Source organism: Saccostrea echinata, unplaced genomic scaffold (assembly GCF_033153115.1).
Source record: "Saccostrea echinata isolate AGI-Se365-2 ecotype Australia unplaced genomic scaffold, CSIRO_AGI_Sech_v1 ptg000030l, whole genome shotgun sequence".
Classification (NCBI taxonomy): Eukaryota; Metazoa; Mollusca; class Bivalvia; order Ostreida; family Ostreidae; genus Saccostrea; species Saccostrea echinata.
In genome coordinates this window covers 10826726-10970904 of record NW_026889779.1, presented here as the reverse complement: position 1 = coordinate 10970904, position 144179 = coordinate 10826726, and the positions used below count along the sequence as shown (strand labels likewise).

Below are 144179 nucleotides of genomic sequence, written 5' to 3'. Positions count from 1 at the left end.
GAACATCTGTAACGGTTCCCGTTACAATTAGCACTAGTTATAATTATCATCGTCTTGTGATTTTTAAACTGTTTTCAAAATGTCTAAGTAGATAAAACCACAAGAAATCGTGACATTGGCAATGCTAGAGATTTCCAATAGAATTATATAGTAAATAGCATCCTCTGATATCTTGCATAAATGATTGGTAAGGTACCTTAGTTTTTTTGTGAGGAAACTTGTTAAAGTAGCAATACTTCAATGACGAATTCTTGGGAAAAAAATATATATTATTGAGGAAGGTGTCGTCTGACCTTAAATATCCATGATAGCGTGTTCGTTTTGTCAACATATGGTTTTTGACAAAGATTTCTGTTAAAATGTTGTTTTTAACCAAAATAAAAATAGTTGGGTGATTGATTTAAATTTTTAAACATATTTTATGTGTGTGTGTGCGCGCGCACGCGCGTGTACTTTCATAGTGTAAGAAAAACATACATGTACGTCTCAATCGGACAAAGCGGCTTTATTTGCCCATTTATATGAGATGTATATATATCTTAGCATTCTACGGGCATGGACAATAACGTCTTAAAATGCAAAAATATGAAGTATGTTATCGTAATATATGGCATATTTAAGCATTGTGTATTCAAGTGAGTACAAAAGTTAATAGCCAAAGAAGGTATCATTGTTTTTTTTTTAATTATTATAAAGAACATATAAATAATGAGTATTGATGACTGAATTTTTCTAAGACGAAAGTTTAAGTTTTCAGCCAAATTATTTACACCCCCACCCCCTACTTCGAAAGATCACTATATAGAAAAAAGATTATAAAATTGGATTAAGATACTTTCATTATTTTAGTTACAGTTTACTAATCAGTGTAAAATATTAATTTTATCTAATAGTCCAAGAGTTTTAAAAACACGCATTTGTATATACTTCCGGTTACACGAGCAGCGTACCGTGAACAATATTCATAGGATAGAAATGGCGGACAATTGTTTTCTATAACTTCAGTGCTCCTGAAGATTTCTTGATACGGATAACTCATACAGAGGAGAAACATTGTTTTTTGTGAGTAATTTTGATGTAAAATGTTGCCTTTGCATGTGATATGTATTGTGTAACAAGGAGAGGAATTTTTAAGTGGGTTTAACGGTAAATTTAGTCGAGCAATCATACAAGAGGCCAGTGGAAAGGATAACTGCACTTAACGCTGGGTTTTGGGTCTTTTCCCGTCGCTTTTGTTGCTTTTATATCTTAACATTATTTCTCTTTTTGTATATTTACTGAAGAATTCTGTCAATTTGGCACCAAATTTAAATGTTAAAATGATCTTAGACTGTGATACATTAAAATGATTCTATGTATTCTGTCCTTACTCTTTCCAAATATAGAGAATTTACACTTACCTGCCCTTGATTGAATATTAGGTATGCATGCGAGGTGGAGCTAACATTGTAAGAATGGGTCCAAAATTAGACTAGATAAATAACAATGACATGTATTTCAAAAAATAGAGATCACTCTTTCCCATTCCCTCTTTATGCAGTATGGCACAAGTACACTATTTACAAATGTTTCATAACGAAATTAACAATATGAGCACGCCCATGTAAGTAAAGAATCTTTTAAATCAATGCCTAACAATTTAACGTGTTCGAGCACAGTGTTAGTTAGCACAAAACATGCTACTTTACAAGTCACGTGACGGAATTTAGTATTCACAGAGTTACTTGATGTAAGAAATCACGTGTAGAATTATAATATTCAAAATGTCACAGTCCTTGGTTACATTAGAGAGAGCAAATGTAAGATGAAGTAGTTTTTTTTCCCGTTTAAACCATGAGCGCATGTTTGTCTGTTAAGGTGCGGTCACACGATGCGATTTTTCATTCGATTTTCATTCGACTTGCTCAGGTAAGTCGATTGGATTCGATTGGTGGGGTGGTCACACGATACGATTTTACATTCGATTTACAAACGATTTTGAAAAGAAATGAACAGGTACTTGTTTTTTTTTTAGTTTGATGTAGTTCTGATTATTGTAATAAACCTAAAAAGCATCATTATGAAAATATTTTTCCCCTTCATTCAGTTATAACATTACGTCATTTGCCCCATTATGACGTTGATGTTGACGTAATCTACAGGTTATGTCTGAAGAAAACATACCGCATGTAAAGAACTTGTCCGAAGTATCTGATGTTTTCCAGGGTTTTTAAACTGACTAGTGAAGGAAAATACATGTATTCTTTTTTTTTTCATTTCGGCATAAAAAGATTTTTAAAGAGAACCTGCATTACACTTTCGCTTACAAGAAAGGTAAAATAGCCACGTCGCAAAAGTTAAACTTGTTCCGTTTACCAGCAGTTGATGAAATAATATTATTGAAAACATTTGAAATATCGCCTTTTTATTTTTACAAATTACTGTAAGTGAAATACTTACAGCCCATTGATTACTATGTGTATATTTAAAATGCGTGACTGGGTACACTGTAAATCAAACTCACCAGACGCTCCAAAATTTTAATAAAAGTAACTTTTGGTAGGTAAGTAAAGAATGTTACATTCCTAAAAAAAAATGAAATAAATAAAAATTAGACTTAAAAACTTCCCTGATGATATGTAAACTAATCATTAATATTTTTAAAGAATTCAATGTTGAATCTTTTTTTTCGGGGGGGGGGGGGGCAAGTACAAGTTCAATTTATTCACTCAAACCAAAGTATTGTTACATGAGTTACAAAATTAATAACATACAAACATATATATAGTAGTTAGAGGTACATGTACAATGCTACATCACGTCGAGGTGAAAGGAAATAAGGAAGATAATTCAAGGAGAAAAGACAGCAACGTAATTTCTCCTAATAAACATAAATAGTTTTTTCAGTTGTTTTTTTTTCGTTAGTAATTCCGTATATAAGGTGAGTAGGGGCGTTTACAGATGCTCTTACTTGTAGGAGTAACAATTAAAAACCTAATCTAGTTAACCACTTCATTTAGTGCTTTTATGTTAGTTCTAGAAAATTAAAATCTACCATTTTAAATTATTCCACACGTTTACATATATATACATGAAATAAGTTGAATCTCTTGACGAATGCTTATAGTTAGAACCCGTGCAAATACTTAATAAAACTACTTGTTCATATTATTGATAGGATTGGGGTGTGTACGCGGCGTCAAGTCAAAAGTATCTCGCCGTGAACCCCTAGCATACTGAAGTGCGGATATGGTGTGTACCGCAGATCTTAATTTACAGCAACATAAGCACTCGAAAGATCCAATTTTAATTAGATTTATAAACATCCGTGCTGGTTTTAAAAGTAATATTTAAAACTTCTTTTTTTAAGATAAATGCGAAGATTTGAATCAAGCTAAATCTATGATATGCAAAAAAAAAAAATCTTTAATCGTAAATTGGCATTCTATAAACACATGAATCTCCGTCCTCGCAAACTACGGCAATAAAATAATAGTTTATGACTTGTATGCTTTATATAATTGCCAATTTCACCCGTAATTGCCGTTTACTGGGTATCCTTATATTTTGTCAATTAATAATTTATACATTCATTATAGGCCTAGATGACAAAAATAACGACCATTCATTTCGCGTCGCGGGAAATGTCATTGTGACGTCACGATTTTTACTGGAAAGTCGATTGAAAATCGGACGCCATCCGATTTCCAATCGACTTTCAGATTTTGCTTTCGACTTTCGACTTGGGTGGTCACACGGTACGATTTTAGTCGAAAGCAAATCGAATGGAAAAATCGGATGGAAAATCGAATGAAAAATCGCATCGTGTGACCGCACCTTTAATCTACGTTTGACACAACATTAGTAAATCAAATATACAACTACTATTAAAAGGACAAGAATAGACAAACATGCGCTGACCATGTATAAAGTCAGTAAAAAAAGTGGGCGTCCTCATTATCGTACTGAGATGTTCAAGAAATTGTGATGACTCCCGCCTTTGAAAACAGATCCGTACTTCGTAAATACTTTTATTCATTACGTAAAGTTGTAGATTAGATGTTGACCATTCCTGTAATTAAAAGAAAAATGCTCGTTTTTAAATTTTATTTTGTCGCAAATTTCGCATGTCCTTAAGTGCAGTCATCCTTTATATATAAAACACGTTTCTATGTAAATGGTTTAACAAAGATATAGACTAGTTAGAACCGCCTTTTCCCATTTTCTCCTCTTTTCCTTAGTTTTTCGGGTTTCAAAGATTTGGTTGTTGTGAGTTTGACAAGATTTCTGAAGATTATTTGGTTTTAAGGATTCGTTTGGTAACCCTGGTTAGCATTGTTAAGAAAATGAGGTACATTTGTACATATACATGTATTAATATCCAATAGTTTTACAGGTTCCTGTCTATATGAGATGTATTTATTTATTTACACTGTATGTATTTACAGGAACTGCATATATAATTGCCATGCAGTATACGAGTTTTAGTTAACAACGAACTTTCTAAAGATACCTTTATTTAAATGTTAAGCTTTTAACTAAGTTATGAACAGATGTAGTCCCCTTCCCCTCAAAAGATAATTATACCCAAAGCAAAAAATCACAATCAATAATTATTAAAAAAAAAAAAAGTGCAGAACCATCAAGTTTCTGGAAAGGAAGTTGAAGGGGAATGGGGGCAGTGGGTGTCTTTGAAGGGAGCTAGAATTTTTCTGGCCTGCCATGAATATGGCCGGGGCATATAGAGTTTGTCATGTCCGTCTTCCGTCCTTTCATCCTTCCGTCCTCCTGTCCGTCCGTCTGTCCTTCCGTCGCGCTTTGCGTAAACTTCATATGCTGATAGATATTGATAAGAGCCATTCAACTGCATAAACATTTTTGACCCTGACTTTTCCTTTGACCTCAGTTTTAAAGATACCATTCATGATATTTTTATCAAACATCTTATGCTGACACATACTGATGTAAGCTTTTCAACTGCATCAACATTTTTTGACCTCGACCTTTCCTTTGACTTTAACCTCACTTTTTTTCAGTAAGTGTTTATCTCAGTTTTAAGTAAACAATTCAAGATATTCTTATCAAACTTGATATGCTGATCTTATTAGTGAGAGCTATTCAGCTGCATCAAAAACTTTGGACCTTGCGCAGTTTCCTGGGATCTTAACCTCACTTTTCTTTAATTTGCATTTTGCATAATTTTAAAGAAATCATTTAAGATATTTTTATGTAAGCTTATGCACTTATACATAATTTGGTGAGAATTTATCATTTATATCCATTTTTTTAAATTTCAATTTTAAAGAAACTATTCAAAATATTCTCATCAAACTTCATACATTAATACAAATTTTCATGTTGCATTACTAATATACACTCGGCGGGGCTTTCGTGTCCTATGCACATATTTCTATTTTTTATTGCATGGGTACCATTTTGAATGTTTCTGTTAGATTAAAAGTCTTTTTAAAAAACTTGAGTGAACAAAATTTAGAGCATTACTTTGAACAGATGAAAAACGAATTTATTTCGCTTTAATAATATTTTTTTTTTCGAGATTTCTTTTTGAAAAAAAAGGGGTATGACCTTTTCTGAAAAACTTGAAATAGACTGACATATATATAGCTCACCTGAGCTGAAAGCTCAAGTGAGCTTTTCTGATCACCCAGGTCTCTTGTCCGTCGTCCGTCCGTCCGTCTTTCCGTCAGTCAGTCTGTAAACTTTTCACATTTTCAACTTCTTCTCAAGAACCACTGGAGTAATTTTAACCAAAGTTGGTTCAAAGCATCCTTTGATAAAGGGGAGTTCAAATTGTTAAAATGAAGGGCCAAGATTTCTTACAAGAGGAGGTAATCAAGAAAAGACAAAAATAGGATGGGGTCATTAAAAATCTTTTTCTCAAGAACCACTGGGCCAGAAAAGCTGAAACTTGTGTGGAAGCATCCAGGGGTAGTGTAGAATCTAAATTGTTCAAAGCATGATTCCCGGGGATATGGTGGGGCCACTATAGGAAATCAAAGTTTTACGTTGAAATATATAAGAAATTTTTTTAAAAAATCTTCTTCTCAAGAACCACTGGGCCAGAAAAGCTGAAAGGATCAGTGCACTTAAGCTATGAGAGTTGGATCCCGGTGCTTTGCCAATAATAAATTTCCGAAATTTATAAACTTTTTGAATCAGAATTATTTAACAATATCTTTAGGGCAGGGTTTGATATATTATATCACATAAAAATATTAAATAATGCCGAGCGACACTGGTTTTCGCGACAGGGGTCTAGCAGTTTTGTCACATTTCTATTGTTATTCATATGCATACCAGTTTTCAACGACATTGTTTACATCGAGCCGCAACTTGTCCATTCTTCTCATTTGCACAGAATGTGTATTTTTATCTAAACTTATACATATCCAAAGGGCAATGTTGGACAATATGCGGCTCATATGTAATTTTTTAAAAAATTCTCCAAACTACGGTCGGGTTAGCTACTAAATTAACAGGTCACCGAGTGTCAACCTATTTTGACCTGTTTGATATTATATAATCATTTTACTCACGTGACATTCCACTATTCGATATGCTTTCATTGTGTCTGTCAATAGACTTCAGGGCTGTACACACGGATATGTATTTAAGTACAAAATCTGACTATGTATGGACTTTTAATACAGTGAATCCTAAGATTTTTCGAATCTTATAAAACTGTATTAAGTCTAAGTACAAGTCTTAACTTACCTTTCATTTTTAAACCAATCAAAAGTACTCACGTTGTGGTTATCCTATTTTTATCATAACAAAAAAAGCACGTGGTAAATAATGGTCGACTTTAGCAGTAAAAATATCGAAAAACTCGTTGTTTTATGGGAAGAAGATCAAAAGGAGTAACTACATGTAATTGTAAAAGTTGCTCAAATGCAGCGTTATCTATTCTAAGGAAGTTTTTATAACTACTGGGGTCTTCTCTTTGCACCTCATCTAGCGCACAGGTACTTGTGGACAGGAGCCCCCCCCCCCCCCCAATATGCCCCACAGGTCAAAAAATATTTTTATGTATTTTTTTCATAAATTATTCTTCTAGTACACATTTACAATGTATTCCATAAGAAAAATCCAAAAAATAACGCAGAATTTACGTTTTACTAAAAAAATCATACCCGCGGTATTATAAAATAGAGAAGGTATGTCACTTCCATTTGTTTACACTGGACCCCTCTTGGACACAGGCACTTGGGGTATGGACCCCCCCCCCCCTTTCCATTTTTTTTTCTTTTTAAATCTGGGGTCGAGTCACCTTTTTCCTATTTTTGTATTCTAATATGCACTGTATGTTATCAATAATGTAACTCTTTTGTCTCTATAAGCTGTTTTTAAATATATCGTTTTCGACTGATAGGCCTACATAAAAAGAGAGAAGGCTTGCAACTCTTTTCTCATCGTCTGCCTCACCTCGCTTAAACTTCGCCTGATTATTTATCGAAAGCATAAGAAAACATGGAATATGCATACATCAATAAATTCGTTATACATTCTTCTTCCTTTTCATATTTCCATTTAATTTTTATGTGTCCCCGATTTGTAAATATTTCGATTAAATCACCCGCATCTAGGGTAAATTTTGTTGATGTGCACCAGCTGGGACGGAAGTGCAATAACGGTAACTCTAACTTTAAAAATGTTCTGCATTTAAAAAAAATTCCAAGCTTTGCCATAACAATATTGTGAAATTTGGTTGTCTAGGTCGTCTATTAAAAGTTAATCTTCATCCATTAAAATTTGATAGTTACAGTTATCTTGTTATTCACAGAACTTACCGTTACATGTTATATGAAGAGAAAATTCGGGATTTATTCCTTCTCGCATTTAATGTTCCGAATGACATTACACGTAATGATGATACCCGAAAATACCGGGCACTTCCGTCCCAGCTGGTGCACATCAACAAAATTTACCCTAGATGCGGGTGATTTAATCGAAATATTTACAAATCGGGGACACATAAAAATTAAATGGAAATATGAAAAGGAAGAAGAATGTATAACGAATTTATTGATGTATGCATATTCCATGTTTTCTTATGCTTTCGATAAATAATCAGGCGAAGTTTAAGCGAGGTGAGGCAGACGATGAGAAAAGAGTTGCAAGCCTTCTCTCTTTTATGTATCAGTCGAAAACGATATATTTAAAAACAGCTTATAGAGACAAAAGAGTTACATTATTGATAACATACAGTGCATATTAGAATACAAAAATAGGAAAAAGGTGACTCGACCCCAGATTTAAAAAGAAAAAAAAATGGAAAGGGGGGGGTCCATACCCCAAGTGCCTGTGCTCTTGGATATCAGGCCCGAAATATCATTTACCTAATACATGTCACCAAAATGTGTCATGATATCTTGTTTCGGTAGATATTTTTGTCTTAATCGTGCTATTTAATTGCCCAGGCATCCCATTATAATCCGAGTATTCATCGTCAAACGTGAAAAATGCTACAAGATTTGGAAATGTCAGAGTAGAAATTACGGAAGTGATGCAAAAACGACACCTAGCGTGTAACTCTCGAGTTCCGAGTGTTATAGAACTAAGGGAAAAGTCAGAGGTCTACGAAAAAGTTCGGGAAAATTTTGATAAAGAAGTCGAAATTGATTCATTAGAATTAAATTCTGCTTAAGATTTTCGAGATGAGCGAGGGTAGTCGTCAATATTCCCTTTAAAGGATGTTATCATTGATACCAAGTAGCGGTTTAAAAATTGCTTAAACATTTATTTACAACTTACAAGACATGTAACCCCCCTTCCCCTTCTACATGAACATGCTTGCAGTTAATTCCGATAATATTAAGCTTAATAATTATGTGTATTTTTTAATATTCTTATGCGATGATTATCATTTGCCAAGGAATTTAAATGTGAGTCTTTTCAAAATTAATTCTTAAGAATGAAAATCAGAACCCCATTTTTTTAAAAAAAAATAATTTTCATGCTCTTCTTTACTTTCGCGTCGCACTGCTGAGTTTATTTCTGGCCTTGATTACATATATATCAAGCTGCTATTATTTTAATTGAACAAACGAAAGCTTAACTTCTATAAAATAAAGACTTTAAAAAAAGTTCTTTAGGTACGTCTTTTCTAACAGTCATAGTTAGATAATTGCAACTTGTATTACGTAGCTTTTGACGTTTAAATATTGCATGGGTTGTACAACCATTCATCAACTGGTCAATTGTTTTTCTCCAACACTGTAACTTGTAATGACGTTGCACAGCCTCCGTCCCCAAATTAATCAATATTGATTAAATACATGTAGCGAATTCATAACAAATGGGGGAAAAAGAGATTTTTTGTACAGTTTTAAATAATCAAATTTCTGTCTTTACTTATTTTTAAAACTAGTTTATCATTCTAAATATTATATTTACTACCACATTAATTTAACGGATATCCACCTTTCCGCAGACACAATTTAATGAAAATTCGATGTCCACGCAGAAGGGAGGGCGGCCGAGGTTGAGTGGGGGGGGGTATACATGTCAAGTTTATAATGTTTAAGCGATTTTTAAACCGCTATTTGGTATCAATGATAACATCCTTTAAAGGGAATATTAACGATTACCCTCGCTCATCTCGAAAATCTTAAGCAGAATTTAATTCTAATGAATCAATTTCGACTTCTTTATCAAAATTTTCCCGAACTTTTTCGTAGACCTCTGACTTTTCCCTTAGTTCTATAACACTCGGAACTCGAGAGTTACACGCTAGGTGTCGTTTTTGCATCACTTCCGTAATTTCTACTCTGACATTTCCAAATCTTGTAGCATTTTTCACGTTTGACGATGAATACTCGGATTATTATGGGATGCCTGGGCAATTAAATAGCACGATTAAAGACAAAAATATCTACCGAAACAAGATATCATGACACATTTTGGTGACATGTATTAGGTAAATGATATTTCGGGCCTGATATCCAAGAGGGGCCTAGGGGTCCAGTGCAAACAAATGGAAGTGACTTACCTTCTCTATTTTATAATACCGCGGGTATGATTTTTTAGTAAAACGTAAATTCTGCGTTATTTTTTGGATTTTTCTTATGGAATACATTGTAAATGTGTACTAGAAGAATAATTTATGAAAAAAATACATAAAAATATTTTTTGACCTGTGGGGCATATGGGGGGGGGGGGGGCTCCTGTCCACAAGTACCTGTGATCTAGCGATGCATTGTGTGCACCAAGTACATATACGAGTGTTCCGCCGCTGTTTCCATTACGATGTTTTTTTTCAGTTTTAATGCAATGCATAATACGATAACAGATACTGCTAACAGAACTTCGTTTTCCATTATTGAGAGAGAGAGAGAAATATTGCGAGGGAAACACGTAGACATCCCTAAAGTCTTTTAACAATCTAATAAAACGTATAAACTTGTGTACAGGAAAGTATCATAATATAAATATAATACTTGTATTATACAATAACTACAAATCTCACCTTTTGTACCGGCCTGAACACTTTAAAATAGCACTTGAAGAATTTTGCGAAAATTTTATTAGGGTCTTAAAGTTTACCTTGTCTTCTTTCACTAAATTGTGTTTTTCGTTTGGTATTTTGAAGGAAATTCTGGTATTGCCAGTGCAAATCAAGTGCACGATTAGTATGTAGCTGTGTTAGCTCATGTCGCCTCTGTATTATGGTCTGCAGGCATCTACAGACACATCCCTAAACACTAGTATATCATACCTGACAATATTTGGATTGCCGAAATGAAAGAGATATTGAAGGCATAAGCGAGTGATTATCGATATAGTAACGTTGTAGAATTTTCGTTGACCATGTTTTTTTAATCTGAAATATACTTGTACCGTCAGTAAATGTTAATTTAAATTACAGATAGTTTGTATTTCTTGGAGTTTTCATGTTAACCTAGCGACTCAAATTTTAAGTTAAAATTTTATATTTCATTTCCGAATGTTATTTATCTAAACATGCATATAATAAAATATGTATCACCGTGAGTACTACATACATGTATAATTTGTTTCACTACACGTACGTTTGTATTACTCTACGTACTACATGTACAGTGAATAATTATGATTAAATGTAGTGTGACATCGAAGTCATGTAAATGTGAATCTTTCTAAAAACAAACTTTCATTCTTTGAATTGAAAAGCATTCAGCATATAAAACGAAAAATGATAAAGCTAAAGAAAAAAGAGGGAGCATTTTTTATCATATACGAAAACTTAAGATTGATCTAATTCGGTGCTAGGCATCAAACATATGGATACGAATCATGAAAATGATCAATATGTATGGCCATGAATCATTTACTATTTGTGTGAATCATGAAACTACACAATCTTTCTCTCCTCCATCTAAATTCATACTGTAGAATCAATCTGGAAATAATGTGCAAATGTTTACATTCCACTTCCATGCGATTTAAATATCTCCGCCCATTTGCGGGTACCTTAAATTCGAAAGTGGTCCAGTTCAAATTTCCGGAATTTAAGGCTTATACATGTTCTTTTCAATGACGTTGTGTGGAATTATAGCAATATGTTTAACAAAAAATTCGAAGTATAAATATCAAAAGCATATGTATGCACAATAATCATAGATCAATTTAGCAATATAGTCTAATTTAAGGCTTAAAATGGGTGGCCGAAAAGGCTCCAAATGACACTCTAAAGTGCACTCATTCTTTACGTGGAAGCATCAAGAGGTAGTGTAGAATCTAAATTATTCAAATCATGACCCCGGGGGTAGGATGGGGACACAAAAGGGAATCAAAATTTTTTCATTGAAATATTTAAAAATCTTCTCAAGAACCTCTGGGCCAGAAAAGCTTAAACTTATGTGGAAGCATCATTGGGTAGTGTAGATTTTGAATTGTCCAGATTATGACCCCCCCCCCCCCCAGGGGTAGGGTGGGGACACAATAGGTACTGTATTACAAGCAGGAAATTCTGGTGAAGAACAACAGGACCAAAGTTACTCAGGTGAGCGTTGTGGCCCATGGGGCTCTTGTTATTATTTTAAGTTACAAAGTTTATTTACCAATATTTACTGCCGAATTGATTTATCCGTTAACCTCAGAATTTCAAAAAGGACATTTTTATTCCCCCGCCATGATATGGCCGGGGTATTCCGTCATCATTCACTTTCCGTTCATTATCTCTGCAACAGATGCACACATTCAGCTCAAGTTTGACATTTGGATACGTCATAGGAATAAGCAGATGAAATTAGAATTTGGTCATCCGATGATTTTTGGATAGAGTTATCCCTCTTGAACTTAGAAAAAAAAAAGAAATTTTCAGTTTCCGCTCTCTAACTTTTGTAGAGATGTATGTATAAGGTTGAAATTGCACATGCCTGCAGGTATTTTATCAGAAAATACGGATCAATTTTAAATACAAATTTAAACTAAATATTGCATTGGAAATTTTGGCTGCTTGTGGGAGCATTCGTAGCGTTAACGACACATCTAGTTGTACACATTTTTTTTATATCAATAGAGTAATGACAGAGTTTATATATATATATATATATATATATATATATATATATATATATATATATATATATATATATATATATATATATATATATATATATATATATATATATATAGATAGATAGATAGATAGATAGATAGATAGATAGATAGATAGATAGATAGATAGATAGATATTTCACTGATTCAGAGAATTTCATTATGTTAAGTACACAGAAGGAGGAGAAATTTCCTAATATTTAAATTATAAATTGTTGTATTTGCTTGTGAATTAGTATATTTAAATGCAGAGGGTTAACAGTAAAGTAAAAGAAACAATCAAGTCAGTTGCCAATATCAATTTATATTTAAAAAAAAAAAACCCTGTTTTTGTGAAAAAGCTGTGTAGTATAAATATAGTTAGAACCGAGTTTTATTCAGAGTATCAAACAAAACTATTATCAAATAGGACTTATGGTTTCCCAAGAACAATGTTAGCTAACAATAAATCAGGGTTTTGGTTAAATGTAGCATGAAAATAGAGTAATTATTAGTAAGCTAAAAATAAATTTCAGTATCTATCCCTCTAATCATGCTTCTACAATTGCTGTTCATTTTTCTGATAGATTTGAAAAAGTATGCATGTTTAAAAATGAACCCTGAGCGTGGCATTCATGTCCTATGGACACTGAACCCTGGGCGTGGCATTCATGTCCTATGGACACATTTCTACTTTTATCTATACCACGGAATTTTGAAATTGATTTTTATTTAAGCTACTGACTTTCTGGTGAAATTGTCTATTATTGTTAATGTAACTTTGTTATCTATGTCATCTGTATAAACCTGGATGTGGAAACTAAATTCATATACCTTTTAATATTTTGTATAAGTGGATTGACATGCATTGCTTGGGGCATATAGTTTTTTTCACATCTGTCTTTCATCTTTCTTTCCTTGTTCTTTAATCCTTCCACGTGTCCGTCTGTCACACTCTGCTTTAAACTCTCCTCATTTTCTGTCAATTTATCTTACCAAATTCTTGAATGAATACTTTACACAACTTTATACCCAGATTAGACTTTGTGAGAGCATTTCAATCATACTTACTTAAGATATAATATATAAATTTGCTGTCTCAGAACAATGATATTTAATTCATTTAGTTTCTAGTTTAAGCTAAGATAATTCTAGTTTTAATGAAAAACTACAGTACTATTTAAGATCAATGTCAATTAAAAATACAAAGTCCACACTTCACTAGACTTTATGCCAACATATATAAACATAACAAAATCATAAATTGCAATATAGCGCACCTTGCAAGTTGGCACCAGGAAAAACCATATATTAAAAAACATATTTTAAATTTTGAAAAATGCTAAGAAAACCTTGAACCGCGGCAAAAATGCAGAGAAAGCAAAAATGCAAGTGGCGGAGCCTCACTCTCACATTAAATATCAAATGATTATTTCATGTATCTTGCAGTTCAGGGACGTAGCATCGTTTTTGAAAGGGGGGGGGGGGGCAGCCAGAGAAACAAATTACAAATTACCTGAAAAAAAACTTGACAAGCCCCCCCCCCCCCCCAGAAAAATTGAAAATTGTCCAAATTAGAAAATCCTATTTCTTGGGAGGGGGGGGGGGGTCTAACTTCTTTCAGTACCAAATTTTATTCATATAAGTTACTATAAAACCCTTATTTGACTATTCTACAACAAAAAGTGGGGTGGGGGGGGGGGACCAGCCTTTCAATTAACATTTCGAATATTAAAAATGGCTTTGGAAAAAAGGGGGGCAGGCCCCCCTGGCCCCCCTGTTGCTACGTGCCTGCAGTATATATATAATTTTATATATGTATAATTGAAATATAAAAACTCGACTTGCTTGGGCTAGCGTGCGCTAGAAAGTGACCACTTAATAATACTTCTTTAATAATCGAACACGTTTACCTAATACTGAAATCTCTTTGGCTGTAGCCTACATAACAACCTAACCTTAGTAACAAGACACTTCCGTGATACTTTTTGCATATAGTTAGGATAATAATTTTTTCTTCACTGGAATTTTGATTCCCTATTGTTTTTATTATAACTTGATCAAAGCATTTAGGTTTCTCCTTTGACATCCTGACTCTGTTTAAACAGGGCGTTTGTAATATTAAACGGGATCCAAATGTGAGGAACAACTTTCATGATTGTAAGCGGGGGGGGGGGGTGAAGGGCAGAGAATTATCTGCAGGCAAGCAGAGAAGAAACGGTAAGATTTGTGTGATAAATCCTGTCATGTCTGGATTTCGTTAACTATTTGTCAGTTTTCTCCTTTCACATCTGGATTTTTAGCTCACCTCGACGAAGTCGAGATGAGCTTATGCTATACCGTCGGCGTCGGCGTTAGCGTCGGCGTCCCAGGTTAAAGTTTTAGGAGCAAGTCCCATTCCCAAGTAACTATAAGCCCTACCTGGACCAAACTTGCATGGATGATGCATCTAGGGATGGACACTACCAAACTTGCTTCGGATGCTGGATCTGACCTAGATTTTCCAGATGAGTGACCAGGTTAAAGTTTTAGGAGCAGGTCCATTCCTTAGTAACTATAAGCCCTACCTGGATCAAACTTGCATTGATGATGCATCTAGGGATAGACACTACTAAACTTGCTTCGGATGCTGGATCTGACCTAGATTTTCCAGATGAGTGACCAGGTTAAAGTTTTAAGAGCAGGTCCATTCCCAAGTATCTATAAGCCCTACCTTGACCAAACTTGCATGGATGATGCATCTAGGGATGGACACTACCAAACTTGCTTCGGATGCTGGATCTGACCTATATTTTCCAGATGAGTGACCAGGTTAAAGTTTTAGGAGCAGGTCCATTCCCAAGTAACTATAAGCCCTACCTTGACCAAACTTGCATGGATGATGCATCTAGGGATGGACATGGCCACACTTACTTCGGATGCTGGATCTGACCTAGATTTTCCAGATGAGTGACCAGGTTAAAGTTTTAGGAGCAGGTCCATTCCCAAGTAACTATAAGCCCTACCTTGACCAAACTTGCATGGATGATGCATCTAGGGATGGACATGGCCACACTTACTTCGGATGCTGGATCTGACCTAGATTTTCCAGATGAGTGACCAGGTTAAAGTTTTAGGAGCAGGTCCATTCCCAAGTTACTATAAACCCTACCTGGATCAAACTTGCATTGATGATGCATCTAGGGATGGACACTACTAAACTTGCTTCGGATGCTGGATCTGACCTAGATTTTCCAGATGAGTGACCAGGTTAAAGTTTTAGGAGCAGGTCCATTCCCAAGTATCTATAAGCCCTACCTTGACCAAACTTGCATGGATGATGCATCTAGGGATGGACACTACCAAACTTGCTTCGGATGCTGGATCTGACCTATATTTTCCAGATGAGTGACCAGGTTAAAGTTTTAAGAGCAGGTCCATTCCCAAGTAACTATAAGCCCTACCTTGACCAAACTTGCATGGATGATGCATCTAGGGATGGACATGGCCACACTTACTTCGGATGCTGGATCTGACCTAGATTTTCCAGATGAGTGACCAGGTTAAAGTTTTAGGAGCAGGTCCATTCCCAAGTAACTAAAAGCCCTACCTTGACCAAACTTGCATGGATGATGCATCTAGGGATGGACACTACCAAACTTGCTTCGGATGCTGGATCTGACCTATATTTTCCAGATGAGTGACCAGGTTAAAGTTTTAGGATCAGGTCCATTCCCAAGTAACTATAAACCCTACCCGGACCAAACTTGCATGGATGATGCATCCAGGGATGGACACTACCACACTTGTTCAGATGCTGGATCTGATCTAGATTTTCCACATGTGAGACCAGGTTTAGATTTACGAGTAGTCTCATTCCCAAGTAACTATAAGCCCTACCTGGACCAAACTTTCATGGATGATGCATCTAGGGATGTACACTAACCAACCTGCTTCGAATGCTGGATCTGACCTAGATTTTCCACATGAGTGAATTTTAGCCATATTTTAACCAAATTAGCATGGATGATGTATCTAGGGATGGACACTTCCAGACTTGCCTTGGATTCTGAATCTGATGTACATTTTCCAGAAGAGTGACCAGGGTAATTTTTTTGGAGTAGCTATATAATATTATGGCCTGTTATGATTAAACTTGCATAGATGGTGCATCTAAGGATGAAAACTTCCAGACTTGCTTTGGATGTTGGAACTGACCAAAATTTTCTTGATTACTAAACAGGTCAAAAGTTTTTTGAGCAGGTCTATAATTAAATCAAACTTGCATGGATATTGATCTTGGGATGTACCCTAACTAGAAAAAAAATATGATTGAAATTTGCCTTACATGTAGATAACATTCGTCGAGGTGAGCTTCGTAATCTTTGATTACCTATGTTTATTTGCAGGAAGAAGTTTAGGACCACCTGAAGCACGTGGTGAGGAGGAGTCTGTCTCTCATTCATCTGCAGCCATCATTGAAAGATGAGGTAAGATTTGGGTTCTTCTTCCTGCACTTTTTCCCCATTGTTTACTTGTCAATTTTTGTTGACCTGTTTGGGCTTTCAACTTTTGACTTCCAATTGACAGGATGCAAAACAGAAGGACCCATTCCAAGGAGCAGAAGAAGGACCCAGGTCATCCACAGAGCCTCACAGAGAAGTTTTTTTTTTCATTTTGATTAACTACTTTGTCTCTTTTTCAGTCCAATCCCCTACCTACTCTAACACGACTAACCATCATCATTGCCTTCCTCTACCCCCTTATTTTCACCCTTTCCCTAGCTAACTGTCCCCATTTGCTAACTTATTTCTCCACTAATTTTGGTTTTTTCAAATTATGTTTTTGTGGATTTCTGTGATATTTGGCATTGTTTTGATTTATTACTAATCTTTTGTTAGTTGTATATTTTCAGTGACTCAGACGAGGGACGACACAGGAGGACTAAGGCCGACCAAAAGATAAAGATAAAGACGAGCCCATTGTCAAGCTATGAACAGAAATTAGGATTAGCCAAAGTGGTATGTAATATATACTGCATCTGTTACAATTTTGATTTTCTGTTGTTTTTATTCTAACTTGATCAAAGCAGTTAGGTTTCTCCTTTTACTTACTGACTCTCTGTGTTAATAGGAGGATGGTTACGCAAGCCTGGATCCCAATGTGAGGAACAACTTTCATGATTGTCAGCAGGGGGTGGGGTGAAGGGCAGGGAATTATCTGCAGGCAAGCAGAGAAGAAACGGTAAGATTTGTGTGATAAGTCCTGTCATGTCTGGATTTCGTTAACTATTTGTCAGTTTTCTCCTTTCACATCTGGATTTTTATTTGCAGGAAGAAGTTTAGGACCACCTGAAGCACGTGGTGAGGAGGAGTCTGTCTCTCATTCATCTGCAGCCATCATTGAAAGATGAGGTAAGATTTGGGTTCTTCTTCCTGCACTTTTTCCCCATTGTTTACTTGTCAATTTTTGTTGACCTGTTTGGGCTTTCAACTTTTGACTTCCAATTGACAGGATGCAAAACAGAAGGACCCATTCCAAGGAGCAGAAGAAGGGCCGAGGTCATCCACAGAGCCTCACAGAGAAGTTTTTTTTTTCATTTTGATTAACTACTTTGTCTCTTTTTCAGTCCAATCCCCTACCTACTCTAACACGACTAACCATCTTCATTCCCTTCCTCTACCCCCTTATTTTCACCCTTTCCCTAGCTAACTGTCCCCATTTGCTAACTTATTTCTCCACTAATTTTGTTTTTTTCAAATTATATTTTTGTGGATTTCTGTGATATTTGGCATTGTATTGATTTATTACTAATCTTTTGTTAGTTGTATATTTTCAGGGACTCAGACGAGGGACGTCACAGGAGGACTAAGGCCGACCAAAAGATAAAGATAAAGACGAGCCCATTGTCAAGCTATGAACAGAAATTAGGATTAGCCAAAGTGGTATGTAATATATACTGCATCTGTTACAATTTTGATTTTCTGTTGTTTTTATTCTAACTTGATCAAAGCAGTTAGGTTTCTCCTTTTACTTACTGACTCTATGTGTTAATAGGAGGATGGTTACGCAAGCCTGGATCCCAATATGAGGAACAACTTTCATGATTGTCAGCAGGGGGTGGGGTGAAGGGCAGGGAATTATCTGCAGGCAAGCAGAGAAGAAACGGTAAGATTTGTGTGATAAATCCTGTCATGTCTGGATTTCGTTAACTATTTGTCAGTTTTCTCCTTTCACATCTGGATTTTTATTTGCAGGAAGAAGTTTAGGACCACCTGAAGCACGTGGTGAGGAGGAGTCTGTCTCTCATTCATCTGCAGCCATCATTGAAAGATGAGGTAAGATTTGGGCTCTTTTTCCTGCACTTTTTCCCCATTGTTTACTTGTCAATTTTTGTTGACCTGTTTGGGCTTTCAACTTTTGACTTCCAATTGACAGGATGCAAAAAAGAGGGACCCATTCCAAGGAGCAGAAGAAGGACCCAGGTCATCCACAGAGCCTCACAGAGAAGTTTTTTTTTTCATTTTGATTAACTACTTTGTCTCTTTTTCAGTCCAATCCCCTACCTACTCTAACACGACTAACCATCATCATTGCCTTCCTCTACCCCCTTATTTTCACCCTTTCCCTAGCTAACTGTCCCCATTTGCTAACTTATTTCTCCACTAATTTTGGTTTTTTCAAATTATGTTTTTGTGGATTTCTGTGATATTTGGCATTGTTTTGATTTATTACTAATCTTTTGTTAGTTGTATATTTTCAGGGACTCAGACGAGGGACGACACAGGAGGACTAAGGCCGACCAAAAGATAAAGATAAAGACGAGCCCATTGTCAAGCTATGAACAGAAATTAGGATTAGCCAAAGTGGTATGTAATATATACTGCATCTGTTACAATTTTGATTTTCTGTTGTTTTTATTCTAACTTGATCAAAGCAGTTAGGTTTCTCCTTTTACTTACTGACTCTATGTGTTAATAGGAGGATGGTTACGCAAGCCTGGATCCCAATGTGAGGAACAACTTTCATGATTGTCAGCAGGGGGTGGGGTGAAGGGCAGGGAATTATCTGCAGGCAAGCAGAGAAGAAACGGTAAGATTTGTGTGATAAGTCCTGTCATGTCTGGATTTCGTTAACTATTTGTCAGTTTTCTCCTTTCACATCTGGATTTTTATTTGCAGGAAGAAGTTTAGGACCACCTGAAGCACGTGGTGAGGAGGAGTCTGTCTCTCATTCATCTGCAGCCATCATTGAAAGATGAGGTAAGATTTGGGTTCTTCTTCCTGCACTTTTTCCCCATTGTTTACTTGTCAATTTTTGTTGACCTGTTTGGGCTTTCAACTTTTGACTTCCAATTGACAGGATGCAAAACAGAAGGACCCATTCCAAGGAGCAGAAGAAGGGCCGAGGTCATCCACAGAGCCTCACAGAGAAGTTTTTTTTTCATTTTGATTAACTACTTTGTCTCTTTTTCAGTCCAATCCCCTACCTACTCTAACACGACTAACCATCTTCATTGCCTTCCTCTACCCCCTTATTTTCACCCTTTCCCTAGCTAACTGTCCCCATTTGCTAACTTATTTCTCCACTAATTTTGTTTTTTTCAAATTATATTTTTGTGGATTTCTGTGATATTTGGCATTGTTTTGATTTATTACTAATCTTTTGTTAGTTGTATATTTTCAGGGACTCAGACGAGGGACGTCACAGGAGGACTAAGGCCGACCAAAAGATAAAGATAAAGACGAGCCCATTGTCAAGCTATGAACAGAAATTAGGATTAGCCAAAGTGGTATGTAATATATACTGCATCTGTTACAATTTTGATTTTCTGTTGTTTTTATTCTAACTTGATCAAAGCAGTTAGGTTTCTCCTTTTACTTACTGACTCTATGTGTTAATAGGAGGATGGTTACGCAAGCCTGGATCCCAATATGAGGAACAACTTTCATGATTGTCAGCAGGGGGTGGGGTGAAGGGCAGGGAATTATCTGCAGGCAAGCAGAGAAGAAACGGTAAGATTTGTGTGATAAATCCTGTCATGTCTGGATTTCGTTAACTATTTGTCAGTTTTCTCCTTTCACATCTGGATTTTTATTTGCAGGAAGAAGTTTAGGACCACCTGAAGCACGTGGTGAGGAGGAGTCTGTCTCTCATTCATCTGCAGCCATCATTGAAAGATGAGGTAAGATTTGGGCTCTTTTTCCTGCACTTTTTCCCCATTGTTTACTTGTCAATTTTTGTTGACCTGTTTGGGCTTTCAACTTTTGACTTCCAATTGACAGGATGCAAAAAAGAGGGACCCATTCCAAGGAGCAGAAGAAGGACCCAGGTCATCCACAGAGCCTCACAGAGAAGTTTTTTTTTTCATTTTGATTAACTACTTTGTCTCTTTTTCAGTCCAATCCCCTACCTACTCTAACACGACTAACCATCATCATTGCCTTCCTCTACCCCCTTATTTTCACCCTTTCCCTAGCTAACTGTCCCCATTTGCTAACTTATTTCTCCACTAATTTTGGTTTTTTCAAATTATGTTTTTGTGGATTTCTGTGATATTTGGCATTGTTTTGATTTATTACTAATCTTTTGTTAGTTGTATATTTTCAGGGACTCAGACGAGGGACGACACAGGAGGACTAAGGCCGACCAAAAGATAAAGATAAAGACGAGCCCATTGTCAAGCTATGAACAGAAATTAGGATTAGCCAAAGTGGTATGTAATATATACTGCATCTGTTACAATTTTGATTTTCTGTTGTTTTTATTCTAACTTGATCAAAGCAGTTAGGTTTCTCCTTTTACTTACTGACTCTCTGTGTTAATAGGAGGATGGTTACGCAAGCCTGGATCCCAATGTGAGGAACAACTTTCATGATTGTCAGCAGGGGGTGGGGTGAAGGGCAGGGAATTATCTGCAGGCAAGCAGAGAAGAAACGGTAAGATTTGTGTGATAAATCCTGTCATGTCTGGATTTCGTTAACTATTTGTCAGTTTTCTCCTTTCACATCTGGATTTTTATTTGCAGGAAGAAGTTTAGGACCACCTGAAGCACGTGGTGAGGAGGAGTCTGTCTCTCATTCATCTGCAGCCATCATTGAAAGATGAGGTAAGATTTGGGCTCTTTTTCCTGCACTTTTTCCCCATTGTTTACTTGTCAATTTTTGTTGACCTGTTTGGGCTTTCAACTTTTGACTTCCAATTGACAGGATGCAAAACAGAAGGACCCATTCCAAGGAGCAGAAGAAGGACCCAGGTCATCCACAGAGCCTCACAGAGAAATTTTTTTTTTCATTTTGATTAACTACTTTGTCTCTTTTTCAGTCCAATCCCCTACCTACTCTAACACGACTAACCATCATCATTGCCTTCCTCTACCCCCTTATTTTCACCCTTTCCCTAGCTAACTGTCCCCATTTGCTAACTTATTTCTCCACTAATTTTGGTTTTTTCAAATTATGTTTTTGTGGATTTCTGTGATATTTGGCATTGTTTTGATTTATTACTAATCTTTTGTTAGTTGTATATTTTCAGGGACTCAGACGAGGGACGACACAGGAGGACTAAGGCCGACCAAAAGATAAAGATAAAGACGAGCCCATTGTCAAGCTATGAACAGAAATTAGGATTAGCCAAAGTGGTATGTAATATATACTGCATCTGTTACAATTTTGATTTTCTGTTGTTTTTATTCTAACTTGATCAAAGCAGTTAGGTTTCTCCTTTTACTTACTGACTCTCTGTGTTAATAGGAGGATGGTTACGCAAGCCTGGATCCCAATGTGAGGAACAACTTTCATGATTGTCAGCAGGGGGTGGGGTGAAGGGCAGGGAATTATCTGCAGGCAAGCAGAGAAGAAACGGTAAGATTTGTGTGATAAATCCTGTCATGTCTGGATTTCGTTAACTATTTGTCAGTTTTCTCCTTTCACATCTGGATTTTTATTTGCAGGAAGAAGTTTAGGACCACCTGAAGCACGTGGTGAGGAGGAGTCTGTCTCTCATTCATCTGCAGCCATCATTGAAAGATGAGGTAAGATTTGGGTTCTTCTTCCTGCACTTTTTCCCCATTGTTTACTTGTCAATTTTTGTTGACCTGTTTGGGCTTTCAACTTTTGACTTCCAATTGACAGGATGCAAAACAGAAGGACCCATTCCAAGGAGCAGAAGAAGGGCCGAGGTCATCCACAGAGCCTCACAGAGAAGTTTTTTTTTCATTTTGATTAACTACTTTGTCTCTTTTTCAGTCCAATCCCCTACCTACTCTAAAACGACTAACCATCTTCATTCCCTTCCTCTACCCCCTTATTTTCACCCTTTCCCTAGCTAACTGTCCCCATTTGCTAACTTATTTCTCCACTAATTTTGGTTTTTTCAAATTATGTTTTTGTGGATTTCTGTGATATTTGGCATTGTTTTGATTTATTACTAATCTTTTGTTAGTTGTATATTTTCAGGGACTCAGACGAGGGACGACACAGGAGGACTAAGGCCGACCAAAAGATAAAGATAAAGACGAGCCCATTGTCAAGCTATGAACAGAAATTAGGATTAGCCAAAGTGGTATGTAATATATACTGCATCTGTTACAATTTTGATTTTCTGTTGTTTTTATTCTAACTTGATCAAAGCAGTTAGGTTTCTCCTTTTACTTACTGACTCTCTGTGTTAATAGGAGGATGGTTACGCAAGCCTGGATCCCAATGTGAGGAACAACTTTCATGATTGTCAGCAGGGGGTGGGGTGAAGGGCAGGGAATTATCTGCAGGCAAGCAGAGAAGAAACGGTAAGATTTGTGTGATAAGTCCTGTCATGTCTGGATTTCGTTAACTATTTGTCAGTTTTCTCCTTTCACATCTGGATTTTTATTTGCAGGAAGAAGTTTAGGACCACCTGAAGCACGTGGTGAGGAGGAGTCTGTCTCTCATTCATCTGCAGCCATCATTGAAAGATGAGGTAAGATTTGGGTTCTTCTTCCTGCACTTTTTCCCCATTGCTTACTTGTCAATTTTTGTTGACCTGTTTGGGCTTTCAACTTTTGACTTCCAATTGACGGGATGCAAAACAGAAGGACCCATTCCAAGGAGCAGAAGAAGGGCCGAGGTCATCCACAGAGCCTCACAGAGAAGTTTTTTTTTCATTTTGATTAACTACTTTGTCTCTTTTTCAGTCCAATCCCCTACCTACTCTAAAACGACTAACCATCTTCATTCCCTTCCTCTACCCCCTTATTTTCACCCTTTCCCTAGCTAACTGTCCCCATTTGCTAACTTATTTCTCCACTAATTTTGGTTTTTTCAAATTATATTTTTGTGGATTTCTGTGATATTTGGCATTGTTTTGATTTATTACTAATCTTTTGTTAGTTGTATATTTTCAGGGACTCAGACGAGGGACGTCACAGGAGGACTAAGGCCGACCAAAAGATAAAGATAAAGACGAGCCCATTGTCAAGCTATGAACAAAAATTAGGATTAGCCAAAGTGGTATGTAATATATACTGCATCTGTTACAATTTTGATTTTCTGTTGTTTTTATTCTAACTTGATCAAAGCAGTTAGGTTTCTCCTTTTACTTACTGACTCTCTGTGTTAATAGGAGGATGGTTACGCAAGCCTGGATCCCAATGTGAGGAACAACTTTCATGATTGTCAGCAGGGGGTGGGGTGAAGGGCAGGGAATTATCTGCAGGCAAGCAGAGAAGAAACGGTAAGATTTGTGTGATAAGTCCTGTCATGTCTGGATTTCGTTAACTATTTGTCAGTTTTCTCCTTTCACATCTGGATTTTTATTTGCAGGAAGAAGTTTAGGACCACCTGAAGCACGTGGTGAGGAGGAGTCTGTCTCTCATTCATCTGCAGCCATCATTGAAAGATGAGGTAAGATTTGGGTTCTTCTTCCTGCACTTTTTCCCCATTGTTTACTTGTCAATTTTTGTTGACCTGTTTGGGCTTTCAACTTTTGACTTCCAATTGACAGGATGCAAAACAGAAGGACCCATTCCAAGGAGCAGAATAAGGACCCAGGTCATCCAGAGAGCCTCACAGAGAAGTTTTTTTTTCATTTTGATTAACTACTCTGTCTCTTTTTCAGTCCAATCCCCTACCTACTCTAACACGACTAACCATCATCATTGCCTTCCTCTACCCCCTTATTTTCACCCTTTCCCTAGCTAACTGTCCCCATTTGCTAACTTATTTCTCCACTAATTTTGGTTTTTTCAAATTATGTTTTTGTGGATTTCTGTGATATTTGGCATTGTTTTGATTTATTACTAATCTTTTGTTAGTTGTATATTTTCAGGGACTCAGACGAGGGACGACACAGGAGGACTAAGGCCGACCAAAAGATAAAGATAAAGACGAGCCCATTGTCAAGCTATGAACAGAAATTAGGATTAGCCAAAGTGGTATGTAATATATACTGCATCTGTTACAATTTTGATTTTCTGTTGTTTTTATTCTAACTTGATCAAAGCAGTTAGGTTTCTCCTTTTACTTACTGACTCTCTGTGTTAATAGGAGGATGGTTACGCAAGCCTGGATCCCAATGTGAGGAACAACTTTCATGATTGTCAGCAGGGGGTGGGGTGAAGGGCAGGGAATTATCTGCAGGCAAGCAGAGAAGAAACGGTAAGATTTGTGTGATAAGTCCTGTCATGTCTGGATTTCGTTAACTATTTGTCAGTTTTCTCCTTTCACATCTGGATTTTTATTTGCAGGAAGAAGTTTAGGACCACCTGAAGCACGTGGTGAGGAGGAGTCTGTCTCTCATTCATCTGCAGCCATCATTGAAAGATGAGGTAAGATTTGGGTTCTTTTTCCTGCACTTTTTCCCCATTGTTTACTTGTCAATTTTTGTTGACCTGTTTGGGCTTTCAACTTTTGACTTCCAATTGACAGGATGCAAAAAAGAGGGACCCATTCCAAGGAGCAGAAGAAGGACCCAGGTCATCCACAGAGCCTCACAGAGAAGTTTTTTTTTTCATTTTGATTAACTACTTTGTCTCTTTTTCAGTCCAATCCCCTACCTACTCTAAAACGACTAACCATCTTCATTCCCTTCCTCTACCCCCTTATTTTCACCCTTTCCCTAGCTAACTGTCCCCATTTGCTAGCTTATTTCTCCACTAATTTTGTTTTTTTTCAAATTATATTTTTGTGAATTTCTGTGATATTTGGCATTGTTTTGATTTATTACTAATCTTTTGTTAGTTGTATATTTTCAGGGACTCAGACGAGGGACGACACAGGAGGACTAAGGCCGACCAAAAGATAAAGATAAAGACGAGCCCATTGTCAAGCTATGAACAGAAATTAGGATTAGCCAAAGTGGTATGTAATATATACTGCATCTGTTTCAATTTTGATTTTCTGTTGTTTTTATTCTAACTTGATCAAAGCAGTTAGGTTTCTCCTTTTACTTACTGACTCTCTGTGTTAATAGGAGGATGGTTACGCAAGCCTGGATCCCAATGTGAGGAACAACTTTCATGATTGTCAGCAGGGGGTGGGGTGAAGGGCAGGGAATTATCTGCAGGCAAGCAGAGAAGAAACGGTAAGATTTGTGTGATAAGTCCTGTCATGTCTGGATTTTGTTAACTATTTGTCAGTTTTCTCCTTTCACATCTGGATTTTTATTTGCAGGAAGAAGTTTAGGACCACCTGAAGCACGTGGTGAGGAGGAGTCTGTCTCTCATTCATCTGCAGCCATCATTGAAAGATAAGGTAAGATTTGGGTTCTTCTTCCTGCACTTTTTCCCCATTGTTTACTTGTCAATTTTTGTTGACCTGTTTGAGCTTTCAACTTTTGACTTCCAATTGACAGGATGCAAAACAGAAGGACCCATTCCAAGGAGCAGAAGAAGGGCCGAGGTCATCCACAGAGCCTCACAGAGAAGTTTTTTTTTTCATTTTGATTAACTACTTTGTCTCTTTTTCAGTCCAATCCCCTACCTACTCTAAAACGACTAACCATCTTCATTCCCTTCCTCTACCCCCTTATTTTCACCCTTTCCCTAGCTAACTGTCCCCATTTGCTAACTTATTTCTCCACTAATTTTGTTTTTTTCAAATTATATTTTTGTGAATTTCTGTGATATTTGGCATTGTTTTGATTTATTACTAATCTTTTGTTAGTTGTATATTTTCAGGGACTCAGACGAGGGACGACACAGGAGGACTAAAGCTGGACAAAAGATAAAGACGAGCCCCTTGTCCAGCTATGAGCAGAAATTAGGATTAGCCAAAGTGGTACGTTATATCTTATGATTTGCTGTTGTTTTTATTCTAACTTAATCAAAGCAGTTAGGTTTCTCCTTTTACTTACTGACTCTCTGTGTTAATAGGAGGATGGTTATGCAAGCCTGGATCCCAATGCGAGGAACAACTTCCATGATTGTCAGCAGGGGATGGGGTGTAAGGCTGGAAATTATTGGAATTATCTGCAGTCAAGCACAGAAGAAACAGTAAGATATGTGTGATAAATTCTCTGAATTTATAAATAAAAAATCATGTCTGGATTGTGTTGGCTCTTTCTCAGTTTAAGTCCTTGACATCTGGATTTTGTTATTACCAGGAAGAAGTTTAGGACCACCTGGTGAGGAGGAGCCTGTCTCTCACTCAGCTGCAGCATCACCAACAGATGAGGTAATACTTGGTCTCCACTTCCTGCACTCTTTCCCCATTGTTTTCTTTTCAATTTATGTTGATCTGGTTGAGCTTTGAACTCTTTACTTCCAATTGACAGGATGCAGAACAGAAGGACCCATTCGAAGGAGGAGAATGACCCAGGTCATCATCCCGTGAGCCTCACAGAGAAGGTTTTTTTATTCCCTTATATCCTATCAAGTCTGCTATCCCCTGCCTACTCAAACATGACAGCTATTCCAATCCTTTTTTTTCCTGACTGTGTTAATAGGATGATGGTTTCGAAAGCCTTGATCCTATTGTGTGAAACAACTTCCTTGTTTGTGAGCAGGGTGAATGCAATGAGCCAAGCAGAGAAGAAAGGCTGAGATTCGTCTTAAAAGTTAGTCCTGTCTAGATTTGTTGGGCTTTTTCTCAGTTGATGTAAAGGCTTCAAATTCCTATTATATCTTGGTATTTTTTATTAGTTGGAGTTGGTTAAGGATCAGCTGAAGCACTTTGTGAGGAAGAGTCTGTCTCCAATTCACCTGCTGCTATCTATGGAAGATACAGTAAGTTTCAGAATCTATTTCTTGCATGCTTTCGTGATATTCTTGTCTTTTGATGCTGACCTTCATACAGGTGAATGTGAGATTGTGTAACTCAAGTTTCCTTATTTGTTGTGTTGAATCACTTCTAATCTTCTGGCACTGTTTTATTTTTTCAGGCACATGGAAGTGGAACACAAGAGGACTGACCAACAGACGAATAGGAGTCCATTGTGAAGATATGATCAGTAGCCAATTTTGGCCAAGGAGGTAAAAAGCTGCATTTGTTGTACTTTTTGATTCTTGTTTTCAATCTTATATCAGGATACATATACTTCTATGACCTCCTGACTTTCTTTGATAAAAACTTATTTTGAACAAGCCTCAATCCCGAGGTGAGGTTCATCTTCTTCATTTGTCAGGAGGAGTCTGGAGAGCCATGATTAAAATCCAGGCATGACAGCCAATCAATGAACAAACTCTGATTCAATATAACTGAATTTCTTTTGCTGATTATCTTTTAATGGAGATGATGATCTCTTTTGATCTTTTGTCGATTCTTATATAAGCAAGGTAATCAAGGCAGACCTCTATGGCTAGGTGAAGAGGTTATCATCACCTTCTAGGAAATGCATCGTGAGCTTGGATGAACTGCTGCCAACTACTGAATTACTGGTAAGGAAAATTTACAATGTTAACAATCAACAAACTATTTTTTCTATCTTGAAATTAAAATACTTTTCAATTTCCTTTTCAAATTTTCTTTTTAAACAGACAAAAAGTAAGGCTGCCCTTGGTCCCAAGATGAAGAAGAGACCCGTAACAACCAGCAAAAGTGAGGAGATTTCAAGGATCAACCAGAAAAGCCAAGAAGTGATAGTAAGATAAATGTCTGAACACTGCACTCTCTCTATTTCTATTTTTCCCCTCTGTTCAGAAACTTAGGGTATAGGGTAATTACTTTATCATCCTTCCTTGTTTCTTTTGTGCTCACTTGTCAAAGTTGAATTGCTGACCACAATTTATATAATAAGTATAACCCTTTCTGGTTCACTTTAAATAATAAACTAAATTGTAAAATTCATGACTCCAGGATTAGGATTCTGGTGTTAGGGCAGAGACTTTTTATGGAAATATCACTATCTGGTTGAAGTTGTCAAAACATCAAAAAGGTGTCCTCTTTGGGCACCACATCTATGATCATAATGTATATTGTCCTCTTCATCCCATGAAATATTCACACCAATCAACTGAAAGAGCTCAATATTGTTTCATTGCAAACAATATAAATTAATTTATAGGGTTCCATTGATAAGGGGTGCATTCAAGATTGTAGCAAATACATAGCTCTACCTAGCCTCTATGATCTTGAACAATGTGCTAGCATATGCATATCTAGCATTAAATCATTCAGTGAGTTCGATGAGACCTAGTGAAAATTCTTCTCTGCTTCTAGGCATATCGGATGCAAACTGAGTAAAAGTTTTAATAAGCAAGGGTATTTTAACAAGATTTTTGAACATCCAGACCATTTGGTCCAGTGTTCTGGTCCCTGGCAGGGCTATATTTATTTGTTTACTTCTGAGAGAAGTTATTCTCCTTTGCCATTCACCTTTAGTTAATCACTGTAAATAATGTATTTGAAAGGTTAATAGAATAAGAGAACTATGCAAGAATTCTTATTGTATAATACAAAAAGTACTTTCTTAGTTTTAATGATCAGGTAGACCTGTAAATAACAGATAAATAAAAATGACATAAAAAAATAACTTATCTTATTTAATGTTCCTCAAAGAATAAGAGAGGACAATGTTAGAGGTTATACTAGTAATATGGGGTTAAAAATAGTACAGAAGTTTACTAGTTTGTTATTAGTGTGCATGGTGATAGTAATAAATGGAGGACAGATTAAAACTTAATTTATTAGTTTTTACTGAATACTAGACTAATTATTCTGTTGATCCTGATCATTCTATTTGGATCCTCTAAATTGTTGTATTATACTCAGGTGACCGTTAAGGCCCTTACACCTCTTGTGATATTTCCCACTTTGTTTCAAAATGTGATTGTACCCTTGCAAACCTCTCACTTTCAGGTGGCCTTTGTTAGTTTTATTTTATAAAATATAATAATAATTTTCTAATTTGACTAAAACATACTTATTTATACCAGTATGTTTGACAAATTCAGCATTTCATTTCAAACCAGGCCTGAGCCCCCTTTTCCGTATCAATATGCTTCCCCAATGTTAATTACTTTCTGATGCCTCTGATTTCCATTAATAATAATACAGTTGAATAGACAGAATAAATGCATAAAACGTGATAAATATAACAAAAACGCTGCATTTATATACACGTCACACAAATGCATGAACCATTGTAGTTGCTCTGACATTTTGAATTTCTATTTGGTAGGTAGAGGGTAAAAATTATTATAAAAAACGGCCGATAAGGAGCCTTACAACCTGGTGGACAAACTCTTCCAAACGGTGGATGGGACATTCAGGTATGGATGACAACTTCATTTAGTTATACTATCCTTTTCGGTGTCAGCTTAGTTGATTCGGAAATTTATTTCAATATTACTCATTGACAGGAAATTAAGAAAAAGGAGCTTGTAAGGCAATCTGCGGAATAAAGGGGATGCATTGTTTTACTTTGCCTACAAAAGACAGAGAACAAAGGAGATGTATATATTACTTTTTTCAAAATGAACACAATAAATGAACTTACAGAATCTAATCAAAGATGCTGAGCAAACGTTGCATAAATTTCTACAAAACTTCAACTGTCCTTCATGGCCGTACATGTAACATTCATCGCCCAGTAATCACCCCACCAGGTACCATCAGATGTAATTGAGATTCATAGATCATGCGCTAACTGCTGAAATAGGAAAAACCTCAGGGCTTCACTTTGAATTCTTGCCATATGGAATGTGTGTCAAAGAAGCTTAACAACAAAGACCAGAGATGTTATATACTTTTCAGCAGTGTAAATAGGAATGATGGATAATCAAGCTGACTCAGTTTTTCCTGATAATCGGAATGTTGTGTGAAAACTTAAGGAAACAGTTCATATTACTTCTGTGATATATTTTATGGAAAAGAACAGACTGAAAAACAAAGGCTTGCTCAAGTCATCAACAGTAAAAGATTAACTATTGACCAAGATTACTAATAGGTTCACTGCTATATCTGAAATTGAGACCACCTGTGTTAATAAGAATCATTTAAAAGAGTAGTCAATCATTTTCGAAGTTAATTAACACCAACTTCACACCAAAAGTAATGAGTTCTAATTGTTATACATTTTTCTCCTTCAATTTTTCCTTTTTTTTTTGTAGTTTATTGAACTAAGTTAACCTAAGATTGTTTCTACACTTATGTATGTGTCTTATACATCAATTGTTTTTTTTTCTTTTTGAACAATTCTTTTAATTTTATACATGTATAAACATCTTTTAAGATAAGTTATTTAAGCTTAAAAGCAAGGGAGGTATTTTGATCAGTGCATGTCTGAATATTTATGTTTAACAGAAACTATTTTTAGTTTATTGAATTTCTTAGATATCCTTAGATTGTTTATATACTTAGATATGTCTTTGTACCTACATGGGTTTTTGTCTCAAAGTTATTTAAGCTTAAAAGCGAGGGACATTTTTAACCAGCGCTTGTCTTCCTATTAAAGCTTAAAAGCAAAGGATGTATTTTGATCAGTTCTGTCCAAATATTTAAGCTTAAAAGCAAGGGAGGCTTTTTAATCAGTGTTTGTATATTTTTTTTTAAGATTTAAAACAATGAGGGTATTTAGTGCTTTTTTGGAATATTCACATGTAAATTTAAATGCAAGGGAGGTAATTAGTGCTTGTTTGAATACTTAAGCTTAAAATGAGGGAGTATTTAGGCCTGAGTATTTACATGTCAGTTCGAATGCAGTGGAGGTATTCATTGTTCCACTGAATGTTTATGTTTACAAATGAGGGAGATATTTAGTTCTTGCATGAATATATAAGCTTAATGCGAGGGAAAGTAACTAGTGCTTGTTTGAATATTTAAGCTTAAAAGCAAAGTAGTATTTTGTGCTTGCCTGAATACTAAAGCTTAAAAGCTAGAGACCAAGGAAAGTGACTAGTGCTTGTTTGAATATTTGAGCTTAAAAGCAAAGTAGTATTTTGTGCTTGCCTGAATACTAAAGCTTAAAAGCTAGAGACCTTTTTTTTCTTTCTTTTGTTTTTTATTTTTAAGATTAAAGCTAAAAAAAAATTTCGGTAACTCCTTACATTCAAAGATAATTTCTAAAAATTTCTCTCTTTTTCTAGGTAGTTGAATATTTATGCTAAAAAGCAAGGGAGATTGCATTTTTTATTTTACTTACCTGAATATTTAAGCTGATAAGTGAGGGAGGTATATGGTGCTTGTTTTAATATTGAAGCCATAAAGCAAGGGGGTTTTACGTGCTTGCCTGAATATTTAAACTTAAAAACGAGGGAGGTATTTGATGTTTTTCTGAATATCTAAGTTAAAAACAGGAAGTATTTTTGCTTGTCTAGATCTTAAAGGTTAAAAGCAAAATAGTATTTTGTGCTTGCCTGAATACTAAAGCTTAAAAGCTAGAGACCTATTTTTTCTTTCTCTCTTTTTTTGAGATTAAAGTGAATTTTTTTTCCAGTAATTCCTTACATTAAAAGATATTTTTTTTTAAATATCTCTCTTTTCTGGGTAGTTTTTTTCTTTCAAAAATGAGGGAGTATTTAGGCCTGATTATTTACATGTCAGTTTGATTGCAGTGGAGGTATTCATTGTTCCACTGAATATTTATGTTTACAAACGAAGGAGGTATTTAGTTCTTGCATGAATATATAAGCTTAATGCGAGGGATTTATTTTTTGCTTGCTGAATATTAAAGCTTAAATGTTAGGGAGGCATTTAGTGCTTGTATGAATGTTTAAGATCAAAAGCAAGGGAGGTTTTTGTTGCATGTCTGAATAATTAAGCTTAAGAGCAAAGAAGTATTTAATGCTTGCCTGAATATTTAATCTTTAAAGCGAGGGAAGTTTTTTTTTTTTTTTTGCTTTTCTTTATATTCAAGTTTTAAAATGAGGAATGTACGGAGTATTTACCTTTATATCTAAGGTTAGAAGTGAGGGAGGCATTCGGTGCTTGTCTGAATATTTAAGCTAAAATGCAAGGGAGATATTTTTCATTTTGCTTACCTGAATATTTAAGCTGATAAGTGAGGGAGGTATATAGTGCTTGTTTTAATATTGAAGCCATAAAGCAAGGGGGGGGTTTAAGTGCTTGCCTGAATTTTTAAACTTAAAAACGAGGGAGGTATTTGATGTTTTTCTGAATATCTAAGTTTGAAAACAGGAAGTATTTTTACTTGTCTTGATAATTAAGTTTTAAACCCAGGAAAGTAACTAGTGCTTGTTTGAATATTTAAGCTTAAAAGCAAAGTAGTATTTTGTGCTTGCCTGAATACTAAAGCTCAAAAGCTAGAGACCTTTTTTTTTTCTTTCTTTTGTTTTTGTTTTTTATTTTTAAGATTAAAGCTAAAAAAAATTTCGGTAACTCCTTACATTCAAAGATAATTTCTAAAAATTTCTCTCTTTTTCTAGGTAGTTGAATATTTATGCTAAAAAGCAAGGGAGATTGCATTTTTTATTTTACTTACCTGAATATTTAAGCTGATAAGTGAGGGAGGTATATGGTGCTTGTTTTAATATTGAAGCCATAAAGCAAGGGGGTTTTAAGTGCTTGCTTAAATATTTAAACTTAAAAACGAGGGAGGTATTTGATGTTTTTCTGAATATCTAAGTTTAAAAACGGGAAGTATTTTTGCTTGTCTAGATCTTAAAGGTTAAAAGCAAAATAGTATTTTGTGCTTGCCTGAATACTAAATCTTAAAAGCTAGAGACCTATTTTTTCTTTCTCTCTTTTTTTTGAGATTAAAGTGAATTTTTTCCAAGTAATTCCTTACATTAAAAGATATTTTTTTTTAAATATCTCTCTTTTTCTGGGTTGTTTTTTCTTTCAAAAATGAGGGAGTATTTAGGCCTGATTATTTACATGTCAGTTTGATTGCAGTGGAGGTATTCATTGTTCCACTGAATATTTATGTTTAAAAACGAAGGAGGTATTTAGTTCTTGCATGAATATATAAGCTTAATACGAGGGATTTATTTTGTGCTTGCTGAATATTAAAGCTTAAATGTTAGGGAGGCATTTAGTGCTTGTATGAATGTTTAAGATCAAAAGCAAGGGAGGTTTTTGTTGCATGTCTGAATATTTAAGTTTTAGAGCAAGGAGTATTTAATGCTTGCCTGAATATTTTCTCTTTAGAGCGAGGGAAGTATTTTTTTTTTTTTTGCTTTTCTTTATATTCAAGTTTTAAAATGAGGAATGTACTGAATATTTACCTTTATATCTAAGATTAGAAGTGAGGGAGGCATTCGGTGCTTGTCTGAATATTTAAGCTAAAATGCAAGGGAGATATTATTTTTTATTTTGCTTACCTGAATATTTAAGCTGATAAGTGAGGGAGGTATATAGTGCTTGTTTTAATATTGAAGCCGTAAAGCAAGGGGGTTTAAGTGCTTGCCTGAATATTTAAACTTAAAAAACGAGGGAGGTATTTGATGTTTTTCTGAATATCTAAGTTTAAAAACAGGAAGTATTTTTGCTTGTCTAGATATTAAAGGTTAAAAGCAAAATAGTATTTTGTGCTTGCCTGAATACTAAATCTTAAAAGCTAGAGACCTATTTTTTCTTTCTCTCTTTTTTTTTTGAGAGATTAAAGTGAATTTTATTCCAGTAATTCCTTACATTAAAAGATATACTTTTTTTAATTTCTCTCTTTTTCTGGGTAGTTTTTTTTTTTTAAAAATGATGGAGTATTTAGGCCTGATTATTTACATGTCAGTTTGAATCAGTAGAGGTATTCATTGTTCCACTGAATATTTATGTTTAAAAACGAGGGAGGTATTTAGTTCTTGCATGAATATATAAGCTTAATGCGAGGGATTTATTTTTTGCTTGCTGAATGTTAAAGCTTAAATGTTAGGGAGGCATCTAGTGCTTGTATGAATGTTTAAGATCAAAAGCAAGGGAGGTTTTTGTTGCATGTCTGAATATTTAAGCTTAAGAGTAAGGAAGTATTTAATGCTTGCCTGAATATTTAATCTTTAAAGCGAAGGAAGTGATTTTTTTTTTTGCTTTTCTTAATATCAAGTTTTAAAATGAGGAAATGTACGGAGTATTTACCTTTATATCTAAGGTTAGAAGTGAGGGAGGCATTCGGTGCTTGTCTGAATATTTAAGCTAAAAAGCAAGGGAGATATTATTTTTTTTTATTTTGCATACCTGAATATTTAAGCTGATAAGTGAGGGAGGTATATGGTGCTTGTTTTAATATTGAAACCATAAAGCAAGGGGGGGGGGGGGTTAAGTGCTTGCCTGAATTTTTAAACTTAAAAACGAGGGAGGTATTTGATGTTTTTCTGAATATCTAAGTTTGAAAACAGGAGGTATTTTTACTTGTTTGGATAATTAAGCTTTAAACCCAGGAAAGTAACTAGTGCTTGTTTGAATATTTAAGCTTAAAAGCAAAGTAGTATTTTGTGCTTGCCTGAATACTAAATCTTAAAAGCTAGAGACCTATTTTTTCTTTCTTTCTTTCTTTTTTTTTGTTTTTGGTTTGTTTTTTTTTTAGATTAAAGCTAAAAAAAATTTCGGTAACTCCTTACATTCAAAGATAATTTCTTAAAAATTTCTCTCTTTTTCTAGGTAGTTCTTTTCTTTCAAAAATGAGGGAGTATTTAAGCCTGATTATTTACGTTAGTTGAAATGCAGTGGAGGTATTCATTGTTCCACTGAATATTTATGTTTACAAACGAGGGAGGTATTTAGTTCTTGCATGAATATATAAGCTTAATACGAGGTATTTATTTTGTGCTTGCTGAATATTAAAGCTTAAATGTTAGGGAGGTATTTAGTGCTTGTATGGATATTTAAGCTCAAAAGCAAGAGAGGTTTTTTGTTACATGTCTGAATATTTAAACTTAAGAGCAAGGAAGTATTTAGTGCTTGCCTGAATATTTAATCTTTAAAGCGAGGGAAGTAATTTTTTTTTTTGGTTGCTTTTTTTAATATTCAAGTTTTAAAATGAGGAATGTACTAAGTATTTACCTTTATATCTAAGGTTAGAAGTGAGGGAGGCATTCAATGCTTGTCTGAATATTTAAGCTAAAAAGCAAGGAAGATATTATTTTTTATTTTCCTTACCTGAATATTTAAGCTGATAAGTGAGGGAGGTATATAGCGCTTATTTTAATATTTAAGCCATAAAGCAATGGGGGGGGGGGGGGTTTAAGTGCTTGCCTGAATATTTAAACTTAAAAACGAGGGAGGTATTTAATGTTTTTCTGAATATCTAAGTTTAAAGTCAGAAAACTTAAAACCCAGGAAAGTAACTAGTGCTTGTCTGAATATTGAATATTTAAGCTTTAAAGGTAGTATTTTGTGCTTGCCTGAAAACTAAAACTTAAGCTTAAAAGCTCGAGACGCATTTTTTCTCTCTTTCTCTCTATTTTTATAAATTAAATTGTTTTGTTTTTTCAGTATTTCCTTACATTCAAAGATAATTGAAACTTCTCGATCGAGCTAAATGAAACACTCAATTTTCTTCTGACTTTTTCATTTACGTTAAGATTTTTTTTTAAAATTTCTGTCTTAATTAAGTTTAGATATTCTATCTTTCTTCTTTCTTTCTCTTGTTATTTATTATTATGTGAAGTTAAATAATTTTTTTCTTCTGTCTGTCCTTCAATTGAATTTTTTTTTTTGAAAGTCGGATACATTTTTCTGTCAAGCATTTTTTTTAATTTGTTCTTTTTCTCCATTCTCTTATTGCAGCCCGGAGGACCGGGCTGCTCTATACATATAAGTTTAAGTGTTGGTATATGGGGATTGAGGTGGGAGAAGTTATTCAGAATTAGAGGTTTTCTAAACATTAAAAAGATTGTTAATCAGAATGTTCTTTCCCTTTATAAATTACGAGATACACAATATATTTACTTCCATAAAGTGAATCTGTAAAAATATATATGTTTTTCATATTTTATATTTAAAGTTGCTTATCATTTACTATCGAAAAAACGACAGGTCCCTTTTTTTAGAACATCGAATTTTACTTATCGCATAAAAACGAAAAAAAATGTACTTTACACAGTTCGTGTTTTATATTCTTAAAGTGAAAGACATTTTTGAAAATAGGTGATGCATGTGTCTGGTTTCAAATTATATTTTATGCAGCCAACATTTACTTGAGGAATTGATAAAGTTTAAAAGGGTATCGTTTTTGTTCGATTTTCATCCGACTATAAGTTTTCAAAATATTCTCGACTATCGTCTCCATCATTTAGACGCATGCCTTTTTCACACATATCGAAGCGGTTCGATGATCAAGACTCATTTCCATTGTTTACTTTATTTATTTCCCGGGTGACAATTGATGGTTACATCAATGTTTTCTTGTTTATTTATTTGGTAAAGCTTGATGAAGCATTTTTTCTCTTTTGTCTTTTTTTTTTTAATTTCATAGTTTTATCACTTTAAGTTAGTGTTCTTTCCTTTTCAAGGATATTTTTTTAAATAGGCTTGTCAGGCCTCTTGCTCTCGTTTTCAGAAGAGCAAGATGTTATGAGATATCTCCCAGGTATAAAAACATCCCTCTGTATAAATTTTATAGTTTTGAACATTGGAAAAGGTTTTTTTCTGAATAAAATGGAGTCACTTTCTCTATTTTTTAAAAAGTTAAAGGAGGGTTTCTTTATTTTTTCTTCTGTCTTCTTTTTTTATGTTAAGGAATCTTTTTTTTAAAGATTGTCTTAATAAAATTTAAATGTTCCTTTTTAAAAGAATGTTTTGTTAGATATTCTCTCTCTCTCTCTCGATCGATCGATCGAGCTTAATGAAACACTCAAATAACTAATAACTTTTTCTTTTTTTACTTTAAGATTTTTTTTTTCTATTTTAATGAAGTTTAATTTTTCCTTTCCTTTTCTTTTAAGGATGTTTAGTTAGATAATCTATCTTTCTTCTTTCTTTCTCTTATCATTTTTTTTTTATTTTTAATGTAAATTAAAACAAGGAATCTTTTTTCTTCTCTCTGTCCATCATTTTAAAAGTGTTTTTTTTTTTTTTTTTTTTTTTTTTTTTTGTAAGCCGGGTACTTCTGACATTCATTTTTTTTAGTTGATTCTGTTAATTAAGTTAAAGGTTTATTCCTTTAAAACGTTTTTTTTTTTTAATTTGCTCTCTTTCTTCTTTCTCTTATTTATTTATTTGGTAAAGCTAAATTAAGCATTGTTTTCTCTTTCTTTTTTATTTTTGAATTACATGGTTCTTTGTTCAGTTTCTCTTTTGAGTTAGCTGGTGTTTTTCCCCTTTCAAGGATTTTTTTTAAAGAGACTGGTCAGCCCCTCCCTCTCATTTTTCAAACGAACAAGATGGTATGAGATATCTCCCATGTGTAAAAATCTCCCTCTACACCTTATAGAAATTACCCAATATATGGTATTTCAGAGACAGATATTCCTTCTTTCTTCTTTATTTCTCTATTATTATTCTTTTTTTTCAAAGCTTAAGGAAGCATTTTTTTCTTCCTCTCTTTTTCAAGTGAAGAATTTTTGTTGTTGATACATTTCTTAACAAGTTTATTGTTCTTTTCCTTTAAATACAATTTTGATTAATATTTTTAGTCGTTCTTTCTCTTGTTCTACTCATTGACTTAATATTTTTTTTATAGCTAAATGAAGTATTTCATATTTTATCCGTTTTAAAAGTTTGAAGTACACGTAATGATTTTTCAAGTTTTTTTCTCTACCTTAATTTAAGTTTTTTTTCTTTCAATGATGTGTTGTGAACAGGACCTCTTTTTTCAGAGGCAGAATATGGTATGAGATATCTCAAAGCCTATAAAACCCCCCTCTGTACCTCAATTTAGTCATGAACATTGAAAAGTCTGCTCTCTTTCTAAATTAAAAAAGTCACCCTCGCAAAGATTTTTATTTAGAGAGCACATCATTTGAAGTATATTTTCTTTTCTTCTTTTTTTTCCTTATTTTTTTTAAAACAATTTTATCATATAATGGGTAATTTCTGTGGCTCAAATTGTTTGTACCTTTTTTTTTTTTAGTATTTTCAATTCCATGCAAGCAGCAATACTCTTTTGCTGTGATTTTAAAACTGCAAAATTCTACAAATATTGAATAAATGAAAATGGTGAAGAAAACGAACAGTGATTGATTTCATAAAAGTCTACAAACAATACAAATCTGTGAACCGGGCATAAAACACAGACCCTCGGAAACTCTAAAAGGTGGAATCAGGTGCCTAGGAAGACTAAGCATTCCCTTTGGACCGGTCAAACCCGTCATGATTCCTATGTATATTGATCAAAAAGACGGAATATTCCGTAGTCAAATTTAGTGTCAAAACAAAAACCTACCAATTGGTATGAAATATTTGTCAAAATAAACACAGAAATTACCCAATATATGGTATTTTACAGAAAGATATTCTTTCTTACTTCTTTCTTTCTCTTATTCTTTTTTTTTTTGGCAAAATTTAACTAAGCATTTTTTTTCTTCCTTTCTTTTTCAAGTGAAGAATCTTTTTTTTTTATTTTTCTTTTTTTTAAAATAGATATATCAAGTTTATTGTTCTTTTCCTAGAAATGATATTTTGATTAATATTTTATGTCTCATCTTTCTTCCTCTTATTCTACTTACTGACTTAATATCTTTTTATGGGTAAATGAAACATTTTTTCTTTGATCTGTTTTAAAAAGTATGAAGTACGTGTAATGAATTTCAAGTTCTTTACTCTACCTTAATTTAAGTTTTTTTTTCTTTCAATGATGTGTTGTAAAAAGGACCTCTTTTTTCAGAGGCACAAGATGTTATGAGATAACTCAAAGGCTATAAAGACCTCCCTCTGTACCTCAATTTAGCTATGAACATTGAAAATCAAGTTCTTTACTCTACCTTAATTTAAGTTTTTTTTCTTTCAATGATGTGTTGTAAACAGGACCTCTTTTTTCTGATTCAGAATATGGTATGAGATATCTCAAAGCCTATAAAATCCTCCCTCTGTACCTCAATTTAGCCATGAACATCAAAAAGTTTGCTCTCTTTCTAAATTAGAAAAGTCACCCTCGCAAAGATTTTTATTTAGAGAGCACATCATTTGAAGTATATTTTCTTTTCTTCTTTTTTTTTTCTTCCTTTTTTTTTAAACAATTTTATCATATAATGGGTAATATCTGTGGCTCAAATTGTTTGTACTTTTTTTAAAGTATTTTCAATTCCATGCAAGCAGCAATACTCTTTTGCTGTGATTTTAAAACTGCAAAATTCTACAAATATTGAATAAATGAAAATGGTGAAGAAAACGAACAGTGATTGATTTCATAAAAGTCTGCAAACAATACAAATCTGTGAACCGGGCATAAAACACAGACCCTCGGAAACTCTAAAAGGTGGAATCAGGTGCCTAGGAAGACTAAGCATTCCCTTTGGACCGGTCAAACCCGTCATGATTCCTATGTATATTGATCAAAAAGACGGAATATTCCGTAGTCAAATTTAATGTCAAAACAAAAACCTACCAATTGGTATGAAATATTTGTCAAAATAAACACAGAAATTACCCAATATATGGTATTTTACAGAAAGATATTCTTTCTTTCTTCTTTCTTTCTCTTTTTTTTTTGGCAAAATTTAACTAAGCATTTTTTTCTTCCTTTCTTTTTCAATTGAAGAATCTTTTTTTTTTTTAATTTTTTTTTTAAATAGATATACTCCTTATCAAGTTTATTGTTCTTTTCCTATAATTGATATTTTGATAAATATTTTATGTCTCATCTTTCTTCCTCTTATTCTACTTACTGACTTAATATTTTTTTATGGGTAAATGAAACATTTTTTCTTTGATCTGTTTTAAAAAGTATGAAGTACGTGTAATGAATTTCAAGTTCTTTACTCTACCTTAATTTAAGTTTTTTTTTCTTTCAATGATGTATTGTAAAAAGGACCTCTTTTTTTCAGAGGCACAAGATGTTATGAGATAACTCAAAGGCTATAAAAACCTCCCTCTGTACCCCAATTTAGCTATGAACATTGAAAATCAAGTTCTTTACTCTACCTTAATTTAAGTTTTTTTTTCTTTCAATGATGTGTTGTAAACAGGACCTCTTTTTCAGATGCAGAATATGGTATGAGATATCTCAAAGCCTATAAAAACCTCCCTCTTTACCTCAATTTAGCCATGAACATTGAAAAGTTTGCTCTCTTTCTAAATTAAAAAAGTCACCCTCGCAAAGATTTTTATTTAGAGAGCACATCATTTGAAGTATATTTTCTTTTCTTCTTTTTTTCCTTATTTTTTTTAAACAATTTTATCATATAATGGGTAATTTCTGTGGCTCAAATTGTTTGTACTTTTTTTTTTAGTATTTTCAATTCCATGCAAGCAGCAATACTCTTTTGCTGTGATTTTAAAACTGCAAAATTCTACAAATATTGAATAAATGAAAATGGTGAAGAAAACGAACAGTGATTGATTTCATAAAAGTCTACAAACAATACAAATCTGTGAACCGGGCATAAAACACAGACCCTCGGAAACTCAAAAAGGTGGAATCAGGTGCCTAGGAAGACTAAGCATTCCCTTTGGACCGGTCAAACCCGTCATGATTCCTATGTATATTGATCAAAAAGACGGAATATTCCGTAGTCAAATTTAGTGTCAAAACAAAAACCTACCAATTGGTATGAAATATTTGTCAAAATAAACACAGAAATTACCCAATATATGGTATTTTACAGAAAGATATTCTTTCTTTCTTCTTTCTTTCTCTTTTTTTTTGGCAAAATTTAACTAAGCATTTTTTTCTTCCTTTCTTTTTCAAGTGAAGAATCTTTTTTTTTTTTTTAATTTTTTTTTAAATAGATATACTCCTTATCAAGTTTATTGTTTTTTTCCTATAATTGATATTTTGATAAATATTTTATGTCTCATCTTTCTTCCTTTTATTCTACTTACTGACTTAATATTTTTTTATGGGTAAATGAAACATTTTTTCTTTGATCTGTTTTAAAAAGTATGAAGTACGTGTAATGAATTTCAAGTTCTTTACTCTACCTTAATTTAAGTTTTTTTTTCTTTCAATGATGTATTGTAAAAAGGACCTCTTTTTTTTCAGAGGCACAAGATGTTATGAGATAACTCAAAGGCTATAAAAACCTCCCTCTGTACCTTAATTTAGCTATGAACATTGAAAATCAAGTTCTTTACTCTACCTTAATTTAAATTTTTTTTTCTTTCAATGATGTGTTGTAAACAGGACCTCTTTTTCAGATGCAGAATATGGTATGAGATATCTCAAAGCCTATAAAAACCTCCCTCTTTACCTCAATTTAGCCATGAACATTGAAAAGTTTGCTCTCTTTCTAAATTAAAAAAGTCACCCTCGCAAAGATTTTTATTTAGAGAGCACATCATTTGAAGTATATTTTCTTTTCTTCTTTTTTTCCTTATTTTTTTTAAACAATTTTATCATATAATGGGTAATTTCTGTGGCTCAAATTGTTTGTACTTTTTTTTTTTAGTATTTTCAATTCCATGCAAGCAGCAATACTCTTTTGCTGTGATTTTAAAACTGCAAAATTCTACAAATATTGAATAAAATGAAAATGGTGAAGAAAACGAACAGTGATTGATTTCATAAAAGTCTACAAACAATACAAATCTGTGAACCGGGCATAAAACACAGACCCTCGGAAACTCTAAAAGGTGGAATCAGGTGCCTAGGAAGACTAAGCATTCCCTTTGGACCGGTCAAACCCGTCATGATTCCTATGTATATTGATCAAAAAGACGGAATATTCCGTAGTCAAATTTAGTGTCAAAACAAAAACCTACCAATTGGTATGAAATATTTGTCAAAATAAACACAGAAATTACCCAATATATGGTATTTTACAGAAAGATATTCTTTCTTTCTTCTTTCTTTCTCTTATTTTTTTTTTTTTTTTTTGGCGAAATTTAACTAAGCATTTTTTTCTTCCTTTCTTTTTCAAGTGAAGAATCTTTTTTTTTTAATTTTTTTTTTTAAATAGATATACTCCTTATCAAGTTTATTGTTCTTTTCCTATAATTGATATTTTGATAAATATTTTATGTCTCATCTTTCTTCCTCTTAATTCTACTTACTGACTGAATATTTTTTATGGGTAAATGAAACATTTTTTCTTTGATCTGTTTTAAAAAGTATGAAGTACGTGTAATGAATTTCAAGTTCTTTACTCTACCTTCATTTCAGTTTTTTTTTCAATGATGTGTTGTAAAAAGGACCTCTTTTTTCAGAGGCAGAATATGGTATGAGATAACTCAAAGGCTGTAAAGACCTCCCTCTGTACCTCAATTTAGCTATGAACATTGAAAATCAAGTTCTTTACTCTACCTTAATTTAAGTTTTTTTTCTTTCAATGATGTGTTGTAAACAGGACCTCTTTTTCAGAGGCAGAATATGGTATGAGATATCTCAAAGCCTATAAAAACCTCCCTCTTTACCTCAATTTAGCCATGAACATTGAAAAGTTTGCTCTCTTTCTAAATTAAAAAAGTCACCCTCGCAAAGATTTTTATTTAAAGAGCACATCATTTGAAGTATATTTTCTTCTTTTTTTTCCTTATTTTTTTTTTAACAATTTTATCATATAATGGGTAATTTCTGTGGCTCAAATTGTTTGTACTTTTTTTTTTTTAGTATTTTCAATTCCATGCAAGCAGCAATACTCTTTTGCTGTGATTTTAAAACTGCAAAATTCTACAAATATTGAATAAAATGAAAATGGTGAAGAAAACGAACAGTGATTGATTTCATAAAAGTCTACAAACAATACAAATCTGTGAACCGGGCATAAAACACAGACCCTCGGAAACTCTAAAAGGTGGAATCAGGTGCCTAGGAAGACTAAGCATTCCCTTTGGACCGGTCAAACCCGTCATGATTCCTATGTATATTGATCAAAAAGACGGAATATTCCGTAGTCAAATTTAGTGTCAAAACAAAAACCTACCAATTGGTATGAAATATTTGTCAAAATAAACACAGAAATTACCCAATATATGGTATTTTACAGAAAGATATTCTTTCTTTCTTCTTTCTTTCTCTTTTTTTTTTTGGCAAAATTTAACTAAGCATTTTTTTCTTCCTTTCTTTTTCAAGTGAAGAATCTTTTTTTTTTTTTTTAATTTTTTTTTAAATAGATATACTCCTTATCAAGTTTATTGTTCTTTTCCTATAATTGATATTTTGATAAATATTTTATGTCTCATCTTTCTTCCTCTTATTCTACTTACTGACTTAATATTTTTTTATGGGTAAATGAAACATTTTTTCTTTGATCTGTTTTAAAAAGTATGAAGTACGTGTAATGAATTTCAAGTTCTTTACTCTACCTTAATTTAAGTTTTTTTTTCTTTCAATGATGTATTGTAAAAAGGACCTCTTTTTTTCAGAGGCACAAGATGTTATGAGATAACTCAAAGGCTATAAAAACCTCCCTCTGTACCCCAATTTAGCTATGAACATTGAAAATCAAGTTCTTTACTCTACCTTAATTTAATTTTTTTTTCTTTCAATGATGTGTTGTAAAAAGGACCTCTTTTTTCAGAGGCAGAACATGGTATGAGATAACTCAAAGGCTATAAAAACCTCCCTCTGTACCTTAATTTAGCTATGAACATTGAAAATCAAGTTCTTTACTCTACCTTAATTTAAGTTTTTTTTTCTTTCAATGATGTGTTGTAAACAGGACCTCTTTTTCAGATGCAGAATATGGTATGAGATATCTCAAAGCCTATAAAAACCTCCCTCTTTACCTCAATTTAGCCATGAACATTGAAAAGTTTGCTCTCTTTCTAAATTAAAAAAGTCACCCTCGCAAAGATTTTTATTTAGAGAGCACATCATTTGAAGTATATTTTCTTTTCTTCTTTTTTTCCTTATTTTTTTTAAACAATTTTATCATATAATGGGTAATTTCTGTGGCTCAAATTGTTTGTACTTTTTTTTTAGTATTTTCAATTCCATGCAAGCAGCAATACTCTTTTGCTGTGATTTTAAAACTGCAAAATTCTACAAATATTGAATAAATGAAAATGGTGAAGAAAACGAACAGTGATTGATTTCATAAAAGTCTACAAACAATTCAAATCTGTGAACCGGGCATAAAACACAGACCCTCGGAAACTCTAAAAGGTGGAATCAGGTGCCTAGGAAGACTAAGCATTCCCTTTGGACCGGTCAAACCCGTCATGATTCCTATGTATATTGATCAAAAAGACGGAATATTCCGTAGTCAAATTTAGTGTCAAAACAAAAACCTACCAATTGGTATGAAATATTTGTCAAAATAAACACAGAAATTACCCAATATATGGTATTTTACAGAAAGATATTCTTTCTTTCTTCTTTCTTTCTCTTTTTTTTTTTTGGCAAAATTTAACTAAGCATTTTTTTCTTCCTTTCTTTTTCAAGTGAAGAATCTTTTTTTTTTTTAATTTTTTTTTAAATAGATATACTCCTTATCAAGTTTATTGTTCTTTTCCTATAATTGATATTTTGATAAATATTTTATGTCTCATCTTTCTTCCTCTTAATTCTACTTACTGACTTAATATTTTTTATGGGTAAATGAAACATTTTTTCTTTGATCTGTTTTAAAAAGTATGAAGTACGTGTAATGAATTTCAAGTTCTTTACTCTACCTTCATTTCAGTTTTTTTTTTCAATGATGTGTTGTAAAAAGGACCTCTTTTTTCAGAGGCAGAATATGGTATGAGATAACTCAAAGGCTATAAAGACCTCCCTCTGTACCTCAATTTAGCTATGAACATTGAAAATCAAGTTCTTTACTCTACCTTAATTTAATTTTTTTTCTTTCAATGATGTGTTGTAAATAGGACCTCTTTTTCAGAGGCAGAATATGGTATGAGATATCTCAAAGCCTATAAAAACCTCCCTCTTTACCTCAATTTAGCTATGAACATTTAAAATCAAGTTCTTTACTCTACCTTAATTTAAGTTTTTTTTTCTTTCTATGATGTGTTGTAAACAGGACCTCTTTTTCAGATGCAGAATATGGTATGAGATATCTCAAAGCCTATAAAAACCTCCCTCTGTACCTCAATTTAGCCATGAACATTGAAAAGTTTGCTCTCTTTCTAAATTAAAAAAGTCACCCTCGCAAAGATTTTTATTTAAAGAGCACATCATTTGAAGTATATTTTCTTCTTTTTTTTCCTTATTTTTTTTTTAACAATTTTATCATATAATGGGTAATTTCTGTGGCTCAAATTGTTTGTACTTTTTTTTTTAGTATTTTCAATTTCATGCAAGCAGCAATACTCTTTTGCTGTGATTTTAAAACTGCAAAAAAAATCTACAAATATTGAATAAATGAAAATGGTGAAGAAAACGAACAGTGATTGATCTCATAGAAATTTACAAACGATACAAATATGTGAACTGGGCATAAAAAATACCGGTTAAAGCAGCCGTGATTCCTATGTATATTGATCAAAAAGATGGAAAGTAGTCAAATTTAGTGTAAAAACAAAAGCCTTCCAAATTGGTATGAAATATCTATCAAAATTAACACAAAAATTACCCAATATATTTATGTTACAGAAAGATATTCTTTCTTTCTTCTTTCTTTCTCTCCTTTTTTTTGTAAAGCTTAACGAAGCAATTTTTCTTCCTTCCTTTCTTTTTTTTTTTCTTGATACAGTCCTAATCAAGTTTATTGTTCTTTTCTTTGAAACGATATATTGATTAATATTGTATATCTCATCTTTCTTTCTCTTCTTTCTACTTACTGACTAAATTTTTGTAGCTAAATGAACCATTCATTTTTCTTTAATCTATTTTGAAAGTTTGAAGTACATGTTATGATTTTTCAAGTTTTTTTTAACTCTACCTTAATTCAAGTTGTTTTTTTTTAATGATGTGTTGTAAAAAGGGCTTCTTTTTTCAGAGAAGTACGATGGCTTGAGATATCTCAAAGGCTATAAAAACCTCCCTCAGTACCTCAATTTAGCTATGAACATTGAAAAGTTTGCTTTCTTTCTGAATTGAAAGAAGTCACCTCGCAAAAATTTTTATTTAGAGAGCACATCGTTTAAAGTATACTTTCTCACTATATATGTTTTTTTTAAATCTTTTTACATGATGGGTAATTTCTGTCACTCAAATTGTTTGTTTTTCCCGCATTTTCAATTTCACTCAAACAGCAATACTCTTTTGCTATGTTTTCAAAACTGCAAAATTCTACAAAAATTAAATAAACACAGAAATTACCCGGTATGTGTTTTTATTGTAAGCTAGATTTTCTATCTTCTTTTCCCTTTTTCTCATTATTATGATTATTATTATTTTTGTAAAGCTAAGTGAGGCATTTTGTTTTCTTTTTTTTTAATTAAGAGCTTTTTTTTATTTTCTCTCTTATTAATATTTAAGTTAGCTTTTTAAGGATCTTTCGTAAAAAGGACCAGTCTGATCAATCCCCTTCCTCTCTCTCTCTCTCTCTCTTTTTTTTTTTTTTAAATTTTTCCAGAGGAACAAAATGACAGGTCTGGAGATTTCTCAAAGGCTATAAGCCCCCTATATACTTTAATTTTAGATTAATTTATGACTATAAACATTATTGATTTATAACTATAAACATTAATTTTTAACCAATATATTGATTCATAACTATAGAAATAGAAATATTTTACTTCCCTATGAATGAAAAGGAAACGGCCCTTAATTTTCTTCCTTTTTATGAACTTCAATCTAAGCATATTACTGTTTCAAGCAGATATTTATTCACTTTCATATTTTAGCAATTTATATATGAAATACCTCCCTGCATCGGCTTATTCTTTATATACATGTATTTAGATCTGTAATAAATACTTTTTTTATGGTAGTAAAATTTATAAATATGCTAGATAATATTATTGCATCTTCAAAAATATATTATGTATTATTCTCTGACAAATAAGATTTTCTTAGCATTTTGACATTGATGATTGTAAAATGAGCCTAAATGATTACCAACTAGACATCCAATATGTGTAGAAATTTTAACCAGCAATTTCATTCTCTTGTCGTCCATGAATTAGATTTTTTTATTGTTCAGTACATGCATGTTATCACAATATGTCTCAATTTTGCAAAGTAGCTGAAATACAAATACATGTACTTTTCAATGCATAGTTGCTGGAAAAATATGATCACTGTATATGTCTTATTCCCTGAATAAGGGCGATGTAATGTAAATATAGTTCGTTGGGTTCATAATTACTGAAAAATTATCACCACTGTATATCTGAGGGTTTTTTTTTTTATTGAGGGAGAGGCAAGCAGATACATTTTTGAATGAATAATTTAAAAAAAAATATATGCACATCACTGTAAGTTATATTCTGAGTAGGGGAGAAACAATCCAGTTCATTTTCTTTTCTTTTTGACCAAATTAATGCATTGCAGAAAAAAAATATCAATTTCCTTCTTCTTCTTCTCAGTATTATAAATTGAGGAAGAGACCCTCCAGTAAAATAATTTTTGACAGAGAACAATGTGTTTTCACTGTTATGTTAGAAAAAAATGGAATCATTATACTAAGTAAATAATTTTTTTCATACCGGGAGAAATATGCCAATACATTATTTTTCAAACTTTTATGCACAATTGCTGAAAAAAATATTGATCATATTGTAACATTATTACCTTTTTTGGTATTTTATTAACCAATCCAGTATACATAATGCAAATTTTTCTATATTTCCACCTTTTTTCTTTAATTTTGTCCCAGCAAGACCCCACATGCTTCTTCACTAATTGTTTTATTTTTATAATTTTTATGCAACCAATTTTTATTTTTCTACATTAGAAATACTTGATACTTTTTACAATATATGTTAAAATGTAAAAGAAAATGTATAAATAATACTATGAATCTTTGTTTAGCGCATATTAATTAATGTTATGCACCTTTTGGAACTGAAATAGAATTTCTGGTACACAAAGGTTTTCTAGAGATCCATTTTTTTTCTCTAGTTTTTCCTGTCTGAAAAACATGCAAAGAGATTTAATTGTAAAGCATGCAAAGAGGTTTTATTGTAAAGTGTCTTTTTTCATAGGTTTTCTATAGTTTCTTTTTTTTCTCTTCTTTTTTTTTTTCTTTTCTGAGAAGCATGAAAAGTGATATGATTGTAAAGTATCTTTTTTATAGGTTTTTCTAGAGTTTTTTTTTCTCCAGTTTTCCTTTTTGAGAAGCATGAAAAGTGATATAATTATAAAATTATGTATTATTACAAATTTACATTTTGTTGTTTTATTTTAGGGAGAGACATTTAGATGCGTACATTTTTTGAATGAATAATTGCTAAGTAACCTTCTGAATAGGGGAGAAACTAAAAAAATCATTTTCTTTTCGCCAAATTTAAGGTTCATAAACCCTCTGCTTTAACTTTCATGATTTTCCTAAAGAAATACCGGGTATTTTTTGTAAGTAAAATACAAACAAACAATTCTATCATAGCTTGCGGGGCAAAATTAAACAAAAAACGACATTTCAACTCGACAAATTTATAAAGGAATAAGGTATTTATGTAATAAAGAGTTATCTTTCTTATCAGAGTATCAATGAACTTTATTGCATCATTGAACAAAAAAAAAGACATCAATTTCCTTCTTCTTGGGGAAGAGACACTCCAGATAGGTTTCACTGTATTAACTTATGTCAGTAGAAGCATATGAAATCTACCTTGAATAGGTAAGACTGTTAATGGCTACATGTAAATGTAGTTTAAAACATGATTAAAACACTTACATAGTACATGTACTTTATAAAATCATTTTTGATGAAGAACAATGTGTTTTGTTTAAAAAAAAATGAAATCACTACACAAAGTAAAAAAGAAAAATTCATACTGGGAGAGGTATGCCAATACATTATTTTTCAAAATTTTATGCACATTGTTAAAAAAAATATAGTGATCATATTGTAACATTGTTACCTTTTTGGTATTTAAGCAGTCCAGTATACATAATACATATTTTTTTTTTTATATTTTCACCTTTTCTCTTTAATTTTGTCTAGCAAGACCTAACAATGCTTTATTTACTAACATTTTATTTTTATATTTTTTTATGCAACCAATTTGCATTTTTCTGTGTTAAAAGTACCTGATGCTCTTTAGAGTGTAATATGTTTAATAATTTTTAACGACATTTTGCAACTACAATAGAATTTCTAGTATGCATAGGTTTTCTAGAGATTCATTTTTCTCTCTAGTTTTTTCTGTCTGAAAAGCGTGCAAAGAGATTTAATTGTGAAGTGTCTTATTCATAGGGTTTCTGTTTTCTCTCTAGTTTTTCCTTTTTGAGAAGTATGAAAAGTGAGATAATTGGAATATATTTTTTTTATTACATAAAGTATTGATGTTATATAACTCACATCAAAATAAACTTTGCTATGTGACTTTCTTGTCGAGATTTTATTGATATTTCTTGTTACGAAGAAACTGTTTATTAAAACATATGTGCAGCTTGTAATATTTTTGATTTGATCCTTCAAAAGAATATAAAATACCCCTACTTTGCAATGCTGTAAACGTAGTCGTAAACAAATGGATTATCAAAGGCGAAGTGCACAGTCCAGAAATCAATCAATTTCCTGCGTTTTTGAATACTTCGGCTACATTTAAACAAGGTTTAAGCGTCTCGATGAAAAAATAAGATTCTGTACGTAATTAGGGGAGTTCAGTGGGTCTTCATATGGTGCAAAAAACTGCTATCCCCCTTAGCAGCTAATTTGTTGTGAAAATAATGTTTATATTGTATAGTATTCTATTAAGGTTTCTGGATGGAAGTAAATACAAAATTTACAGCATGATAACAGCCTGAATTTTTTGCATTTACCTTTATCCAGTCAAATTCAAAATTTACATCAAGATAGTTTCAAACACCCTCCCTTATTTCATTTGGTGATTTTTTTTAAATGAAGCAAAATGCAATGGCAAACTATAAACATTGCGATGTTACTGTCCCTGCTTTCACGAAAGCAAGGGACATCGTTCTGCTAAAGGCAGACTTGTTAATGAAAAAAAGTTTTAAAAGTGTCCAAAATTTGGTAGTGTTCCTAATTGTTGAGGCCTGTTTTTTTCATTCCCAGCAAAGTTGAAACGAGGCCCATGGGTCACAACGCTCACCTGAGTCACTAAATGACCTTGCTGCTCTACATCAGGATATTTTTCCAATATATTCCTAGGTAAAACTTTTATTACTATTGTGGCCCCACCCTATACCCGAGAGTCATGATTTGAGCTACATGTAATTATGCTTTTGCTGTTATTTGGTGATTTTTTTTAAAGATTATTTTTCCTATATATATATATCTATAAAAAAAACTTAAAATAATTTTTAAAGATTATTTTTTTCCTATATATATTTCTATTTTTAAAGATTAATTTTCCCTATATATTTCTATATTTATAAAACCTTTATTTTCCATTTGATCCACCCTTCCCCCGGGGTCATGATTTGAAGAAACTTGAATCTACTCTACCTGATGATACTTCCATATCAATATGATTAATCGTGCATTTGCTGTTCTTAAAAAGAAAATTTTAAAAGCTTTTTTTCCTATATATTCCCATGTAAAACTTTTGATTATCTATTTTGGCCCAATCCTAACACCCCCCCCCCCCCGATCATAATTTGTATGAACTTGAATCTACACTACCTGAGGATGCTTCCATATCAATATGACTAATCATGCCTTTGCTGTGTTTTTAAAAAAGATTTTTCCTATGTATTTAGAAAAACCACCCTACCAACGGGGGTAATGATTTGAACAAACTTGAATCTAAACTACCTGAGGATGTTCCATATTAATATGACTAATCATGGCTTTGCTGTTCTTGAGAAGATTTTTTTTAAATTACAGCTATCCCCATATATTTCCCAATACAAAACTTGTAGCTATTGTAGCCCAAACGTATCCCCTGAGGCCACGATTTGAACAATCTTGAATCTACATTAACATGACTACTCAGTGGGGTTTTACTTTTGAGAAGATAATTTTAAAGGTTAATTCCTGTATATTTATATGTAAAACTTTAATTGTCTACTGTGGCGCCACCCTACCCCCCCCCCCCCTCCATTCGAGGTCATGATTGGAAAAAAAATGAATCTACAATACCTGATGACGCTAATAACCATGGCTTTGTTATTTTGAAAAGTGAGAAGTGTTTTAATGAAGTTTTCACTTAAGTTTCATCTTTTCTGGCTCAGTGGTTCTTGAGGAGAAGATTTTTTAAAAAAAAGATATCACTAACTTTTCACTATTTAATTATCTCCCCTTGAAAGAGGGCGTGGAGCTTCATTTGAAGACACTTGAATCCTTTCCCCCATGGATGCCTTGTGGACAGTTTTTGTTGAAACTGGCATAGTGGTTCTTGAGGAGATAAAAATGAGAAAAGTTTACGAAAACAACAACCAGGACAAAGCACAAATTTTGATTTAATAGAAAAGCGCACTTGAGCTTAAGTGAACTAAGAATAGTTTAAACCATTTGAAGACCAAGAATGAGCTTTAATTTGGCGTCTATGAAGGATGAATTTCATGTTGGAACATTACAGAAAATACAATATTTATCCATAAAGAATCCTTATGTTCTTAACTATTTAATGACAGGCCGCTTGTTTGGCGCAATTAATATTCGAGCGAAGGTTTCACTTTGTGTTAGAGTCGAAAAGTAAGGTGTTGATCCTGATGTGTTGGGATTGAATCCCACTATGGGGTGTAAAGACCGGTCGATACGAACTAATAAACTAGGGTCCCCATATTGCAGTAGATGTAGGCACAATTTTTTTAATTATAAAAAAACAACTCGCTAAAACAGATGACTGCACAGTTATATGATCTGTTTACTGGTATTTGCTTTTATGTGTAGAGTCTGTGGTCCTTTTGATCTGTTAATAGGTTTTTCACTAAAAATGTTCAAATGCTAATTATTCTAAATGGATTGATAGTACGTATCTCAACAAGGAAAAACTTTATCACGTTTATTTAGAAATATTATGTAACTACAAACACAACAGCATAGACTACAAAAGCAAACATATAAAGCTCTAAATAGTAGCGTCTTCCTTTGATGGTTTTCTAGAGTTTTTAAAATTAAAAAATGGCACAATAACTGAGATCTGGCGAAAGCGTGGGATGGCTAACTTCTGTAAACTTTCCTTTCTTCAAAATTTCCTTTACATATTTGTAGCAGCGTTGTACAAGAAAATCACCCTGTGTTCCGGTATTTGAACTTCCTTTACAGATTTAAAACCATCTTATCTTTTCTTAATATAATTTTAACATAAAAGCTATACTACCGTTTATGGTCCTTCCTTTGGTTGGGGTTCATGTATTACTGGACCTCTCGAGTAAAGAGGAAAACCGAAATAAGACCTGTTTGGATCCATGACTTCTCTTTGCAATAATAGGACAACTTCCTCTCCGATTCCATATTTTATTATTGACCGTCCATTTGAGCTATAAACAGTGCACCCACGTTTCGAATCCATCATGCTGGTTTATCATACCTTCTTTTGTCAAAATGTTTATATTAGATCTCTATAAAATGCGCCAATCAGACCCCCCCCCCCCCCCCCGCTTTCTATGGGTCTGATATTTGCTGAATCTCCTTGAGAATTACAAGGAGGTCTTAATGCTATGTATTTATACTGTCAAACATGGAATTTGCAAGTAAATGCTAAAAGTTACTGCTAAAAACTAATGTTGAAATATTTTCAAAAAAAAAAAAGAAAAAAAAAAAGAAAAAAAAAAAGAACAGAAGACGTAAAAATACCCAATGCTTGTACAATAATGAACCTTTCAGATGGTGAAAGACTTTCAGTATCTTGGTGTTATTTTCTCTAAAATGGGTTCAAAAGCCTGTAAATCCCAACTTGTTCAGGAAGCTAGAAAAGCCGTTTTATTTACCTCAGAACAGTGCAATGAAGAAACAGAGAAAATAGGAATAGTATACACAATTTTTTAATATGGCGTTTATGGGCACGGCTGTATTATGGCCCCAACACACAGTAAAAGCATGTTCACAACTTCAGTACACAACTTATTTTTTTCCAAATTATTTACAAAACATCGGCCAAGATGCAAAGACATATTTCCACATTCACAGTTCAAATGATATAAAGAGTGCTTGACCCTGGAAGTTGCAGAGATCAAGCAACTCATGACCTTGATCCTGAGAGGTGCTGAGGTCAAGGACTTGTACATTTCACATTTCATCATAAAGTCTGACAGTGCCGCTCATAATGGCAAAAACCTGGTAAAAAATGTCGTAATGCCACACAGTCGTACCAGAATGTAAGGTCTTTAGTTGATGGACTCTAAAGGCTTGATCTACATATATCCTGACAGAATGTTACTGTAAACTCACTCCCTGAAAGTAGAAATTAACAGCCGGCGTAGAACAAACAATTAAATAAAGGGGTAGGGTAGGGTGGGTTAAGCAAACAAAACACTCTGAAAATTTACGCCGCCCTTACATGATTCTGGAATCTTCAGAAAGGAAGATGCAGAGGCAGTGCCCCCTATCAAATATGTGGGTGGGGTGGGGGTAACTGTTACGTACTTTGATGCACTAAGACATTGGACAAAGGGGGATAACTGAGTATTGCACCATCTTCAATAATACCATCTAATTCATATGCGAATAAGATGCAAGTAATATTGTGTAAATTATGGAAACTTTGTCCCTCTTGGTATTCTCTTACAGTTGTATGATGCTATGATATCATCCATTTTACTGTACAGGTCTGAAGTATAGGTTATGAGAATAATGATATAGAATTGTTAGGCTGTCCAAAGTTAATTATATGGTTAATGTCACCCACCGTGCGCATAGATTTTTCCTATATAATCCAGTGTAAAACTTTGATTCCCTATTATGGCCCCATCCTACACCCTGTGGACATGATTTGAACAATTTAGAATCTACACTACCCCCAGGAATCTTCCACACAAGTTTCAGATTTTCTGGCCCAGTGGTTTTTGAGAAGATTTTTAAAGATTTTTCCTATACTATTATAATTCAATGTAAAACTTTGATTCCCTATTGTGGCCCCACCCTACCCCAGGGGCCATGAACAATTTAGAATTTACACTACTCCAGCAAGCTTCCAAATAAGTTTCAGCTTTTCTGACCCAGTGGTTCTTGAGAAGAAGATTTTTTAATGACCCCACCCTATTTTTTGTCTTTTCTTGATTATCTCCCCTTGTAAGGGGAATTGGCCCTACATTTTAAGAATTTAAACTCCCCTTCACCCAAGGATGCTTTGTACCAACTTTGGTTAAAATTGGTTCAATGGTTCTTGAGAAAAAGTTGAAAATGTAAAAGTTAACAGATGGACAGAATGACAGACAGCTAGACGGATGGACAACAGGTGATCAGAAAAGCTCACTTGAGCTTTTAGCTCAGGTGAGCTAAAAAGCAGAAATCAATTCAGTATTTAAAAGTTTAAATATCAGTGTTCCGGTTGGGGTGGAGGATGGGGTATGATTTGGATAAACTTTAATCTTCACTACCTGATAATGCTTCCATATTTCTTTGACTAACCATCCCTTTAATAGATTTCAAGATTATTTTCCTACACGCTTGTTCTTTTCCTACCCAAGGGTTATGATTTGCACACATCTAAATTTACACTACCTGAGGATTGTCATATTAACATTGATGCTGCTATGCATAGTTTCTGCATTTCTAAGTCACCCGAGTCACTCAGGTGACCTACTGCTATCTGTTTTTGTCCGTCCTTGTTCCTTGTGCCTTTACTTTTGCATAAAAAAATAACTGACAGAGATGTTTGATATTAACAGATAAACGTATAACTACAAATAGTCTATGCTACAATGCTATAAAATGTTGTTTTCATGTAATGAATGTGTAATAGGATGTTCATCTTAATAGAATCATTAAATATAATGAGGTCATCTTTAAACAAGAGGTCCATGGGCCACATTGCTCACCTGAGCACATTAGCTAGGAAAAAGCACAGATCAGTTCAATATTGAAAAGTTTACAGGGGGGGGGGGGACTTGAATTTTAACCTACCTGAGGATGCTTCCATAACAGTATAACAAATGGCTTTGCTGTTCTTGGGCAGATTTTTTCCTGTATATTCCATTGTAAAAAACTTGATCCCCCATTGTGGCCCCTCCCTATCCCCGGAGGTCATCATTTGAACAAACTTGAACCTATACTACCTGGGTATGCTACCATATCCATATGACTAAACATGGCTTTTCTCTTCTTGGGAAGATTTTATCCTATACAGGTAATTCTCGAAACCTCGAAGTCTGCGGGACCGAGGAAAAACTTCGAGAGATCAAGAGTTCGAGTTTTCAAGAGTCCGGAATTTTCCGGGTTTGTTGACAGGTTTTAAAATTAGTCTTACCGGATGTAATGATTTTCATGCAGTGCTAACCTTTTACACGTGGTTTTTATAAAACAACGATATTTTTTCGTAATTCAGATGAATATTTCATTAAATTGAGTAAAGCAAAAAATGTATATCGTCATATCATGTATATTTATTTATTATTTGTAATACGGACATCATACTACGCATTCGTTACATGAAAACGACATTTTACAGCGTCGTACATAGCTTTGACTATTCCAAACATGATCATTGAACGCAGTTCTGTAAGTATTTGTCCAATAATAGTCGTCCTTTTGACATTGAGGCTGTTACTGCTTTTTTCATATTTCGTTTAACTTTGACACCGACTCGAAATAAAAATTAAATCAGTGTTTTGTCTTTTAATAAATTACTACTTTTCAATGACACTGCGTCTCTAAATTATCGTAAGACAGTCGATGATAATTATTTTAATATCATATAGGCAAAATATGATTCATTATAAATCAATTATCACCTTGCAGCATAAGTGTCATCCTGCTCCTCGAGACCCGCGTCTTCTGCCTGGGGCCATTTAAATGTCCAGGTAAAGGTGCTAATTATATAATCTTGTATATACATAGCCACTTCGAGGTATCGAGGGTAAATTCTAATAGAATATGCATAGCGGGACTGCATTTTGACTTCGAGGGATCAAGGGTTTCGAGAGATCAAGAGTTCGAGAAATCAAGAGTAAATTTGCTTAGTTATATAGTGGAAAAATTCGGGACCGGAGACTCACTTCGAGCGATCAAGAACTTCGAGAGATCAAAGTTCGAGCCATCAAGAGTTACCTGTATATTCCTACGTAAAATTTTGATCCCCCATTGTGGTCCCACCCTACCCACGGGGGTAATGATTTGAACAATCTTGAATTTGCACTACCTGAGTACGCTTCCATATCAATATGACTAATAATGGCTTTGCTGTTCTTGAGAATAAGATTTTTAAAGTTTTTTCCTATATATTCCTATGTAAAACTTTGATCCCCCCTTGTGATCCCACCCTAGCCCCAGGGATCATGATCTGAAATAACTTGAATCTACACTACCTGAGGATGCTTCCGTATCAAAATGACAAATAATGGCTTGTTATTCTTGAGAAGATTTTTTTTTTAAAAATTCAGATGTATTCCTATGTAAAATTTTGATCCCCTTTTGTGGCCCCATCCTACCCCCCAGGGTCACGATTTGAACAAACTAGAATCTACACTATGTAATAAAAGTTTCACATAAGATTCAACTTTTCTGGCCTTGTGGTTCTTGAGAAGAAGATTTTTGAAAGAGGACACCAAATTTTCACTAATTCTTAATTATCTCCCCTTGAAAAGAGGATGTGGCCCTTTATTTGAAAAAAAAAAACTTGAATCCCCTTCACCCAAGGATAATTTGAAGCAAGTTTGGTCAAAATTGGCCCAGTGGTTCTTGAGAAAAAGTCGAAAATGTGAAAAGTCAGACAGACAGATGGACGCCATACAAAATGTGATTAGAAAAGCTCACTTGAGCTAAAAATTGTTTGGTTGCCCTCTCCCAACTGACTGGCTAAAATTGACCCGAATCAAATTTTTTTTTTAACCTCCAGGAAGCAATTTTTTATGCATTCCAGAAAATAGATTTTAAAAAATTCAGCATCTATGTTGAAATTTTCTGGGGGAAAAAATTCTCACCTACCTACCGACATAATTTTTTTATCCCGAATCGGGAAAGGGCAAACAAACATTGTTTTAAAGTTGGCCTGACAGAATACCTATTTTTTTTAAGTCGGTTTTAAAAAAGCAGATCTGTACTTTCACCTAAATAAAACAAAGAAGTTTAAAACATGTGTGTACATCAGATTACCACTAGAAATGAATCCAATGAATGAATATAATAATATCTGGTTTACCAATTCAGAAAATTCCCACTCTTGAAAACTCGAACTGTTTTCCTCCATCCCTTGCTGTGGACTTCGAGGTATTGAGAGTTACCTGCAAGATGTTTCATAAACTGATGGAACCAAAACATTTTGAACAAACTAGACAACTGCAAAAATTAAATGTACATTAACTCCTCAAAATTTTACAAATGCATATTTTTATGAAAGAAATCTTGTCCTATAAAAAGTATTTTAACTGCTTATTTAAGTACAAGGTTGTTAAATAATTTCTGAGGCTCAGAACATCTGATGAGCAAGTTGATTAGCTTGGGCTTGGATTGTGTTAAGTATCTCAGTAGATTATATTTGCCAGAGACAAAAGAAATTTGAAGTCTGAAGCATTATTCCAACAAGACTCCTAAATTCCTTAACCTCTGGCTTTGTTGCAGACATCTTAAATTCCTCTTTACGATTAGACCCATATCTGAAATAACAAAGCATGTGTTTCAAATTCAAAACAATATCATCAAAAAAGAATGAGTACCTCTGATGGTGTTAATCAGTTATAACTACCAAAATATTTCACAGAAATGTCTATAGTGGAAACAAATGCACACTTCTTTTTTTTAGTAGCAGTTTATTATTTTCATAATCTTTTATAATTATATGAAAGAAGTGTACTGGCACAATTTACAACTAGTATTTTGTATCTATGGGATATTTTAAAATCATACAATTATCGTATTTAATGGTCTGTTAGTACCAGTAACTGAGTGGACAGAATAAGAAGCCAGTGAAGTCTTCTACATTGATGGCCAGTCTCAGAAAGAAGATAATATCACAGAGGTTCATATGTCCCTTATCTACATTTTTATCTTCTTTTTCATCATTGCAGGCCATCCATTCTCTACAAAATGTTTTTTTAATTTTTGAGAAACACCATGGTTATTCTTTCTCTTCCATTAGTTAAAACTGGTTGTTTTCTATCATAAATGTTTACTATGTGGATAATATATGATTGAAATGCAATCAATTTCATTATTTCCTTCATCAAATTTTTTTGTCCTTTTTTGGAACCTTTATAAGGTGCAAATGTCTACTTATTACAAGACTGTTTTCAAATAACCTTAATTCATATTAACCCTGTCTGAAATGAAAATTATTACTAGAAAAATTTTCATGTTTATTTTGAGACATTCAATTTAAATAATAAGAGTTATCCTTCCTAGCTGAGGAGCAAATTTCCTTACGCTATGCACTAGATCTATTCACATGTACCACATACTTTTTCCTTCAAGTTCATAAAAAAAAAAAATCACGGTCAGAGAAGGTTCAATTTCAAGGTTTTAAAAAGGAAAATTCTTTTCAAAAATATGTTGATATACGTATGATCTTCCAACAGTATTCAAAATTTACCAGACATTTACATGGGTTATTTTTTTTTTTTAAATCTTCTTTAAAACATGTAGCTTCTGATCTCCACAGTTATTCTCCACAACTGTTTTACAAAGCATTCACCTATTGTATATTTTTCTCCTAAAAGGCTAGCAGTCTTTATCATTCATAGCCAATTTGACCTAAGGCCAAATAAAAAAATATGTGTGGTTCCGGTTACCCGACCTTCCCTATTTTATACCCCCGACCCTAAACTTTTTTTTGGCAATTTTCATATTTTTTCCGGAATTTTCCCCGATTTCCATCAATGGCTCCAGTTTAAGTTTTAGTTTCAGCAATGGTGGCCTCCTTGCAAAACATAGTTTAATAGTGTTAAATCCAAAGCAAACTAGCATGTAGATGTCCCCTACCAATATTGACTAATATATTATCACACCACATCTAAATGCCATTTGCAAAGCAGTGATAGGTATTATTTCTAAAGAAAAAATTAAGAAAATCATTTTGTTATAAAAAAAAAAAAAAAATTCCCTACCTACCTACCCTAATTTTTGTTGAAGTGTAACCGGAACCACACATATTTTTTTGTTTGGCCTACCCATATCAAAAAATAATACATAAAAGTATATTTTTAATATATTTTTAATACAACATTTCCGTATTGTTTAAAATTAATACAGAAAAAATATATTATTTTTGTATCACCAACAAATAGGTAGATTATTTTTGTATTAAAATCTGACTTTGATTTTTTACAGGGTATTATTTTTGTATTTTTTGGGACTTAGATTATTTTCAGTATATCATTTTTGTATTTTTGTGGACTTAGTTTTTTTCAAGTGTATTTTTTCTGTATTAAAATTGAACTTAGTAATTTTACAGAAAATTACATACAGTTAGTCTGTATTATTTTTGTATTAAATTTGGACTTAATAATTTTTCAAAAAATACTATACAGTCAGTATGTATTTTTTTTATATTTATTTTGGACTTAGTGTTTTCTTTTACTGAAATTTGTATTTCTTTGAACTTAAGAAAATTTACAGAATGTCCTTGCAATAAGTCTGTTGGAATTAATATTTTTTCTCAGATTTTATTAATTAAGACCACTGCTATAAAGGTTGCTTTTATACTATTTACATTTAATTGCTATTTAGAACAGAAAACTTCAGTAGTTTTAAATTTGTTAACTAAACAATTTCATTTTTCAAACATGTCTTTACTAGGTGTGAAATTGTCATTTGGAAAGAGATAGATACGTCTAAGGGGACACCTGTGCTGTACATGATACTTGTAAACGTGCGGTAAATTTTGAAGTTTCTGAGTTTCAGACTTTCTTTTGTGTTGAAAATTTTACAGCGTGTTTACAACCGAGTGTTTACAACTATCGCCAACAGCACAGGTGGCCACCTGCTGGCTAACAATAGACGAGTACATGTTATACTACTCATAGAAATAATATGATTTACACGTGAAAACACATCCCAACAAAAAAACAAAACAAAAACAAACAACATGGAGAGTTCCACTAATTGCAGTACCTACGATGTTTTCTTGACTATACAACTCAATTTAGTATACATTAAATTATATTTAATTCAGTACGTATTACAATTACATGGAATAGAACTATTTAATTATCCGCTTTAAAAAAAATAAAGAAGAAATTATTACGAAAGAATTTCATAAAATAATATAGAAAATGTTGTGAAATTGGTGTAAAGGATAGTTGTTAAACATTATTTCAATCTCTGGTACCGTATGTATGAGTTAAGTTGTCCGTCAAAAAGGCTATATATTATGTATCTCCCGCTCGTTTTGATCATTAGGCCAAAGTTTTTTTTTCACTTGGTTTACGATTCCGCCGACCCTAATTTTCGCAAATCATGAAAATAAAAATAATGTCTTCTTCCGACATATTTTTCCGGATTTTTCTCAGCTGAACTGGTGGGTTTTAAATTTTAGAATGCATCTTAGTCAAATAAGCGCTTACAAATATATGAGACCTTTACAAACATTTAGGTGACCGTAAATAAACACATGTGCTAACCAAAAATGGCGGCTCTGTCATGTAACAAGGTAATTCCTCACTGAAAGCAATGACACACACTTAAAGAACTTTTTCTGCATGGAAAAGTGAATAAAATCTTGGATAAATGATCCATTTCTCCAATTGCAATGTCTCAATTGGCTAAATTCATACCGTAATATTGGAGAGTGTATGCCCAACCCTGATCGACCTAGCAGACACGGATACACCTATAGATAATAAGGATTTATCAGTGCCTTCTCAGGGGCCGAAGTTCGGCCCATTCCCAATTGAAAATGAGTTCAGTTTTTCCCAATTTGGCAGTATTTTTTCTCAATTGGTGAACAATGCTTTTATTTTTAATTATCTTGGGAAAACACTAAGTAAAATTGTCAGATTGTCTGTAATTTTAACTCATTTAGCGAAGTTACAGTCATAACACATGTTTAAAAACACTGTAAAAACATCGCCAACTTTTAATCCGAATTTCCTCTGTTTTTCTAAAAATGATGATATTGTGTAATTATATAGATTTATTAAGTTATTTCCACCTACTCATTTGATCTGCGAGTTAATGGTAAGGACTTTAGGCATTATTTCAGTTAGAAAAATATATTTTCAATGCATTAATACATATTAAAAGAGGACTTTTAGAAAATGCGTACTTAGTATAATTTTTTGCAGGAGGTTTATAATCTCCAGAAACAGATACTATAATGATCTAAATTGAAATCTCATACACACATGTACATGTACTACCCAAGTTGTATAAATGCTTTATACTCATTGAAGTCCATTTTACTTTTATTAGTCTATTATTCATAATTGATTTTGTACGAATAAGATGGATCATATTTAATTGTCATTTGGTTGCCCAAATTAGAGTTCGTGCTGAAATGTTAAATGAATTACCCCTGAGTACATGATTTAAGCAACATTTTAAAAAAAAATTGCAATTTCATCAAACAGCCGATAATTTTTTCCCAATTCCCCAAAAATGGTGTTTCCCAAAATAGGCTGATAAATCCATGGATAATAGTTAGGCCAGTTTAGTGTTGAGAGATACATCTTAATAGTTGAAGCAACGTTGACTGGTATTTCACTGGATAAATTCAAATGTGTATAAAACATTTGTTACTTTATAGAAGTAAATTCAATATACAAATCTTTGCAAATTTCATACTCAATTGAGATTAAAGTCCTTTGAATTACTAATAAATAATGAGCATTGCCTACTGTACAGGTACATAACAAACATTTAAAGAGGGACTTGATTGAGAAATTATTAGGCTTTTTTGCCGCAGGTTGAACATTAAATTTGATAGCTGCATGATCAAATTATTATAACCTTTATTTCAACGTCAATTACTTTTAATATTGTTAAACACTTCAATTGTATTTTTCTTCAATCTAAATTTAACTTGAATTTGGATCCTTATTTCTAGTTTGTGGGGATACCAAGGTTTATAACACATCACATATCACTGAAGAGCACAAAATGTTGAACATCATGAACCAAGCACTGATTGACAAACAAAAATCAGAACTATATGTAAATGAAAATGACATTCAGTCTAAAGTTAGAAATGAATTAAAATTAAATAAAAAGAGTTATGTGATCTAGACAATAAAACTTAAAAGTACTATAATTGACGTGTATTATTTATATTAAAATAAACATTGCTGTTATTTTATAATGAAATTGTTGAATCCAAAATTATTTTTATTTTTATTTTTCGACCACCCAATGCATTTTTTTGAGACAGAAAATCGTAAACCAAAAAAAATAAAAACTTTGGCCTTATATTTGAACTTTATGGTCTACTTCACAGGTCAACTTGAATATAAAAATGGCTGCTCTCAGCGGAAATGATGACCGGAAATAACGATGTTTCGTAATCGGTAAATTCCGTAAGGAATAAAAGAATGATTCTGATGATTAAATTGAACATCGTTTTTTTCTAACATAATTTTAGGTTTGTTCAATTGATTCAAGATATTTAAAACCATGTAAATATGTTTTCTCTAACTGTTCCGATCTCAACATCGGTAATTTTCGTATATATGACACAATATGATTGGTCAGATTTTAAAACTCTTCCGTACTGTTCTCTGATTGGTCAACAATATTTCACCCACGCCATTTTGAAAATTCTTCCCGGGACGTGTTGAGAAAGCTGGAGGTATTTTGAATAAACTCTCATTTGCTCGCGAGTAAAATGGATCGAAAAACAGAAGTTCAGCATAATCATGGTACACAGGATCATATATATGAACCAAGGAAAGCGAATACATAAGGAGACTGACGTTTTTTAGGCATCATATCCGGACTTTTCTGGTGTAAACAACGACAGCTGCGGTAAGATTATGTATATTTTAGCACATTAAAGTTTCAGTTTTTTAAATAATAACTTAGTACAAAGATAGAGGAACAAGGAATGCCTTTTTTACCCATTTTGTAGTATTGTAGAAAGATAAAATAGTACGGTTATTGGCCATGTGGGGAACAAGGGTTTTTGTGATAAATTCTGATTGGGGAGGGAGGGGTGGAAGATGGGGGTAATTTTCAAGCCTTCCGCTTCCTAGTTCTAATTCATTCCAATTTTTTCAAGTTTACCAGAGACGAATTATTTAGTTTCCCTTTAAAAAACAATTCTGTAATTTGTATAAACTCAATTTTTTTCAAGGGGGGGGGGGGGGGGTAGGTTGGGTTCGGGGAGGGTTTATTTAAATAACATTGGGGCACACATTTTGCTTATTCTTTCAAAATTTTCCAGGACAGATTGTTTATTACAAATATTTTTAAAAAAATATTTTATAAATCAGCCCCCCCTTTTCTTCTCCAGATTGTCAAATCAAATGGTTGTCCCCTAAGAAACCCCAGATTAAAGAAAAGTAATTTCAATGGTACAATTGTATGGTGAACTCCGCTGGATCTTTTGGAATTTCAATTTATAATTATTATTAATTTTAGTCAGCAGAACATTGAAGAACAGCTGATTAGTCATGGAGGAAGAAGATCCCTCTCAAGAAAGTATTGCAGGTGTGTGAGCTAAACAAAATCTATATAGAATTATTTTGGATGTGAAAATGTGTGTTTTGTTGAGGTAATGGTTCATTAAATTTTATTATTATATCATTCTGTTCTATATTTCACAGTGATGAAGTCAGATGAGATGACAGGTTGTGTGATTTGAAGATGGACTTCTGCAACAAAGTAAACACTCCTCTACCTTTTCCATACAAAAGAAACAGAAAAGCAGAGAGAAGATTGGAACATTTGGTAAAAGTACAAAGAAAACAGGATTAGTTAAACTTGTGAAAAAGATCAAGACTATTGAAGAGCAGATTATATGTAAAAAGAAAGATCAAGACTACAATTGGTAGCTGAATCAGTAGCCTGGCCACATTAATTACTTTTTAATTAGCTATTTGTACATCTAAGGTAATCTGACTGAGTTACTAAAATTGTTATTTAACAAATATTTCAAATAAATAAAAGATTTTTGAATAACAATCAATAGATGCTGTTAAGAACCTCAATCTCTAACCCCTTCTCTTCAAATAACAATTTTTGCCCATGATCATTTTTGTAGTTTTTAAAACTCTGTCTGTTTTGTATTATTTTAAGCATTTAAATGTATTTTTTGTCTATCATTCTTGTACTTTTTTGATATTTTTGAAATACAATCCTTCATGCTGATAAAAATACAAAAACAATACATATTAATACAAAATTAATACATTCTATATTTTTTTCATACTTTTTTGTGTACTGTATAATTTTCATATTTTATATCTTTTTTGTACTTTTAATTGTTCCAGATGAAAAAATACAAAAATAATATATGTGATACAAAATTAATATATTCTATATTTTTATTGTATTTTAATTCTTAAAGGTGAAAAAATACAAAAATAATATATGCTAATACAAAATTAATACATTCTGTATTTTTTCTATACTTTTCTATGGACTGTATTATTTTTATACTTTGGAGAGGAAAATAGAGAAATAATACAAAAGTACAAAAACAATACGTTTTTACAGGTCATGTGTATCATTTCTGTATTATTTCGAAAAAATAAAGTATATTAAAAATATATTTTTCTGTGTTTGGCTTTTAAAAAGTCTATTATTTTTTACCTAAATTGGAACCAAGATTTAGAGGGTTCCAAATTTGGTCATTAAAAATATACTTTTTTTGTATTATTTTAGTATTTTTTTCTTGTATTATTTTTGTATTCATTTTCGATATGGGCTAAGGAGATTTCCACAAAGTTGATGTTCTGATTTGCACAGTTTCATCAGATTGTACGTTGTCCTCACAAACATCAGTGAGAGAGTTCAAATTCATCATACACTGTGCAGCTCGAGATCATATACCCTTGCGATGATTTTTCCATCCAGAACAATTACATATCACCCAAGTTAATTATTGTAACATTCCTGATTATCTAATTGTTGCAAAACACTTTGTATAAAATATCATGATTAATGCTTTCTAGAAAAATATTTTTTTTTTAAGTTATTAAAACCTTTTCATGTCAAATATGCAACATTATGAACATACCTTAACAGAAACTTTATTGATACCTTCCTCTACAATACATGTTTACTCCAACAGGGACCTCTTTAGACTTAGTGAAAATGTTGTCCCCAGGTTTACTTTACAAATAAGGTTTCCACAAGCTACATTGGGACACAAACCACTAGGATGAGAAAACAAAATAGTCAGTAATGCAGTCAAGATATTTTATGGAAGCTTGAATGAGTATGATGTAGGTTATATTAATTTTCAAGGAAACTAGAGGAAAACGTAATCTAAATTGTTCATCTCCTTAATCAATATAATAATGTGGAAACACTTTTCCACCGACTAGCAATTTGTGTTCAGTATCAGATATCCGCAGATTATTCTTCAGGAACTCTGAAAGTTCTCATCATCATTTACTTTACACAAAATGGTTTACTTTTCACTGCGCCCACCTTTTGACTTGAATGTTTAAAACCCTGGTGCTGAACATTTAGTATAATGCACTCTTACACAGCTTTTGTCTGCAAAAGCTGATCAACATTATACAATGATATACGTGTACATCTGAAGTCATGTATATTATGACTATCATCATTACTGGTTGATAGAAAACATAAATTTACCACTCTCCCACTTCCTGTGGGTTAAAAAATAACTTCAATGTGCATCAAGATGCAGATAAGAGATCACTTGTAAACCAAGACCCCCAAGATTTATCATTACCCTAACATCAGTAAATATAAATATTAATTAATAAAACTCACCTTTACCACAAATTCCCATTCCTCAGAATTTATTAGCTTCAGTTAAAACTATGCACAAAAGAAACTGGAAGCCTGGTAACCTAAATTTTAAAAAAACTTGAAGCAATCTATTAACTTATTCGATGTTGTAGGCATCTGGTTCATCATTTTTACTCTACAGCAAACAAAGAATTGATTTCTTTCAATATATTTCTAAAGGTTTTTTTTTTTTTTAGTTCTACTGAAAAATATGTTCAGATTTGCATATGTGAAAATTAAAATCAAAATGCAAATTATTTTATTGTTATGGAATTTCTATATAGAAAGCAGGCAGCTCAGACATCCAAGGAAGGATTGGTCCATCACCGACGAATCTCTGGTGGAAACCGCGAATGGAGAAAAATCTTTCATCATCACTGCCATACAAGCTTTTTTCATTTTAATCAACTTTATAGTACCAGCTTTAGACCGCTTGACATACGAAGGAATAAAAATGTTTGATAGTTTACATGATCTTGATTTCAATTGTAATCATAGTTTTGAAGTTTCATGAATTTGTGTTGGGTTTTCTTTGCCTTTCATGTCTACAGATAAATAAAACAAAAATTCTTACCTCTAAGTAAAAAATCGAGCAGATACGAACCTTCAGCATTTGTTTAGTTTGCACATTATTCTGTCCAAAATCTGCAATACACACAACTTGATAATTAAAAGAGAACTAGGACATCTGATTATCATACATGGAAGTTTTTAAACTGTCAGATACTTGTAATGATCTCTTCACTTCTTGTCAGAGAGATTCCCACAAGATTTTTCATCATTCAGTTCTTGAATAACAAATTCCAGATCAAATGGAACAGTAATGAGGAATTTATTGGACTAAAATTGTTTTCAGGGAATGAAAGATCTTATAACAATCAGCAGAAATTTATACTTTTGCAATTAACACCCCAAGGCCCCCCCATACATTACAGTGCTTCTGCATTAAGCAACTGGCAGTTTTCAGGATGCCCCTCCCCTTTTAAAACACGAGAAGGTTAATTTGGGAGGGATTTGTGACACCTCCCTTTAAATGCCATATTCCTCACTTGTTTTTAAACCAGAACTAATCAGAATTTTTCATCTACAAGTTTGAATATAGGTATTTGATTAATGGCAGGCAACACCGACAATGAAAGTATAATATCTAGACTCATTTATTGACCATTTCTGTACTGCATATAATAAGTAATATCTAGCAAAAAAAATCCGATTTGCTTTTAAAATCAGGTAGTTCAGACATCCAAGGAAGGATTGGTCCATCATCGAAAAATCTCTGGTGGAAACCGCGAATGGAGAAGAATCTTTCATCATCACTACCTGCTTATCTTAACCATTTTATTGGCATCAAGTAATAATTCTCATGCTCTGTAACTAATCAAGTAATTACCTTCTGACTTAAGTTATAGGTTGAACGATTTCTTTCTTCTTTTCCTACAAGTACACAACATACAATAAATTAACCATAATAAAGAGTTCACTTATTCAGACAGTACTACATTGCAGCCAATCAGATAGAGCTAATATTACAAACATCACAAATCAGCATGTTGTAAAGCTTTCATCCTTTTGACAACTGATAAAAAATTTCCAGCTATGTAAAATATTCTTACCACATTTTTTTCCAACACCATTGGACACTCATGACCAAACTGACCAAAGATGGTAACTTCAGCATAGTCTGAAAATATTACAGTATAAAAGATCAGGATGTTGTTAAACACTTGGATTATCTATCAAACCAACATAACCATGAAACACTTGGTTTTAATGGAGTACAATATTTTGTTAAAATGTTTTGCAGACACTGCAATGTATATAGATCATAAACCTGATAAACCTGAACTCAGGGGTTGACAAATCCCATTGCCCGACGCCCGGGGCTAGTGAATTTTAAGGGTGGGCAAGTGAAATTTTATCAACCACTTGCCCATGGGCAGGTCACTTGAAAGAAAAAAATCCCAATGTAAGTCATAGATTTAAGGCTTGGCACAGAGGCTTGCATGATCTTCTCAGTATTTGTCTTCCATTTTTTTTTTGAAATACATATAAATATGGTAATAGTTTATAGTGAGGCAAGCAAATATTCTGGTGGGGCAAGTGAATTTTGAACGTGCACTTGCCCTTGGACAAGTGCCTAAAAAATGTATTTGTCAGCCCCTGGAACTTGATCCATCATAAAGCCATTTATAAATTTTAGTCAACAGTGATCTTGGTCTTCCTTTGCTGCAATAATGTAGCCCTCTCCGATTTTTTTTAATCTGATATTTTCAGGAGAGGGCTACAATTCCACTACATTTCCGTAATGGTGCAAATATATTTTTTAGATACGGGCGACTGCAGGCAAAATGAATTGTTTTTGCATTCAACTTACTTCCAATAAGACGGAATTTTTATTCACAATCAACATCGTAGCCCTTTATAAGCGAAAACTAAGTAAAATAGATCTGCGTATTTACCAGTCGTTCTCCTCAGCAGCCATGACAGTTCTTGCGTGATGTACAGAGACTTGCGCTTGGATTTTAGAAGCACTTGATAAAGTAATGTCGGTGCTGATAAATGTTTGTGTTGTACGATATCACTAAACATCGATATATAAAAGCATCCCATGTGATATTTTTTTTCATAAACAGTGATATTTATGCTTAAAATGAGGGAAATCCTAAACGATCCACTCCCCTAAATCCTAATTTCTCATTGGTTGTTCCAAAATAAAATCGATCAGGGTCAGTAAACATGGCGGATAAATTCAAGTTGTGATGTTGACATACACGAAAAATAACTGATATACGGATTGTTCTGTATATTTTTGGATCAATTCATGTCTTGCATATAACTACTTTTATGAGTTCAGGTAAGATATGTTAATAAAATAACCACTTACTGATAATTTGAGCCGAAATCTGTGCGGTAGTGAATCACTCCCGCACTTGCACCATTATAAAGATCCTAAGGAGTTGTAGCCCTCTCCCAAAAAAAAAAAAAAAAAAAAAAAAAAATCAGAGAGGGCTACGTTATTGGAGCTAGGTCTTCCTAAATGTAAAATTTTTCCTTATCTTTTTAATATATGTGTACAAGTCAACAGTTTTGAATCATTTTCCATTCAGGACATTGTAAATGAACTGCAATATATGTGCATAATATCAATTGTCACATAGTTTATTCAAACAAGAGACAATGTAATTGAACTTCGTTTTAAACAGGTAGTTCAGACATCCAAGGAAGGATTGGTCCATCATTGAAAAATCTCTGGTGGAAACCGCGAATGGAGAGAAGTCTTTCATCATCACTACCTGTTGTTAAATTTATGCTATATCAACATGGCAGCATGTTATATACTGCATGGTTAAACTCAAAGTAATTACACTGTACTTTCTGAAGTTGAACTTCACGAACTAACTTTTTCACCAAGAAAAGAAAGGTCAACCACTAACAAGATTTTTTTCCCCATTGACTGGGGGTTATAACTAATATCATAAATCAAGAATGCTAAGGAGACATTGGAAAATAGCTTTGGTTCTTTCATTTCCAAATAAATACACAAAATAAAAGAAATTTCCCTCTTACCCTACCTTTTTTCAAATTCTGTCATGTAGTCCAATCAATCAAATGCTAGGACATTCACAGACACCATGCCCTGAAATGATTCATACAACTATATAAACAGAATATGCATTGAACAGTGACCAATGAAATGTCATACTTTTTTTCAGATTAAAGGGTGCATCAGCTAGAAGCGAAAGACATTTTGTGGTCTTCAATTCATTTCTGATGAACTATGATCTCATCATCTGCACTCTTTAGGTATTTTCACTTAAGCTATTGCCCTTTAAACTGTATATAGTTTAAGAATACTGCAGTCTGTTTCCAATGGTCATATCCTGAAATAAACCAGGGCTGTGTTCAAGATATTACAACCAAGTAGATGTTACACAATCCTGGATGATATGCTAGCCTAGCCATAAAAAGTGTTAATTCATTCAATACGACTTGATATCTAACCTACCAGGTAGTCCAGCTTCTATGATCTTGAACCCAGGCCAACATATATCTAATATTTCCTTAATTTTGAAACTCATCATTTTCAATCTTTTCAGGTCAATTTGGAGAGATGAACCTCCAAATCAATGAAATGTTGTAAAGACTGTAAAGCACATCAGCATTTAAGAAAATCATCCCTGTAGTGAATCATACAGGACAATGAAATAAATATTTTAAGTTAAAGTACACAAACAAGTGCTAAAGTGGATGGCAGTATTATTATTATTTTTTTTTTTACTAAGATGGCAACTTTAGTCCTTTGTTGACTGCGTGTCAGACAGTCTATAGGTTTGCCTAAACATGCCAGTATCTTTCTTCAGACAACTTTAAAAGTGACTTAATAAGATTCAACATTTGGAAGATTACCCTTACCAGGCCTGACACAGTCTCTTGATTAATCTAAATACTGCAGGGCTCTCACACCACTTTTGGGAATGGGGCCAGGGCCCTAAAGATTGGGAAAATGGTGACCTTTTGGGAAATTTTTGGATAACCATTATACTTTAAAATCTTTATATAATGAGTTTCTGGTCTTTGGTACCAACTAAATTTTTATTTTGCAATACAGGGGAATATTAATGGCAAGTTTAGTTATCAAATATCCAACTATATTTTCATTAATATTTGGGAGAAATGACTATTGGGAAAATTACACAATTAACTGGGCGAAAAAGATACCTTTTTTGAATTTGGGAATAATATATTGTTGAAATTAAAGTCCCGGGCGGAGCTGTTCTACATACTACCTGTATTATTCAACCGTGTAAATCTAACATTTTTCAAGAATTTTTTATCCATTACTACTCTAAAGTTACTGTAACCTATAATCGAGGATATCATTTTAACGACTGAAATATTGCAATGTTAAACAACATAAAGAAAAATACTTTTTTCGGTTATACGCACCAGGATGAAGTTAAGGTTGCATTATTCTCTGCAAGCGCCGTCCTCAGTCCACAGACCTCACGGCTGAAGCACGTGTTCGTGTAAAAGCATGCGCAGGAACTCTTTGAATAAGATAAGTCGTACTAGAATGAATGTGTGAATATAATTCTTTTTAACTTCAGAAAGCACAAAAATCTTTCTTAATGAATGCATTGCAAAATATTTTATTGTCATAATCTAACTTATCATACAGTATGCTTTTCTTAGAAAGTTTAGTAAGCGAATACGAAATAATCAATGTACAACACATTGAGAAAGTAAAAGACAAATTTTAATATGGAATAAAATTAGATAAGCTATAATAATTACATAATAACACTGGGGAATGATACTTCGAGTATATATGTAAATAGTTTTTGCTGATGAAATTTTAAATTCTCGATTGTTCTCGGCAATTCTCGATATTCCTGATTTACGTAGTTTGTCGAAGTTATACGTGTCCTTGAGATATGAATGGGAGTATGTTAAGTGTATCCAATGAAATTACAGAGTGAATATTACGCTAGCCAATGAAATTTCGACACGACTGGTAGTGCTGTAAGAAGAAACTACACGCGTGTAAGCATTCGGCATTTTATTTGACAGGTGGAAAAGATATAAGAAGTTTGGAAGAAACCGAACAAAGAACGAACCTTAATTAAAACAGACAGTAAGTAGTCAAACATTTAGATACATTTCAATAGATATATGTAAATAATGTAACGAGATAACAAACATGTTACTACCGGCATTTTGCCGGCATTTTCTCAGCTGTAAATTGAAAATATATTAAAGAAAAAAAAAGCATGTTTGAGTTGAAGTATTGACATACCAAATAAGCCAACTCGAGGTAAAATTTTATAAACCTGAAAGATGAGAAAATAGACCCTAGTGAAGTTTGGGTAGGCCTACTTAAAATTTGCCATATGCATATAAACTACGAAAAAGCCATTTATCATTAAATAGAATTGACTGTGATGTTCATTCAATACTTTATTCTTTTACCAAAGTACGTAATTTAAGCATAATATGCTGCTTTGGGTGTTTCCAAAGCTTTAGTAAAATGTGCTGCTCTGAATGTTTGTAGGTAAACATGTAATGTAGATCTGAAAGGTTACTTGCAGGTTCACTCGATAAAATTTAGTAATAGTTGGATCCATGTGCTTCCTTTTAATTAAAAGTAGAAGCTTTCTTTGAAATCTCTAAATTATTATTAAAAACTGAAGTTCAGGACAGGGACCTTATTTCAATTTTCTGTACATGTATACTGATGAAAGGTTCAAGATTTTAAAGTTGATATTCCATTTGACAGTAAGCGTGAATATTTTTAGCTTAGGAAAATATAACTGTTGCAACCTCTGTATCATCTTGTACGTTAGGCCTTATTGTATAGTACTAGCCCTGTTAAGTTGGATTGGTTAACTTAACATATGGCGAGGAATAGCAAAGGATTTGCAAAAATAGAATATACAAAATTGCTGATCTAGGAAACAAAACATTATTAAGATATTCTCCATAATTCTGACTGGTGATGGTGTAAAATTTTGATTAAATGGTGACATTTATTTTAATTATTTTAGAAATGAAGACATTGGTCTTTTTGGGGTTAACCATTTTGTTGGTTACATTGTCGAGGGCTGATGATGATGGAGAAAAGAAGAAAGACAAAGACAGTGTGGGAACAGTGATTGGAATTGATCTTGGAACGACATATTCATGGTAAGTTTGGGGATGGCATGATTGCATGACAGAGAGAATTGATCAGAGTACTGTTTATATCTCATTCATCTTTAAATTGGAAAAAAAAAATTACAAAATAAATGAAAAAGAGGCTTTTAAAATTGTGTACAATATGCTTTTTTTCTTTTATAACAGTGTTGGAGTGTTCAAAAATGGCCGTGTTGAAATCATTGCAAATGACCAAGGAAACCGAATCACCCCCTCATATGTTGCCTTCACAGCAGATAATGAGCGTTTGATTGGAGATGCTGCCAAGAACCAGCTGACGTCGAATCCTGAGAACACCATCTTCGATGTCAAGCGTCTCATTGGTCGCACTTGGGACGACAAGTCCGTCCAGAAGGACATTCAGTACTATCCTTTTAAAGTCATCAATAAGAACAACAAACCTCATATAAGTGTGAAAGTTGCTGGTGAAGACAAGCTGTTTGCTCCGGAGGAAGTCTCTGCCATGGTTCTTGGAAAGATGAGGGAGATCGCTGAGGGATTCTTGGGTAAAAAGGTCAACAATGCTGTCATCACTGTCCCTGCTTACTTCAACGATGCTCAGCGCCAGGCCACCAAAGATGCTGGCACCATTGCAGGTCTCAATGTCATGAGAATCATCAATGAACCGTAAGTGTTCTTGTTTGGGCAGTTAGAACAATCAAACTAAATATTTTTAGTAAAATGCTTGGGTGCAAGCATTATATTGTTTTAATCGCATTGTAATTAATTTTCTCTTCAATTTTAGAACTGCTGCTGCTATTGCTTATGGACTCGACAAGAAGGAGGGAGAGAAGAACATTTTGGTCTTTGATCTTGGTGGTGGTACTTTTGATGTGTCTCTGCTAACCATTGATAATGGTGTCTTTGAAGTCGTGGCAACTAATGGTGACACTCATTTGGGAGGAGAAGACTTTGATCAGAGAGTAATGGAACACTTTATTAAACTGTACAAGAAGAAGAAGGGAAAGGACATCAGGTAACTGATTTATCTATTTATTGAAAATACAAACATTCTGTGATGGATTAATGTTTTATGGTTTAATAACATTTTGCTTACTTGTGTTAATCAGGAAAGACAACCGTGCTGTTCAGAAACTCCGTCGTGAAGTTGAGAAAGCCAAGAGAGCCCTGTCTTCACAGCATCAGGCCAAGATTGAAATTGAATCTCTCTTTGATGGAGAGGACTTCTCAGAAACAATCACCCGTGCTAGATTTGAGGAGCTCAATATGGCAAGTTCTGAAGAATTGATAATACATTGTAGACATGTTTCTGTGGAAATTTATTTGTGTCTTATCTTCTGGAGATGTGTAATTTAACACAATTCTATATATTTTGAACAGGACTTGTTCAGATCTACAATGAAACCAGTGAAACAAGTCTTGGAGGATGCTGACCTCAAGAAGGAAGACATTGATGAGATTGTCTTGGTTGGAGGTTCCACTAGAATTCCCAAAATCCAACAATTGGTCAAAGACTTTTTCAATGGAAAGGTAAGTAATATTATATACAGTATCTGAATTTCTCAGAAGTGTTGATGCAAGAGTATTTATACAATGGTAGATTAAGAAACTTCAATATTCTTTAATGTGTAACCCAATATTAGGTGCCACAAACCAGGAAAAGTTAGAATTGACACTATTGAGTGGTCAATTTCATGGAAATTTTAAGATCTAACTTTATCTTTGTCCATTTAAGGAACCTAACCGAGGAGTAAACCCAGATGAGGCTGTTGCTTATGGTGCTGCTGTACAGGCTGGTGTGTTGAGTGGTGAAGAAGACACCGGTGATCTCCTTTTGTTGGATGTTAACCCCTTGACCATGGGTATCGAGACTGTTGGAGGTGTCATGACCAAACTTATCCCTCGTAACACTGTTATTCCCACCAAGAAATCCCAGATCTTCTCAACAGCTGCCGACAATCAGCCAACCGTGACCATCCAAGTCTTTGAAGGAGAACGTCCAATGACCAAGGACAACCACTTACTTGGAAAATTTGACTTGACTGGAATTCCACCAGCACCACGAGGTGTTCCACAGATTGAGGTGACATTTGAGATTGATGTTAATGGTATTTTAAAGGTTACAGCTGAGGATAAGGGAACAGGCAGCAAGAACCACATTGTCATCCAGAACGACAACAACAGACTGTCACCAGAAGATATTGAACGTATGATTAATGATGCTGAGAAGTTTGCTGATGAAGATAAGAAAGTCAAGGAAAAAGTAGATGCAAAGAATGAACTAGAAAGCTACGCATATTCTCTTAAGAATCAAATTGGAGATAAAGAAAAACTAGGAGGTAAATTGAGTGACGAGGATAAAAAGACAATTGAGGAAGCTGTTGATGAGAAAATCAAGTGGATGGAATCTAATTCCGATGCTGATGTAGAAGACTTAAAAGCACAAAAGAAAGAACTGGAAGAAGTAGTGCAGCCAATAATGAGCAAACTTTACCAAGGAGCTGGTGGTGCTCCTCCCCCATCAGGAGAAGAGGGAGCTGATGAAAAGGACGAGTTATAAAAACAGTTTATTATTAGGTTATTTGGACACTTTCCATTTTTTATCTCCATTTTTCATTATCATATGACGGCCCTCTGAAGAATTTTTTTTCTTAAAATGGTTTTCAACCAAGTGCTAAATTTAGTAGGAAATATTGGGTGCATATTTGTTTTCATTTTGTCTTAAAAATCAGAGGCACCTTCATCCTCCAAAAGTATGCTTGTGTTGGTGAATACATCATGTAGCATAATTATTTTTTTTAACGAATCATTTACTGTGAATTTCGCAACAGATCTTGTAGAAAGTTGAGTTTTGATATGGTGTACAAGTTGTGAATATGCTACCATTTCCTCATGACCATGGTGTGAAGAGAATGTTGCGAAGGAAAATGGTAATGCTGAATGATAATGCTGCCAAATTACTTGAGAGTTGCATCACGTAAACAAAGTTTATTATTATTTATTGACGGCAGTGTGTGAATGTTGTGTTATGTGGCTGAATTCTGAGAGTTGATGTAAATTTTGAACAAGGTGTGATGGATGAAATCCATTTATACGTGTAAATATGTTGTTGTTATGGATACATGTATATGATGGATGTTAAATAAAATACATAAAAAGTTGGATCTTTTTTACTCTTTGTAGTAAATTTTTGCTGAAATAATTTCCTTAGAATGCACATTCTATATTAAGTTTTTGCTGAAATTATTTCTTTGGATGCACTGTTCAATAAGGCTGAGAAAAGGAAATTTTACTCATCGATGAATGTTGACCAAATTTGAATTTGGCTTAAAAATGGATGGCAGGGCAATGAAGCAGGAGATTAGGAAAGATGTATCTAATCTTGTATTGGAGAACTTTAAATGGCCAATGTATAACTTTCAGCTAATTGGGGGAAATTAAAAGAGCAAAATCGAGCCTGGCACTTTCATTATAAGCATGATTTGCACACTGTTTATGGAGTTTTGATTCTCCATGTTTACAGGTACATTCTGTTCATAATCCAAATTTTTAAGCACAGATAAAAAAAATCCAAATAGAAATCTTCAAATGTACAAGTATTTTTTCTAAATATTTCAAGAGTGTGAAATCGGTTTGAAAGAAATGTAGGTACCGGTACATACAATAATGTACTAAATTATTATTAAAAAATGGCATAAAGAGGGAATATGTCATTCATTCGTCACATTTCTAAAATTTAAACAGAGAAAGCCATTTCATCCAATGGGTTATTTTTCTTTGGAAAATAGCGTTCAAAGCCATCGCTCACTTCCATTTTCGGATTTTTGTTGTGTAAAAATCTGAGAAAAATCACATTTCTTTAGATCTTAGTGGGCGACTCATTTGCAATTGAACTTGTAGTGTATAGTATACACACAGGAAAACGTTTATGCTGGTCACTCTTGTCTATGAATAGTATTTAATGCTGAACATGATTCGTAAATGACAGAGATCTATGTTTGTCTACCATATTGCTCTGCATTTTCTGTTAGCTGTACAGCCCCTATATAAGCTGTTCACTTGGTCTAGGTTCAGTGTAATCAGTTTTCACCAGTGTGGATGGATGTATTCTATATAGCTAAATTGCAAAACATTCAATAGCAATAAAAGTAAATGTGTGCTAGAAATTTACTAAAGAAACTTGCATCAGTTGCACAAGTCAGTGCAGTATAAACTAAAAAGCAAATACACGTAAACTGCAATAATCGAGGGTAGTTAAGAAAACCAACATGAATATGGGTCATCCATTCCACGCAGGTACAGTACTCTTGACAAGAAAGCAGTCAGGTGTAACAATTGGGAAAGGTATTCCCCAGAGCCAATATCGGTGATAGGAATACTAATACGGTGTATGCCTATATACTTGTGAGTAATGTTCAGTTCAGCTTTTGTGTACAAATACAGTGTATAAGGTATTTTTAACCTCTTTTTTTTCATCTTTTATTTACAAGTCTATCTGACCAATAAAAACTATAATTTAAAGTACTTTTTGTATTATATATTAAAAATTATTGCATATTTCTTTTATTCAACTGGCCATGATTAAAATGCTAGATATATTTACTTTTTTTTGAATACAGGAAAAACAACTATGACATCACATGCGAGCTAAATAAGTGATATAAGATATATTTAGAATCTCTGCTACCAAGCATGCAAGAAAATTTTGTTTCCTGTTTCACAAAACGTCTCACCATGCACTGATTAAATACCACCTGTGTAATCACATTCAATCAATGAGTACTTTAATACCAGATTGTATATCTTTGATGCAGTGTAGAGAAACTGAGGAGTGGATTAATCTATTTCCATTGTTAGTATACTCACATGAACATCAAAACTTTCAAATATTTTATTAATAAAATAAGATTTCGAAGTAAAAGAAATTGATAAAAAATTTACTCAAGAATCGATGATTTTAACAATGTTTTAGACCTATATATAATCAGAGACTAGTCAAATTAATTCATGTGACCATGTGTGACAGTGTCCTACTCCTTAATTGTAGAAACATCAACAAAGTATATTTTGAAAACCAATCCAAATGCCGCTTTTATGAATATTTTCTTTTCCTGGATGTTCAAAAAGAGGTGGTCATTAAAGAATAACAAGCATGTCTCAGCATTGTTTTTTAACAGTTATCAAATTTACTATAAACTCACCTGAGTCAAAGGGTCAGGTGAGCTTTTCTTATTAAAATTTGTCTGTTGTCTGTAGTGTTTCCTCATAAACTTCTCAAATTTTCCTCTTCAACAGAACTTGACAAATTTCAACCAAACTTGGCTCAGAATATCCTTTGGTGAAAGGGATTAAAGTTTGTTCAAATAAATTAGGAACATGTCTCTTCCAAGGGGAGATAATCAAGAAAAGGCAAAATTGGCAAGGGATGGGGGGGGGGATTGTTCCAGGTCATTTTCAAAATTAATCTCCTCCTCAAGAACAGCCAGGTCAAAAAAGATGAAACTCTTGGGGCTAGGATTGGGCTACAATATGGGGTCAAATATTCGTTAGAATAAGGATGGAAAGAAAATTGGAAAGAATTTTTTGAAAAATTTTCCCCAATCTAATTAAAATTAAATCTTTGATCTGCTCCAACTAGATTGCTACACAAAGTAGCAATCTAGTTAGAGCTGATCAAAGATCTAATTTTAATTCGATTGAATTTTCCTCTAATAAACAGCAAAACCAATGTGACTCAGGTGAGCATATGACCCATGGGCCTATGTATATTTTTTTGTTTTATGGTTGGGTATTTGAAAAAAAAAATGTCTTTTCTAAAGATTGACTGGATTCATAAAACTTACAAGGTGATACATGTATTAAGAAATCATGAAGTACTCTCGGCATGCATGTTGTAACCTCAATTTTTTTTCTACATTACATCCTTATCTATTTCATTGCCTGATATCAAAGTAAAATCACATGTATTTAAACTGTCAAAAACAACATTTCTTAAAGTTTGAGATCTTTATACTCATAAATTTACACTCATGAATACATTCAACTATGTGCTATGGAAATGAATACTTTGTACTGCTACAAAAATGCATACACATTTCAGTATTAAAAAATATTAGTCAAACATGTTATACAATCTTAAGTTTTATATATGATATCATTGTAACAATGTAATGAAAACATGCAATTAAAATTAAAATATTTTTTTTAAAATAAATGTTTTTTTTACAATTTAAAAGGATCATTATCAAAATGTTCAATTTTAACAAGTGCATTCACAAGGTGAATATTTTTAAAAATACTTCCAGAGGACTAAATTCTTTGTTCATTTAATGCATCCAATTCATCGTATTTTAATACATGTATTTGCAAGATGAAAGTGTATTGTGGTACAAATCTGTCTGTAAATAGAATGAAAAGACCTTTTTATTTTTTATGTTTCTAGGAATAAATTTATTATTTTTTTTCAAATTTTGAAGACATTGAAATGCTGTCTGTGATGTTAATTGTCAAAACATATATAAGTAATGGGCTATCTCACTCATTCAAAAATAATCACCTTAAATACTTGACATGATACAACTTTTTTTAAGAAAAAAGGTGAGGCCCAGTTTTCTCTGCTTCTATCACTTACATTACAAAAATGACGCTCAAAAAATTGTGTTTATGATAGAATGATCTGAATGAAATGACGTGAAAAAGCATCTACAGGTACATTGGGTAAGAACAGTAAGATATTGATAATTTATTTCACTTTACAATTGTAACATAATAATTATGAATGCATGTTATTTGTTGTATTCTAGGCAGTCTTCAGAGAAAATGTTGCTCACATGATGAATTTATGAAATAGAATTACATACATAGGTATAAGGTATCAAAGAAGATCTATAGCGAATTTTTTGGGTCTGTGGTATGAAAACTTTGAGAACACAACTTTTTATGGCACTGCTTCTGTATAAAGTTGGTCATGACCCATTATGCTGTTCTGGTCCACTAGGTATAACTGTAACAGTAGGTATTAGGATTGTTTTCAAGGTGTGGTTCAACTGCTGGATTTCCTCATCCTGTTTTTCGTACATTTTTACTGCTTGGGTAAATCGAATAATACCTAAATAAAACACAATTATAACCACTTTTCAATCCATAATTTTCTACAGTGCTCCAAAGATCCCAATTTCAGAAACATACAAAAAAACCTCAGCAATTACCCTACATAAAATATAAGTACACTTACTGTAGAGTGTCTACTTGCAAATATTTTATTCTCACACTTATTTTTTACTATTACTAAATAAATGATCATATAGAACAATAACCAGAATTTGTGAAAATTTTGTCTTGCTTTTAAATACCAAACAACTATCTCTCAAAAAGAAGGTGTCGCAAAAATTAAGTGACTTACAGGATGTGACATATGTATGCATAAATAGTTTAAGGAACAACTGTATCGATTTAGATGAATACAAATAGATACTGTGTATTGAGCTTGTTTAAATGAAAACCTATACCTTCTCCATCTGCTGGGAAACCATATCTTTCTATAACGTCCATCTGAATGTTTGTGGCCACTGGGAATACAATTTGCATACATCGCAGCATATCATTCCCAGCAGCAACCTTTGCTTCTTCTAATCTCTGGAAGTTATCTCCCTCTTTGAAGGCATCTAAAATATCATTTAAGGCATCTGAAAAATTAAAAAATTCAAAGTCAATCAAATGATACCAGTATGAAAAATAAATACAATATGAAAATTTAGAATACCAAAGATGATTCTTTCCATGTTTCAAACTAAGAATGAAAATTAAATTCTTACAAGTAAAATATATTAAGATTTCAACTACTGTGGAGCATGGAATCATTGTTGATCATGGGGGACCAATCTTCATGGATTGGTCACCCTTAAGAATTTAAATCAACATGAACAATTATTTTCTGAAGAGAATAATAGTAAACATCCACTGTGTTTTCTCAGGGAGCATAAATGACTGCAATTCTTTGACGATTGTACTCCTTGTATTATGGAATTAGATACCTTGTGTTACTTTTAAACTACAATCAATGGAGGTAAATGTTATATTACAGAAACAAGTACCTATGATATGGGTCCCTATTTAACAGTGTTTAAAAAAAATAAAACTTCTTACATAAACAGCTGAAAAATGTATATTGTAAATTGTTCTCATATATGGGGACTCCAAAGATAAGAATGAATATTACACTAATGGTAAGTTAACAACAAAACTTTACAATGAACATGATGACTTCAACTTTTCTATCATCAACTTCCCTTACTTATGTAGCAATATACCCTTATCACCTACATACTGGGTTTATATCTCCCAGTTCATTCAATACACAAGAGCATGTGCCATGTATGAAAAATTTCTTTAAATGAGGCAAGCTATTGACAAACAAGTTGATGAAACAACAGTGTTCCAGCTAGGGTGAAATGGAGGGGTGCTGCGCCCTCTAATCAGTGCTCCCCTCTGCCCCCACAGGTGCCCTTGTGTCCCCTTTTAGTGCCCTGTATCATTCTGACTGTCCTTTTCCCTTATTAGAATAATTAGTCTGTTCTAAAGTAGATTACCTAGAGACAATCAGCAATTCACACCTCCTGCCAATTACAGTACCTATCTTGGTGTGGAGAAATAAATTGTAAATGTAGTTCTTGCAGACTCCAGACTTTTAAGCCTCATACCTGATGTCTCCCCCTTTGTAGCTTACTGTTTGTTGGTTTTAAGTTATGATTTTACTATATTAGTGCTATCTTAACCCCTCTTTTTTTTTTCTTTTTTTTTTCTTTCTTATATATGTGTGTGCATGATCTTTGTTATATATGTGTGTGTTTGTGTGCTTTCTTATGTTGTGTCTTTTATGTCCTTTTTATGTGTGTTTACCAGTGTCTTTAGTTCCATTCTTGTGTTTTATGTGCTTCTGTCTATGTCAAATTTAAGCATGTTTTCTCTTATATGTATATGTACATTTTATTTGTGCTAAATGTGTTTCTATGTTACTAGTCGGTAAAAGAGCCTTAAAGCTCATGTTTTTTGTTAAATGTATATATTCCGACTATAAATAAAATTTACTACTACTACTATGTACTATGCAGGTGCCTTTTTTTTCAATTACAGGTGATTAGGTAATTACTTTGATCACTTGACAGTCTGAATAGGGTGTAAAAGCTGAAATACTTTGAGAATGTCCAAGCTATCTGTTTTAATATAAAACAGGAGTCTTGTCTTATAGCTTTCTACAATTAAAATAACGAAAGTGAAAGTAGCATTAACATTGACCTTTAATATTAACTATAAATTGTTGACGTTTTTTCTGAAAAATGAAGGAATTTAATATCTAAATAGCATAGAAACAAGTATAAAATTTTTTCAATTATTTTTTCCTTAATTAGGATTTTTGACACTCTGAAAGGAATTTTAAAAGATTACAGATAATATGTAATTGTGTTCCATTTCAATGGAGAAGTTAAAAAATTAATTTAATTAATTATCTGCCACCAACCTGATCAATATGAAAAAACAAGCAATATAACCTACAAATACTGAATCTATTTAATATATTTGCCAGATACATGCATACTCATTTAGCTATAGTACATGTAGATCTACATGTACTGCAATAATATGAGACACCAGCTAGTTTATATGAATTATGGTGCTATTATTGAAAATAGGAATCAAGAATAGAAGATGATTTAAAAAGAGAAAGAAAAGTAACATTTATCCTAAGATGATCTTTAAAATTCTTTTTTATATGTTTACATACCAGCTATAAATTAGTATGTGTTTATGTATCTTTCAAATCAATAAGGTTAAATAAATTAATAATATTTGAAGGAGTTCAGTAACAAGGTAAAATAAATTAATAATATTTGTAGGAGTTTATTATTATGAGGGTGAAGTAATGAGATACGACTATGTTACAAAAACTCTCAACAACGGTATGTCGCAAAAAGCGGTAAGTCGCAAAAAGTGCCCTTCTCTTGCACCCCTCCATTTTCAGATCCTAGCTGGAACACTGAACAAGGATATCAACAGTTTCATTTTAAGTCATCATTTTGCAAGGTCTGGTCAATACAATGACCTTGTCAGTAAATACAATCTATCATTAAGTCGAATGCTGACTGATGTTTTTTCATACTGACTGTTCGGTCATTATTTAAACACTGAATTGTCCATGGATTTTTCTGTTTGACCGATCATGACAATGAGCACATGGCGGGTGTGACCAGTTGACAGGGGATGCTTATTCCTCCATGGCATCTGATCTCACCTCTGATGTTCTTTAACAGGTCGAGGAATCTACCATACATGGACATTGTCGTCATTGCGCACAGAGGTGCTTACAGCGAGCAATCGTCCAATCCAATGAATGAGCCGAAAAGCATGATGGTCTACTACATGTTTATATTTTACTACAAACATGTGGGTCAGGCAAATTTAGGAAGCGATTTCAAATGATTGCAGGAAAGTCAACTAATAATTATTTTTAATGTTTTTGTGAAAAACTAGAAGAATAGGTTCTATTTAAGATTTTCCATGCTCACATTAACTAACAAACTTTAAGTCAATTTTAAATAGATGTTGAAATACGGCTCACAAAGTCTTCACAAGTAAATAAGAACCCAGTTTTTATAACTTGATATTCGTAAATTTGCCATGCTACTGGTGTTATTCCTTGTTACTTTGTTATTTGTTTACTAGAAATTAAAAGTTAATGCAGTTATAAAAAACGTAAGTCTATTACTGTACGGTATTTTAATTCTCAAGTACATTGATCATAGAACGTCTATTGAGTAGCATATATATCTAAGTTGTATACGTAGTAAACAATGACAATACGTGAGTACACCTCATTATCGATTTGTTTTGGATCAGGGAATAGTCACGTGAAATTCATACTGACTGATAGTACAGCTGCCAGGCTATTGTCAACAAATGGACTTACACAATGGAGTGAGAAAACCCAAATTTTACCGTTGTGAAACATTTGTATGTAAATGTGAGCATGGACCAAGTAGATAATGATGTACATATTATATTAAGTGTGTAAAATGCTTGGAAAAATGCATCATGTCTTTCCGAGAGCGATTTCAAAAACTGGCCTTTTCGAAACGTACATGTAGTATTTTTGTAGTAACCCATAATGCAACTCATTTAGCTGATTGGTCAGTTTGCAAGTCACGTTGGGTGCCTCATTTATCATGTAAATTTATTCTGACGTCACAGAAAATAGTTTCCTCGACCTGTTTAAGGTATTCAATGTATAATGAAGGGATTTTGAACAATTTTGAATCATTTTAAACTAGTTAAAAATGCATTGCTAGATAACGACGAAAGTGAAATGAACCAAATTCACATGACTGATAACATATAAGAAACTGGTCATTTTGCACTTTAAAAGTTTTTGAAGAGTTATCTGCCCTTGATGCAAAGAAGAAAATTTTAATTTCGTCAAAATATCTGCAGTAATTGATTAATTTTATTTCATATTTTAATAAAGAGAGAGAGTGCATGCATATTTTCACCAAGAGCTTTTTATGAAATTCAAATTACTTTTTATAATATCTTAATAACACATGCATTGTCCATAGACTTCAATGTAAAATTCAAGGTGCAATTAATTTGACAGTAATCAAATTTTCGTAATTTTCTTTGGTGGAGTATTTTTATTTCATAACACCTTCAAAATGATACCATAATTACAAATATCGGACCATTCATTTATTAGATACAAAATATGGTCGTTATACATTGAATACCTTAAAGGTCCTTACTTGCTCTGCTCCCGATTTGTATAGTTTAAATGGACTTTTGAGTTTGATTACTGTTCGTTATCTCCATATTTCACTGTACTGATGTCCACATTCGTATCAAACTCTAAACTGAGATCATATGGGTTACACCAAAGGACTACATTTTAGAAAATAAAATCCACATACTTCTACAATCCTGTAATGAAAAATGTTGTATGGGGGCTGCCATCTTGCAATGAAAATGATATCTCAGACATTAATGTTTCGGAAGAACGAAACTTTTTTTGTCGTAAATGTGAACAAATTTCCTGAAATGTCAAAAGTATTAAAAAATATATATTTCACACAAAATGAAGTTGTTTTTTCACACAGGTCTATTCAGAATGAAGTACTCAATATGTATCAACGTACAATTTACCCATCAATTATCCGGAAGTCATCATCAAGCATGCCTTCGATTGACGAGTACGATTTTTTTGTTAATTTTATACCAAAACTCCATAATTATGCTCTTTTGCCATTTGTAAACATTTTGATAAGAATATATTTTTTTCTAAATTTCAGTAAGCCAATAAGTTGGGCAGAACAGGTGGAGCAAGTGGAAGATGGTAAGATACCATATTGAGCGGTTTTCAATTTTATGTAGCATTTGCATACTAATTATTTATATCAGGTTTAATGTGTGATTTCCTAATTTGAATACAATGATTAAAGAGTGGAATCCCCTCATAAAATTTCAAGCCCTTTAAATGACCCCCCCCCAAGAAACCCTTTCCCCTGCAGGGTTCGACACTAACATTTTTTGGCTTTAGTCCGGCCGGACTAGTCCTTCTTTACTTTTTACTAGTACTTTTTACTAGTTAAAAATAAACTTTTCAATGTACTTTTTATACTTTTTTGAAATAAACAAAGCATTTACATGAAATGTTTTATTCCAAGATTCGTTGAAATCTCGTGATCAGGAACTACAATCTTATTCCCGATCTCCTTGGTTTTTCTCTATACATTGCATTCAAATCTCTGACAAATGTCTTATGTGTCATACTAAATCATGATCGCTATGATGTTTAATTTCATACCAATCAGTCCTAAAATTAAGCGCTGAATTGACTCGGTATTACCTAACTTCCCACCAAGAAGCTAGATAGCAAAAAAATACCTTCGGGGTTTTCCAGTGAAAGTTGTCGAGCATCGAATTTTTCCTAGAATTTTTAGTCCATTCGGACTAATTAACCACAGATTTTATTAGTCCAAATGAAAATGTATTAGTTTGAGACTAACGGAATAACTTTATATAATGTCGAACCCTGCCCCAGGGAATATTTCCCTTCATGAGCTCTATGTTGCTGTAGTATGAGTCACAGGTTTTGACACAATCTAAGGAAGAAATGGTACATAGTAATTAGTATTATAGGGGAGAACAGCCCTTACAAGCTGCAATTAATTTCTCAGTGGACACAGAGACATTAATATTAATTTTTTTTATTTATTTTTGTATAATTTTTCAAGTTTTAAAAGTATAAATTGATTATGAGAAGCAAACGAGGCAAACTAAAGTGGTCAGTGATCAGAAGTTGGTGAAATCTTGGAGATTTGGGTCATCTGTTTTGAATATATATTTTATCAACAATTTGTCAATGGAATTGGACACAAATTCCAAAAACTTAGGTAGTCCTCTTTGTATATTTCTGATTGTGGACATGAATGAAAAGGTTGTACTTCGTTGCCCTTGATATTTTAAAGATTTGTCTGATTTAAACAATGCAAGATTTGGAAAAAAATCAACAATGGGGCACACAAGACATCATGAGATTTTGAACATTCACAAATCTCTGTTATTTATGCCTTTGGTGGCTCGCTTCAAACTATCAAAACTTAAGTATTTAATTAGTAAATCAATTAAAAGTTTTCTCGGTTGAAGGGCAGAAAGTTGGTGGGTTAACAATATTGTCCTAATTCTCAGAAGTTGGTTTAATTTTTTTTTTTAAGTTTGAAGTCGGTTAAAAAGGATTTATATATGTCAAACAGGGAAAACATTCTGCTTGCAGTTGTCATTTTATATTATATAAATGTCACAGTTAATTCAAAATTTAAGTCTGGTATGATTATTGATGAATTATTATTAAATTATTGATCACTCTGTATAGGAGTCCTGCCACCATCTTCAGAGCAGTATGATGAAGAGAAAGGCATAAAAGTAATCACAGAATTCAAGTACAATGAAGATGGCAAAATGGTTAAGGTAAGTCTGATACATGTATATCATTTACTTTGCCTCTGATGGCATGAAGATACAAATTTAAAGTCTGTTTTGTTGTTGTTGTTTTTTTTTTTGGTTTAATTGTTTAAGCAGAATTTTTCACTGGTATTATTTAGTGTGGTTGTATTAAATGTACTTGTTTAAATTGTTTTCTTGATCCTCTTTTAGATTCTTAAAACATACAAAGTTGAAAAGCGAAAGGTACCTAAAAGCATTGCAAAGAGAAAGGTAATTTTTGCATATATTATATTTGTAAACAAACTTCATTAAATGGTCATACAGTCTCAAATTGTAAAATTTATGTTGCATGAAAAATATTTGAGCATGGCTTAATTGAGCAAATTCAGAGGTTAAGCAACTTTTGTGTTACAGACCTGGAGGAAATTTGGGGCAGCAGAGAGAGACCCCCCAGGACCAAATCCAGCCAACACCATTGTACAAGTAGAGGAGATTAACATGCAATTTGTTCATAACAAGGAGGTTAGTAAATGGAGATTTCCGTTGTCCAGCAGTGCATAACCTGATACTTGGCAGTTACCCTGTCCAGCTTAAGCTGATACTTGGCAGTTACCCTGCCCAGCTTAACCTGATACTTGACATTGTTAGCATAGTATTTTTAGGTAACATTTCCCTTGTCCAGCATAACTTGGAACTTGGCAGTGTCAGCATAGTATGTTTAGGTCACATGAATTTAAGGCCCTGCATCAAGATGCAAGAGCTATTTAGTAATCACTAGGTCTGTCTATCTTATCTGTCTGTCAACACTTTTATTTGATGTGATAACTTAAGTATCTTTGAATCTTCACTTAATAATGCTACAAAGCCTTGAAACAATACATACGTGTGATTCATAAATCAAGTAAAGTCGGGGGGGGGGGGGGGGGGGGGTCCTCAGGCATCCATGGGAATGACAAAATATGCACATTCAAATTTTTTAAATAACATTTTAGACAGAATGGGATTGGGATTTTTTTTCGCACATAATGTAGTTGAGAGAAATATCCTCCAAAAAGAGTAAAGCTTTATAAAAGAGTACTGGTAGGCAGTAGATATGTTGCAGATAATATTTAAAAAATAGTTTTGTGACACCCAGGTAACTTTTGGGGCTCTTGAACCTGGGAATAACTAATTGATACATGTACATGTGATTAATGACTGAAAAATTAATTGTATGACTTCAGATATTAGGCAAACATGTGCTTGGTAGTATTTTTTGTTTTATATTTTTATTGTTTCCTCTTTCCAGGAGACAGTGGAACAAGAAGAGGACCCATTACTGAAGTTGAAAAGTCAGAAATTGGTCTCCTGTCGTATCTGTAAAGGTGATCACTGGACCACAAAATGTCCTTACAAGGATACACTTGGACCTCTTCAGGTAGTGCTTGTGTGTTTGTCACTATAGTGTTTTTAAAGTTTAGTGAACCTTGATGCAGTACTAAAATAAAAAGGAAAATGAAAGTAAAGGAAAAAATATGTAATTTTCCAGTTTTTGTGAAATGTTTAGTTCTTTTATTCTTCTTATATCTCTTTCTTTGGTTTATTCTGTCCCTCAGGAGAAGCTTCAGGATGGAGAAAAGCCACCAGTGGGGGATCCACAGGGAGGGCCAGTACCAAGCCAAGCACCTGCTGCAGCGGCTCCCAAAACATCAGGAAAATATGTTCCTCCAAGTCTGAGAGATGGAGGCGGTAAAAGACCAGGGGAAACGATGGCCTCAAAAAGGGGTAAGCTACATATATTTGCTAGTCCATATCTGTAAAACTATAAAGACTCTTGGTTTATTCAGGTATGTCTGTCTACTCATTTGTCTAAAATATAATTTTTCTCAACTGAGCCAGGCTCGATTCAGCTAATGCCATTGTTGTCATTTGCAATTATCTTTGTCACAGAGTCAGAGTGTTCTTAGGACAGGGGCTTTGATTTGTACTAAAAAAGATATAAACATTTTAGAAACCCAGACTTCTTCATAGCTGCCCTTATGATTTTGGCAAAAGTTTTACAGTATGAGCATGTAAAATATGCCTTCTTTGTTCATTTTTGCGATTTTTATTTTGCTCTATCAAAAGTTTGAAATTACCGAATTTTCATAGCTGTCCGTCTCCCTTTTTAGCTCACCTGAGCCAAAGGCTCAAGTGAGCTTTTTTGATCGAAATTTGTCCGTTGTCTGTCGTTGTTGTTGTCATTGTCATAAACTTTTCACATTTTCATCTTCTTCTCAAGAACTACTGGGCCAATTTCAACCAAACTTGCCACAAAGTATCCTTGGGTAAATGAAGGGCCACACTTTCTTCGAAGGGGAGATAATTAAGATTTCATGAAAAATTAATGGCATCATTTAAAAATCTTAAGAACCACTGTGCTTGAAAATATGAAACTTAAGTTGAATCATTGTGAGGTAGTGTAGATTCAAATTTGTTCAAATCATGACCCCTGTGCAGGGATAGACATTAACTTTCATATTCACCTGCCTTTCGGGCAAGTGATCTCAAACTTTGACTTGTCCAAATGCAAAACTTGGTTGCCCAAAATTAGGAAAGAAGAAAATTATGCTAAGAAAAAAATGTGATCAAAAAACACTTATAATATGCGTTTGTAATTAAATGTATACCACTGTCCTTGTCAATTTAACCTCTTAACACACACTGCCATGCAGCAATAATTCTCCGTTTCCTTTTAATAAAAATCACATTCTTAAAAATTATTTTCGGTAGGATCTTTTTGTGAATTGTAATTTTCAGAGATATCTGTGAAGCAACGCTAAAAGAAGATAGTTGCCACGAAACGTATATTTGATCAGGATATATCATATGTTACTTATTTGTAAGTGAATAAATAATATAAATAAGTACGAAGTAGGTAACAAAGTTGTTGGAGGTTCTAGCGTATTTTACCACGAAAGAAAACAGAAAACTGAACCCGATTTTTAAATGAACGGTATAATCTAGAAACGCTATCAAGGCATTCCGAATGATGTCAGTCAGGTACCTGGCGGAAATCAAATGTTCAATGTATTGTCTATTTACAAATTAATGAAAACTAAATGATATATACATTTGTATGAAAAAAAAATCACTTGCCCGATAGGGCAAGTACTTGGACAGTTTCACTTGCCCGAACTGAGAATTTACTTGTCCCGGGCAATCGGACAACCGTTAACGTCGATCCCTGCTGTGGGTAGGGTGGGGCCAGAATGGGGGGTCAAATTTTTACATTGAAATACATAGGAAAAATTCTTTAAAAATCTTCTTCTCAAGAACAGCAAAGCCATGATAGGTCATATTTATTTGGAAGCACCCTCAGGTAGTGTAGATTCGAGTTTGTTCACATCATGACCCCTGGGGATAGGGTGGGGCCACAATGGGTGATCAAAGTTTTACATAGGAATATATTATAAGGGAAAGGCTTTAAAAATCTTCTTCTCAAGAACAGCAAAGCCATGATTGGTCATATTTATATGGAAGCATCCTCAGTAGTGTAAATTCAAGTTTGTTTAAATCATGACCTGGGGGAAGGGGTGTTGGGGGGGGGGGGGGGCACAATGGGTGATCAAAGTTTTACATAGGAATACATAGGTTGATTGTATGTTGTTTTACATCCCATTCGAGAATATTTCACTCATATAGAGACGTCACCATATACCAGTGAAGGGCTTCAAATTTTGACCTTTACTCGGCACTTATGGCCATTGAGCAGTGAGGGATCTTTATCGTGCCAACGCCTGCTGTGACACGGGACCTCGGTTTTTAAAGTCTCATTTGAAGGACCTGCAACTTTCACTCCAAAGTGCCGAGCGCATGGCAAAGGAACAGTTGCTACCCATTTTTTATCAACTTAGGTCAGTCGCAGCCAAGATTCGAACTCATGACCTCCCGATCACAGAGCGAGCGCTCTACCAACTGAGCTACCATGAATGGTGGAATACATAGGAAAAATCTGTAAAAATCTTCTCGAGAACAGCAAAGCTGTGATTGGTCATATTTATACTTTCCAATACTGAACTGAATAATTTTCTGCTTTTTCCTAGCCAAAGAGCTCAGGTGAGCGATGTGGCCCCTGGGCCTCTTGTTAACTCACCTGAGCCAAGGCTTAAGTGAGCTTTTGTGATCAAAGGGTGTCCAGCATCTGTCATGTGTTGTCTGTCAACTTTTCACATTTTTGACTTCTTCTCCAGAACCACTTGGCCAATTTCAACCAAACTTAACCACAAAGCGTCCTTGGGTGAAGGGAATTCAAATTTGTTCAAATGAAGGGTCACACCCTTTTTCAAGGGGAGATAATTAAGAAATGTGAAAGCTTGATTATATAATGTAGATTCAAGTTTGCTTAAATCATGACCTCCTGGAGGTAGGGTTCTTACTACTTAAATGTTAAAATCGCTAAAATTGCTAGTCACTAAATTAACCCATAATATCTAGGTATCTCCAGCTGGCCTCCTAACGATTTTTGCTTTCATGAAGTTGGCAGCTCTGCTTTTTCTCAAAAGCAGTGAAATTTTTATCAAACTTTATTTAATTGAATTAAATCAGTGCAACACTTCTAGGGCAAGGACAATGATTTCATCATCACTTCATATTGGATCAGAAATTTTATTAAAACTTCAAAGTAATAACTCTTAGAACCCAAGATTATTAAATCTTGTCAGTTGTTTCATGCTGCCACAGAAGAATGTAGAAATTAGGTCTAAAATCATTTTAGATCGAGTTTATTTGCATTTCAAAGAACTTTATAACACTGTATGATTTGATGAGTTCAAGATGGAACTTGACACACTGTATTCTTGTTAATTTTTATCATGGCTACTGCCTTTTGCAGACATAAATTCAGCAAACATTTTTACTTATGATTATATGTAGTTGTATAGTAATAGTATAGTAAAATATATAAATTCCAATGTTCATCCTATAATTTATCAAAATAAATTTGAAGGAAAAATTAAAAAAAAAAATTTAAATTGATGTGAAATGTGTACATTTTGATTCCTTCTTTTTAATAATTTTTTTAAGAAGGAAAAAAAAATGTTTATACTTAGTCTAGATAATATTCAGTTAATCTGAGAGCATATGAATGAATAAGGTTGTTTATTATATAAATGTAAAATAGAAAACTAGTTTTTACATGTAATTATTCATGAATTGCAAAACTTTTTTTCCATCACAGGTGCAACAGGTACATCTTTAATTTTTTTTAATAATTGTCTTTTTCTGACTTTATATCTTACTGTTTCAAATTTATTCAAATACAATATCCAGCATGCATTTAAGGGTGTGAAATAAAAACAGTTCAATTTGATATAGACAAAGAAATGCGGATAAAATCCTCATGTGGGTCTAAATTTTACTTCATAAACATGATAACTGGTATAGATTCCTTGGGGTATCATTTAATGAAAGCATGTACAAGTGCACAAGTACATGTGCATACAGTATTATTTCCAAATAAGTTGACCACTTTTATGCTATTTATTTGGTGTTTAAGAGTGTTTCGTTTAAGTTTTACAATATCTTGGATTTTTGTATGTTAGCTAATCACATCTTGTTCAAAAGTGTAACAGTTATTATGATTACTTGTACATGGTAAAAATAATTGTAAAGTAACTTATTACATTGCAAAATATTTTATTTCAAATGTAATGAGAAGCATTAAAATTAATTGTAAATTTTTCAATTCATTTCAAAGTCTTTGACCACATGTGTTTTAATTTTTGTTTTCCTTTTGTAGATGAGTCTGCCACTATTCGAGTTACAAATCTGTCAGAGGACACCAGAGAGTCAGATTTACAGGAACTCTTCAGACCATTTGGACCTATCCAGAGAATTTACTTGGCTAAAGACAAAAACACAGGCCAGTCCAAGGTATCAGTTTTTGTGCATGTATAGAGCAACCACTGATAAAAGGTGTAACAATTTAAATAATTAATTGAACACAGGACTAGGTGCATTGAGGCTGGTTAAAAAATGTATAGTTGTGTGGAATGAATAATTTCTGCATTTTATTTTAATGCAAGTTTGCAATTCATTTGAGTGTGAATTAAGCAAAATGTTCTGTTGCACTCAAGAACACGACTGTCTTTAATTTTTGCTTTATTATATGGTTCAGAATGCTATGTTTAATTTTTGTTTAATTTTTATTTCTTTTTTCCAGGGATTTGCTTTTATTAACTTCCACAGAAGAGAAGATGCTGCCCGGGCTATAGCTGGTGTGTCAGGCTTTGGCTATGATCACCTCATCCTTAACGTTGAGTGGGCCAAGTAAGTTCTACAGACTGGGTCTATTTAATGCAGGGATTTTTACCTTATAGGAAAAAATAATGTTTAAAAATCTGCTGAAAAAAAATCTGTCCTTAGGTAGAGTAGATTCCAGTTTGTTACAATCATGACCTTAGGGGTTGGATGGGGCCACAAAAAAGGATCAAAGTGTTACATGGGAATAATTTGGAAAAACATCTTTTCAATTAGAACAAGAACATGTTTAGTGATATTAATATGCAAGCATCCTCAGAAAGTGTAGATTCAAGTTTGTTAAAGTCCTGGTCCCAGAGGATAGGGTGGGGCATAAAAGAGGATCAAAGTTTATATAGGGGGAAAAAACTTTTGAAATCATTTTTCAAAATGAGCATGGCTATGATTAGTCATTCATGTATAAATATCAATGCATTCTATAAAGGTCATGTAGATTCATGTCCCTGGGGATAGGGTGAAGTAACAAGAAAGCAAAATTTATTTAATGAGGATCTTTTAAAATCTTCTTCTCAAGAACAGCATGTTCATAATAGTGATACTGATATGCAAGCATCCTCTGGTTGTGTAGATTCAAGTTTGTTCAAATCATGTGCCTGTAGGTGGGTGTGTCATATGCTCAGTTCTGAAGAACAGCAAAGCGAAGGTGACTCAAACTAGCTTTGTGGCCCATGGGCCACTTGTATATTAATGAGACAGAATTAGTAAAAATATCCTGGAGTTTTCACACACCTGTGTCTCTGTGATCTTGTGTGTAGTAAAGGCCAGGTACAACAAATCTGGATTCATTCTTTCTCCCTGTTTTTACGTGTTTCACTGTATACAGAAAATGTGTCCAGATACACAACTATTTGCAGATTAAGCATCACTTCAAGCATTAATTCAGGAAGATTTTAACTATATGTAACTAGTGATAAATATAAGTCATTTATTTCTGAAGCATAAGATTAACACTTGTTAATTAGCTCACCTCGACGAAGTCGAGATGAGCTTATGCTATACCCCCGGCGTCGGCGTTAGCGTCGGCGTCCCAGGTTAAAGTTTTAGGAGTAAGTCCCATTCCCAAGTAACTATAAGCCCTACCTGGACCAAACTTACATGGATGATGCATCTAGGGATGGACATGGCCACACTTGCTTCGGATGCTGGATCTGACCTAGATTTTCCAGATGAGTGACCAGGTTAAAGTTTTAGGAGCAGGTCCATTCCTAAGTAACTATAAGCCCTACCTGGATCAAACTTGCATGGATGATGCATCTAGGGATGGACACTACCAAACTTGCTTCGGATGCTGGATCTGACCTAGATTTTCCAGATGAGTGACCAGGTTAAAGTTTTAGGAGCAGATCCATTCCCAAGTACCTATAAGTCCTACCTGGACCAAACTTGCATGGATGATGCATCTAGGGTTGGACACTACCACACTTGCTTCGGATGCTGGATCTGACCTAGATTTTCCAGATGAGTGACCAGGTTAAAGTTTTAGGAGCAGGTCCATTCCCAAGTACCTATAAGCCGTACCTTGACCAAACTTGCATGGATGATGCATCTAGAGATGGACATGGCCACACTTGCTTCGGATGCTGGATCTGACCTAGATTTTCCAGATGAGTGACCAGGTTAAAGTTTTAGGAGCAGGTCTATTCCAAAGTAACTATAAGTCCTACCTGGACCAAACTTGCATGGATGATGCATCTAGGGTTGGACACTACCACACTTGCTTCGGATGCTGGATCTGACCTAGATTTTCCAGATGAGTGACCAGGTTAAAGTTTTAGGAGTAGGTCCATTCCCAAGTACCTATAAGCCCTACCTGGACCAAACTTGCATGGATGATGCATCTAGGGATGGACATGGCCACACTTGCTTTGGATGCTGGATCTGACCTAGATTTTCCAGATGAGTGACCAGGTTAAAGTTTTAGGAGCAGGTCCATTCCCAAGTAACTATAAGCCCTACCTGGACCAAACTTGTATGGATGATGCATCTAGAGATGGACACTACCACACTTGCTTCGGATGCTGGATCTGACCTATATTTTCCAGATGAGTGACCAGGTTAAAGTTTTAGGAGCAGGTCCATTCCCAAGTAACTATAAGTCCTACCCGGACCAAACTTGCATGGATGATGCATCCAGGGATGGACACTACCACACTTGCTTCGGATGCTGGATCTGACCTAGATTTTCCACATGTGAGACCAGGTTTAGATTTAGGAGTAGTCTCATTCCCAAGTAACTATAAGCCCTACCTGGACCAAACTTTCATGGATGATGCATCTAGGGATGTACACTAACCAACCTGCTTTGAATGCTGGATCTGACCTAGATTTTCCACATGAGTGAATTTTAGCCATATTTTAACCAAATTAGCATGGATGATGTATCTAGGGATGGACACTTCCAGACTTGCCTTGGATTCTGAATCTGACATACATTTTCCAGATGAGTGACCAGGGTAATATTTTTGAAGTAGCTATATAATATTATGGCCTGTTATGATTAAACTTGCATAGATGGTGCATCTAAGGATGAAAACTTCCAGACTTGCTTTGGATGTTGGAACTGACCAAAATTTTCTTGATTACTAAACAGGTCAAAAGTTTTTTGAGCAGGTCTATAATTAAATCAAACTTGCATGGATATTGATCTTGGGATGTACCCTAACTAGAAAAAAAATATGTGAAATTTGCCTTACATGTAGATAACATTCGTCGAGGTGAGCTTCGTAATCTTTGATTACCTATGTTTTTCTGTTTGTAGACCCTCCGGCACCAACTAATTTGCAAAAGATCCTATTTAATGTGAAGTTCCTGATTGCCATATCGATTGGAAACTAATTATCTGGATTAATTGAAATTCTGAAGATTCAAAATAATAATAATAATAAAAAAAACTTTCATTTAACGATCTTTTTGTTTATTTCTTTGGAAGGCCAGAAGCCAGTAGAAAAAAGCACACAAATAACAACACCTAGTGCGCTATGAATACCTAGTAGTTCTTGATGCCAAATACCTTAGAATAAAAAGATGATACGGCAGTACACGCGCACGGTGTTGGTACAGTGTATTATCTGACTCTTATATGTCGTAAACTGGCGTTTTCAGGGTGATATTTGCTAGAAATTTAAAATATTAATTGTCGTATCTGCAGCACAGGTACTTGTGGACAGGACCCCCCCTCCGACTTTACACAGATTGTTGTTTGCGCAACAATATACATGAAAATATTCACTTCCAATCGTCTAAATTGTATCAAATTTTGGGGATACAGTAATATGCATGCATTCTCTGTAATGTTGAAAATTTGACGCCATTTTATCAATTTTACGAGTTTGGGCTGAATCTATATTGTGTTTTGATCAAACTCTAACATCAATATTTATCGTTTCCTGAAATTGGCATTTAATACTCAAAATGAGGATTGTGTACCGGAAAAAATTGCCAGACAAAGGTGAATTTTATTGAATAATTTTACAGAACATACATTTTTAAAATTATTTTGATATACATGTGTATATCATGCTTAGTATTACTGTACCAATGTTAATATTACGAAATATTTGCTTAGTGTAGCCAATTTTGTTATGCATGTTCGAGTTACTTTACATGTCTCATTTAAATATCCAAAATACCAGTATATAAATTAATGTCATGTATATACTAATCAGTACTATAGTGTGGAAGAAAATTTCATATTGAGTGAAATTCTTTTTTTAAGTAATGGTGTAATAAAATAAAAGGCATGTAGCCATTTTGTCACCCGTTCGAAAAACGTAACACACATAAAAAAATGATGCCAAGTACGTATTCCGAGAGCTTTATGCTTTTTTCATGTTCCATAGTATTCATGATAACAGCCAAAATGCAGCGTTCCTCTGGGACTGAATGAAATAAAAGTTCAATCAAGGCACATATATAAGGCTATTTCTCTCTCTCTCTCTCTATAGTTTAGCGTCCACCTAATGTCCTTTAACCTATTCACAAACAAAAAGCAAGCACTTTACACCGTGCAGTTGTCATAAAAGACTTCATTCAAATGTTTTGATTTCATACCTCTATTCTTCTCGTATAGAAAGATATACATTGCATTCCTTTGCAAAGCCAAGGTAGTAAATGCTAAGTATGAAATGCCAAGGACATTAAAGGAGACTGCACTTAAGCCAAGGGCATGCGAAAATTGCGACAAAATAAACTTTCCAAAGTAACTTTTAATTGCAGGAATGGTGACAACATGTAATCTATAACTTTACGCAATTACATTAAATAAAAGTATGTATTTATTACGGAAGCCGGTTGGTGCCAGGTAGAAAAAATAGTTTATCTGGCGGCCGCCAGATAAGTTTCTAAGGAAAAAGACCCTTTAACATATTCTAGACAAAAGTACATAACAGACCCGTAGCAATGATTTCCAAAGGGGACGGGCAATTATCCTCCCAAAAAAATCTGACAGGAAAAAGAAAACCAAACAAAGAAACAAAGTGTCCAAAAGTGGGTGAGGGACCAACCAACCCCCCCCCCCCAAAAATACATTATTCACTGTCCAAATAATTGTTTAATGTGATACATTTCAAAGTATAAATCAATCCAAATTCAACACAGATGCAAGCTTGGTTTCACAGTCAGTACTTTCCTTTTCAACTTACCACTTAAAACAGAAACTACTGTCTTTTATTGAAGAACCCCTATTGTTATTTATTGATTAAATCGTTGAAACTTAAGCATAAATTGGACAAAAGATGTTTCTGGTTAATTCTCCTCAGGTGTCTCGTATGAGCTACTTCAGATACTTAATGATTTTTATTTTCCCAAACCGTTCCAGTAACCACAGATTATCTTCATTGTCAACACTGATACCATAAGGATTGGAAAATCCACAATTATCTATGAGCAAAACTACATTTCCATCCTCGTCGAGAACATGTACAGATTGGTTCTTGATGTCGGAAATAAGAATATGAGCCTGACTGTCTGTTGTAATATACCGTGGAATAAACAAGCCTTCTCCTTCCCCAGGGTACTTGAATCTAGGTTTTCCTCTCCTATCGACGACAACAACGGCATTCGCATTCCAGTCTGCTACACAAATATTCCCGTTTCTGTTCTCAGTGACAGCAAGACCTGTAAATTCGCCTTCAATTTTAAAAAGTGGCTGTCCTTTTTCATCGTACTGAATATCTTGCTTTACACCTGTTTTACAAAACCTTGTGACTTTGATTTCTTTTTTCTTCCCACTCAAGCCATTCCACATTGCAACCAGAAAATCCCCGTCGTCTGTGGAGCATATGGTACCTGGGAACCACTTTGGTTTGCAAAGCACCTCTGTGGTACCATTTCGTACAATGTTGATGCTTTTGGCTTTCCGATCAGTGTACATTAGTTCTTCGTCTTTAGTAACAGCCAAACCAACCGGAATATCACCAGAGAGTGTATCAACAACCTCCATGATTGAACCCTGCTTATCACATCGAATCAGAGATTTACTTGAGCCGTTGACCCATGCTTGTTCCTTTCCAACACAGCAGAGTCTACACAGATTCTTGTATACGTACTTAGGGATTTCGATGGTGGCAATGACGTATGGTTTTCTCAGCAATTCTCTGTTAGAATACGTCTGGGTAAGTGTGTAAGAATCATTAATTATGATTTTAGAGGGGATAATTTTGCCTATGTATTTTAAAAACTTATCATCAGTATTCATGCCCATTGTTGCGGGAATGAACATAGGAGGAACTGCAAGCGTTAATCTTGAAGGGACCTCTCTAAATTCAGTCAGCATAGAACTGTAGCTTAACATTTCTTTGTCCATCGACTGGAGGTATTTGTAATTCTCCTTAATTTTGTTTTGCACAGTTTTCAGGAGCCTTTGAAACACGGACAGGTTCTGCTCAACTCTGCTGATTTCTTGATTTTCCATTGCATCAATGTCGGAATGGCATTTTGTGATGGCGCTGTCTATAAGCTGATGTAATTCGTCCCCTCTCTGTAAGACAGCTGATCGGAGATTAGAATAGTTATTTGATAAGTCAGCTGTTAATCCCTGCAGCTCTCCAACAATATTTTGATATTCTTTCACAATTAAGCTTTCGAGAGTTTCGGTATCTTTTGCTATGGTTTCCTTCAAGATAGTATACTTTTCCTGGAGTTCCTTGAAGTGATGGTTGTTATGTGACATAGAAACGACACATTTAGAACAAACAGGAGATTCACACTCTTCGCAGTAAATCTCGCACTTCAGATCAGGATGCGCATTACAGAATGGTTGAAAGATGACGTCATATTTTGAGGAATATTTGACGACATCGTGTTTCTGCAATGACAGAGAAAGCATATGCTGACCAACACAACCTCCACATAAATTTATGCCGCAGGTGGAACAGTAAAGCTCTACTTGATTAGAACAGAGATGACATGTTATCAACACTTGTGCAAATCCAGAATCGGGGGACTTCCACGCCATAACGAATGTCAAGATAACGTAATTGTTTTTGTCTTCAATCCTTGAATAAAAACTACATCAAATCTATCAGTATTACCATTGAAACCACCATGTGTTTTCGTCCATACGAAGTCATGGGATGTTAATTGTTTTGCTCGGTCATGGGATAAGTGTTGTAGTAAAGTATCGATTTCCTCCTTAGTTTAATTCCTGTTCAACTCTATCACAAAACCCCCCCGATTTGTTGGCCTCTTTTTTGACAGCATTGTCACTTTACAAAAAGCCGTTAAAACCGTTTGCTGGTCTGCTGGTCTCTGATGTATCAATTTAAGCGTGATCTTTTGCTGCACAGTTAGGTCCACTCACCCCCCCCCCCCTTTTTTTTTAAGGGCAGAGGAGGGCGACATCTAATCGGGATAGAGCGAGCGTTACACTCGCTCTCTCGCTTTATCTCCCTCGCGTTGTCACCTATTTCCCTTGCATGCTCATCGTTTTGTTGCCATAGGTTACCAACAGCTGAGTAAGGGAGGGATTGGCACAACGCTATATTATTTTAATCCCACAAGCACAAGCCATACTGTATTGAAACTCTTTAATTCCTCCTTATTAATAAGGCTAATACATGTATACATAAAATTGCAATGAAACTCAAACTCTTACTAGCTAAAACAATTATCAAGTACATGTATTTATGACACTCCAAATTCACAAAAATGAGCTAAACATAGTTTTACAGTTGATAAACTAGGTTTATCAATTGTAAGCTAATACCTTACAAAAGTAAACTATATATATATATATATATATATATATATATATATATATATATATATATATATATATATATATATATATATATATATATATAAAGTAAACTATATGCTGTAAAGTCGATATATCTATGGATTGACTGAATTAAAGGGCTACATTTGTGGAGCGTACTTATTTTTTAAACACCTTGTTACAAATCCAATCCTGCATTGATTTTCTTTCACGATATTAACTAAAAAAATCAACGTTGAGTACTGTGAACTGATTATAATGTGTATCTTACCCCGTCCATCTTTTCCGGTTTTCTATCAAATTATATTATTTAACAAACTGTAAAATAAGTGATGGGACGGCTCAGACTTAGTTCTGGTTATGGTGACAACGCACCATGAACTATTTGACATCTGACCCCAGGATCATGAAGGAGTCAAAAATTCAATCATTCATAAAATGTTTATTACGCGTGTGAACCGACTCTCTTAATTTGCACAGTCAGCGGTTTATTGATGCAAAGTTAAAAAGCATTTTCATTCTGGACTGTTCTATTTCAAAATCATATCTAGCATAATCTATCTTTTTTTACTTAAGCTTAAGATGTTTCATGATCCCGGGGCCAGGTCTGAAAAATTATAATAAATATCTCTGATATGTCAAGCAGATTCCTGGTTTTCTTCCTTTTCTTCTTTTTGCCTAATGAAATTGAAATAAAATACATTGAATGTTTCCACAGGTACTTGTGGACAGGACCCCCCCCCCCCCCCCGATATTCAACCCCGAGGCTTGTTAGACATTTTTTTCACAGATTATATTATTGCACTTATTTATCATGTGTACCATAGGAATAAATCGTGAAAACCCCGAAATAATCGTTCCACACAAAAATACCCCACTATACATTATAAGAGAGACCTTTCTCTCTTATAATGTATAGTGGGGTATTTTTGTGTGGAAGGTACCTGTATATTTGTAAACTTTTTTATACGTGTCTCTTATTCGTTTTAATGGATATAATCGTATAGATTCATAAAAAAAAAAATGATGGTGGAGGTTGTGGTTGTCCCCAAATAAATTGCGAACATATAATATACAGTTACTGTAGTGGCGCCTGTGACCCTTTTTATTACTTGTCAAGGGATTTCTGTTGGATTGTGCCTCCCCTTTTCCCGCACGGAAATTAATTCCTTACCTAAGGTCAACTGTTAATTAATGCATTGTATTATGAATTTTCATAATTTTATCTGGTATAAATGCTTATATCAACAAATGTTACTCAGGATCCTACTTAAAGCCCCCCCCCCTCATTTTCTGACGCTATATAAGCCTTCAATCTCTTCCTAGTAAAAAAAAAAAGATATTGAATTATTTGCATTGCCTGCAAGTAAACGTGGATCGAAGTCAAATATTTTGCATTTAAGAAGCAATACTCCTTCTCTTATTTATTCCTTCCTCGCCTTCACCGTTTAAAAATTCCTGAATCCGCCAATTATGGTTATTATTGTAATATTCTTGCTATCATAGGATATATTCAACAGGCGCGGATCCGGGTATTGAAGTTAGGGGGGGGGGGGGCGCAGAAAGTAGGCAGGGGGTCTGGGGGCGAAGCTCCTGGATTCTAGAGATTTTGTAGGGTAAAAATGAGGTCTGCCAAGTAGACATTTTTAATTTTCTTGACGAAACTATGATTTACGCTAACTTTGACAGTTTTAGGGGGGCGCGCGCCGGATGCGCCCCCTTAAATCCGCCACTGTTCAAGCATGTGTATTAATGTTATAAAGAATAACAAATCAGACAATATGTATGAACAGTGGCAGTTAGCATTAAGGAGTGAGCAATTGGCAGTAAGCAGCTGGCAGTGAGCAGTTGGCAGTACGAAGTTGGCTGTGGTATACGGAATTCCATAAACAATTACTCCCCCCCCCCCCCCCCCAAAAAAAAAAAATCCACATGAAAACAATAAGAGTTTGTATTTAAATAATTAGTGTAAATTTCAGTGATTCCTCGAATTACCTAGATAAATTAGATAACCATGAACATGTACTTATCAAAATAAAAACTGTCATTGCGTTATAAGCCAGAATTTAGGTTCCCACATTTTAACCTTTCTTATCACTCGAACTAGACGTCATATGTCAAACTGGTATTCTCTGAAATTAATCTTAATGCAATTCTATATTTCTGTTTTCTTCTAATGCGAGAAAAAATGTTTGCATATAATTGGATTATTGTGTTTTACATGTTTGCAATAAGCTATGGTAAATATAAATATACACGTTAAACATATTTTTAAATGTAAACTTCAAATGCATTATGCCATCTCTAACTATACATTCCAATATAATTCACTCTAGGTAAAGCTCAACAACTTGCATGTACTGATGCAGAGGAAAACTGCGAACATTTGATACAAACTTTGGATATCTGTAATCTTCGACCATCCTCTGCTCTTTTTCTCTGTGCCAAGACTTGTAATATGTGTAACACAGACCCTGCAAGCGTCACAAATCCGACCAATCCAATCCCTACCCATACTAATGTAGCATCTTCTATCATCCAATCAACTTTCACTACCTCCGTCCAATCCAGTAAATCATCTACCAGTGCACAGCCACTGCAGTCGTCATCCACCGTTGTTAATCCATCCTCAGGTATTCACTGCGAAAGTGTTAGTCTAAAAATACTTTTAAAACAATCATTTTTTTTAGTGAGTCACCTAAATTCAAAGGATGTATCTGTGGATTATTATAATAAGGATTTGGCCATTAAGAAAAAAACAGATACTGAGCACATGTAAACTTTTTAGTTTTTATTAAGGGTCGACGACAATAAGTTGTGACAAGCATCAGACGGCCACGTTGACAATACCTGATACTGACCACGGTACCTGTTATTACTTTTACGACCTCAACAAACGGTACAAGGATGCAAAACGAATCTGTGAAGCTGAGGCAACCCACGTGGTGCATCTAGAATCCGACGAAGAGGAACTTCGATTGGGAAAGCTGATGACAGGTTGATGTCTAAATCTCTATACAATTAATTGCCCTCTAATTTCCTTTAAGGGGCCTCTCGTAGCATATAGTCAGTCTTCCTTAACCACAAAAAAGACAAGATAACTTACATATAGACTGTCACTGCCATGACTGCCATGTGAAAGTCTGCTGCGGAGCAACATCTGCCAAATGTGTACATGTAACAGAATATTTGACTTCAAGTTATTTTATTAACAGGCACGAAGCAAAGGGGGGGGGGGCAGGGGGGCCTGCCACCTCACTTTTTTCCAGACTTTTTTTTACTATTTGAAATGTTAATTGAAAGGCCGGTTCCCCCCCCCCCCCCCATTTTTGTTGTAGAATAGTCAAATAAGGGTTTTGTAGTAGTGTATAAATAATAAAATTTGGTACCGAAAGAAGTTGGAACCTACCCCCATGGTCATGGCCATGACTGCCATGTGAAAGTCTGCTGCGGAGCAACATCTGCCAAATGTGAACATGTAACAGAATATTTGACTTCAAGTTATTTTATTAACAGGCACGAAGCAAAGGGGGGGGGGGGGGCAGGGGGGGCTGCCACCTCACTTTTTTTCCAGACCTTTTTTACTATTTGAAATGTTAATTGAAAGGCCGGTTGCCCCCCCCCCCATTTTTGTTGTAGAATAGTCAAATAAGGGTTTTGTAGTAGTGTATAAATAATAAAATTTGGTACTGAAAGAAGTTGGAACCTACCCCCCCCCCCCCCCCCGAAATAGGATTTTCGAGTTCGGACAATTTTCCTTTATTTTTTTGCTTGTCAAGTTTTTTTCAAGGTAAGTTGAAATTTTTTTTCTCTGGCTGCCCCCCCCCCTTTCAAAAACGATGCTACGTCCCTGATTAACTCACCTTGATTAAGTCAGAGGAAGCTTAGGTAATCCCCTCTGCGTCGGCGTCCCAGATTAAAGTTTTTGGAGCTGTTTTATTTTAAAATAACTCTTTGCCCTTTTATTGATCAGAATTGCAGATTCTGCATTTTCAGCTGATATTTTCCAGAAGAATGTCCAGGTTAATGTTTTTGGAGCAGGTTAAAGTTTTTGAAGCAGGTCCATTCCTCTAAGTAACAGTAAGCAGGCCCGTAGGAAGCAATTTCAGTTGGGGGGGGGGGTACAGCCATACATTTTCAGTTGGGGGAAGGGCACTATCAACTACCAAATATTCCTTGACAAGCAAAGAAAAAAGGTCATCAGTCGTATTTATTGAGGGGGCACAAGCATATAGTAGCTATGTTTTCTAAATTCCGTTTGGGGGGGGCACAGCCATACATTTTCAGTTGGGGGGGGACATTATCAACTACCAGATATTCCTTGACAAGCAAAAAAAAGTCATCAGTCGTATTTATTGAGGGGGCACAAGCATATAGTAGCTATGTTTTCTATAGTAATCTATATATTGGCAAAATTATTGGGGGCACCCCCCCCCCCCAGTTCCTACGGCCATAGTAAGCCTTACCTGGATCAAAATTGCACAGATGATGTATCTAGGGATGCACACTACCAGACTTGCTTCAAATGCTGGTTCCATGCTACATTTTCTGGATGTTTTTGGAGCAGGTTCAGCCCCAAGTACCCTGGTATTTATAACGCCTTCCTATACTGAACTTGCATGGATGATGGATCTGAGAGATGTACACTATATGACTTGCTTTGGATGCTTGATCTGACATTTATTTTCTGGATGATTACATACATGGGTTAAAGTTTTTGGGGCAGGTCCATTTTCAGTAATTTTAAAGACCTATGTAGACTGAAATTGCATTGATGATACATCTAGGAAATTGCTCCGGATGCTTGATCTTATGCATGAGTACGAAAGCCTATTAGGATCAAACTACGGTAAAAAAAATTTAAAAGGCGTTATAACGCGGAAAAAGGCGTAATTACGCCTTTCCAAAAGGCGTTATAACGCGAAAAAAGGCGTTATTACGCCTTTCCAAAAGGCGTTATTACGCCTTTCCAAAAGGCGTTATTACGCCTTTCTAAAAGGCGTTATTACGCTTTTCCAAAAGGCGTTATAACGCCATTCCAAAAGGCATTATTACGCCTTTTCAAAAGGCGTTATTACGCCTTTTTAAAAGGCATTAATACGCCATTATTATGTCTTTGACAGGCCCGTGCTTTTAAAGTGTGTGTGTGTGGGGGGGGGGGGGGGGGAGGGGTCCCACAAAATTGACAAGCAAACAAAAAAACAAGAACCCCCCCCCCCCCGAAAAAAATAAAATGCCTAAACTTGAGGGGAAACTTTTTCTAAATTTTCGGAAAAACTTTTTTTAAATGCAATGACTTGCCCGAGTTTAACCATACTGCAACAAAATGTTAAGGGACCAAGCAATCAATAAATGATTTTTTTATATTTAAACTATAGCAAGACTATTCTCCCAAAAAGTGGGGTGGGGGACCCCCCCTCCCCCCCCCCCCCCACTCACATTCGTACTACCGGCCTGTTTGAAAAGGAGTTGTATCCAAAAATGGAAAGGCGTTATTTTAAAATAGTAACTACATGAAAGATTGAACCAAAGCCATCTTTATTTATGCAATATTTAGATTATAGTTTTAATATTATAAATTATATTATAAATTATAGTATTTTCTATATTCCTGCACATCTCGCAGACAGTTGTTTGCATTTTGCATGCATATTAAGAGAAGTCAACACTCTACTTTTGAAAATCCAGGATATAGGCAGAACCAGCTTTGGGCTTTGCTAGCCACGTATTAAAAATTCATGTCAAATTTGAAATATTTTTCTCTCCTCTTGGTAAAAAACAGGCAAAGTATTTGCATAGGTATAATGAGCAATTAGCCTTCAACAAAATTTCTGAAATCCATACACCTTGGTAAAAGCGTCTGGCATCAGAGAAGGACTAAGTTGGTTTAACACTGAAAATATTTTACACATTTAAAAATCTTTTTTCCTAGAAATCTAATTATAATCAGCCCCCAGGGTGCATGGGCTAAGTAAGTCATGTATTGAAAAAAAAAGAGAGGTAATAACGCCTTTTTAAAAGGCGTAATAACGCCATTTTAAAAGGCGTAATAACGCCTTTTAAAAAGGCGTGATAACGCCTTTTGGAAAGGCGTAATAACGCCTTTTAGAAAGGCGTAATAACGCCTTTTAGAAAGGCGTAATAACGCCTTTTGAAAAGGCGTTATAACGCCTTTTGGAAAGGCGTAATAACGCCTTTTAGAAAGGCGTAATAACGCCTTTTGAAAAGGCGTAATAACGCCTTTTTAAAAGGCGTAATAACGCCTTTTGGAAAGGCGTTATAACGCCTTTTGGAAAGGCGTAATTACGCCTTTATTTGCGTTATTACGCCTTTTTCCGCGTTATAACGCCTTTTGAAAAGGCGTTATTACGCCTTTTTTCGCGTTATAACGCCTTTTGAAAAGGCGTAATAACGCCTTTTGAAAAGGCGTAATAACGCCTTTTGGAAAGGCGTTATAACGCCTTTTGGAAAGGCGTAATTACGCCTTTATTTGCGTTATTACGCCTTTTTCCGCGTTATAACGCCTTTTTTCGCGTTATAACGCCTTTTGAAAAGGCGTTATAACGCCTTTTAAATTTTTTTTTTACCGTAGTTTGATCCTAATAGGCTTTCGTACATGAGTTAACATATTAAGGTCCATTCACAAGTAACTGTAAATCCAACCCAAAGCAAACTTGCACATGCAACATCTAGGGATGCACATTACTAAAACACTCCTTTGATGAAAGATTTTGGCTTGCTTATAGATAATGTTCCTTGAGGTGAACTTTGCAATCTTTGATTACTGGGTACCTATGTTTAGATCTACAGAAAAATGATAAAGTTTTATTGAATTAACAGGTTACTCTCCTCAGTTCTGGCTAGGAATGGAGGTTGTTAATGGAGACTGGAACTGGGTAGGAAATGGACAGTCTAGTCCAGTTACAGATAATCTCTGGGAGGGTCAGCATGATCCCCACGGTCACTCAGTGTATGCTTACAACACCCCTCCTGACCACTGGAAATCTGGAGACAGTAATATGGAGTATCGGGTACTCTGTGAAGAAAACTTCTCATGATAGGATGTCAAATTTAACACGAAATAAAACATGTGTAGTGAAAATCTGACAAATGCTTACAATGAAATTCATAAATATACCCCCCCCCCCAAAAAAAGGCCAAATTTTGACCAATAACGGTTTGATGTTTACTGATTTTATTGTTAAACATTTTGATGAGTCATCCTGCAATGACAAATGCCTCCTATCACAACATACTGAAAATATCAAAAAACTATGATAAAAGTATCAAAATTACTCCAATCACACACACCATGATTTACTGAATAAAAAAATAAAAGATGAAACAAAAATTTTCGTGCCACCTTTAAATAAAATAGATGATGTCATACATATCTCAAACGTTAAATAAATCTGAGTGTGGTACAATCTTTTAAGAAAAAAAATAGACAGAATTTTTTTTCTACTTTACATGACACTTTAACACTTGCAGTGTCATTACTGCTACAATATATTGGTGCATTCAAAATTTAAGCATATTTCCTAAAGGGGCACATTGGCACAATGATAAATTAGAGCATAGGTAAATATATATACGTGTATATTTACAAGTTGTTTACATAAATTAAGATAAAAAGCACTGAAATGCATATAAGATCATTTCATGTTTTTTTAACTGTCCACTACTATCTCAAAAACCTAAACCTCCTACCCCCCCCCCCCCCCCCCCCAACAATAATGACTAAATATCAAAGGAAAAAACATATACTGCATAGTCATGTAAATATATGTAAAAAAAATTTTAAGGGTTCGTTGGATTCCTTACATAAGAAAAAAATAATATTCAAGAGTCAATGAAGGATTAAATACTACATACTCGTATGTAATTTCCTCTCTGGTTAGAGTCAATAAATTCTAAAAAAAAAAAAAAAATTAATAAAAACACTGGGCATCAAATTAGACTCTTGATCATGTTGGGTTTTCTCCTTTATTTTCTGGACATAGAGCTGAAATAAAAGACATTTGTAGGATACTAATTGCAAAGGGGATCAAGAAAATTTGAGTCCACTAATTAAATTTATAATATTTTTTTTCTGTACAAAATCTGGATAAAAAAGAATAATTTCAAGAAATATCCATAAATACATAAAAACCTATTTTCTGCAATCTTAGATTGCTCAATAATGGACCCTTATGTTGGTTATAATAATGTATGCAAACAAAAAAAGTTAACTTGTGTTGTCTGCAACAAAAGGATTAAATTGCAACTACCGGTAGTGTTTTTCATTTCAAGAGAAATAAATGTTCATATGTATTCACTGCTAGTGCTGGCAGTGCATCTCATAGTTAAAGATAAACATGTTGATAAATATAATAGACTGACAACCTTACATGACACAGTGGACAGAGACACATGAAACTCCTTAAGCACAGAACACCAAGATTGTTTGTACATTTTTAAAATACATTTTTCATTCAATGGAATTAGTTTACTATGTTGACATGTTTTTGCAGTAAAATCTGCTTTACTGAATACTTGTTTAATGGATATACAATGTTCTTTGGAATAAGCACTGATTTTCTATAGAGATTTTAGTATTATGCATAAATTTTAGCAAAGAAGTATTCCTACTATGTTTTTCCCTGACCACATTATAATAACATGACACAGTTTAATACATTACAGACATGAAATGCAACATGTATAAACAGTATCTGACTAGGAATGTGAAGTAAGATCATAAATAATCTGAAAACAAATCAAAAAAAAATTAAAATAAAAAATATGTAACATACAATGATCAAACCTGGATTCACGATCAAATATTTACACAAAAACCTACTGGAATACTTTTAATATTTTTAAACAATGGAAATACATGTATTTGGTAATTAATTTCTACATTTAATACTTGTTGCTCTTCTGTCTTATTGCATGACATTATTATTCCATGACATTCAAAAAATTTGATATGTACAGGTAACAATTATGACCAACTTCACAGTGATTTAACTATCTTAACTATCACAATCCCTGCTTGTGGTCAAAATGACAGAATACCAATATATAGTGGGCTATTTCAGTGATTAGTGCTTACTTCAGATTATCTTAGTGACTAAATCTTAACTGCCAGAATTATGATTATGTATGATTAAGTTTAAATATTTCCTCAAGTGTTGAAAGAATTAACCAAATCATAAAGCTAACATACTGTTCCAACCTTTTAAAACATGTTTTAAGGTTGGTCATATAACCCACTATACAGGTTAATTATTTCATGAGGTAAGGTCAATTAAAAATAAAATGAAGTAGGTAAAATAAATGAAAAATAAATTCTTGACAACATTTCAAAGAACCCTTGAATGATTAAGAGAAAACTTAGTTCTGACAAGCCATCTTTAATGAGAAAAAAATATTAAAGAAAAAGGTAAACGAAAAAGAATTGCACAATTAAGAGCTTGAATTACGTAGGAACATTTCAAATATGAGTTCATTCTACATGTATTTTATGTTCAATGTCGTAATTTACATTAATGAGCAAATTCAGGGTTGTGTCTTTCATTGTTTTCCGTATCACATGGTTTATCATTCACACACATTATTATTTAGTGATGCACCAAGTCTTCACAAAGTATCTTGCACACAAAATATTTTATAGATAATGCTATATATGTATTTTGAAACCTACACACACATACAATCATTCTATTTGACACAAGAACAAACATTAAAATCACTCGGAGTAAATCGGCAGGGGATGAGCCTCAGTATTGAACACAAACTTGTCTAGAGGCATAAGCTTGGGATCGTCACTGAATAATAAGAACAGGTACTTGAGTGTCTCTGCTAAGAAGAAGCTTTCTAGTTTATCTTTAAATCCTGGGTTACCTGGACTTTTGACATTATTGATGGAGGAGAAGCCAGCCCCCTCAATCTTGGTGTATTTCATAAAGGCCAGGAAAATCTGCCAGCCCCATTCTCTGTATTTTTTGTCCTGAGTAAATCGGTACATGTAAAAAAGACTCTCCACGGTTTCTGGCCGCAACAGGTTGTGGGCATCTAGTGGCTGGAAGTGAAGAAATAAAATTCTTAGTTAATACTTACCACCAAGTTAAATATTATATGAAGCATAGTATAAGTGGCAATAACAATCCTGAATGTATCAAGCATTTAATATTTTCATTTCATTCAATGAGTAGGGAACGATTTCCTACACATTTCTCAATAAAATAATTGCTCCTAATTATTGCAGACTTACTTTGACTATGAGATCATCACTGGCTCCTGGTGCCTGATTAAAATACACAATCTCGGGACTGAGTTTCGTTGGCATTTTATTATACATTTCATAACAAGTTTTAGCTAATTTGGTGGCAATTTCCATATGATCATTTGAAAGACCATTTTGATGCCCCAAAGCCAAAGTTCCTGGCATAAAACACACTAAATGATCCTGTTAAAATAAAAGAAAAAGTTATATTTTTTTTTATTCCAATAAAATGTTTGATTGTGGAGAAAAATTATTTTTTAAAAGTATATCCCTACACTTGATGCCTGATTATTTATTTTATTTTTTTTTTGTGAAGGGGGGGGGGGGCACATGTGTCAATAAACAATCCATGTTTTTTGAAAATTCAAAATCAATTAGTCAAAAAAAAAAAATGAAAATAATACTTTTTAAACAAATGAAATACATATGAAATTACCATTAAAACAGTTGCAAAATGAATACAGCTGCTCTTTTGCTACAGGCACCTGATGATCACTGGGAATTAGTGATTACATGTATAATTATAGCTTTAAATGTAGCAGCCTCACCATTTTTGGACTAAATGATCTTCCTCCCAGTAGCTCGCCTATGTAGAGCAGTTTACTGGGTTCAGATTCTTTCAGTAAATGAGTCTTAATGCCCTCTACTGCCTGCAGGTAGTCATTTTTCAAACTGTAGAAACAAGAACCAGGTAATAGTATTAACATCAATAGACATCTACAAGTGTATCACATTTTACAATTTTAAAAATTTTAAGTGAAAGGATGTTTTCGTTATCATTAAAGAACAAAATTTAGAAAACCTCTATGTTTTTCTTGGTCGTTGACTAGAATTGTCTACACTAGAATTATCTATAAATGTACTTTGAAATTCCCTCTTAAAACCTGCTGGAGATACTCACTAGTCCTTCTGTTTGCCTGTCTGTATCCACTGCTTCAATAAATACTCATAGTAACTATCTCCTCTTGCACCAAATGTAATGGTGGCAGAACTTCTGAATGATCCTGTATTGGCGTTGATAAATATTGGCACTAATCCATCCTTCTTTGGTAGTTTGTGAACATGTTCTGACACTACATCTACTGCATGCTGAAAAATTGTACAGAAATTCCTAAATGTGCCTGTATAGGTCAAAAAACTTTTCAAAATCATAGTGTAATCATACATATGTAGCTAATCTTGAAATATGATATCTAGTGAATGGTATAATTTGACAACTAAATTAATTTCCTTTATAGGATTTCATTTTGTATTCGAATTAAGGGTTACATGCATGATTCCTTCATATACCATTCAAGCAAATTTGATCAATGGTGGTTTCAAATGGGGAATTGCATTACATAAAAATTAACCTGAACAATCATACAGATAATGCATGAATTCATACATAATTGAGTTATGTATGGCTTATTTAAGGAATGTTTTTAAGTTTTGTGTGAGTTATTGGTGTGTAAATCACACAGACTAGTCACGTAGGCATATTTCATGAAGCGAGCTAGAGCTTCATGAAAAATATGCCTACGTGCAAGTCTGTGTGATTTACACACCAATAATTCACACTAAACTTTAAAACATTCCTTATATTTACATGTTCAAAAGCACCAAAAATATACTCAATGTTTGAATTATTCGAGTTTCTCAGTGTATATTTCTATGCGTGAGTATATACACGAAAATGGCATTCAAATCAAATTCACAGTTGGCTTAGTAGAAAAACACAGCAAATGTAAATATAGTTCTTTAAAACAGACATGCTCCAAAAATTTTTCATAAGAAAAGTAACAAAGATAAACAAGAGGTCCATGGGCCACAACGCTCACCTGAATAACTTTGTCCTTGCTGTGTTTCATCTGATTATCCTCCTTGTAGTACCTATTGTCGCCCTGCCCTACCCCCAGGGGTCATGATTTGAATAATTTAGAATCTACACTACCCCAGGATGCTTCCACATAAGTTTCAGCTTTTCTGGCCCAGTGGTTCTTGAGAAGTAGATTTTTAAAGATTATTCCTATATATTTCAATGTAAAACTTAGATTCCATATTGTGGCCCCGACCTACCCCCGGGGGTCATGATTTGAACAATTTAGAATCTACACTACCCCAGGATGCTTCCACATAAGTTTCAGCTTTTCTGTCCCAGCTGTTCTTGAGAAGAAGATTTTTGACAATTTTTTTCTACATATTTCAATGTAAAATTTGGATTCCCTATTGTGGCCCCGCCCTACCCCCGGGGGTCACGATTTGTACAATTTAGAATCTACATTACTCCAGGATGCTTCCATATAAGTTTCAGCTTTTCTGTCCCAGCTGTTCTTGAGAAGAAGATTTTTAAAGATTATTCCTATATATTTCATTGTAAAACTTGGATTTCCTATTGTGGCCCCGACCTACCCCCGGGGTCATGATTTGAATAATTTAGAATCTACACTACCCCAGGATGCTTCCACATAAGTTTCAGCTTTTCTGGCCAAGTGGTTCTTGAGAAGAAGATTTTTTTAATGACCCCACCCTATTTTTGTCTTTTTTTGATTATCTCCCCTTGAAAGGAGGCTTGACTATTCAATTTAAGAATTTAAACCCACCTTAACCCAAGGATGCTTTGTACCAAGTTTGGTTAAAATTGGCCCAGTGGTTCTTGAGAAGAAGATGAAAATGTGAAAAGTTTACAGATGGACGATGGACAACGGGTGATCAGAAAAGCTCACTTGAGCTTTCAGCTCAGGTGAGCTAAAAAGATTACAAAGTTTACCTCAACAAATGTAATAAAAATAGAGAAAGATTCCTTTCAAATAAATGTAAATGCACTGCTAGTTATATTAATCATTATACATGTATATGTAGTTTTTTAGTCACTATTACATATTTGAAAAATATAGCATCTAAAGCAAGAATGCAGTAATAATGCATTCATAAGAATGAGAGATTGGTCAAGGTAGAGCGTGTAGTTAATTTGGAAGGAACCTGCACTAAAAACATTAAATTGTGTACTCAGATGAAAAAATGTACAGTCAGCATCCAACCCTTGAATTGAAGTATGCAACCCTACATGAAACATCCATGCAAGTTTGGTTTAAGTTTATGTAGGTCTTATAGTTACTTGAGAATCTACCAGCTTCAAAAACAATAAACAGGCCACTCATCTGCAGAATTCTTGGTTTTCATTTGCATATGTGAAGAATTATATACAAAATGAAAAATACTTTTTGGGTGACCTTTCTGATAATACCTTGCATCTATCTTTTAGTTTCTTACCATCAAACTGACACAATTATAATCTTACCAGTAAAACATGAACTCCAGTAAGTACTAAAATATTGTTCTGTTGTATAATAAACAAAAAGATCTCAAGTCTACAGAAAACTCTAAAATCAAATAATGTCCCCTGACCTCATATCTACTATCCTTGGTGATTCTGCTGAGATCTCGGAATTCCAGCTGTATGGTAGTCACCTCTGATGTACTGCTGTCAGGGCCCCACCTTGGGGCATGGGCGTGTCCAGTCCTCAGGTTCACGTCAGAGAAAGGGACATTTGATGGAGATTTAAAACATGGTAAGAGGCGATCCCCCAACTCTTTCTACAAGAAAGTTGATTAGTATTTTATTTATTTGTCATATTCATGTATGTAGGTAAGAGTAAAGATGCACTGTATACTAGTTTGTAATTTTTGTGTACAGAAATATTATATTTGTTCTTAGTTCTAAGGTTTGTTGTGTTTCAAAACTTAATACTCTGGTAAAAGTAAATATTATAATATATTATTTTCTTTTCCCAGAGTATTATTATTTGTTTTGTGAGCTTGAAAGACTGATATTTGAACAATGAAGAGGTGCATAATGTATGATTCACTGAAAGTATCTATTCCTTTTTTGTTTTTGTTTGTTTTTTCTTTTGTACTAAACAGCAGGGAAGAGATACTGTATAACAAGTCATAAATATATATATGTATTTCATTTTTAATTGAAAAAAATTAAATTATCAAGAAAATACTGTGTGTCAGAACTAGAATTTTACATCAGAAGATGCATATTTATACATTAGCATAATTACAGTACATTTATAAAACATAAATTTTTATTATAATTTTAGTTATTTTCTTAGCTAGAATCTTAGACTTACAGCCTTGTTTTTAAAAACTTCATCATTTGTCAGGTGATAAGCAGACAGAAGTCCTCCCAAGGCACGAATCGTGATCTCAAACAAGTTGACATCTTTATCCTTGTCAAAGGTCAAGGATTTATCAACCCATTCTCTAGCTTCCAGATACTCTGTAATACAGAAACTCAACAAGTATTGGCACATATTTTTTATGTTCTTCACATTACTGATTTTTTTTAACTTTGCTAATACATGTACGAAAAAATAACTTATGCAAATGAAAAAATGAAAATACATGTCACTTTTTACTGTTTAGTCTCGAATTTAAACAGAATTCAAGTCTGTACCGATTCTCTAACACAGATTTATTATCTTTAGTTTACAAAACTAAGAGTCTAGTAAACACTCTTTGATGGATGTACATGAACATATTGTCAAAATAAATATGTTCAAAACAAAACATGTATAATTTATACTACATATATCTGATACCATCTTTAAGTCCCATGATGATGGCTGTATCAATAGAATCTACAATGGTCAGACCGACTCCAAACCACTCTGAATGGCTTTTGCTGATTGGATGATATTCATCATGGCCCCAAGCATGCTCTTTATATCCCTTCCAAGCAAATTTAAAGGCATCTTGAATTGCTTTCTGTTTTTCTGAAAACTGTCTCTTTGCTACAATGAAAAACATAGACATATATGCACAAGTATTCAAAAGAATGGATATCAAGGCTATATTGAAGTAAAATTTTGGTTGTGACTGTATTATAACTCTGCATATCAAAGTCCAATATCTGAAAGCCTAAGATACATGTACATGTAGATGAAATTTTCTATTCAGTCATGTTGATTTTAAGACACAGTTTCTTAAAAAGCTGCTATGAATATATCTGAGAACATATCAAATACTTATACCATTATCAGAGACAAAGGTTGGATACCGGTAAATAATAGAATAAAATTTTGAATGGTCTTACGATCAAAATAGTCATAGGGTCCATCACTTCCTTGGTCCACAACTAAATCATCACCAGCTGCCTTTGGTGGTAAATTCTACAAATGCATCACAAATTAGAATTCTGATGAATTGGCATCTCAGAAAATGAATTGTTTAGTTTGAATCTTGATGTCAGAGAAAACTAACACCATTCAAACTAACTGCATATCTTACTTGTATTACTGTACAGATAAAAATATGTTAAATCTTTGACAAATAATCTTGATATTTCTAAATATTGCAGCTTTTTTTCTTCTCTTTCATATTAGTTTTATCATATGATATACATGTTGAATAATTTAATATGAGTGATATGAATAAAGCATATACATGTACATACAGTTAAACTTCGTTATCTCGAAGTTGACGGGACCGTTGATGAACTTCGAGATATCCGGGGGTTCAACATATTGAGGGTTATAATTCTAATGAACTTCAGATAAACTTAGTGCAGTGAACATGTACTTAATAAAATTCCTTCTTGTTTGAAATTCCGTATACGATTCTTTAATATACGTGTATATGTATTTAGCATTTAAAAGATTTTTACATCCTCTTTATAATTCGCAAAATAAAAACTTTGTATAGTATGCACAGAAGTATAATCCTTCTACCAACACGGCAAGTCAACTGCTAGCATCGTTTCCCATGTATACGTAACCGGTTATCGTCTATGCATTGTAAATTTAAAACCGGTCGCTGTCAGAATAACGGAAACGAAATATACAATTTTTTTATTGGAAAAACTTGTTCATACATGTATTATCAGTTAAAAGAAAATATTTTACCATAATAAAATCAGATGCAAAAGAAGAAACACGCTCTCTCGTCTAACTACAGAACGACACTGAATCACAGTTCACTATAGCACAAGTTTTCACTGCGACACACGCTCACATGATGGCGTGTACTGACGATTGTAAATTCTGCACGCCCATATACGAAAAATAAATTCTAATTGCATTAAATTACAGAATTTTGTTTCACTTTAATGTTTATAATTTTCGCTTTCATATGCATAAACATATTACACATAGCATTAAATAGCGATTACCAAGATAAACGTACCTCGGCCACAAAACAATTAACGTGTCATCCATGCATAAGACTAATACACACTACCATTTAAAATCAAGGTAAGCCATATATACACCTCGTATAATTATCGCGCTATTATCTGTTGATCACAAGAACACAGGTAACCTGTGCGTGACAGACAGGTGGCTGTTATCAATAGAGCTGTCAGTTTACCTAACGGATTTGATCATCAGAGCGGAAAATTATCCTGACTTCGAGATAACGCATGTGATTTGAATGAATGGATACACAATTTTACTTCGAGATAACCGGGGTATTTGACATTACCGTGTTCAACATAGAGGGGTTTATTTTAATCATTTTTAAAGCAAATTTCGTCGGGACTGCGGTCTTACTTCGACATATCCGGGGTATTCGAGATATCCGTGTTCGAGATTTTGAAGTTTAGCTGTAATATAATTCCAGTATGCCTTTTAATGTTGCTACATACACTGTATTGTTAGTATATAATAATTACATTAAAGCAGCATAAGTTGCTTCATTTTAAAATTGTCAGTCAAAATGAGCAGCAGTTTTATGTCTCTCTTACTAAATGTCCATCAACATTGTCATCTCTGTCATTATCCTCGTCCTCGTTCCCATTGGGAAATCGTTCATCCCTTACCAATTGTCCCTCTTTCTCATCAGGAGGAAGTTGTACTTTATCCAGTCCCTTGTCTTCTTTCGTTGCTTTCTTCCTTGATGGTGGTCCCTTCTTCCTCCTAATATTTTCCTGATTCTTTTTCTGGGTTAAATCAAAGAATTTCTCCATTAAAAATCAGGCAAATTTTTATCTAAGAACAATTTTAAAACATTTTGATTTTTCGCTCTGCTTTGAAATTTGTGCTATGCTTATCCTACCTTATTTGCACTCTCAAAATGTGTAGCTATTTAAGGTCTAAGTCTAAAGAGATACTGAAGAAGTACTTTTTTCTGTGTGGTTTATGCTATGTACAGAAATTTGTCTTAGCATACTTAAAGTACATTTAAGACATATAGTGGCAATCAAAGAAATCCATGTAATTTTCTACTCACGGATTGAACAGAAATTGTGATTCCGCAGAATTTTGACCCCATGGGAAAAAAGTTTACAGTAGTTGTAACTGCTTTCAAAACTTACCACTATCTGATTAACCTGCTCCACAGCATGTCTTTGTTTCATTTTCTGTATGTAATCTCGCTTCTCTTGCTCCATCTTCTGCCTCTCTTTCGAGTCAAGAAAATCACTGAGTTCACTTGGTCCACCATAACTTCCTCTATGACCTTTTCTTACTGAGGACACTATATATATGATACTGATCCCTCCCAATAGTAGAACAAAACATATCACACTTCTCTGTAAACTGGACAACCTTTTCCATACCTTAAAAAGATTTAAGATTTATACTGCCAAATATTTTAAATAAAACGTGTGTATATTAGTTATGTGTATGCACTATATCATTATTGTGATGTATTGACAAACATCGAATCCTGTCTAATATCTGTTACCAACCCTGAAAACTGACTGTCTCTTTTTGTAGTCTTTTCCATTGCTGTAATCATCAAATCCAAGATTAATTGATAGTTGGTTTTGACGGGGTGTTCCCTCAATCATTGTTTACCATGCACGGAATCTTGCATTACCCATGTAATTTCATTTTGATTCGAAGAAAGGCAGAATTTTCACAATGTTAATTCGATCAAAAACCAAACAAATAAACCGGAAGTTGAACGTGTAAAAGTAGGAGATTTTGATCCCGATTAATTGTTTTAATATAATCTTAGCATATACTCTGAGATGTTTTATAGTATATTTTATGGGTTTTTAAAAAAAAATTTTCCTTATATTTATAATTTGATAAACTCAAATAAAATATATATATATTTTTTAAAATCGGTGATTATTTTACACATCGGGTTCAGAAAAAAAATGTTTATGTCGTAATTTTTTAAAGAAAAGCATTTATGTCAAACTATACATATATATGATTGTATTATAACAAACATAGTGAATAGTTACTTCAACTTTATTTTGTTATTTAGGCTATGTAACATGTTTGTCTTCTGTACATTTTTGCGACTATTAATTCAGTTTCCGGTACTGTGTGAGACGAAAACATGCAGAACTGAAAACATTTAGCCAGGAGGCTGCAGGAGTTCTGCACAACTGGAAAGGGTATTATAATTATGGCATAGTCTGTGGTTTGTGGAATCATTGATAACATCGTTTACTTGCATGACAGACGCTCAAATATCGTAACTTATTTGCAATATTTTAAACATTATCAATCAGTTTAGCAAGAAAGATAACCCTGGATAGGATTTTGTGTCATACTTTGCAGACAAGGCGATGTTACATTTGAATCTTTATTTAAAATATTTAATGGTGGAAGCATTTTACTGTACCAACAAAATGACAAAAAAAATCGTTTTGTAAAAAGAGTTTGACAAATGATTGAGATCGGTAATGTAAAAAATCTCATGATTTATGTCTTTGTATTACAGACTCCAAGGTAGTCTTAATATGTTGAGGATGCAACCCTTGGAGCCAGTGCAGTTGTATATTACTGGATACCTATTCAATTTTAACTCAGATTCACCTCTTTAGGATTTTAAGAGACAACAAACAATGTGCTTTTTGAAAATGTGTCACAAAAATGCATATTGTAAACTAACTATTATTTATGAAATATTCAGCGTCTGTCAGAAATCCATCCAGGACTACTTATTTATGCAACTGAGAAAACATTTTACATAAATACACAATAGAATAAGAGGTTCACAATGATAAAAATTTGCGAGTATAGAAAGGTCGCAAAACTTGCATATATTTCTTGCACACGCTTAAAACTTGCTTAACAGTATAGGTACAGACTCAAAAAAAATTACCAGCCCAACATGCAGGTAGTAACAAAACTTTTAGAAGCCCAAGCATGATTTAATAGGCCTGGTCATCAGGCTATTGCTGAAGCTGCATTGATTGCAAAATCTGTCCCATATACCATACTTTTCTTCTTTAATCATCTAATGGCGATTTTCAACTTTGACAATTGCAACATGAAACCCTCTGTTAAATTTTCAGAATATATATCAAATGGTTAACTGTGCTTTTTAGTCAAAGAATTTACAGTTTAAAATAAGTGTTGTGTTTATAAGGAAAAAAAAATATAAGTGCATTATAAATAAGCAATTAAATACATTATCTGCTGGTAAAGCCAGTTTCTCAAATTGAAAGGTAGAAATGTATGACAATTTTCTTATTTTAGAAATCTGTTGAGTGAAAACTTTGATTGTCTGCTTGTTTTTAATATATGCTCTTTAGCAAGTGTAAGAATGTTGCCGAGTGGAAATTCTGACAATCACGGTTCTCTGTGTTTCAACATCTTCAAAGTTTCCACATTAACATCTTTGACAAAAATGTAATAATTATTACTCATGGGATGATAAAACATTTTGTTTTTCAGATCAACTTTTTGACAGCTATGTAAAATGAGTTATAAAAAACATGAAAAACAGGAATTGCCAAATGGTTGGGTGGTTAAACAATCTAAGACATATCCAGACAAAGTCTACTATTTCAATACATTAACAGGAGTATCTACCTGGGAGATTCCTGAACTCCTCAAACCATATCTAGTAAGTACATGTGTACAAATATAAATATATTTGTATCAAATTCAACAATTACCATTTCACTTTCAAATTTGTTTACTAGAGAAGTCATACCATCGTATAGAAAATGTACATCAAATTTCTTCATGATAATTAGGGCCCCGCAAGGATTTGTGGGTGCCCTATAGTAATCACTCTGTCTGTCTGTCTGTCCGTCTGTCATTCTTCCGTCCACAAATTTTCTGTTTTTTTTCTAATAACTTTTTTTGTAGTTGACCAATTAAGTTCAAATTTGGTATGTTGGTTGAAGAGGCAGTAAGACATATTTTGATGCTAAGTTTGGTTCTCTATGTCATCCAGTTTGGAGCTGGGGTGGTGGGGTAGATTCCTTAACTTTACATTAGAATGAATGCCAGGGCAAAGAGAGATAACTGCTGAGAATGTTCCTATTGTAAAGCTGCAACTAGTCCCATGGGATTAATTAACTTTTCTCTTGAACAAAATCCAAAGCATTATCTGTTTTTGTCAAATTGAGATTAATTAGCACCTCTGTCTGCAAATGAAGTTTGTTTTGAAGTTAAGGTTGATTCTGAATGATGTTTACATTCTCTGATATGTGGATTTAAATAATGTTCATTCTTTATTTTGGTAAAATATACAATGAGTTATGAATTTATTGATTTCTAAAAATGAGATATACATAAAGATATGTTTTTTTTAATTTTTTTTTTTTTGTTTTTTTTTGTTTTTATTTATTTATTTTATTTATTTATTTATTCATTTTTTCTTTTGGCTGCTGTATGTAAATTCAAGAATACTATTAATTTTAAAGGGTAGTCCAATAATAAACTCATTCTATCATTACTGAAAGAGTTCTTATTGTAAACTTGGAAGAAAAGGATGAGAGAGCAGTACAATTAATCCCTTGGGATTAATTATCTTGACTGGGGCAGAAAATTTTCCAGGCTTATCTTTATTTGTCATTTTAATGCCCTGTTCACATAGAGAGTTTAATTCGCAGTAAATTAATGCGAAGTAGAATAATGCAAATTAAAATAATGCGAATTAAATTGCGTTCACATGACAGATAATGTGAAGTAAACTAATGCGAATTAAAATTTTATTTCTACAGTAAGGCTTTTCAGTGAGGCTATTATGACATCATTTTCAAATCACCTCACCTTATGCAGAGCAAATTCATTTGACATAATGTCATATGTAGTGTCTATACACATTTCAGTGATTAACGTAATTTTCATTTGTTTTGCACTAAAAATGGCATAGGTACCTATAACTGACCACCGTCATGTGGCAGGTGACTTAATTTTGGCATTACGCATGCGTCAAAATTTAATTCGAATTAGCTTCGCTAAGGGTTCACACAGAGCTAATGCGAAGTAATTTAATGTGCAGTAAACTAATTCGAATTAAACTAATTCGCATTAAATTCTCCGTGTGAACGCGGATCAAATTTAATTCGCAGTAACTTACGTTTAATTCCAATTAAACTCTCCGTGTGAACAGGGCATAAGATAAATTAACCTTTGTCTGCAACTGATGTTTGTTTTGAAGTTAAGGTCAAGTTTGGGTGATATTTGTATTCACTGAAGGCTGGCATTTTATAAAACACAAGCTTTATTCTTGTTTAAATATACATTTAATTGAGTTATTATAGATATGTTTTTTACTGCCTTACCGGTATGTAAATACAGGGATACTCTTTACAGGTTGTTGGATATTTAGGAATTATCTTGAAATTTTATAAATACAGTTGTTATTGCATATTCTCCTTCATATTTCAAATTTTTGTAACCAATTAAAATTCTCATTCTGTAAGCTGCACCCTTATATTTCTACCCCTCGGCGGGGCCCTTGCTGACTGGTCAGTTTTCTAGTTCATATAATGAACATCAGAATGACATACAGATTGATGGGATATTTATGAACATTTCAGAAATCATCAGAGGGCAAGTTATCAAATAAACATGCAGTGAGTAGTAGAATAAAAGCAGAGATTAGACCGGCGCCCATATTGCCCCGGTCCAATTATCAGGAAGCCCAGTTTTCACCAACCCAGGACAGTGATGAGAATGATAGCTTAGATCTAGAACTGCCACATGATGGAACAGATTTTTGTCCTAGCAATTCCATTCCTTCTGTATCTTATAATTCAGCTAACCTGCATTCAGATACTACCAAACAAAGTAACCCACTGGGCATTGTAAAACAGCATGTCAAATCTAATACAGTGTCCGCCAGGCAACAAAAAGATCTGTGCAAAGTTCAATCACTACAAACAGCATTGGATAAGCCTTTACCTCCTTCGAATTCAATACTCCCTAAATCTGTTCAACAGGATTTCTGCAAAACTGGAAAAGAAGAGAGTAACAGACCTCTTATTGCCTCTAATGAACAGATACAGCATTATAAGGCACCAACAAAAAAGATCACTTTAGATAAGAATTCTGTTAAATCTGAGAATATTCCACACAAAAAAGTAATTAAACTTTCATCACATAAGGCTTCGTCAGAAAAAATGACATTAAAGAGAGGTGCTGAGTCTTTATCTCAAGATGATAAACCTACAAATAAACGATTGAAAGCAGATGGATTAGAAGAATGGAATTTTTGTGATACCAGGAAAGTTGTGAAAAGGTCTCCTCCTTCAGCTTTTGACACCTGTAACCTCTCCCCAAGGGAATCATCTCCAGATAACTTACTTCTAAATGATCCTAAAAAACGTGAGGACATTCAATCATGGATCAATCATTTAGAGTCAGATGACCCAGCATCAGATCCTCTTGGTGATTTCTCGGATCCAACTTTGGATCAGGGTTCACCAGACTCTGGAACATTCAGTCTGGAGAATGACAATCGTAAAGTGTTGGTTCAATCTTATGACAGTGGATTTTTGTCTGTGGGTGATACAAGTAACCTCAGCAATATCACGCTGACGATAAAAAATGATGGTCCAGTGAAGAAAGCTGTTGTCAATCCATGGAAAGGTTGGTACACAACATCATCTAATGGCATTTAATTTTGTTATGAAGTTTTTAAATGATTCAATTTCCACATAAGTCAGACTTTGAATGCATTTTATGGAAGCCAGTGGCAAAAACTTTTCCTAGCATCTCAAGTGATTCTTAATATTACCACAGGTGTCCATGAAACTCCTGTTCCCATCAACCAAAAGCGGCGAGAGGAAATCAGTATGGAGATTGATGAAGTCCAGCAGGTGCTTACTAAGGAGGATGACAGAGAGATTGAGGAAATGGATGTATCAGATATAGTGGTATAGACTGTTTAGTACTAAAAAATTATCATATATGTTGAAATAATGAAGTTGATTGAGTTTAAAATACTTGTGTCCACAGTCATGTGACATCTTAGTACCCATTTTCCCATTCCACTAATAGTTTGTCCATGTTATGAGAGAATAGCAAAATACTTGTAGGTGAAACAATCAGATTATGCAAGTACCAGGTAATAGGTGATTATTCTAGTAAACATGTTTACGTAAATGTGATATTTTGTGTGATAGGAGTGATGGTTTTGTGTTATCTTTTGAAAAATGTAGTGTGATAGAAAGATATTACCTGTAATTCTCATACAATTGTTTAGTATAATATTGTACAATATATGATAAACTTTGAAATGGGGTTTAAAGAAATTTGGAACATTTCAGCTAAAAGAAGTTCGAGAATCTGTGAAGAAATGTCCAAGTGAAGTAATAGGAACACTGACACAAGTTTTCACTTCTGACCAGCCAGGACATATCCAAAGTGTAGACCATGTAAGTAATATATAGGGTGTCAAAATATCTTCTCTTTTTTTTTCAAAAAAAAAAGGAGCCATATAGTAGACACAAAGGCTTCCATTACACTTTAAAAATATTGATAGAACTGTTGATATGGGTAAAGAGGGACATGCCAGAAATAAGACAGTTTTTTCTGTCTTTTCATTTGAGAAAGAAATAGAAAATCATTTAAAATTTGAAATTTTAAGATGGATTCAACCTTTTGTGGATATAGAGCTAAAATAACAAGAAAACCTCAGAAGTTTACAGCTAAGACTTGGGTATACATGCTCATGGTGTCATTGGTGTATAATCACTAATTCTGAAAATAATAATACAATGTAATGTGGACTCGATAAAAGAATTAGTAGCCAGTGGTAGGATTTTTTTTTAAGAAGAACTTTCTTATTTTTTTATGATATTCTTACTTTTAGGGTTTACACATAGTTGTTGACACCAATGTGTTCATAAGTAACTTGGCATTTGTACAAGACCTCAGAGACCACTGCTTTGAACGTAAGTCAAACCTTTGATCTGGATTTATTTTATACATGCACATGAACATGGACATGCATACACATGTAAATGTTTTTTACATATACGATGTACACTGAATTAATGCTACTTGAAATTAAACTTAAGGGAGTCAAAAATTGATTAAAATGAACAAAACCTGGCTTAAAGGAATTTTCTCACTCATCAGTTTCATCAATGAGACTTATAATTGACTAATTACATGTACCAGTACTTCCAGTCAAATGTTTATCTGAAATTTAATTACTGGTATTTTTAAGTTGATTTCACCAGTACATGGCAGTGTTCATGTGCATACTGAAATGAAATGTACATTTACCATGTTTACAGATTTTGATTGATGCTATGTGTGTCAATGGTGAAGAGTTTAGTAAGTTTTAAAAGATAGGTTATTGTTTGCATTTGTTAAGTTAAGCACATGTATAAGAAGTATTAAATGAGAAGTACTGAAATATTTTCTTTTAAAAGGTTAATAAAAGACTACTGATTTTAATAGCTCATTGGCTTAAGAAGATATGAAATTAACATTTGATTTTTTTCTGATAGAATTTGGGCTTCCTAATCTAGTCATTCCGTGGGTGGTGATGCAGGAATTAGATGCTCTGAAATCAAACAAGTCATCGGCTGCCACTATGGTAAAATGACATTTAAAATGTCTGGTTTTGGGTAAGATTGTAGGAATTTTGCCCACAATACCTTACTTTGTTTAAATACTTGTACTCTTTGAAAAAAATCTTTAAAAATCAATTGTAAGACATGTACTATGTGGAAACCAAATGCAATTTTATTTTTTTTTAGTCCATGAAGATTGGCAAATGTGCCAGAGCAGCTGTTCACTATATTTATCAATGTTTCATGGACAACCATCAGCGAGTGATTGGTCAAAGTGCAACACAGGTACATTCGAACATCAGTATCTAGAGTATAGCAGATATCCATTGGAGTTACTTACTGTGAAGTCACTAATTTTCGTGGGTGTTTAATTTTCGTTGTTTTCGAGGTATGAAGAGACCCATGAATTCAGGCCCACCACGAATTGTAAAATTTCATATACATGTATATAACTACTCAACATTTCTTCATCCATGAAAAATGTGGTTTATTAAAAAAGTGTAAATTGTTCCAACCCAGTTTATATCATATTAATTGGGTATCTGTTAAACTAATTTCTTATGATTTAATTTTCATTCATTTAGTATAAGAAAAAACAAGAGGCCCATGGGCCTCATCGCTCACCTGAGCATATTGGCTAGGCAAAAGCACAAATCAGTTCAGTATTGAAAAGATTGGGGGGGGGGACTTGAATTTTAAACTACCTTATGATGCTTCCATGTCAATTTAACAAATGGCTTTGTTGTACTTGAGAAGATTTTTAAAAAAAATTTTCTCATATATTCCTTTGTAAAAATTTGATCCCCCATTGTGACTCCTCCCTATCCCAGGGGTCATCATTTGAACAATTTACTTGAATCTACACTACCTGAGGATGCTTCCATATCAATATGACTAAACATAGCTTTTCTGTTCTTGAGAAGAAATTTTTTTCTATATGTTCTTATGTAAAACTTTCAATCCCCCATTGTGGCCCCATCCTACGCCCGGGGATCATCATTTGAACAAAATTGAATTTACACTACCTGAGGATGCTTCCATATCAAAATGCTATAGATGATTTTCTGTTCTTGAGAAGAAGATATTTTCTTATATGTTCCTTTGTAAAATTTTCGATCACCCATTGTGGCCCGACCCTATCCTGGGGGTCTTCATTTTAACAAACTTGAATCTACACTACCTGAGGATGCTTCCATATCAAAATAACTAATCATGGCTTTGCAGTTCTTCAGAAGAAGATATTTTCCTGTATATTTCTATGTAAGACTTTGATCCTCCATTGTGGCCCCACCCTACCCCCAGAGGTCATCATTTGAACAAAATAGAATCTACACCCTGAGGATGCTTCCACATAAATATGACCAATCAGGGCTTTGCTGTTCCTGAGAAGAAGATTTTAAAAATTTTCCTATATATTTCTATGTAAAACTTTGATCCTCCATTGTGGCCCCGCCCTACCCCCGGGGGTCATGATTTGAAAAAATTTGAATCCACTCTACCTGAGGATGTTTCCACATGAGTTTCATCTTTCCTGGCCCTGTGGTTCTTGAGAAGAAGATTTCTAAAAGATGCTATTAATTTTTCACTTATTCTTAATTATCTCCCCCTGAAAGAGAGCGTGGCCCTTCATTTGTACAAACCTGAACCCCCTTCACCCAAGGATGCTTTGTGGCAAGTTTGATTGAAATTGGCCCAGTGGTTCTAGAGAAGAAGTCGAAAATGTGAAAAGTTTACAGACAGACGGACAGACAGACAGACGGACAGACGGACTACAGACAAAATGTGATCAGAAAAGCTCACTTGAGCTTTCAGCTCAGTTGAGCTAAAAAGATGATTGCCCTAAAAAAAATGACTTCAAATCGTACAAAATTTAAATGTAAAATCAGGCAGATTGATACGTTTTTAACGCATGTCATTGTGATGTAGGCAACCCAATTTATACAATATAAAGTAATTTTTTTTATCCAATGAAATACCGTGTTATAACCAGAATTAAATTATTCACAAATAAGTTGAAAATAATATAAAAAATTCAATAAGGTCGGCATGAACTTTTTTTTATAAGAAGCAAATTTAGCATAAGTATATCATGTGATAACTTTGAATATATGTATTACCTTGCAGGTAGTTCTTGTAATGTCAATGTTTACTTTTGTTTTTCAGGCTTCAGCTGCATCTAAAGAATTCCAGGCTGAGTGCAATGATGATAGAATTCTACAGACCTGCTTGCAGTGTCAAAAAAATAGTAAGTTTTTACTGAAATATTATACATGCTACTGCTGCTTCTCCAAAATTTGTAAATGATGAATAATTAGGACACCCCAAAGACTTTTCGTTGCTATAAGGTAATCCCTCTGTCTTACCGTCTGTCTATTTTATTTATTTATTTTTTTTTTTTTTTTATCAAATTATCATATTTTTATCCCTTTAACCTTTCCCTTAGATGCATATCCATCTCCTGGGTCCTTCCTGACAGTTTCAAAGTGTACAGACAACAAGAATATAATATCTACATGTATAAGTACATGTACATTGTTGAAATTTTTTGAACTACATGTACATGTACTTCAACTTGTTTTGCTAATGCTTGCTGACTGGACAGTTTTCTAGTTTTGAAAGTGTTCAGATAACAATAATTTAACATATATGTGGGTATATACATGTACATTTATAAAAATTTTATTGTCTACTTCCACTTGCTTTGTTAATGCAAGGAATATTTAAAGAGAAATTTAATATCGATTTTTTTTTTTAGCTGTAGTTACGTATAATGAAATGGGAAGCATTATTTGGCTTAATTAAGATGTGAATGGGAGTCTTTTGATTTCTGTTGCAGGAATGAACTCAACTGTGATACTGTTAAGTAATGATAAAAACCTCCTTAGTAAGGCCAGAATTTGTAAAATTCCAGCATTTGACAGTTTTGTAAGTACAGCTATTTATTTGAATTGAATGAGAAGGGTAGATGTTCTGTAATCTTGCTCTTATTCCTTTGCTAACATCATAGAACAATATTGTATATACATTGTATATATACAACATGAACAACTGTCTCTCTTTCATAAATACACCTGTCTGCCTATAAAAATGCTCATTCTAAATATGTTGGCAATCTGTATTATCAGTACATGTACTGTGAATAGGTTTCATGCCATAAATAAAAGTGATTACAAATTATTCCACCCTGTACTTACTTCACATTTTTCCATCAGTCATACAGATTTTTTCATTATTTAATTGAATTTCATGTAAACGATACAATTATTTATCTACATGTACCATGGGTAGTATCTTCAGTGCTAAATGAGATTTTCTTTTTTTAGCTATTAATGAATGGAGTAAAATCTCTTCAACCTCATTGCCTCAACAAAATAGCAAACAGTAAGATTTTATGAATGCTTATATTACATGAAAAAATTACAAATTAACATTACTGTTGGTAAAAATTAAAGAAATTAACGATTGAAATTTATGCTGATCAGTAATTCTATTTAGGTAATAGATTAAGTTTACATTAAATTGCACATAAAAAATACATACACGCATGCACACACAGTGAACAATGCCTTTCTACAGTAATTTTACACAGAGCTGAAGTTTTCATTTTGGAGGTTTTATTTTTCTTTATTCCAGAAAATTATCCAGCATTGGTCCCTAGTGAATCTAAACAGACCCCGTCCAAATCACATGCCATTTCTCCCAGTGTCCCCCCAGAAAGCCTCAGTCAGTTGGTAAGTCACTACTCCACGTACTGACCACTCATTAGGTTGTTTTTTTTTAGTTATGATGTTATTTAAGGAATGTTTTTAAGTTTTGTGTGAGTTATTGGTGTGTAAATCACACAGACTTGTCACGTAGGCATATTTCATGAAGCGTGCTACGCTTCATGAAAAATATGTCTATGTGCAAGTCTGTGTGATTTACACACCAATAATTCACACTAAACTTAAAAACATTCCTTATATTTACATTTTAAATGTTTAAAAGCACCAAAAATATATTCAATATTTCAATTTCTCGCTGCCCTATATTGTTACATTTTTATTAACATCTCTGTAGCCTCATTGAGACGCTACTTTAGCGCAAGTTTTTCTGTGTATTTTTCCCTGTATACAGGAAAATGGAATTCAAATCAAATTCACAGTTGGCTTAGTAGAAATACACAGCAAATGTAAATATAAAGGATGATAAATTCTCAGATTCTTAGTCAGCAAAAGATTTTCAAAAGTAGGTCTAACTCCAAGGTCAAGAGGTCAAATATGTTGGTACCCCAAGGAAGGTCTTGTCACAAGAAATACACCTGTAAAATATGAAAGCTCTAGCACCAACCATTCAAAAGTTATGGGCAAGGTTAAAATTTTATGAACAAACAGATGGACAGACCAAAGATTATATGCCCCTGAATCCTTATTTCGAGGCATAAAAAGTCACCAGCTCTGTCATAAAATTTAACCTTAAAAGTTTTTCATTGCAGTGTGGGTTAGATTAATTACATTACAGTGGACTACAGTATAACAAGATGCTAGGGACATCGGTTTAGATGTCGTTATAACCGATATTAGACATATCCAAAGTCTGCATTTTACAAGCTGAGAGTTAATCAGTATTTTATTAAAGACCAGCATGTATCATTGAGCATATTTATTCCCATGTGAAATTATGTTCATATAACAGTGAAATAAAGAGGTGTATTTAAATACACTGTTTGAAAACGAAATAAAATAATTTTTTAAAAAATATGCACAATTGAATAAGTGCACGTAAATATATTTAATGACCTCAAATAATAAAAGACATCACTGGTTTGCTACATGTACTTGTAACTAGAATAATCATTCGCATTGCACAATTATGATCAAGCTCAAATACATTGCAGTGCCAAATTTTCTAAAGTACTTAAAGTAGAATCATCATTGCCCATCGTAATATACATAATGAAAAAGGGGGGGGGGGGGGGTGTACCACTTCCAACAATAAATTATTTTGCAGAAATTTCTCAAAAAACATCCCCAACCTCTTGAATTTATTTCCATCTCATTTTCTTTTAAAAAATTACCACTGTTAAAATCTCTTAAGAATCATTGCCGAAAGAATCAGAAAGCTCAATTATAAACCAGTATTGCTAATTTTAGCTCCACATGCTGACTGAGCAAGTTCCCTAACTCTACCAAGTCATGTACAGTATATCGAAATCATCAGGCCAAAACTCAGAGGCAATGTAAATTTTTATTTGGTTTTCAAAATTGTCCTAAATGTGTAAACTGTTTAACTCTTATCCATAATCCTTTGTATTTTATGTGAATGTTTTAACTTTCGCTAATACATGTAGCTTTTACTTTTGTTTGGTAGGAAATGACCTTTCACATTGTAGAAGCCAAACTGAAGTTAACATCGCAATAAAAACAGCTCATTATTACTTTTAAACATCTTCGATTAATTGCCGTGGTGCAAAGTTGTGTACAGATACCTATGATAATTACTGTTATTTACCGGAACTTGCCTGTGCAATCATCTGTGTCACAAGTATCTCGTTATATCTGATAGCTCTTTTCACTAATCGGGACAGATTTTGACCTTGTTATAAACAGAATCTCATTGTAAGTGATCTCGCTATATCAGGCATTTTTATGAAGGAAATAAATAAGAATTAATTTGGGACTCAAAACTCATCAGTTGTAAGCGGTACTTCACTGTATCCGATCTCGTAATAGCCGAAGGCCACTGTATATACATGTAAATCTGTATGTAAAAAATACGCATTATAAATCTTAAATCTAATTATCTTGTGAGACTTGCCCTTCTTTTTTATGAATCCTTTCACTTGGATATAAAGAAATTGATTACCGGTATGCTACATGTATATTGTCATTACAGTTGGATGAGATGCTCTGTAAATTGAAAATGTGGTTGAAGAATGCTTTGTCCAGTGTCTTAGAACGTGAAATGAAAGCAGCATATGATGATATTTGGTGAGTTAGGATGTCAGAAACTGACCATTTTTGAAGAAAGTAAATTATGTTCCCCAAATGAAGTTTGGGAACATATTATTTTTTACTCTGTTTCTGATTATTTTTCTTCTTTTTTTTTCCTGGGCACTATTTTGTCTGTGAGTATTCTCACCATTTATGGGGGTACATGTACTTATCTGATTGAGATAAAACCTTATTAGATTTAAGAGGCATTTAATAAGCAATGAGGAAAACTGACTGATATAATAAAAATAGCTTTAACTGTCATTTTTTTTCCCATGAAATGCTTTGAAACTCGGAAAATAAACAAATATTAGCAGTGAAGACAATATGACATGGTAATATATCAAAAAAGAATGCAAGGGCATGCATGCATATGTGCTCAATTCTGATTCAGTTCTGATACTAAAATGGCTGTTTCTCATTATCTTTGATAATATATGTACTGGTACATGTATATTTTTTGAGACTCTTAAAGAACATGCATATATATGTGAGATGTAAAAAACAAGTGCATGCACATTTGCTGAAATCTGATTGGCCAATACTCGTACAGCAATATCAGCATTTGTTTTTCAATGAAGTATTTTGGGAAATAAAGTGTAGGTCAAAGGATTGACTAGTTTAATGAAGCTTATTAGCTCACCTGAGCTGAAAGCTCAATTGAGCTTTTATGATCACCTTTTGTTCATTGTCCGTCTAGCTAGCTGTCTTGATGTCTGTCTGTCTTTTCACATTTTTTACTTCTTCTTCAGAATTACTGGCCAATTTCAACCAAAGTTGCTACAAAACATCCTTGAGTGAAGGGGATTCAATTTTGTTCACCTGAAGGGCCACACCCTTTTCAAGGGGAGATAATTAAGAATTAGTGAAAATTTGGTGGCTTCATTTTTATGCAGAAATATTTAAGAAAAAAATCTTCAAAAATCTTCTTCTCAAGAGCAGCAAAGTCAGGATTCGTCACATTGATATCCTCAGGTAGTGCAGATTTAAGTTGGTTAAATCAGGACCCCCAGGGTAAGGTGGAGCCATAATGGGCTATCAGATTTTAAAGGAAGAAGGAAGACCTTAAATATGAAGAAAACCTATATATGAAATATAATAATATTATAATAAAAATTTGAAGCATTCTCAGATAGTGTTGATTCAAATTTATTAAAATCATGACACCAGGGGGTAGGGTGGGGGTAACAAGGATCAGAGTTTTACATGGGAATAAATACAGTCAAACCATTATCTCAAACTCGATGGGACTGAGAAAAAATTTGAGATATCCAAGGATTTGAGATATTGAGAGTAAAATACTTAAGGAATAAGTGGTTGGGACTTCCAAATCAGTTCGACATATCCATGGTATTCGAGATATCATCAGATATGCTTTTTTTTTCAGCTTCAATTTTGTATGAATTAGAAGGTCGTCTACATGGCAATGTGCATATTAAATCATTATAAAAAGATGCACCCCTGGCTAGATCACCCCTGAACCTTATGTTAAAATTATTCATTTCAACCATTTTGTTTTTGTACCAGACTTGCATTTTTTCTGCTTTTAAAAAGTGAAGGTAAAGGCTTTCATGCTTTTGTCACTGAATGTCTTTTAAGGCAGGAATAGAATAAAGTATGTGTGAAATTAAATTTCAGTTTAATGCTATTTCTCATAGTTTTGATCAGATTTCATGTACACCAAGATGCATAATTCTGGAAATCTTCCAATGAATGGTTTTTTTCTATGGTCATTAAAATAAAACAAGTTGTGTTTTTGAAACACTGAATGGTTTTGCCATGGTCACTAAAATAAAAGAAGATATATTTGTATAACAGCTCATCACCGAGGTTAAAGTCTTTCAAAAGTAGGGCAAACTCCAAGGTCATGAAGTCAAAAATGTTGGTACCTAAGGAAAGATCTTGTCACGAGGAATACATTTGAAATATAAAGGCCCTAGCACCAACCGTTCATAAGTTATGGCCAAAGTTAAGGTCTTTCAAAAGTAGTTCAGACTTCCAAGGTCAAAGGGTCAAATATGTTGGTTCCCAAAGAAAGGACTGGTCATAAGGAATACTCATGTGAAATGTAAAAGCCCCAGTACCAACCATATAGAAGTTATGGCCAAGGTTAAAGTATTTCAAAAGTAGTTCAAACTCCAAGGTCAAGATGTAAAAAATGAAAGGTCTTGTCACAAGGAATGCACTTGTCTAATATGAAAGTCTAATCACCAGTTTGTTCATTAGTAGGAGGTTAAATTTTTTTCAAAAGTGGGTCAAACTCCAAGGTCACAGTCATGATTTATCCAAAGAAAGGTCTTGTCACAAGGAATATGCATGTGAAATATGAAAACTTTAGAACCAGTCATTCATAAGTTATGACCAAGGTTAAAGTTTTGCAGACAAAAGACAGACAGCGTGACAGATGAAAAACCATATGCCTTTGAATCTCCAATTAGGGTTGCATATTAATCAGAAAAGTTCTTTCAGAATACCTTTTTACCTTCAGTTTTGAATTTAAAAGTAAAAACTTGATACAACTTGAGAAAACATCAAGATGCATAATTCTGTAGATGTAAAAGTAAAAAAAAAAGAAGACATTTTGAAGTTCAGACAACTTCTTCTTACACCATTACACAATTTCAATTATACAGAATTTTTAGTTTTATAACCTCACACAGTTTTGTGCATGTTTACAACTTTACAACAGCTGTTTACAACATCATTTTGGTTACATGTACATTCAAAATGCATGTTACCTAAATTCACACTTGATAACACTTGTATGTTACAATTTCTGAACTACTTGTTGTAGGTTAGAGATTGTGTTGAAGAAGCCCCCGTGGACCCTCTCAGACCTACTTGAATGCTTCAAAAAGTAACCTTCTCTTTACAGTATCACAAATATAAATGTCTTCCTTTATAATTTAACATAGTGTGCATGTACTTCTTGTAAAGAATAAAAACACATTTACCTACATTTTGTAAATAATAGTAACAAAAAAATAAATACTTGTGTATTTATATACTTTATGTACTTATATATACAATGTGACCATTGAAGATTTTTGGACAGTATGCCTTTAGATTTATGTGGTTTTTTAGACACTGGATTGCAGTATTTGGACAGATTTACAGAAGAAATTTAAGTACAGTAGTGGACAGACTATTGGCCAGATTTAAGATCAATGCAGGTGAGTTAGTAGAATTAAGTTTTAAATATCTGCAGTTTTTAGCTCACCTGAGCTGAAAGTTCAAGTGAGCTTTTCTCATCACCCTTTGTCCGGCATCAGTCTGTCTAGCTGTTTGTCTAGCCATCTGAGAGGGGATTAAATTGTTCAAATGAAGGCCAAGTCCTCTTCCATTGGGAGGTCATCAAGAAATGGTAAAAAATATGGTGGGGTCATTTAAAAATATTTTTCTTAAGAACCAATGGGTCAGAAATAGTGAAACTTTTGGGAAAGATTCCTGACATAGTGTAGCTTCTAAATTATTCAAATAATGGTCCCTGGGATAGGGTTGGGCAACAACTGGGGATCAAAGTTTTACATTGGAAAAGATAGGAAAAAGAACTACGCACGGTAACTCCCGATTTCCGCCTACATTTTACAACCATTTAATTCAATATTGATGACAATTTGGCCATAAAATCTTTGTTTAATACAAAGAACAGTTCAATGGCAATTGATTAATTATTTTAATTCCAGTGCTAAATAGTAAAATATCCCTAATTCCAGCTCTTGAAATAAGGGGGGTAGACGATATTTTCCACTGAAATCGGGCTATAAAGCATCACCATATTCTGAAATAGTCTTGAATATGAATAAATGTTTCTAAAATCTTTTCTTATGTTTTATGCATATAAAATTAAGCATATATATTAGTAAAATATAATGTTTCAGTTGTAAAGCACTTGGAAATTGCTGAAAAAATAAGCATTTTTGTCGTTTTTTGTATATAAACATATGTTCCCCCCCCCCCCCCCCCCCCCGTGAAACACAAAAAGCTTTGGTATGAATTTGTGAAATGACAGTCCATATTACCCGTAAAAAGGAATTTTTGTTTCACGGGGGGGGAAGATGTTTTAAAAATATTTTCCGTTTTCCGTTGATTTCTATAGTGAAAAACACGAGTTTTACCAAAATTTTAGAGTTATCTCTCGTTGTTTTCCCAAAGAAGTAATGTTTTATGAAAATCCATATAAATGTCAATATAAATATTAAAAATCATTCGAATATCTTAACTTTTGAAAATTGACTTGGAGGTAGGCAGGAGAACAATACTATTGTTCGCAGTTCTTCTTTTAAAATCTTCTTCTCAGGAACCACTGTAACAGAAGAAATGTAACATACTGTAGAATCATTCTAATATGGGGGATGGGGGTGGGGGCAATGTTTGTGAGCATGCAAAATTTTACTGGTACTTGGGGAAGTAAATTCATGGGAAACTTGTTTATACAGAAGATTCGAAAGAATTATTTGTGTGGATGTAAATCCATTGGTAAGGGTGACCAACAAAATCTATGAATATTGGTCCCCCATGAACAATGATGATTTTACAGTATGTGAAAGCTTCCTTACATAGTATAGATTCTTATATGTTCAAAGCATTGCACCTTGGGGATAGAGTTGGGCCACTGTTGGGGATCAAAGTTGTATATTAGAATATCTATGAAAAATTCTTTAAAAATCTTCTCAAAAAACACTGAATCAGAAAAGATGAAACTTATACATAAGCCTCCTGACATAGTGTAGATTCCTATTTTTTCAAATCAATGACCCCCCCCCCCCCCCCCCCCCCCCCCCCCCCCCGGGTAGGGTTGGGGCCACAATAGGGGGATCAGAGTTTTACATTGGAATACATTGGAACATTTTTTTAAAAGTGTTCTTCTCAAGAAGACTAGAAAAAGATGAAACTTGTTTTTGATATAATGAAGAATCTAAATTGTTCAAATACAACAGAACTATTGATTTGCATAAATATTTCCAAGTTGTGTGGATTCATTTTTAGCTCACCTGAGCGGAAGACTCAAGTGAGCTTTTCTGATCACATTTTGTCTGGCATATGTCTGTCCGTCCATCTGTCTAGCTTTCTGTCCATCTGTAGACTTTTCACATTTTTGACTTCTTCTCAAGAACCACTGGGCCAATTTCAACCAAACTTGCTACAAAGTATCCTTAGGTGAAGGGGATTCAAGTTTGTTCAAATGAAGGGCCATGTCTTCTTCCAAGGGGAGATAATTAAAAATAAGTGAAAAATTAATGGCATCTTTTAAAAATCTTCTCAAGAACTACTGAACCAGGAAAGATGAATATTATATGGAAACATTCTCAGGTAGTGTAGATTCATATTTGTTCAAATCATGACCCCCAGGGGTAGGGCAGGGCCACAATGGACAATCAAATTTTTACATAGGAATATATAGGAAAAATCTTTAAAAATCTTCTTCTCAAGAACAGCAGAGCCATGATTGGTCATATTTATATGGAAGCATCCTCAGGTAGTATAGATTCATAAGTTTGTTCAAATCATGACCCCCGGGTTAGGGTTGGGCCACAGTGGACAATCAAAGTTTTACATAAAGGAATATATAGAAAAAAATCTTCAAAAATCTTTTTCTCAAGAGCAGCAAAGCCTTGATTGGTCATATTTATATGGAAGCATCCTCAGGTAGTGTAGATTCATATTTGTTCAAATTATGACCAGGGGGTAGGATGGGATCATATTGTAAGTTCAACCTTAAAGAGGAAAAAACCCACAGTTAGTCAAAGAAATATGCAAGCATCCTTAGTTAGGTTAGATTCAAGTTTGTTCAAATCATACCCCCCCCCCCCCCCTTTAAGGATAGGTCAGAACCATTTTTGCTTTTGAACTTTTCAATACTGAACTGATTTCTGCTTTTTTCCTAGCCATAGTGCTCAGGTTAGCAATGTGGCCCATGGGCCTCTTGTTTTTAAATTCATGGACCTTGGGTTAGAGTTAGGTAAAATTGGGATTAAAGTTAAGGTAATGCATGATACTGGAATAAAATTTTTCTTCTCATTAATTTCAAGACCATATTAATCATTTTGATATTGAAGCATCCCCATATTGTTTGGATTCAGAGACCCCTTAGAATTAAGGTGGGGCTATAATATGGTATATAATAATATTTTTCATAGGAATATGAATGAGAAAAATCTTTTTAAAATCATAAGAATAGCAGGGCTAAAGTTAATCAGGTGAGTGTTGTTGCCCATGGGCCACTTGTTTTCATGCAGTGAAGTGAAGTGATATGTCTCTGCATAGTTCAAAAAAGATGAAAAAGGGAGACTCAATATTAAAGTTGTGCCTTTAATCTGCCTTTATTCAGGCTATGTTTCAAAGCAAATTGTCCATATATTGATGCACCTTGATTACTGAAACAGATCTTTTAAATCAGTAGAAATAAATTTAACTTCTGTTCCACTCAGATTTTGTTTAGAAGGTGAAGTATCTGTATTATTAGTGTCCATTTTGCTGAGGCTCTACTGTAGTTGATTCAGAAACAGAGAATCATAATAGATAGTGTTATAATTTTGTTCTTGTAGCATTGTCTTAGTATTTTTAGTTCATTTGTACATGTTTGTGATGCCATTTGAGGTTTATATACCAATAAGTAAGAAAGAACTCTTTAGACTACAATCCATGATTTAGTGATGATAGGCAAATTTTTTGTTCATTGTTTGTAAAACATGTACCATTTTACATTTTATTATGCCAGCAGTTTTCCTTGATGTGAAATTCAAAATAATGAGTTTCAGTACTATACATTCAATGCTGAGAATTTTTTAAACAGATTTCCATCTGAGTTTCGAGATTTACCGGTACCTGTTGAACGACTGCCTAGAATTGTTGGAAGAATGTTACAAACATAAAAAGTAAGATTTTTCCTATTGTTCTTATGAGTCATATTGTTCTCTCTGTCAAATGAATATACATGAATATGAACGTTTTTTTTTCTTATGACCCCAGAATAAAACAAGAATGTAAGCAAATATTTTTAGAATATGTTGTGCAAATTTTTTCACTGTTGATGGTATTTGTCTCAGATCCCATCTTGCTAAATCATGATTTAACTATAATGTTTTTAAAATGATGAGTTAGAAGAATACATACATGTACATGTATATTGTGTTAAAAAAAACAAAGGTTATTTTATATAAATGTAATTACTATTACTGCTTAGAGATGACACCTCAGTCAGTGAGGCATTGTCAGGGCTGAAGAAATGTGAGCAGCTGTGTCATGACCTCAAGGCTGGTAATGTCAAGGTCAGCAATCTGGAGGCTTACTTGGCTGGAAAGCAAATGCCTGCTGAGTCAAAGACTAAGGTAGGCTGAAGTCAATACAAAAAAAGATGTTCATCACAATAAGTACAGTACATGTCTGTAACCAGTATAGGTCATATTTAATGGTGATTAGAATATGCCTGTTTTTATATAAAGTTACACGTATAAACATATAATGGACTAATTGTGCATGTTCATCTGCCTGTCATGTTTTCTAAATTTGTTCTTTGTTGAGCTTTTAACATTATGATATGCTGATGTGACTTTATAATGAAGATTTAATGGATTTTGCACACTTTCATCAGGTTTTGCCTCTTTTATTTAGAGTACAACTTTGTTAAGATACATACCTCAATTTGAATTATTTGAAATGATTTTGAATATTAAATTACATCATGTAAAATATATTTTTAAACAAAAAAGAAGAAAATTTTGCACACTTTCATCAAATGATGTCCATTTACATTCTTTTATTTAGACTTTATGACTTAATTTAGATACTTGACAGATTGCCTTACATTGGAATTTTTAAAATGCATGTACCACGATAATTTTGAATGTAAAATTACACAATCATACATCATGCAAATCATTTATGTAAAGGAATAAGAACTTTCAAATTGTTAACAAACGATTCATATATGGTTTGTTTATCTATTAGCAGGAATGTATGGACAAAAATAAGAACAGAGTAGAACATTTAAGTATAGAAGATGTAGAATCTAAGCTGACCAACATATGGGATGTCGTGTATTTCTGCTGGTAAGTACATATCCCCCTCCCCCCAATCCCCTTTATCATATCTTTCAAAAAGCATAATTAGAAATAATATGCCTGCTTTTCATTTGTTTTACAGTGAGGATTTCCAGGGGGTGATTGATAACAGGAGAAAAAATGGCAGTACTAATCCTGAGCGACTGCAAAAAATGATGGTTGTTTTTCAGAAGTTGATTCCAGCTCTGGATGGAATTCGATATGAATATGAGCAGTTAGTACTGTATTTTCTTAAATGGAATGTAGAGAATACTAAATTTCATGGTACAAGTAGAATAGAAGATTTTCATTGGGATGAGCTTTTGGCTAATTGTTTGCTAGAGTTAATACATGAATGCAGTCTACTCATATTTTTTTGTCTGTTGCCTTTTCACATTTGCATGTAAAGACTGTATATGATTTACACACTGTAGACTAAATCAGAAGTGCATGTAGGTTGTCAGGTTCATACTTTTATAAAGAATTATGAATTGTATATTGACTAAGTTTGCATAGATTGTGGATATTGGTATCCTGCTGTAAACATGTATATTTCAAGCAATCAAAGCTTATTTTATGATGAAATTGTATGGAAATACATCTACATGTACATGAATTTGAAGATATTTCGTACAGGATTGTTTTCTTCTCATTCTCACTAACAGATAATGAGTCAAGGTCATAGATAAGAGCGTTATACCAGAAATGATAAAAAATTTACTTCTCTTCCCTTTTTCTTATGAAATAAACAAAACAAAACATGTAAACTTTTTATGATCATGTTTCAGTATATTTTTTTGGATGACCATTCTTTTATTGAACTTTTTCAGGGCATTAAGGTTCAGCCCAAAGGACATATTAGACAAAGCAGCTCTTGTTCATGGACTCTGTGTTCAGCTGAACAGCTTCTACATTAGATTAAATTTGGAGGTACATGTAGTAAATCATGTCTTTCTGTCAATTTTAATATTTTGAAATTGTGGGGTTTTTTTCCTAACTGAATATAGATCCAGTAGAATTTTGGATATGTGAACTGTAATCAGGGGTCTTAAGAAGAATTGCAATTAGTATTTAATTCAGTCTTTAATTTTCCTTTCTTATGGACATGTGCCACACAGAATATATTCATACATGTAACTACATTGATCAAAAAACCTCTTCAGCGATTCTGCAATTAAGATCAGATTATCACAAGATGGGATTCAGCTCATTATACCTTTATCATAATCATGAGTTTATATGCCATTGATTTAAGAATTCTTATTTTAAAAGTGAAGGTCATCAGGTTACTGTTACAATGTAATAGCTATTAGACACACGTTTGAAAAAAGCTGTTTAACAGAAACTTTAAGACACAAGTTTAACGTAAGTATATTCTATTATTTCAGGCAAAAGATGGTAATTTGGAGGTGGCTAATGTGCAGGCATTATTTGGGATGGAAAGCAAGAGGTATTTCAATAAAGTCCTTCCTTATTTGCTTTAAAGCTAATAACTGTGTAGAGTATAAAAAAATAAACTATCATAACTCCAGTTTATATGCAAAGTACATAAAAAGTAAATCCTGCATTTACATAAATATGTTCAATGAATGGTGTGTGATTTTCTTTTATAGACAAATGCTTAAAGATGGATTGGATCACCTAGACAAAATGATCCACAAGATTCATGAACAAGTTAAAATGATGCAGGGTTAAAGGAGTTTACATATACTTGTATATTGTCAAAAGGTCCATGTTCATAAGTTGTTTGGGAGAAAAGCATTTATGGAGTTGAGACTGTGAGAAAGAAGAGAAAACTCTTGGTTGTATGATGGGCAAATAATTTCATATTGAATGTTAGATGTACATGTACCATTTAAAAGTTTGACTTCTCATTTTTCATGTCTGAGAGGAAATATTAACATTGAGGGATGTAAATGTGCAGCTGAATTTTTTCATGAATATACTGTAATACTCTGCTGTCCTGATATGGAGAAAAATGTCTATCCTAAGCCCATTTTTCTATAATCTATTGTTTGAGGTAGATATTGTGCAAAGCTGGTTTTATTAATTTAACAGCTTTACATTTCTTTATCAGAGTGGTTAAGTCTCTTTGTCCTTATCATTTTTAGCTCTTCTGAGCCAAAGGCTCAAAGAGCAAATGCTATGGCCATTTGTGCGGTGTGCGGTGTGCGTAAACTTTTTAGAATATGGGCCATAACTCAAGAACCCCTTGGCCAATTATTGTCAAATTTGTCACAGGGTATCCTTGGCCCAAGGGCTCCCTTTTATACTAAAACTGGGGTTGTGACCCTTTAACAAGGGGAGATAATTAGGAAAACAGAAACAAAAGTACTGGTTGCTAAAAAATCTTCTTCTCAAGAACCACTGGGCAGATTATCACCAAACTTACACAAAAGGATGAGGATATGTTGTAGATTAAAATTTGCACGGGGATTTACCCTGGGGCAAAGGGCGTGGTCTCAAGGTCACTTCAAAGTTGACCAAAAATTACATTTTATGAAAATGTTGATATTTTGCTTACTATAAGGACTAGGATCATCAAATCTTGTCAGTTGGTGCATCTAAGGACCTCATATCATGTTGACTCAAAAGTAGGTCACGGTGACCTACTTTTTAAATTTTGCGGCCATTCTTATTCAAAATGATTTAGAGGCATATTTTGAACAATTTAAGGCATATGATCATCAAACTTCGTTAGTTGATGCATCTTGGGTCCTCAAAGTACGTCAACTAAAAAGTAGGTCACCTTGACCTACTTTTTGAATTTTATGGCTAATCTTTTTTAAAACAATTAAGGTCATTAATTCGATTACGGGGAGGCTTAGAATCATTAAATCTTGTAAGATGATGCATCTTGGGGCCATAAAACATATTTATTAAAAAGTAGGTCACAGTGACCTACTTTTTGAACTTTGCAGGCATTCAATTTCAAAGCATTTTAGAGGCATAATTTGGACATTTTAAGTCCTATGATCATAAAACTTTGTAAGTTGATGCATCTTGGGTCCTCAGAAAAGGTCAACTGAAAAGTAGGTCACCATGACCTACTTTTCAGTTTATATGACTATAATTATATATTTCAGGTACTAATTGGCTTAGAATCATCAAACTTTGTCAGTTGATGCATCTTGGGTCTTCGGAGTAGGTCGACTAAAAAGTAGGTCACAGTGACCTACTTTTGAAAATTTATGGCATTAATTAAATATTTCGGGTACTAATTGGCTTAGAATCATCAAACTTTGTCAGTTGATGCATCTTGGGTCTTCAGAGTAGGTCGAGTAAAAAGTAGGTCACCGTGACCTACTTTTGAAAAGTTATGGCTTTAATTAAATATTTCGGGTACTAATTGGCTTAGAATCATCAAACTTTGTCAGTTGATGCGTCATGGGTCTTCGGAGTAGGTTGACTAAAAAGTAGGTCACGGTGACCTACTTTCGGAAAATTTATGGCTTTAATCAAATATTTCGGGTACTAATTGGCTTAGAATCATAAAACTTTGTCAGTTGATGCGTCATGGGTCCTCGGAGTACAGCAACTGAAAAGTAGGTCACGGTGACCTACTTTTGAAAATTTATGGCTTTAATCAAATATTTCGGGTACTTATTGGCTTAGAATCATTAAACTTTGTCAGTTGATGTGTCTTGGGTCCTCGGAGTACAACAACTGAAAAGTAGGTCACGGTGACCTACTTTTGAAAATTTATGGCTGTAATTAAATATTTTGGGTACTTATTGGCTAGAATCATCAAACTTTGTCAGTCGATGTATCTTTGGTCCTCGGAGTACAGCAACTGAAAAGTAGGTCACGGTGACCTACTTTTGAAAAATTATGGCTTTAATTAAATATTACAGGTACTAATTGGCTTAGAATCATCAAACTTTGTCAGTTGATGCATCTTGGGTCCTTGGAGTAAAACAATTGAAAAGTAGGTCACTTTGACCTACTTATAAAATTCTATGGTTATAATTTTAAAAAATATTTGAGGTATTAATTGGCTTAGAATCATCAAATTTAGTTGATGGGTCCTCAGAGAATGACAAGTGATAAGTAGGTCACCATGACCAACTCTCAGGTACTAATTGGCTTATAATCATCTTGGGTTCTCAGAGTGTGAATTGGAATTTCAAGGGTTTATCTAAATATACAGGATACTTCGAGGCTTCA

General features: G+C 33.7%; 6 protein-coding genes and 1 non-coding gene across 9 annotated transcripts; 3 read left to right on the top strand and 4 right to left on the bottom strand.

The window, feature by feature from the left end:
• Window positions 1-70592: 70592 nt before the first annotated feature.
• Window positions 70593-70674, bottom strand: LOC133197800 (small nucleolar RNA snR60/Z15/Z230/Z193/J17). Its single transcript, XR_009722449.1, has one exon. It is a non-coding gene; the product is annotated as a small nucleolar RNA snR60/Z15/Z230/Z193/J17 (small nucleolar RNA).
• Window positions 70675-72428: 1754 nt separating this feature from the next.
• LOC133197289 (endoplasmic reticulum chaperone BiP) lies at window positions 72429-76690 on the top strand. The gene is made up of 7 exons (XM_061333250.1): window positions 72429-72509; window positions 73420-73558; window positions 73715-74194; window positions 74313-74543; window positions 74638-74797; window positions 74909-75058; window positions 75264-76690. Exons 2-7 carry the CDS (start codon window positions 73422-73424, stop codon window positions 76086-76088), a joined length of 1983 nt encoding a protein of 660 aa, XP_061189234.1. The 5' UTR covers window positions 72429-72509; window positions 73420-73421; the 3' UTR covers window positions 76089-76690.
• Window positions 76691-79703: 3013 nt separating this feature from the next.
• On the bottom strand, window positions 79704-85542 carry LOC133197299 (protein C10-like). The gene is made up of 3 exons (XM_061333260.1): window positions 85486-85542; window positions 81037-81213; window positions 79704-80636 (listed from the first exon to the last, which is right to left on the bottom strand). Exons 1-3 carry the CDS (start codon window positions 85526-85528, stop codon window positions 80494-80496), a joined length of 363 nt encoding a protein of 120 aa, XP_061189244.1. The 5' UTR covers window positions 85529-85542; the 3' UTR covers window positions 79704-80493.
• Window positions 85543-85710: 168 nt separating this feature from the next.
• LOC133197297 (eukaryotic translation initiation factor 3 subunit G-like) lies at window positions 85711-96696 on the top strand. Its single transcript, XM_061333257.1, has 10 exons — window positions 85711-85764; window positions 85864-85907; window positions 87447-87541; window positions 87728-87787; window positions 87932-88039; window positions 88806-88934; window positions 89113-89281; window positions 93276-93409; window positions 93699-93805; window positions 96555-96696. Exons 1-10 carry the CDS (start codon window positions 85748-85750, stop codon window positions 96571-96573), a joined length of 882 nt encoding a protein of 293 aa, XP_061189241.1. The 5' UTR covers window positions 85711-85747; the 3' UTR covers window positions 96574-96696.
• Window positions 96697-98567: 1871 nt separating this feature from the next.
• Window positions 98568-100250, bottom strand: LOC133196800 (uncharacterized). Its single transcript, XM_061332657.1, has one exon. It carries the CDS (start codon window positions 100248-100250, stop codon window positions 98568-98570), a length of 1683 nt encoding a protein of 560 aa, XP_061188641.1.
• A 9532-nt stretch (window positions 100251-109782) lies between these two features.
• On the bottom strand, window positions 109783-119120 carry LOC133197288 (endoplasmic reticulum mannosyl-oligosaccharide 1,2-alpha-mannosidase-like). 2 transcript variants are annotated; one of them, XM_061333248.1, is made up of 11 exons: window positions 118958-119120; window positions 118583-118825; window positions 118013-118207; window positions 116366-116441; window positions 115872-116063; window positions 115401-115549; window positions 114670-114858; window positions 112184-112371; window positions 111831-111954; window positions 111271-111465; window positions 109783-111078 (listed from the first exon to the last, which is right to left on the bottom strand). In XM_061333248.1, the coding sequence occupies exons 1-11, from the start codon at window positions 119057-119059 to the stop codon at window positions 110746-110748; spliced, it is 1986 nt and encodes a 661-aa protein (XP_061189232.1). In that variant the 5' UTR covers window positions 119060-119120; the 3' UTR covers window positions 109783-110745. The 2 variants fall into 2 exon arrangements, with proteins under 2 accessions (XP_061189232.1, XP_061189233.1); XM_061333249.1 differs by having other exon boundaries at window positions 109784-111078; window positions 118088-118207.
• Window positions 119121-119585: 465 nt separating this feature from the next.
• LOC133197286 (transcriptional protein SWT1-like) lies at window positions 119586-142115 on the top strand. Of its 2 annotated transcripts, none has more exons than XM_061333244.1 (22): window positions 119586-119620; window positions 120909-121080; window positions 123011-124061; window positions 124215-124348; window positions 124742-124849; window positions 125287-125368; window positions 125933-126021; window positions 126185-126283; window positions 128162-128243; window positions 128835-128923; window positions 129322-129379; window positions 129632-129729; window positions 131873-131967; window positions 134765-134827; window positions 135055-135143; window positions 138767-138848; window positions 139157-139301; window positions 139921-140021; window positions 140116-140247; window positions 140843-140942; window positions 141401-141462; window positions 141626-142115. In XM_061333244.1, the coding sequence occupies exons 2-22, from the start codon at window positions 120934-120936 to the stop codon at window positions 141705-141707; spliced, it is 2988 nt and encodes a 995-aa protein (XP_061189228.1). In that variant the 5' UTR covers window positions 119586-119620; window positions 120909-120933; the 3' UTR covers window positions 141708-142115. The 2 variants fall into 2 exon arrangements, with proteins under 2 accessions (XP_061189228.1, XP_061189229.1); XM_061333245.1 differs by having other exon boundaries at window positions 119588-119620; window positions 139924-140021.
• The last annotated feature ends 2064 nt before the right edge of the window (window positions 142116-144179 follow it).

Coding starts and splice junctions, on each gene's coding strand:
- LOC133197289 (XM_061333250.1), top strand. CDS start 73,422: ATGAAGACATTGGTCTTTTTGGGGTTAACCATTTTGTTGGTTACATTG. Junction 74,544..74,637: donor AAGAAGGGAAAGGACATCAG/GTAACTGATTTA, acceptor TGTGTTAATCAG/GAAAGACAACCGTGCTGTTC. Junction 75,059..75,263: donor AAGACTTTTTCAATGGAAAG/GTAAGTAATATT, acceptor TGTCCATTTAAG/GAACCTAACCGAGGAGTAAA.
- LOC133197297 (XM_061333257.1), top strand. Junction 87,788..87,931: donor AAAGCATTGCAAAGAGAAAG/GTAATTTTTGCA, acceptor TTTGTGTTACAG/ACCTGGAGGAAATTTGGGGC. Junction 93,410..93,698: donor AAAACACAGGCCAGTCCAAG/GTATCAGTTTTT, acceptor TCTTTTTTCCAG/GGATTTGCTTTTATTAACTT.
- LOC133196800 (XM_061332657.1), bottom strand. CDS start 100,250: ATGGCGTGGAAGTCCCCCGATTCTGGATTTGCACAAGTGTTGATAACA.
- LOC133197288 (XM_061333248.1), bottom strand. CDS start 119,059: ATGATTGAGGGAACACCCCGTCAAAACCAACTATCAATTAATCTTGGA. Junction 116,064..116,365: donor ACCCTATGACTATTTTGATC/GTAAGACCATTC, acceptor TTTTCATTGTAG/CAAAGAGACAGTTTTCAGAA. Junction 114,859..115,400: donor AAGTTTTTAAAAACAAGGCT/GTAAGTCTAAGA, acceptor ACTTTCTTGTAG/AAAGAGTTGGGGGATCGCCT.
- LOC133197286 (XM_061333244.1), top strand. CDS start 120,934: ATGAGTTATAAAAAACATGAAAAACAGGAATTGCCAAATGGTTGGGTG. Junction 124,850..125,286: donor ATATCCAAAGTGTAGACCAT/GTAAGTAATATA, acceptor TCTTACTTTTAG/GGTTTACACATAGTTGTTGA. Junction 128,244..128,834: donor CTTGCAGTGTCAAAAAAATA/GTAAGTTTTTAC, acceptor TTTCTGTTGCAG/GAATGAACTCAACTGTGATA.
- LOC133197299 (XM_061333260.1), bottom strand. CDS start 85,528: ATGGCAGCCCCCATACAACATTTTTCATTACAGGATTGTAGAA. Junction 81,214..85,485: donor TTCATTACAGGATTGTAGAA/GTATGTGGATTT, acceptor TTAATTTTTCAG/ATGCCTTAAATGATATTTTA. Junction 80,637..81,036: donor TTTCCCAGCAGATGGAGAAG/GTATAGGTTTTC, acceptor TGTTTTATTTAG/GTATTATTCGATTTACCCAA.